This window comes from Macaca mulatta, chromosome 19 (assembly GCF_049350105.2).
Source record: "Macaca mulatta isolate MMU2019108-1 chromosome 19, T2T-MMU8v2.0, whole genome shotgun sequence".
NCBI classification, from domain to species: domain Eukaryota; kingdom Metazoa; phylum Chordata; class Mammalia; order Primates; family Cercopithecidae; genus Macaca; species Macaca mulatta.
The window spans coordinates 42,429,719-42,573,897 of NC_133424.1; the positions used below are offsets into that span (position 1 = coordinate 42,429,719).

Consider the following 144,179-nt stretch of genomic DNA (forward strand, 5'->3'; position numbering starts at 1 on the left):
CACACAAAAGTTAACTCCATAACTTATTTCTTTGTGAGAACAAGTTCATTTAAAATATTTTGAACTGTGCATACAATTATCACTTAAACTCTTTCCTTCATGGCTTTGTAGAGACAAAGAGTCAATTCTCCCTGTAAATTTCTCGCTAGACAGTTCTACAGATGAAGAATTCTGCCTAATAAAATAAAAAAAGAAAAAAGAAAAGAAAAAAAATTCATACCGTTGGGTTTTGCCTAGAATGTCCTAGGTCTCAAAATGGGATGGATGGTTCCATATTACTATGTCTTTCCATTCCAATAGGCAGGAACCAAACTCATGTAATAATATTTGTATATGTGAGCATGTGTGTGTGTGTGTGCGTGTGCATGTTTATGTGGAAGGTACTTCTGTTTTTTGTCAGCCCATCCCAGAAAGCTCGTTTTTCCTTTTCGCTGACTATTCAGAGTTGGAGATGCTATATGTGGAAGGGGTGAGGTGGGAGGAATGCCGCTTCAACGGTGATTAGAAAAGAAAGGAAGAAGAATAAATAAATACTTCAAGTGGAAGACATTCTCTTGAGTTCAGAGCCTCTTCATGGCTTTGAGACAATATAATTGTAACATGACTGAGTATCCAAGCAGCTGGACCTCACCAAGGATGTTCAGGAGTACCAGAGCTCTAGGGCCCTGGGAAGAGCCAGTGTCATTGCAGGGAGCTAGAGTTCCTGATCAGGGATGGATTAGAACCTTCACGATTATCCTGTCATGGAAAAAATGCAGAATTTAACCATGTCCAGTGCCCAGTCCATTCCTGGTCCTCACTTCCTCTTTGCTTCCTTGCTGTGAACCCTCTCTCCACTGTTAACAGCCGCTCTAGGGACCTTACAGAACCCAACGGAGAGGCATCCGAGGCACCATCACCAGACCCATGCCTTGAATGGAAGCAACTCAAAGTCCCAGTGGACCCAAAGTCATGAAGCCATGATTAGGTCCACACAGTGCCAGTATTCAGATGGATATTTTATAATATCAAATATATAAATAGATTTGTCAAGCCAACAAATACTTGAATATTGTTAAACATTTGAATAATCCAACGGAGCAACTTCATTTAGGCCGTCTTTTAGATAACTTGTTTCTTAGTGTTATTATCTCACTGGATGGTTTCATGGATCAGGAACTCTGGTTAGAATCATACTAATCCTGCCATTGGAGTTCAGCTGTTTACTGTGGTCGGATGTTGCATAAAGTTGATGATACCACGTGACATAAGATATTGCTGTACAAAGGCTAGTTTCCTACCATGATTGCTGTTCATAAAAAAGATGTTTAGGAAAAAATATAACATGGCGCTCCAGATTCCTACTAAAAAATGTACATTCTAGACTATAAGCCTTCTAAAATCTGGTGAACCATGCTACAAAAGAGAAAGACTATGTGTAAAATTAATTCCCTTTCCTTCATCTTACTTGTAGAGGAAGGAGTGGAAGTACAGTCATTTAAGTTGAGAATAAAATGCCATTGCAGTTTTGGGAGAATAAGAAACTCTACGATCATCAGACAGTGATGTCTGATTGGCACTTGATAAATATCACCCATAGTTTGTTGAACAGACACGTTCTCACTATTTAAAGGTACTCCACACATCAGGCAGTTGCTATCACTTGACTTCTTGTTTTATTTTGTAATTATCAAAGAATACACTTTTTTTGTTAACTTATTTATTGTCTTCTAGAGCAAGGGCTTTGACTTTCTTGTTTGCTATGGTAGCATGGGCCTAAAACAGTGCCTGGCTCAGAGTGAGTATCTAATAAATATTTGTTGAGTAAATGACTAAATATGTGCCTAATATGGTTGTTAACTGTTAGGTAATTTTCCCTCCCTTAGTCTAGTAAGTGTGTTGACATAATTCATTTAATAAAGAGATTACAAAAATACCACCTTTGGTGGATGGAGTTACTGGCCCCAATTCTCAGGCTTAGCCCTGTGTTTAGCACTTTGCCTTATGAGTCTGCGGTTCTTCCCATTAAAGGGCACAGCAAATTTCTTCACTCTTGTGTTTGACCAGGAGACTGGCTTTGGCCAATAGCATGAGAGGAAAGTGATGGTATTCCCAATTCTGAACTTCAGCCTTAAGAGAACTTGCATGTTTCTGCTCATTTCTTGTACTTCTGCCATCACCATGAAAAGAACATGCCTGAGCTTGCCTGCAGGGCCCAGGAAGAGAGCACCAAACACTGACAGCAGAGCTACCCAGCTGAGCCTGGACGTAGATACACTGAGCCCCAGCCAGCCCACAGCCAGCCCACAGCCACAGGAATGACAGAAATGTTTACTGTTGTGTACCACTGACGTGGTGTATTTGCTTGCAATACAACAATAGCAAGTCCACACATAATCTTTCTCTGACTCAACTTCATGGCATCCAGTCTCCCAGATGGATGACCCTGTACCCAAGACACTGAATTGGCCCAAATGACCAAGTAGGGAATAAAGAAGAGAATCACCTAAGTGTTGTAGAAAAAACCAGGTTCTCGTCACATGGCCAGGAAAAATAAGCCACACAGACACTTTGAAGGGCTGGGGATAATGGAGTTTATTGGGAGAAAAGGAAGTGAACTCTAAGCAAAGCAAGGTGGGTTAATGTTAACAGGCCCCAATCTCACAGATTGAATCTCAGGTCACCACCCAGAAACAGGAGAGGTCAGACTCCCGTCACTACAAATGGCTTGAACTTTCCAAGGTTCCATCTCATCCTCTCAGTGCGCAGGTGGGCATTGTTCAGAGAGAATCAAGAAAGTATGGGCTTTATTTGAGACCCGAAGTCTGGTTTTTTAGCCTTCAGGCTGTTTTAGGCTTGAAGGCAGGGTTTTGTTGGGGGCTGCTTGCTGCCTCCTGTCTCTATCATAAGGGCCAGGGCCCTTACTCAGCACTTGCCATGTGTTGTCTCATTTTGTCCTCCTGGCCGTGGTGTCCTCACTTCACAGGTAAAGATGCCAGGTTTGCTGAGGGAACACCCCTTGCCTCTGTTCTCCCACCTGGGAAGAGAAGTCCAGAAAGCAGTTTTCAACGATGGTTCTTGGAGATCATTCCAAAGAGAAGGACCAGCCCTGTCTGGAAGCAGAGCTAGTGAACCAATCACCTGCACTCTCTCCATCAGCCCTGTCCTCACAGTGGCCTGAACATTGAATCTGGCCTCATCTAGACATGATCCCATGCTCTCCCTGAGACTACGTTACTTGGACAAGGAATATTTGTCCTGGAATCCTTTGTACTCTGCCCTCTTGCTTGCCTTAGATAACCCCTTCCAACAGGGAGCAGAACATTACATAAGGGATCCTGGAACTCTGCCTTCAAGATGACAGCATTTTTGAAACAAAGACATAGCCGTAAATCTAATTTGTTTCTCTGCCAGGCTTTCCAACCACAGCTTCGTTGTAGGAAAGTGACCATCTCATCGGAAAATGGAGTAATTGTGACTTGCGTTTGAGGACATATCTTTCTGCAGCCTGGGCGCTCGTTCACGTGTTCGTATGATAAATTTCTATTGAAGGCACACTGTGAGCCAGGCAGGCTTCTAGGGCCTTGGGGCCCACATCATTCTCTTAAATTAGTGCCCCTTTGTTTTGGAAGCATTTTAGATTAGACGTCATTTACCGTTGCTCGCCATATGACTTTAGATGGCTTTCAAACACACACCCAAGTCCTCACCTTCTTCTGCCCCTGATAACTTGACTTCTATCCTGCCTTCCTGGCCTCTACCTGTTTCCATCTGAGGTTTCTCTGCCCTAAATGCTCCCCTCCATTTCCCTCTATCTTGTTTTCCAAGACACTGATCTAATGGCCTGAAAGAGCAAGGGGCCTTCCCCAACTTCCTAGAGGAGAACCTTTCACAAGTCCCTTAGCGACGCCACTGGGAATAATAAATACTTTGTGACATCTGATGCACAATAAGAATTTATCCTGAATAATGATCTAATGATCACATTGCTTTGCTTTTGTTATTGTTGTTAACCAATCTGTCTCAACTCTTGGAATGTGTGCCTCTTTCTTGAGGTCAGGGACCATGTGGTGAAAACCTGAGCTCCTGGGACATATCATAGAAGAAGCACAATAAAAACAGATGGGCCAATGTTAATTTGCCTATTCTGCTTATTGTTTATTGTATATGCTCTAGAATGTATGCTTCAAGAAGACAGGACTCTGTTGTATTCAGTGATGTATTATGAGTACCTGTAATAGTGTCAGGCACGTAATAGGTATTCAATAAATATTGTTAACTGAAAGAACAGCTAGGAGCAGAGAGAGAAAATTTTTAGCACTTGGGTAACAATAATAACTCCAGTCTCCAAATACCTTGTCTTTTCTGAAAGGCGGTAGGTCTTCCCGATTCTGATGCCCACAGTTCTTTGCTCTCCCTATAAACAAAACGAGATATTCTCAGTGGGATAAGACCTCTCACTGCACCAGTTCTGGTTGGTCAGGAGCAGGAGCAGATACCAGCCACCCAGGGCATCTATTTAAAGTGAAGAAGCTTTGACTTCTGGATTGTTATCCACCTGCGGAAGCACAAGGATCTTTATGGGAGCACCATCTTTTCTGGTGATCACACCTCTGGAAATGATGTTATAAGGCCAGGAAATTGATTTCCTGCATTGCAAAATCATTCCCGGGGTCATCAGTATCAAAGCCAAGTGGTTCATGGATTTTTTTTTTCTTAAGATAAAGTGCACTATGTTCTGTGAGTTAAGCTTAACAAGATGTGATGAAATGAAAGTTTATCCTTTGAATAAGTGTCGCGGCTTAACACAGGCAGCCGATCCTGGTCCCTTCCTTAATCATGACCTACGGAATTGACTTCCCCCTAAGCAAAAAGTTCCGGCACCGAGAAGGTAGCTGGGTGCATGGGGCGGGACTGACGGGCCACTTCTCTTGCCTCATGTGACCAGGCCCAGGAGTCCCTCATGCAGCAGCGATGAGACTGAAGGGAAAATAGGCACTTTCCTGCCTGAGAGCAGAGTGGTAAATTGATACAACCATTCCAGAGAGCAGTGAGGCCCTAGGTATAGAACTGAACATATGTTGACATTCTAACCCAGCAATTTTTTTATGGGAATTTAACTTAAAGAAACTCTTTTGCAGGTGGGTGCACAGGAAAACCAGTCCATGAAGTGTGTTATAGTGGTGCTTGTAATACAAGAAAATGATGGCAAGCTATTTACTGTTACTAGTACAGTAGGTAAAACAAGTCTTGCTATATTCAGAGTAAAAGACTAAGTAGCAGCTAAAATGATGAACTAGAGTAAGAATCAGCCAACTGTGGCCAGCAGGCCAAGTCTTGTCTGCCTCCTGTGTTTGTTAATAAAGTTTTATTAGAAGATTCCCATTCATTTATTCACATATTGTCTGTGGCCACTTTTTGCTTTAAAAGATCAGAGTTCAGTAGTTATCATAGATACTACAAGATCCACATGTACCTAAATGCCCCGAAGTCGTTACAATCTAGCCCACTACAGAATAACTGTGCTTGTTCTTTTTAAAATAGAGCTGCATAGATCACCAATAAAAAAAAAAAAAAAAAAGTTGAAGGAAAAGGGTAGATTGCAACATAAAATGCCATGACGCTGTTTATGTGAATTAAACACAAACATATATGGGTATATACCTAAGTACGGGAAAGTGGCACAGATGGGCTGGAAGGTGTCAACCTAATTCGTGATTCTAATCACCTACGGGAGGGCCCGAGGAGAATAGACTAGGGCTGAAGGGACTCAAAGTCTACGCAAAGATAATGACTTATTCCTTCTGTTGTATAGACTTGGAATAAATACAACAACATTATGCTTCCAAGGGAGGTAGGCAGAGTCCACAGGATGCAGGTTTTGGTGCTTGAGGCATAGGCTGCTTCTAAGACTGCTCTTCCCAGCCCCGCCTCACCCTGTGGTCACTTTCCTGGTACAGTGAACAACTTTGTCAACTGCAAGTGGCAGACAGCTCTGACCGGAGTGCTAAAGTTCAGGCAGAACAGCGTATTTTAAACAAATAAGTAATTGGGATTGAAGACAAAGCTATAGGTATGCATATAATTTGGAATGCCCTAATTGTATTTTCCTACTGCTAACATCACCACTTAAAGACGTGGGATTTATCTAAGGCTGTGCCCTCCAAAACCGTAGCTTCCAGCCCCATGTGGCTGCTGAACACTCGACATGTGGCTAGGATGAAAGAAAATGTACTATCAACGTAAAACACACACTGGATCTCAAGGATCTCAAGGACAACACAGAAAAAAAAATACGTATCTGATTAACAATTCATTCTATCCATGGCAGGTTGAAATGATCATGTTTGGTATACCAGTAGATTAGTCTGCTGTTGCAGCTATAACAAATTACTTCAAAGTAGGTGGCTTGAAACGACTCCAAGTTGTTATCTCACAGTTTTGTAGGTGAGACGTTCAATGCAGGCTTTACTGGGATAAAATTGAGATGGCATCAGGACTACATTCTTTTCTGGAGGCTCTAGAATGGTGGTCCCCAACCTTTTTAGCACTAGGGACTGGTTTTGTGGAAGACAATGTTTCCACGAGTCAGAGTTGGGGATGGTTTCAGGATGATTCAAAAACACTACATTTATTGTACACTTTATTGCTATGATTGCTACACTGTAATCGTATAATGAAATAATTCTACAACTCACCATAATGTAGAATCAGTGGAGCCCTGAACTTGTTTTTCTGTGACTAGGTGGCCCCATATGGGGATGATGGAAGATGGTGCAGATCATCAAGCATTAGATTCTCATAAGGAGCATGCAACCTAGATCCCTCACATGCTCAGTTCACAATAGGGGTGGTGCTCCTATGAGAATCGAATGCTACTGCTGATCTGACAGGAGGTGGAGCTCAGACAGTAATGCAAGCAATGAGGAGTGGCTGTAAATACAGACGACACTTCACTCCTTCTCCCATGGCACCGCTCTCACTTTCTCTTATGCCTCCCTCTTCTACGTCTGTTTGTTTGTTTGTTTGTTTGTTTGTTTGTTTGTTTGTTTTGAGACAAAGTCTGGCTTTGTCACCCATGCTAGTGTGCCGTGGCATGATCTCAGCTCACTGCAACCTCTGCCTCCTGGGTTCAAGCAATTCTCCTGCCTCAGCCTCCTGAGTAGCTGGGATTACAGGCACCCACCAACACACCCAGCTAATTTTTGTATTTCTAGTGGAGATGGGGTTTCACCATTTTGGCCAGGCTGGTCTCGAACTCCTGACCTCAGGTAATCCATCCGCCTTGGCTTCACAAAGTGTTGGGATTACAGGCATAAGCCATCATGCCCAGTCATCCATCTTCTACTTTTAAGGAACTTTGTGATTACAGATTATCTAGATCACATCCCCCTCTTCAAATCAGCTGGCTAGCAAACTTAATTCCATCTGCAACCTCAATGCTCTTTTGCCATGAAACAAAACACATTTGTAGGTTTTGAACACCTTCAGGGAGGTCTAATTATCACAATTGACCTAAATAAAAATATTTTATTAAAATTAATTTTACCTGTCTCTTTCCACCTTTTTAATGTGGCTATAAGAAAATGTAAAGTTGTCCATGAAGCTCCCATTCTATTTCTATTGGGCCTCACTGCTTCAAGATGTGAATATGCTTCACCAACTATAAGGTACCTTGATGGTGAGGAACGTTAATTGAAAGAAAATGACTTTTTATGAAGTCTCTCTTATTTTTTTTTTCTTTTCTTTTCTTTTTTTTTTCAGATAGGTTCTCACTCTGTCACCCAGGCTGGAGTGCAGCGATACGATCATGGCTCACTGTAGCTTCAATCTCCTGCATTCAAGGGATCCTCCTACCGCAGCCTCCCGAGTAGCTGAGACTATAGCTGCATGCCACCATGCCCAGCTAGTATTTTATTTTTCATAGAGATGGGGTCTCACTATTTTGTCCAGGCTAGTCTCAAACTCCTGGCCTCAAGCAATCCTTCTGTCTCAGCCTCCCAAAGTGCCAGAATTACAGGTGTGAGCCACCACACCCCAGAAAGTTGCTCTTGAAGATAGCAAAAACACATCTCCGCCCACAGGAATAAATAATACTACAATAGCTCATGAGGGCTTACAATGGGCCAGGCCTTGTGTTTAAATATCAGTTGGTTTTATCTTTATATGAACAGACAGGTGCTGTTCTTCTTTACATATTGCAAGTAAAGTTGCTGAGGCACAGATAGGTTAAGTAATTTGCCAGAGTCACAGAGCCAACAAATAGGAGCACAGGCTGTGGACTCTGGAGGCCTCCCTCTAGGTGGTGTGCACGTGTTAAACATCGGTTCACACTGTAAGATGCATAAAGGGTGCTGTACTTAGGCACAACTGGTAAAAACAACAACGTTCTGGGGTCCACCTGCCCCTCTGACAAGAAACTACAAATAACACCTCTTCTTTGGGCAGCTCTTTGGGGTGACAACCCAGGTATCTAACCCCCAGCCATAAAATGAGTTTCCACTGGATACTCCGTCTTGCGGTATCCCTCCAAATGCTCTATGGATATTTGAGTCTGGCTCACTTTTTCAGCTCCACGTGTGACTAATTCCCACCAGGCAGACAGCAGCAGGAGCCCAGCAGCTGCAGGGAAAGGCCTCAGCCCCTAAGGTCTTGAAGGAAAGGGACAGTTTGGCCACACACATATTCACACACACACAGAAACACACAGGCACACACGCATACACACAGACACACATGCATACACTCATACGCACACGTATATACACATACACACACATATACACACACACACACATACACATTCACACACACATACATTTACACACAATTTAAATATCTCTATACTTATCTCTACTTAAAATATTTGTATATGTCCAAATGAATATATATATGCGCTTTACATATCTTTTTCTATATGCTGCTATATGTATGTCTGTGTGCACATGTAAATTTATCATGCATTTCCTTGTCTCTCTCACTTATTTTGCCCAACTCTTTCTCTCTTAAATATCTCTACAGCTCGAGATTTCCTTACACAGTTCCAAAGTGAAATTTCATTTAACATTCATTTATATATCTTTGTGTGTGTGTATTTCACATGGAATAATTCCTGATCGCCACACATATATGAATGCCTCCGTATGTGTACAAGCACATAATAAAAGTACATCCATACCACCAAGAAAAACATTTTAAAAACTATTTTGGTGAGCCTAGGTTCTGGATGCCCATTAGTTTCCTACCGTGTATTTAACCAAAACTCACTCTGGTGTTAAGGAGCACACATAACTAGAATTATATTTTACTAGCAGACAACTCTGAACTAAGGACTAAAGTTAAGGCAGAACACATTTTAGATGAATAAATAATTGAGATTTGAAACAGAAGTATATGCATAGATATAATTTGGAATGCCCTGATTGCTTTTTCCTATGCTAACGTCACCAATTTTAGAGATATGGGATTCACAGTTTTAGGGATATGAGTCCCACAGTTTCTCCTCTTTCGAATTCACTCTCTACTTGACCTCCCTTAAGCACACACAACATTTCCTCCATAAGAGACGTTTTCTGAGCCGTATCTGCAGTTCCTGGTGTCTGGAAACCCCTCTGAGTCACCCTTCCCCTCAGCACCTTTGGGCCACCTCCTGGGCCCTGATGTGCGGGACCCAATCAGGCAGACATGCAGCTGCATTTTTGGAATCAGCCTGTTCTGTTCCTTAGCCATGTTGTGGCAAGCTCTTTCTGTAAAGGGCCAGATAGTAAATATTTTTGGCTCTGCAGGCCACACGGTCTCTGTTACAACTCAACTATGCCATTGTAGGGCATGAATCATGCGCCATATGTAAATGAAGGGGCATGACTGTGTTCCAATGATACTATTTCAAAAACAGGTGATGGGACTGGATGTGGCCCACTGGCCATACTCCTGACTCCTGCCATCCACCAACGTGGGGTGTTATCTCCTGATATCTGTAGGTCACTTTCATATACATCTAGCTGAGGTACCTGGTGAGTATTTTAGAGCCCAAAGAAAGGGAGCTCATCAGTGGTTGTGCTCACACATAATTAGGTAGTGAAGCCAATGTGGCGATTTGAAGCTTCATTATTTGCTCCCCTGATTTTATTCTCCAAGGATCTGTGAGTTCCTTGTGTGTCCTACTGATCACTTTTTCCCCAGCACCCCAACATGGTGCCTGGCCCACAGTAGGTACTCAGTAATGATTAAATACTTTAAAAAAATCTAATTATAATATAATTATAATCAGATAGAATTTACAGTATAATATTCATTCAATACTTTTTCAGAAAGTGATAACATCACTCTTGAATGGATAATGGAAATGTTGCTATGATCGGGCTGTCAGATGAAACAATAATTTATGTTAGCTTTGCAAATAGAGGAGGGGGAAATTATTTCCTGGCCCGCCCAAATTTGTCTCAAACACTTGAATGGATGGATGAGTAAATGGATGATGGCTTTTTTCAAACTTTCTTGGATTTTCCTGGGGCATGGAGAGCTGGAGTCTTGCCTCTCTTTCCTTTTCCACCTCACAGCACACATCATTTTTTGATCATGAAATTTCTTTACCACTATGATCAGGCAAAGCCTCAGAATCCTTGTCAACTTAACTCTCTATGCAGTTACTCACAATCGGTCAAAGTTAACAAGTGCTGTGAAATTTCTTTGTTATCCCTAAGCCTAAGTTTTCTTGAGCATGTATTATGTGCTCAGCATACGTTAGGTTAGGCAAGAGCAACCCAAAGTAGGGAGGTAACAAGGAACATGGCACAGCCAGGGGTGTCAACATAAGGGCCATGGGCACTCAGAGAGACCCCAAGACCTGGAAAGCTTGGGAAGTAATATAATAATTCCAGTTCTTTGAGGACCCACTTTGTCTCAGGTCCTGTGCTAAAGCTTTTATGTGACCCACTGAATGACACAGCAACCAATAAGGTAGGTCTCTTCCATTATCTAGAGGAGGAAAGTGATGTTCTTAACATTCCCAGGAGCTACAATTGACACCCAAGCCTTGGGACATGAAGCGGTGAAGCCAGGGGAGATGAACTAAGGTGGGTTCTTAAGGATGCCTAGAGGAAGTAAACTAGTGGGCCTTATAGAAAGGATAAGGTTTGTTGGATAAGAATGTAATCTTTGGGCTATTTCATCAGTCTGAAATGTGGGTGTGCATGTTTAAATGGGTAGATGGCGGGGAGGGTAGACAGATGGACGGATGGGGCCAGATAAGCTAAAGCGTAGGGTTTGAGGTTGAGTTGGTAGCACTAAGGCTGGAAAGATAAGATGAAATCTGATTATAAAGGGCCTTGAATGCCAATTTTTAGAACTCGGATTGATTCTGTAGTGGAGAATAGGGAGGCATGACAGTTGCAGTGGGGAGTACAGTTATTGGTAAGATGCTTTAAAAGATGGCTATGGTGGCCGGGCACAGTGGCTCAGGCCTGTATTCCCAGCACTTTGGGAGGCCGAAGTGGGTGGATCACTTGAGGTCAGGAGTTTGAGATCAGAGTGGCCAACACGGTGAAACCCCTCCTCTACTAAAAATACAAAAATTATCCAGGTATGGTCACCTGTGCCTGTAATCCAAGATACTCGGGAGGCTGAGGCATGAGAATCACTTGAACCCGGGAGGCAGAGGTTTCAGTGAACGGAGATGGCTCCACTGCACTCCAGCCTGGGCAACAGAGTGGAACTGTGTCTCAGAACAAACAAACAAACAAACAAAGAACAAGAAAGATGACTGTGGCCCCAGTGAGGAACATGGATTAAAAGGACAGGCTGGGGCACATAGCTCAGAGGAGTCACTGGGCAACAATAATCCCACTGAGAAAAGCTGCACGTGTATACTGGGGACTTACCCTGCACCAGGCACTCTCCTAAGTGCTTCATGGGCATTTACTCAGTCAATGTGCTCAAGATCCTAAGAAGCAAGTGCATGTTTATCATCCCCATGTTACACTGAGGAAGCTGAGGTGCAGAGAAGCTAAGTAATGTCCCCCAGTTGGTGCTTACAGTGAGCAGGTGGTCGAGCTGCAAGTCTCATGTGAGCGGCTGGCTCCTGAGTCCAGACCCTTGACCCCGACACCTTTTTGGTGGTCAGGGACAGCAAATGGTCTAGAAGACAGTAAAGGGGACAGGTATTGGAGGGGTAGGAAAGACAGCAAGACCAGCCAGGCAGCTGTTTTAGAGCTTCTCAGGCCATCGACCCAGAACATGGCACTATTGCCCATGGAAGCTGAATGCCTCACTGTTCCTGCACTGTGACTTCCGGGGAGGCACTGTTGACCTGGAGCCCTGAGAGAAGCCCAACAAGAGCCCTTGGAAGGCTAGAAACCTCAGGTATGCAGGATTGCATACTTACTCATTAATAACCAAAGAAAGAAACACTAACACTTCTTTATTAATGTGAAATGCTAGACACTTTTCTAAATATTTCCCCAGCGGCCACCTACAGCCTAGCACAGTGTTTGGCACAGAGCAGGCACTCCATACACATTTGTTGAATAAATGAATGAATGAGTGAGTGAATGAAGGAGCACTGTGCTAGGAGCCAGAGCCTCAGGTCCCAGTCTGAGCTTCTCCATCCGCTTGTTTGATGGAGCTTACACGCGTCACGCCGACCTCTCTGGACCTCAGTTTTGGCAGAATGATGGGTGAGTGAGCCAGGGAATTCAAAGATTTTAAGGACACTGTGTGCATGAAGGCTCCCGTTTCAGCAGCTGTCCCCGGGGTGAGGTGCAGCTCCCACCAAGCTCTCTTCCTCTTCCCCCTTTGTGGCTGCTATGGTGGTTTTCCCTCTTGCGACAGGACATCAAATGGTTAATGCACCACCCATCGTCTTTGATTTATGAAGTGGCCGATTGGACCAGGAAACACAACAGAGGCAGCCTCCTCACTTGCAGGGGAGACCCCAGAGAGCAGTAATTCTGTGCACAAAGGCGAGCGGCAGCCTCGGGCCTCCGTGGTGGTGGAGAAGCCCACCCTGCCGAGCCCATCCCGGGGACGATGCCAGGGCCAGCGTTTGTTCCTGCTCTGTGCAGGGACAGAGGCGGCTTTGTCACCTGGCCCCTGTCGTCCACCCAGCCCCGGAACCTCCACTGCCCACCCTTTGCCCTGAGAACTGAAGTGCAGCCCTGCCCCGGTCACCGCTTAGCGGTTCCTTTCAGCGTCTGCCAATCTATCAAGATTCAGCTACCGCTGTGAACCCATCAACTCCACGGAGAGGAAAAAAGGAACCCTCACCACAGCAATTATTTATCCTGGCCTGAACTTCAGGTGACCTTTCCCAGGTCCACAGAAGTTGCAGATGGGAGCACCTTGGTGTGTAGGATTTTTTCCCCACTGTGTCCTTTTAAAAAACACATTTTTTTTTTCCATGACATGAACCTCTTTTGCAAAATTTTCTTTTGCAAAAAGATCTTTGGGTGGTCTATGAGACCACAATAAGGGTGGAACATTGGCCTACCTCGAGCACAGATTGGATGTAAAAGAAGTCATCCAAAAATAAAATAAATAAAAAAAACAAAAACTGTGACCTCGTGGGGATGGTTTCAGAGAAGACCCGAGTGCAGCTCACCCACAGGCCAGCTCAGCCCTCGGACATAAACAAGGGCTGTTCTGCACCAAAGGGTCTGCCCTGACCCGGGGCGATCCAATATTGTAAACTCTGTGGGTGGGTGTTTGTGTGTGTCCTCGAATCAGAGAAAAATCCAGGCCACAATAAGGACTAGGCAGGGTGTAACTCCCTGTGAAAATTTAAAGTGACCTAAGGGACATAATTACATAAATCTCATCATGAGACAATATACTTTTTATTTGTTTGAATTTTATTTGTATTGGTAAAACTGACCTGAAACTGACACAAGTTTATTAGAAAAAGGACTCTGTAAAAGCAAGTGGGCTGGTCTTCTTATTTAAGATGGATGTGCCGACTTCTAGTATGATTAGAGAAATGGATAACTCACTAACATCTGTGCAAACTACAATAAAAAGGGATTTAGTGTTACCCCAAGGAAGGCAAGAGAGGCTGTCTGTCCATTAAACGCTTTATTACAGCGCCAGCAGCTTTTTTCTAATTCAGTTATTCCTGCACAGCGTTCAGCACTCTGACTGCCTGTCAACCCACCAGACAGTGCTCGGGGCTGGGAGGTTTTGTGCAAGGTAGGTGACAATCAAATGAGCCACTGAGAAGAGAGGGGTGCCTGACCCTCGTGAAGGATTAACTACAGAAAGTGAGTGTGATCATGTCACACCATTACTTAGAATTTTCACAGTCAATTTCTGAAAATATGAGATAAGTTCTTAAAGAGGCAGTTGTCTCAGGAGCTCAGCAGACCTAGTGTGGTTTTGTTCCACGCGGCAGGGCAGGGAGCCTGGATAGAGAGTGGGGACTTCGAGGGAGAGGGAACAGGTGGCATCTGCACTGTGCCTATCCTGTGCAGAGCATTCTAGAGCCAGGCCTGGGAGCAACTGGCTCCCAGGAAGGCTGCAGCCAAGAAGGGAGAGGATGGAGAGACGCTCTCTGGGACCAAGATGCTGTTTATCCCTCCTCCATTGGATGCTGGAGTCCAGCCTCTCCCAGGGTCAACTGGGCTGATGAGCGTGACCCTTTGGGGATCATATTGGGCTTCGGGTTCACAGGAAGCCTGCCTAGGGCAGCCGAGATGCCAGTGCTAGGATGAAATGTCCATCTTCCATCATCCCTTTTCACCCCTGCAACTGCTACAACCAATATCATCATAAGTTTCCCCACAAGACTACGTGCCCCTATGGCGTGCAAAAAGATCCAGTCCCACAGGAGCTCACAAGCCACGTGCTTATGAAAATGTACTGTATGCTCAACACAAATATACTTGAGATATATATTTCAAAGACTGGCAAAGGTAGATGACAGTTCAAGGAAGCATGGCACATTTTGGGGGCAGAGATGAGTCTATCCCTCATTCATAGATGGCAGATCTTTAACACAAAAAGGGACAGGCTCCACCCAGAGCACATGCAATCTTTGGGAAGTGGAGCTGAGACCAGAGCCCCATGTCCCTGATCTCCCGACCAACAGAAGTTATGCTAGGGGGCTTCACGCAGCAGGGCTTTTTGAGAAGATGGACTGGAAATGTGATTTCTTCCTTTGCATCTATATATTTAAATGAGAAAAGTAAACCACAAAGCTCTAAGCTTGGTTCTGCTAAAGTAATTTAACATCTGCTGCCACCTGAATGTAATTGAAACAATTCATTATCAAATTTACTGATCTGCTTAATGATTTTGTATTTCTCTTTCAAAATCACCTTCCTCCTAAGCTAGCCTAGGTAAATTACCCTTTCCTTCCAATCAGAGAGATTGAAGGGACCTGGGAGAACATCCAGTTCAAGACCCCTCACTTTAAAGATGGTGTAACAGTGGTTTGTGTGTCCGTGGTGAGGGTGCAGACTTTTATCGAGGTCACAGAGGAGGCCACAGAGCAAGTCCAGCAAGACTTGAACACAGGCTGCCAGTATTCCACCCTTGTCTCATTCTGAGATTGTGTGCTGAGGGTTTTCAACTGCATCTTTAAAGGGAAGGCCACCAAAGAAGGAGCAATAGGAAAGGATGGTAAAAACGGGGTAGAAAGGAAGAAGGAAGGAGAAGAAGAAAGGGAAAATAGCAAGCTCTCTTTCCAGAGCCACACATTTTTTATGTTTGCTCAGTGGCAGTCTGTTAAAGAAATACTTCATTGTCACTGAGCACAGAGTCATTAAAGGCACCTTGGAAATTTGGACCCTTTTACTAGAATCAGGGCTTAAATAGCAACTTAATTTATGACACTTCTCGAGGCTGATGGCATTTTTGCTCTAAGGTAAGGTCATCTCAGTATATACCCCTCCCGTTGCTTCCCTTTAGAACACGCAGAGGCGTTTCCTCTTTACTTTCAAGTTACTGATTATTCAACTGCTCAAATGTAAGTCACATATGTATGTAGGCACGTTTGAGTCCACGGTGTGTTTCTAAAAGAGAGCTCTTTTATATCTGCCTGTAAAAGAGGAGAGCGCAAAGAGGGGGGAAACCCACAAATAAGCATGTGAATAATTAGATCAGAGATAGACGCCACCTTTTCTCAATGTTAAAACTATGAGGGGAAAAAGTACCCGTGCATAATTGACATAATTGATCTAGTACTTTTCTTCCTTTTTGCTGCAGTAATTTTTATGCATGCCATTGTTGCTGCTATTATCCAAGATGTGATCTTGTGTGGTTGATAATACAGACTAGATATGAATACGCATACGCACCAGCCAATCACAAATCTATAGTGTCTATTTCTGCATCACCAGGTGCTACCTCATGGGAAATATCCTCTTTTTTGGCAGGCACACAGAGTGCTGCATTATCTGTCATTTTCATTAGATTCAAGCTACAGCTGGGCCAAAAAGACTTAGTTCTAGCATATGTGCTCAAAATGGCCAAGCTGCGATTGTCCAAATTCACCCTTTCAGGATTGCATTACTGAACAACCGGAGCCAAAGCTAGAAATTGGAGAGAGCAAAGCGCCTGAAATCCACTTGGAAAATGGCAACCACCATAAACTCTGAAGATTGAAGCTTATCATCATGACTAACTCAAAGGGTCAGAGGAGACACTGGCTTCCCCCAGCAAGCTCAACGTCTTTTGGCACAACTCAGGCAGGGATGCAGCCTAGATTTTGACACCACTTAACAAAGAAAAGCCAATGTCTTTCAGTCCCTTCTGTGCCTTTCAGTATACCTTGGCCTTGTGGAATACGGTAGGTTCTGTACCCAGGTCTTGGCCTGGACCAGCCAGTCTTGAGCCCCATAGGACGTTGTCTGTGGCCCGCTGCATACTTGGATAGTCTGGGATGTATAAAAAGCAACTCATCCTAAGGGAGAAAAGCATCCAACTGTCATAAGCTTGAGTCTCCATGCAAGGTTCCACTATTCTATAAATTCAGCCCTTTATATGAACATGTGAAGAGGACATATTGAAAAATTAGATCCCAAAAGAAATAAATACAAAAATCCCCACTCCAGGGTGCTGGAAATGGGAGAACCACAGGGCTGGGGAAGATAGTCACTCCCCGCAGTGGACTTCATGCTATTTAAAGCAGACGTTGACGACCAAAAAAAAAAAAAAAAAAAAAAGGAGAGACTAGTTGTTCAAGCAGAGAAAAAGAAAGCAAAAGGCCAGTGAGAATGTAAAATAGTGCAGCCAGTGTGAAACAGTATGGGGGTTCCTCAAAATTTTAAACATAGAATAACCATATGACCCAGCAACTCCACTATTGGGTCTATACCCTGAAGAATTGAAGAGATACTTATACATCCATGTTCATAGCAACATTATTCACAATAACCAAAGTGGAAGCAACTCAAGTGTTCATTGGTAGATGAATAAATAGGCAAAACGTCATAGAAACAAAGTAGAACAGCACTCCCAGGGATTAAGAAGAAGGGGGAATGGAGAATTACTGTTTAATGGGTACAGGGTTCCAGCTGGGGAAGATAAAAGGATTCTGGAGATGGATGGCAATGATGGTTATACAACAATATGAATGCACTTAATACCACTGAGCTGTACACTTAAAAATTGTTAAAATGGCAAACTTCTTATTACGTGTGTTTTACCACAATGAAAAAAAAGTAGGTTTGTGTCCATTCCTGGAGACACAGCCTCCCTGAGTCTGTGCCGCAGAAATACCGAGCAATGCTGTGATCTTCCAGAATGCCATTAAGGGTGAGCCCTTGGCCATGTGTCCTTTGAGCGATGTGCAAATTTCCAAAGACAGAAGGAATATCTGGGATTTGGTTATGAGTATATATGCTGCCCCAGAACTGTCCCGGGTTTTCATGCCAGGGTGGAGACGTCACACACCATAGTGGCAGGGGATTTCGGCATGGAGAAGTTTGCTGATAAACCCATCTTATGGGTTCTGGCATCTTGTCGACAGACAGCAGTCAGCTGTTTTTCATCTGCACTGCTAATAGGGTCTAGCTGAATGCTTAACAAGCAAGGTGAAATGTAGCATGAATGTTTTGAAAGCCATGAAGCCTCACTTTGGGTTCAGGAGTAGCAAAACTAGCAAGAAGGTCACCGTTGCTGAATGGGGACAAATGTGATGAGTGTTGGAGGCTTAAACAACAGGGATGTATTTTCTCACAGTTCAGGAGACTGCAAGTTGGAGATCAGGGTGACAGCATGATCAGGTTCAGGTGAGGGCTCTCTTCCTGGTTTGCAGACAGGTACCTCCTTGGTGAGTCCTCACATAAGGATTTATGGGGGAAACAGAGCTCTGGTGTCTCTTCCTCTGCTTAGAAGGGCACTAATCTCATCATCAGGGCTCTACCCTCATTACCTTATCTAAACCTGATGCCTCACAAAGGTCTCATTCTCCAAATTCCATCATGTTGAGGTGCAGGACCTCAACATATGAATTGGGGGATTGGGGGAACCTACATTCAGCCCATAAAAAATGTGACTCTTATCTTCACCAAACTATTCTTCCTGCAGCTAAAGAGAGCATCCCACATCTACATGCTCTTGAGTCCTGTGGTTCATCTGTTCTCATTAGCTGTAATTCTTTGGGTTCCATATTTCCCTCATACCCCTCCAAGTCCAACTAGACTGCAAGCATCAGTTTATGGACAGGAAATTAAAAGTAATCTACAAAACACCTGATTTTGACAAGATGTTTCCCCACAGAGTCCCTCTTGTCCATTAATTGTAGTGCTTTGAAACAAAGTAAATATTTTTTTGTTGTTAAAAGAAATTTCTTCTTGCATTTTCTTTCCATTATCACCCCATTAATAGAAATGAGGTAAGGCAATCTGAAAACATTTGAGTGAGAGAATATACAAACAAACTTTCAAACTGTCTTTCAGCAAGTGAGGCTAAAGTTATTGAAAATGCAAATTGCCTTATTAAAAGAAGAATGATGTCTTTTTCAGCAATCAGTTTAATTACAGTGGAACCTTCAATGGAGAAATCAACTTGTTTCTTAGAGTAGAAATCCTTTAGAAAGGGAATTTAGGTATAACAGATCAAAATTAGAAAATTTACACTTGGTAGGAAAAATAATCTTGGTAAAAAAAATTACACTTGGTAGAAAAAATGAGTTGGTGGGGGAAGAAAAAGAGAGATGCCAGTCCCCTACTTGGTAGCCTTGCCTGGGTCTCTGAGTCCCAGGGTGTTTGTTTGCCATGTCCTACTCTACAGCTTGAAGGCAGTGTTACCAAAATGCCAGGGGGTTGGTCTAGATCCTGTCGCTCCCTGCACAGAAAGCCAATCACTGAGACAACGAGTATTGCCAGGGAAGAAGACTTTATTCAGATGGTGCAGCCAAGGAGATGGGAGATGAGTCCCAAATCCATCTTCCCAACTGATTCAAATTAGAGGTTTTTATAGCAGGGAAGAAATGTAACTATGTGTGGGAAAACTGAAATTAGGGAGTGGTCTGGAATCTCAGAGTCTGGATGTGCTGATTCTATCTAGAAAGCTGAGAATCAGTTTCCTGAGAAAAGGACTCAGATCAGACAAAGGTAAGTTTCAAGCTTTAAGACAAGGAGGATGAATTTCTATGTTTATTCAAAAAGAAAAAAAAAATAATAAATCTCAGTTCTATGGGACAATTAGGCCTATTTCAAAAGAAAAGATAGAATAGCCTATAAAAGGTATTTATGCTCAATAACTAAGCCCTCATACTCCCTGTGGGGTAGGAGTGGATTTGGTAGGGTGGGGCCCATGTGCACTAGGACTAGAATTAATGTGATGTCAGTATTGAGAAGGCCTTCCATCAGAGCCCTGTCCATTCTACCCCAGGCCTTTCCCTTTCCCCACAGAGGCCAGAATTCCCTGCCCAGTGTTCCATTTCTCCAAAATCTTCTCCCCATTCGGGGATTAGAGATCTGAGTAACCATGCAAACCTCTCCTTAGTGAAGACCCATCTGTTCATTCCAGATCTTACAGGTCTGTTTTAATGGAGGGTCCCATGGTTGGGGGCATACTGGTGCTCCGTGAGACACCAAAACAACCATGACAACTAAGGAAGATCTCTGGAGAGACCTGGTTTGGAGGTACACTTCACCCATGTCCCACCCTCAGCTACCTCCATATCATAGTACCCTTGGAAGGGCGGTTGACCAAGATTTAGGGCAGAGGTTTGAAGTCACACTTCTTGGATTGACTCTCTGCTACTGAGAGTATCAACTTAGTGACCGCCAGCAAGTTGTTGATCCTTTCTATGCCTCAACGTGCTCATCTGTGAATTGGGGAAGATAACACTGTCTATCTAAGAGGATGAGTTTGAAATGTTCCGAGAAAATCAGGCAATAATTTGGTATAATATTCATCCCATTGCAAACATTCCTTCAGTAGTCGTGGTGGCAGCAGCAGTACAAATCTCCCATGTACACTCCAATGAATTGTTACCTTAGTTTTCACACAAGTCTGAAATGCAAAACATGCAATTCACACATACTCAAGAAATGCACAGGCAAGTGTTCCTTCAGTGAACTTCAAATTCTTCAGCAGAGAACACATGCCAACAGTGAACAAAACTGGAAAAACAATCCCTATACTTTAACGTTCTAGTGGAAAGACAAACAGTAAGTAAAAAGCATCATGAACATATAGATCATATTTTATTTCAGAAGTATTTGCAGGGAGTGGAAGACTAGAACAAAGTGAAGTGGTCAGAAGACCTGAAGCAAGCTAAGCAGCTGGCAGCGGCCATGTAAATAGGATGAATGAGATTGGGCTCATTGAGGGGAGGTTGAGCAAAGATTTTAAGATTGAGGGAGCCATGAAAATCTAGGGGAAGAGTATCTTAGGGAGAGAGGCAAAGGCCCTGGGGCAGAAGTGGGACTGACCTGTACCCGGCACAGCAGCAGGTGAGTGGGAATACAAGTGGAAATACAAGGAGGGAGTGGCAGGAGTTAGGAATAAAAAGCCCAAGATAGGGACAGAAAGTGATGGGGCTAGACCATGTAGGATCTCACAGCCACCATAAAGGCTGTGGCTTATGCTTAGATGAAATTGCAGTCCTTTGTAGTTCTCTTGTGCTGAGAAGTAGTGTTAATTATCTGACCCTTATTTGAAAAGGAAGATCCAACAACTGTGTCGTGGGTCATGTGGGATGGGGCACACATAGCCTGGAGGTGAGGGACTAAGCTGGTAGCAGTGGTTGTGGATGTGAGAATATTCTAAATGTGGAAATACTCTAAAGGGAATCCAACACGCTTACCTCACAGATTAGATGTGGGGTCTGAGAGATAGAAAGGAGACAAAATGACTTCCAGATTGCATTTAATTAATGCAAAACAGTTTGTAAACAAGGAACCCCTGACTACCTTGTTTGTTGTGAAAAACAATAAATCTGCATTTACTCTCAATTGCTCAGTTCTTACCTATAGCGTTTAATTCAGTACAACAGACTACACAGAACATTTAAAAATGAGGTCATGTTAAGAATATGTCATCTGTGCCTCAGGTGAGGAATATGCTCACATGAGGACATTCTGGGCATCAGGTGGCAAATGGAAAGCACTCATAAATGTTTTACTTCTCTCTGTTTCTTGAAAAAAAATGTTCCCATCCCAGGGCATTTGCACATGCTATGGTTGGCGCCTAAAACGTTCTTTTCTAAGAGCTTTGAATATCTGGCTATTTCTCCTCATCAGCTCAATTATTCCCTCCAATCTGGTCACTCTCTCCCACTGGATCCTGTTGTATTAGTCAAGGTTCTCCAGAGAAACAGAATCAACAGGATACATAGATGTAAAGTGATTTATTATACAGAATCGGCTCCCTGTAATCCCAGCATTTAGGGAGGCTGAGGCTGGCAGATCATTTGAGGTCAGGAGCTCAAGACCAGCCTGGCCAACACGGTGAAACCCCGTCTCTACTAAAAATACAAAAATGAGCTGGGTGTGGTGGTATTCCTGTTATCCCAGCTACTCGGGAGGCTGAGGCAGGAGAATCACTTGAACCCAGGAGGTGGAGGCTGCGATGAGCTGAGATCAGGTCACTGTACTCCAGCCTGGGAGATAGAGCGAGACTCCATCTCAAAAATAAACAAACAAACAAAAGAATTGGCTCATGTGACTATGGTGGCTTAGAAGTCCCCAGATGTGCAGTCAGCAAAGGGGGAGACCCAAGAGATCCCACGGGGTAGCTCCAGTTTGAACCCAGAGGCCTGAGGACCGGGAGAGTTAACAGTGTCAGTTGCAGTCTGAAAGCCAGCAGGCTCAAGACCCAAGAAGAGGAGATGTTTCAGCTCAAGCCCAAAGGCAGGAAAAAAAGACCAGTGTCCCACCTCCATCCATCGAGCAGAAGGAGCTACCTGCTCCTCCTGGGAGGTTGTCTTTTTGTTCTATTCAGGTCTTCCATTGACTGGATGACCACCCCACCCCGCATTGTGGAGGGCCACCTGCTGTGCTTAGCGTAATAATTTAAATGCTGATCTCATCCAGAAACACTCTCACAGAAACACCCAGGATAACACTTGACCAAGAATCTGGGCATCCTGTGGCCCAGGTCACCTCAAATGAACCATCACACCTGCTGTGTTCCCTTTGTATTGGTGTTTTATGATTTTATCTTAGTTATTTATTTGCCTACGTATTTATGGGTTTGTCTTCTCTGGGAGAGTATTATATCCACCAGCTGTTTCTTGAATTAATGAAATCCTGAATAAATGACAACGTTTTGTGGGTGATTGGAGATCTAGGAGAGAGAGGCATGGAATTTTGCTGAGGCAAGGTGACATTGGTACAGAGGGGAGAGGGTACTTGATAAGAACCAGAAGGAGTCAGGGGGCTGAACAAGAGTGGGACTAGGAGAGGGATTGGGAAGAAAGTAGACTGGATGAGATCAAACCTTATGGGAATAAACAAAAATCCATCTCTGACAGCCAAATCCCCCCTGCATGCATTCTGGCTTTTATTTTTAATCTGGAGCAAAACATCCCCTGGCCTGACCCCTCTGACTTGGGTCCGACACAGCAAATCAAAGCCCAAACACGGCGAGTCCCAGGATGGGCTTCCCTGGGAAAGTGAGGAGTGGAAATGAGCCTTGTGGTCTCACCCCAGCCCTGGGAGGCCATTTGTCTGTAGGATAAAGGGGCCGCCCAATGGCCCAGTTCATCATGACTGGCAAGGCTGCCCCAAGAGACCCAGAGCTGGATAGACCCAGGTCAGTTTCCTGCACAGCCAGCCAGCCCTCGGCTGGGAATTTTTACATTGCGCCTTCCTGTTGGCACACACAGCTTTGTGTTTTGTTGATCAATTTTAATGAAAAAAAAAATAAAATAAAATGAAATAAAGGAGAAGCTGTCTTCAAGTGTTAAATGTTATGTGCATAAATCTTGCTAAAACTGTGAAGAGAAATACCCCTATATAGGACTTAAGCTAAAATCATCTCTCCCAAGTTGTCATGTTTTTAATTTGTTTGTGTTTTTCACAAAGTTTAGATAGAACAATTGGTTTTGGAAGCATTGCTCCGATGAGCCTTCCTCTAGGACTCTGTGTGGAGAGGTTCTGGTGGGGTTCAGCCATATGGTCAGGGTCAGACTGGGTCTCAGAGGCTGGCACGAGGGTGACACGAAGGACAAGGTTCCTCCTTGGCAGGGTCTTCAGGAAAGGGGGCACATCCTGGCAGGGAGAAGGAGGCTCTGGCTCGGGTCCTTGCTGGGTGCAAAGGGGCAGGAATGCCCAAAGCACAGGGCCTCAGATGGAACAGCTGTGTGTCTGCTCTCGATTGTTCTGAGTGGAGGTGGCCAGTGGGGCCCCGGCCAGGAGCAGGTGGGGAGTGGCCAGCATTCTTCCTCCAACCTCCTGTCCCTGAGCACTGCAGGCCTGGCTGGCATCAGCTTCTGTTTAGCCCCACATCTCTGCCCAGTACTTGGGAAGGCTCTCATCTGGGAATCAAGAAGATGGAGACACAGCCCTGCCCCTAGGAGCCTATGATCATTACTCCTCTATAAAATGAGAGGATGCTCACTCAGAGACAAGGAAGATAACCCAAGAGGGGCTGCAACTTGGGTCTGAGGGGAGAGTTCTGTGTGGGCTGAAGGAGGAGGAAGCCCTCTGGGATTGGGGGCACCTCGAGTCAGTTTTCACAATGGTAAGAAGAGAGGGCTCTCTAGGCAGGTGATGCAGACTGAGGCAAGGCCGGGTGGTGAGAATAACCCAGCCCAGGGGACAGCCAGGAGAGAGGCTTGGCTGGACCTACCAGCAGAAGTCCTCTAGATCCATCCGGACCTAAGGAGGTGAGAGGCTGTGTGGGGGAGGAGGGGTGTGCACATGTTTCAGAGTTGACAATCAAGTTGCTAACTTTCACAGATTATTTTGGAACATATTGTTGGAAAAGAACTCAGGTAAGTGAGTGAGAAATGATCCAAAATAAAAATGGAGAAAGATATGAAGAGATACGTGAATATCCAAACAACCCATGAACCTATGAAAAGCTGTTCAATCTCATTAATCATCAGAGAAGTGCAAATTAAAACCACAATGAGTCCAGGCATGATGTTTCTTGCTTGTAATCTCAGCATTTTGGGAGGCCAAGTGGGGAGGATCTCTTAAAGCCAGCAGTTTGAGACTGGGCAACATAGCAAGACTCCATCTCTACAAAAATAAAAATACATTATCCAGGCCTGATGACACACACCTATAGTCCCAGCTACTAAGGAGGCTGAGGTGGGAGAATTGCTTGAGCCAAGGAGGTTGAGGCTGCCATGAGCTGTGATTGCACCACTGCACTTTAGCCCGGGTGACAGAGAGAGACCCTGTCTCTTAACAAAGAGAAATACTGGAAAAAAAAAAAAAAAAAGAAAAGAAAAGAAAGAAAAGCACAATGAGATACCACCACACAAACTGGCAAAATTGGAGAGACAGAAAGTACCAAGGGCTGACAAGAACCTGGAGCAAACAGGGTTCTCATGCCCTGCTGGTAGAAATGGAGACTGGTAGAATCACTTGGGAAAACTGGCAGTATCTACCATGTGTACCCTCCATCCTGGCAATGCCACTCGTAAGCATGTACCTGGAAGAAGTATGTGCATATGCGGCAATGATAACACCTGGCCCTTGGGTTGCTGTGAACAACAAAAGAGAATATTCCTGCCCTATCCCAGTAGACTTTTCCCAGCAACATGGTGTAGAATTGCTATAAACTGGGGCCTATCCAAGAATCCATCAGCAGGAAGATGCATCAAAGGACCACAGTGCCTTCACGGTGGGTTATTGCAGGCATGCTATATTTCAAATTAAACATTTCTGAAAATGACTTGGATTTGGGAAGAGTGAGATGTGCTAAGCTCTCCTGTGCTCCCAGAAGCTGGAGGAGAGACATGATATAAGAGGATAGCCAGCAGGGCTGGTGTCAGCATGTTTGCCCTTCCTCAAGGGGCCCCACGGGAATCTCCACGTAATCTCCATCCTTTGCCTTCCCAGCCTCGGGGCTGCTGGCCGTCTGCGATGTTCCTTGGCTTCCAGCCGCATCCCTCTACTCTCTGTTCCATCTTCACATGCCCTTCTCCTCTGCCTGCCTTTGGGTTTCCTCTCCAGCTGCCTGTCTCTTACAAGGATACATGTGCTTGCATTTAGGGTATGCTTGGAAATTCCAGGATGAGCTCCTGCATCCCTCACTTAAATCCCAGTGTTTACTGTATAAGGTAACAGTCACAAGTTCTGTGGGCTGGGAAGCAAATACATCTTTGGGGGTTGCTTTTTTTCCCATTTGTCTGCTGACCACATCTATAATGTAATAACTTGAGATCTCAGGGCAGGAATATTCTCTTTCGAAGCTCACAGCAACCCAAGGACCAGGTGCCATCATTGCCCCATTTTATAGCTGTGTGCAGAGAGGGAGGCGGGGACAGAGATGTGACATGAATCTGATGTTTACAATGAGAATAAAACAAATGTTTAGAGGCGCCTGTAGTCCACTTTCTGGCTTCCCCTCATCTACTTTCATAATCAAACACCGCAGACTGGGCTTTAGTGGTCGGAAGTGTAGACAATGGAGGCTAACAGGCCTGAGCTTAGAGCTGCCTCAATTTCCTCATAATGTCAGGCTCACAGCAGGGACAGCCTGAGCATGAAAGGAAACAACATATGAAGTTACTTAGCTCAGGGCTTAGCAAATAGTAAGCTTCCCATTGATGATAGATATGATCGTTCTTTTTGTTTAATTGAACAAATGTTTCCCAATCCCTCCAGCATGCTAAGCACTGGGTGGTAGTCACAGTTTGCAGAGAGCTGTCAGCATCTCCTGGCTACTGGGACTAGCTGGAGTGATAATAGTATTCAGGGCAAATGTCAGTTGTTCCTCATCCACACCCCTCCTTCGTGCCTGCTTGCCACAAGGGCACATTCAGAACAGTCCATATTAAATGTTGGCATAAAGAAGATGCTATCGACTGGGCACAATGGCTTACACCTGTAAGGGAGGCCAAGGCGGGTGGATCACCTGAGGTCAGGAATTCAAGACCAGCCTGGCCAACATATTGAAACTCTGTCTCTACCAAAAATACAAAAGTAGCCATGTGTGGTGGCGCATACCTGTAATCCCAGCTACTCAGGAAACTGAGGCAGGAGAATCACTTGAGACCATCAGGCAGAGGTTGTAGTGAGCCAAGATTGCACCATTGCACTCCAGCCTGGGTGACAAGAGCAAAACTCCGTCTCAAGAAAAAAAGAAGGTTCTACCATCCTTGCCTCTCTGCAGTAATCACAGGGCAAAAGGTGCAGAAGGAAACTGTGCTCCAGGGTGAGACGTGTCATCAGAAGGCTATCATCTGGACCTTGGAGGAAGGACAGGTGAATGATGCCTCCTGTAGGAGATAATGCCTGAGCTGAGTCCTGAAGGATGCAAACACCAGGTGCTTGAGCTTCAGGTGTCAATACCTGAAAGTTGGCTAAAGAAATGTGCACCTGTGCCTCTGGGAAAGATGGTGGTGGAAATCAGGAAACATAGTGGTTGAAGACAGAGCAGGAGACCCGGACTGGAGAAGGCACTGATGATGATGATGATGATGATGATGATGATGATGATGATGAGCATGATGGTTGAATGGTCAGGGTCCTAGTGAGGAAACCTAGGACACACCTAAGGGTGACTGAAGAACTTCCTGACAGGACTACTCACAACAACGGGGAAAGGGACTAACAGAAAACAGCAAGGGAAGATAAAACACTCCAGGGCTATCAGCAGCAGCAACTTCTATCACCTTGTGACCTGAAGGGCGAGGAAAGGAGCAGTAACCAGAACCCAGAGAGAGCTGTCCAGTGGAAGAGGTCATCTGATAACCTTTTCCAGGAGAATACAGTCACTGTCAATGGTGGCCCAGAAGAGAGAAAGACAGAACAAATACTCTGACTGTCCTCTGACATCCTTCTCTTATAGCGTTCCCAATTAGCCATTCCCATCTAGAAGTCAAAGAGTAAGAGAGCCTATGGATGAAGTCCACATTGGTCAGCTGCCTGGGGTACAGAGCAGGGTGGTGGAAGATAGAAAGTAGATTTGGAGGGGCAAACAGAGAATCTATCCCCATGATGAAGACAATGATGATGGTGGTGGTAACAGTGGTAATTGTGGTGGTGATGGTGATGGTCAGAATGATGATGGTGCTAAGGGTGACAGTGGTGTTTGGATGGTGACAATGATGATGGTGGTGGTAACAGTGATAATTGTAGTGGTGGTGATGGTAGTGGTAAGAATGATGATGGTGGTAGTGGTGATAGTGGTGTTTGGATGGTGGCAATGATGATGGTGGTGGTAACAGTGATAATTGTAGTGGTGGTGATGGTAGTGGTAAGAATGATGATGGTGGTAGTGGTGACAGTGGTGTTTGGATGGTGGCAATGACGATGGTGGTGGTAACAGTGATAATTGTGGGGGTGATGGTAGTGGTCAGAATGATGATGGTGGTAGTGGTGACAGTGGTGTTTGTGATGGTGGCAATGATGATGGTGGTGGTAACAGGGATGATTGTGGTGGTGGTGATGGTGGTGGTAAGAATGATGATGGTGGTAGTGGTGACAGTGGTGTTTGTGATGGTGGCAATGGTGGTGGTGGTAACAGTGATAATTGTGGTGGTGGTGATGGTGGTGGTAAGAATGATGATGATGGTAGTGGTGACAGTGGTGTTTGTGATGGTGGCAATGATGGTGGTGGTGGTGATGATGATGGTGGTAACAACGCTGATGGTGATAACGATGGTGGTGATGATGGTGGTAGTGCTGGTGATGGTGGTAGTGATGGAGGTGGTGAAAATGGTGGTAATGATGGTGATGGTGATGGTGGTGGTGGTGATGATGGTTGTGATGGTGGTGGTAACAATGATGATGGTAGGTGGTGATGGTGGTGATGATGGTGGTGGTGCTGGTGGAGGATGATGGTGGTGGTGATGATGGGGGCGATGATGATAGTGGTGATGGTGGTGGTAATGATGATGATGGTGGTGGTGGTGATGATGGTGGTGATGGTGGTGGTAATGATGATGATGATGGTGGTGGTGGTGGTGCTGGTGGTGGTGATGATGGTGGTGATGATGGTGGGCACGATGATGTTGGTGATGATGGTGGTGGTAACAATGATGATGGTAGGTGGTGCTGGTGGTGATGATGGTGGTGACGCTGGTGGTGATGATGGTGGTGGTGATGGTGGGGGCGATGATGGTGGTGACGCTGGTGGTGATGATGGTGGTGGTGATGGTGGGGGCGATGATGGTGGTGATGATGGTGGTGGTAATGATGATGATGGTGATGGTGGTGATGATGATGATGGTGGTGATGGTGGGGGTGATGATGATGGTGGTAATGATGATGATGATGGTGGTGGTGGTGATGATGATGGTGGTGGTGATGGTGAGGGCGATGATGATGGTGATGATGGTGGTGGTAACAATGATGATGGTAGGTGGTGCTGGTGGTGATGATGGTGGTGATGATGGTGGTGGTGATGGTGGGGGCGATGATGGTGGTGATGGTGGTGGTAATGATGATGGTGGTGGTGGTGATAGTAAAGATGGTGGTGATTATGACTACCATTTATTGAGCTCATATAGTGCCACTCAAGTGTTCTAAGGGCTTTCAACCTTCACACAAGCCCAGTAAGATAGAGAGGTAAAGATTCTCAGAGATTTGGGAGATCTACACACAGCCCAACTGCCAGAGCTGGCAGTTCCCTTGGACCTCCCTGAAAACACAGGAATTGGTAAAGCCCCAGTCCTGGCAATTTGTATTGTAATTATGATTGAGTTTGTTTGTGTTCCTTACCCCTCTGTGAGCTCCTCCAGGTAAGTTTAATATCTGAATGTTACTGTAGACTAGGGCTTAGCAGTGTCTAGCAGAGTATCTGCTACTCAGGAATTGCTAAGCCAGTGATGATTAGTGAGTGAATGAATGAATGAACGAAAGAATGAATGAATGAATGAATGAATGAAGAGTCTATGAGTTTCAGTCCTAGACACCAAAGTCCGGGCCGTACACCTGCTTTCTACAGAGCCTCACCCACCATAGGCACTTAGCGAATGTTGGAGATAATCCAACACAGTGGCACCGTGACATTTCTGTTTTCTCTGGTGCACGTTTCCTCACATCTAAACATGGACTGAAAGACATCCAAGCTTTTCAAAGCTATATGGTTTCCTGAAATTTCCACAAGCCCAAACTCTGAGCTAAAACTGAGGATGTTTGTCCTGTGTCTCAGTGCTGCACATGGAAATTCACAGCCCAACATAGCTCAGAATTGCTAATCACCTTGGGATTGTTGTGTTAATAAGTGAAAATACAGAGAAACACAAACCTGTCTTCCTGTTAATGTTAATTTTGGTCCCAAAAAATGTTGCTAAAACATATTGACGGGCATGTCACAGATGTTCCTTCTTTCATACGTGCGAGATGCTGAAAGTGAGAGCTGGACGCTTTGACAGGATTTCTGTTGCTTTTATGATAACTGATGTCAGGCCATTTTCCTACTACTGGGGCCCGGCCCCTTATCTGGCCATTCTCCTGTGCAGAAGCTCACGCTGGGGCAGGGGTGTAATTCTGTATCTACTACCATAACCTTCACAATAGACTGATAAAGGTAAGCAGCTTGAAGAAAGAAGATGAGCAATGTCACCATCTTGTCAACTCACCTGCTAATTTCAGTATATGCAGAACATCTGTAACAGCCCGCTTGGTGGAGGACTAAGTTGAATCTCAGGTTGTTCACTCCCAGAGCTCATTAGGGGGAGAGATGACACGATGGCAGGGCAGGTGGCTCTCCAGTTTGACACCAAGGTTTTTAACTCGTCTGGGTAGCAGAGATTTAGATCCACTTACCAGTTTTTGAAGAATCAAGCAGAACAGCACCACCTTCCCTCATCTTGCAGTGGCCATGTTTAAGCATAAGAAGGTGTCTCGTGATTTAGCGTGATTACCGAAGAGGAAACCCATCCAGAATCTTCTGGCTTCATGGCCTTTTCCTTACCATGCAGGAAGCAGATTGGCAGGGAACTCAGCAAAGGGGCAGGGTAGGTTCTGGCAATATTTTAGGCCTGGTAATATTACCAGGGGTGATGTTATCTGTTTTGGGAAGCTGCACCATCTGGGCAGAGAGAAGAAGGGTTTTATCCATGTCTAAGGGGTTTCCTTTAGAATCCCTCGGCAGTAGCAGTGCTCTGCGGCTGGGTCAGAGGAGAGAGAGAACCCCTGGAGTGGCTTGGGGAGGGAGAACAGGCAGCCAGTGGGGCTCTAAGGAGCTAGACTTACACCAGCTACCAGGGAGAGGCTCTATGCTAAGCAGAAAGCATGAGCATCCCTCTCTAGACCCACACCAGCATAATTTGTGTTTGGTTGGTGTGCCCACAGGCTGACAGAAGAAATGCAACAAGGAGGAAAAATGCAATGAGGAAGTGAAGGTACAGTCCCAGGCCAGGGGACTTGGAAAGTGGCCTTCTCCTGTTTTTTTTTTTTTTTTTTGGTTGTTGCTGGAATTTTTTTTTTTTTTTTTTGCAATATTTTCAGCCAATTTCATTGAATGAAAAATTGCCATCTCATTGTGGATGCTCTATTCTGGCTAATTAGCACTGATGAGGAATCCTGGGTCAGGTCAAGGACACAGCTACATGCAGGACTCCAAAGAGAAGCCAAAAGGAACTGGAGCCCTGGCCAGATCCTCCAGAGCCCCTGCTCCTGCAGGCATCTCCACTGCAGGTGAACGCAGTGTCTGTCATCCCCACTGCAAACCATGATTGTTCCCATATGGTTCCCATGAGAGCTGCATGCTCTACATATAGATAAAGTAATTTTTACTATTCCTCCAATGTGGAATATGAACTTGGAGAGTGAGCTCCATCAGTCTCTGCCCAGATTCCGAGCAATAACCCAGATAGAACCACCTTTTCCAGAGGCATTGAGAGCAGGTTTAAGCTGGGGAAACATCTTCCCAAATAATCACTTCTGTACCGATGCTGTGTATCCAGCCAAAATGAAGAGTGCATGGAATTGTCGGCCATATGCAATCTCGGAGAGCTCTTGTTCCAGGGAGAACTGAATTTGTCAGACAAAAATCCTCAGCTCCTCTTAGCTGCACCCAGCTGAAGCCTGCCTAGGGGATGATGGAAGGCACTGCTTTACTCCACACTTTTGGAAATGTACATGCAACATTTCTAAGTCACACCAAAATGCACAGCCCGTGATGAAAAATCCAAATCCTAGGCAGGTCCGAGGACTGACCCTAAACCACCAACCCAACCCAAGATCCTCATTCCAAGTGCTTCTAAGGAAAGCAGAGAGTCAAATAGAATCCCTCAAAGGAAAGCAGAAGCTAGCTGGCTTTGCTTGCAATGTCAGACACGCCTCAACTTCCCCTTTAGAATGGCTTTCCTTTGCAGATAGAAGTGTATTGCTTTAATCCATACACCACGTGTCCGATGCGTTAAAAGAAGATAAGTTTCTTAGACAAAAAAATGCATATGTAAGACTCTAATTCAGAGGACAAGTAAGGTGAGACTCATGGGCCCTAGAATAGGTATTGTGATGTTTAATTTTATGTGTTTACTTGACAAGGCCACACACATCTGGATGTTGCCATGAAGGTATTTTTTAGATGAGATTAACATTTAAATCATTAGGTTTGGAGTCAAACAGGTAACTCTCCATAATGTGGGTGGACCTCATCTAATAGGTTGAAGGGAAGGCCTTAAGAAAAACAGAGATTTTTGCCCAAGGAAGAGGGAATTCTGCTAGTAGATGGCCTTTGGATCTGAACTACAACATCAACCCTTCCCTGAGTCTCCAGCCTACCAGCCTGCCCCGCAGATTTAGGACCTGACAGCCTCTACAATCATGTGAGCCAATTCTATATATCTCTCTCTGTCTCTCTTTCTCTCTCTCTCCCTCCATCCTTAGAGGACAAAAGGAAATTAGCCTCTGCCAGTGTAGGTGCTGTCATAATGACACTGATTCAACACATGCCTCTTCCCTGCAAAGCCTGAAGGCAGGGTGCCTCGACATGGGGCTTAGGCCTGCTCATTTTCATGAAACATATGTTGCATGAAAAATGGCATTCTGAGCCTTGTCTTGCTCTGAGTGAAGACTACCCTGAGAATGAGAAAAATGAAACACTAGCCACACATGGGGAAAAAAAAAAAAAACTTATTGCTCAAATTGCTGCTGAAGCCAACCTTCCAGAGAATCGCCTGACTAAAATTGGAAGGCCACAGAAAGGCAGCAAGCAGGTTGGGAACCAGGTGTGTTTGGGATTTTTCCATCCTGCATCCTATTGTTTTAAAGGCGTCTTGATCCACGGGATGCAATATGGCTCAACCTATAAGGAGGGAGAGCTGAGAGGTCAGCCACCCTCTGTTGTAGGGAGCTGATGTTTCCAACTTTCACATTTCGATGAGCAAGGCATTTTGCTTCTTCATCCCTCAAAAGGAAGAGGTGAGCAGGCACTGGAGTGTTTTGACTGAAGTGTCTTTGGTGTTCCCTTTCTAATAAAGGGCCATATATTAGTGCCGAACAGTCATTTTTTGAGCACTAAAGTAATACCAGTATTCTCATTGCTCAAGAAATTGCTGAGCAAAATCTTCCAACAATGTGTCTCCCCGGCATTCCTTAACCCTATTGATAATGATAAAGTCTCATAAATCTAGGTAAATCTTTAATTACGCCTTCAGAACGTGACGATATTATGACCGTGATATAGTCATAAAGGGCACATTCAAAATTAGCTCCGTATACATTTTATGAATATGTAAAAGGGTAGAGGTGGTGAGAGTTCAAAAGCAAAGACCAAAAAAGGATGTTTTTTCTTCTTTGTTGCAATCGTCTTTTAAGATGGGATCTTATTTTCTTTTTTAAGGTAATTGTAGGAAAAAGCTCTCTTTCTTGTCTTCTACAATTTCTATTAAAATCCAAAGCATCAACTTTGTGAAGAGTCCTATTGCATGTTACAAAAACTACGACATGAAATAGAGGGAATATTTTCTTCTGTGTTGAAACGCCTTTTGGCCTAAAAATTGTTCTTCCTTGTATTAAATGTGTGTGAAATATTTATGGAGAGAGGCATTTCTTTGCACTGTTTTACTGAGACCGTAACAAAGCCTAGAGTTTGTTTTGTTCTCTACAATCAGGGTGATTGCAGCCTCCTCTGTCTCCCACCCCTGCATTTGGTTAGTAGCCCTATGCAATTTATTTTTATCTTCAGCCAATGCATGTATTTTTACTTGTGTGAATAATATGGGGAAAGATTAAGTTCTTTTATTTTGCTAATTAAACTGCATTTTTCAAAATCTGGCGAGGTAGTAAGTGACAGGATTAACAGGGGCACTTTGCAGAGTTTTGCTGTTTTCCTGATTAGATTAGAGGTATTTGATATTGAAGTCAGAGCTGATGAAGTGGTTTCCTCGATGTGAATGAATGCATGACCCTAGTTTATCACCGCAGCTTCATAAAGAAGTCTTCCTTACTGTCGAGAAAGCCCAACCAAGAGTGAAAATGACATTAGCAAAAAGCTAAGCAAAAGGTCAGTACAGCAGAATGACAAGGGAGAAGGAAAACATGCATTCCTCTGCCTCTTTTCTTTTCCCCCTCAAGGGGTTAAGGAAGATTGCTCAGTTACAACCTCTGTGCTGAGCAGAGCAGGGTGAGCCTCAGAACTCTATCCTCCTGAGACAGGGACACCTTTCTCAACCTCTAGAGTTTGAAGGTAAAATTGTATGTTAAAAAAACAAACAAGAAAACAACAACAACAACCCAAGGGAAATAGAAATGCAAAGCGAGGAAAGCTCCAGCTCTCCCTTGCCTTCCTGGAGTGGCCCCCATGCAGACTTATTCCCATAAGCATCTCCAGACCCCTTTGCGCTATCCTGGTCCTCCTGCAGAGCTGGGCTTAAAGCTCATCTTCAGGGCAGCCAGGGGGCCAACTGAAGGCAATAAGCAAAAGCCACTTCTCCCTCTCTTCTTCACACCTTCCCTAACCCCCAACCCCAGCTTCCTAGCCCCTTAGGGGAGGGAAGTAAAATGAAGGAGTGATGTCAGACAAACCAGAGGGGAAAATCAGAATGGGGGTGTGCTTTGCCAAATCCTCTACGGTGAACAGAGGAAAGACACTGTGGCAGGGATGAGGAGGAGCGTGCAGAGGGAGCTGGGTGGAGGCTGGACCATGCCCAGGACTGGGCATCTTTCAATGCTAAGTCCAGGCAAGGCCACTGTGTGTCTGTTTGTTATATTATTAACCCCCTCTTCTCTTAATCCCTAATCTTGCCTTCCCCAGAGACACGTTATTTTCTTTTTAATCAAGGTATAACTTGCATACAACAAAAGACACATAAGTATACAAATGGATGAGTTTTGGCACATGCACAGCCATGTGTACTTCACATTCCTATTAGAATATAGGATATTTCCATCACCCCAGGAAGTTCCATCATTATCCTTCCCAGTCAGTGCCTGCCTTCCCACCCATCCAAGCAATCACTGTTCTGGTTTCTATTTCTAACTATAAATTAGTTTTTTCCTGTTCTAGGACTTTGTAGAAATGGAATTCCACAGAATGAACTCTTTTGCATCTGGCTTCTCTCAACCACCACAATGTTTCTGTGGCTCTCTGTTGTGCATAACCATAGGTCACTCATTTCTACTGCTGAGTTGTATTCTGTTGTGTGATTCTACCACAATTTTTTTATCTGCTCTTTTAACTAATGTTGGGGTTCCTTCTGGTTTTTACCAATTATGAATCAAGTCGTGGTGACTGTTCTTGTACAAATCTTTTGCAGTCATATATTTGGATTCCTCTTGAGTAAGTGTGTAGGAGTGGAATTGCTGGGCTCTAGGGTAAAGTGTATATTTAATTCTATGAGAAACTACTGAGATGGTTTGGCTGTGTCCCCACCCGAATCTCATCATTAGTTGTAGTTCCCATAATCCCCATGTATCATGGGAAGGACCTGGTGGGAGGTAATTGAATCATGGGGGCAGTTACCCTCATGCTGTTCTCATGATACTGAGTTAATTCTCACAAGATCTGATGGTTTTATAAGAGGCTTTTCCCCCTTTTGCTCAGGACTTCTTGTTGTTGCAATGTGAAGAAGGACATATTTGCTTCCCTTTCCCCCTTCTGCCATGATTGTAAGTTTTCTGGGGCCTCCCCAGCCATGCTGAACTGTGAGTCAATTAAACCTCTTTTCTTGGTAAATTACCCAGTCTTGAGTATGTCTTTATTAGTGGTGTGAGAAAGAACTAGTCAACTATCAAACTGTTTTTCAATTTGGTTTCACTATTTTTCATTTAGCCAGCAATGTAAGAGAGCTCTGCAACCTGTTTACTCCATATCTTCATCAACATTTAGCATTGATAGTCTTTTAAATTTTAAGCATTTCAGTGATTCCGTATAGCTCTCCAAGTATGTTTTTAATTTTCATCCTCCTGTTGATCATTGACATTTATCGCTTTTTATATGCTTATTGGTCATTCAATTATCTTTGTGAAGTATTTGTTCACATGGTTTGCCTATTTTTAATTGAGTTCTCTTATTCTTACTGAGTTGTATGAATTCCTTGTATATTCTGAAGACCAGTCCTTTTTCAAATGTGTGTATTACAAAATCTTTTTTCTTCATCTTTAGTTGCCAACTAATATATTTTATGTTTTTATTAACATGCAGTAAGTTAAGTTTTTGGGGGGCACACTGCTCTTACTTTTAACACATGTAGAGATGCATGTAACCACCATTACAATCAGGATACAGAGCATTTTTGTCACCCCAAATGATCTAACCTTTGTGGGCACATGCTCCCCCCGCATAACCCCTTGGAATTAGTGATCTGTTCTCTATCACTATATTATAGTTTTTTTTAAACAAATAAATAAACAGAACACCATATAAATGGAATCACACCATATGTAACCTTTTGAGGTTGACTTCTCTCACTCAGCATCTCTGAAATTTTTCCAAGCTGCTGTATGTATCAATAGCTCATTGATTTTTATTGCTGTGTGGAATTTCATTGTACCAATTCATGTTTAATGTTTTTTTTTAATAAGCAGAAGCTTTTAATTTGGACCAAGTCCAATTAATCAGTTTTCTCTGTTATGGTTTGTAGTTTTTTTCATTACATATAAGACATTTGGTCACTGAAAGGTAGTGAAATAATATATTCTCTTGTGTTTATTTATAAGACCTTTATACATAGTTTTAGCTTTTACACTTAGGTCTATAATCTATCCTAAATTAATTTTTGCATTTAGTGTTAGGTATGGTTTAGTTTTTATTTTTTCAGTATGGGTATATCTTTTTTTTAAGGCATCATTTGCTGTAAGACTGCCCTTTTCTTATTGAATTGCCTTGCAGCTTTTGCCAAAAATCAGTTGTGTGAATTTATTTCTGGCCTCTATATTCTGTTCACTTAATCTATTTGTCTGTTTTGCACCAATGCAAACTGTCTTAATAACTCTAGTTTCATAAGCAGTCTTAAAATCAGGTAGTATAAGTTATTTAACTTTGTTCTCTTTAATATTGCTTTGGTTATTCTAAATCCTCTAGATTTCCATAAAAGTTTAAGATTTGACTTGTCAAAGAGAAAGAAGTCTGCTGGAATTTTTATTTAGATAGAAGTGAGTTAAATTTGGGAAATAGAATATTACAGCAACATTGAATTTCAATCCATGAACATGGTATACATCTCTTCATTTATTTAGGTCTTCTTTAATTTCTCTTGGCGTATTTTGTACTTTTTAGTATAGAAGCCATACATAGATTTTCTTAAGTATTTTTATTTTATTTAATATGTTAAATTTTTATTTTCCAACTGTTCTTTGCTAGTATATAAAAATGCACATGATTTTCCAGAATTGACCTTATCTCTAGTAACTGCTAAATTCACTTATTTCTGACTATTTACAGATTCTTCTGCATTTTCTACACGTATAATTCTACATGTATAAATATAGTTTTATTTCTTCCTTTCCAAACCCGATGTCTTTTATATATTTTTCTGCCTATTGTACTGGCTAAGCTCTCCAGTACAGTTTTGCATAGACGTGATGAAAGTGAATTTTTATTGCTTGTTTTTGATATTAGGGGAACTCTATCAGATTGAGAAATGTTCCTTCTAGTCTTACTTGCAAAAGTTTTTTATGAATACGTGTTGAAAATTAGCAAATGCTTTTTCTGCATTTATTAAGATCATCATATGGTTTTTCCCTCTTTTATTCTGGTAATTCTGGTGAATTAGATTAAGTTTTTAATGTTAAAACAACCTGACATTCCTTGAATAATCCATTTAGTCATGATATATTATCCATTTATATATATATTTTGTTAAGAATGTTTGCATTTAAGCTCATGAGAAATACTGGCTTGTAATTTTCTTTTATTTTAATGTTCTTGTTTCGTTATTATATTAGCATTGAGCTAGGTTCATCAAAAAAGGGGTGATGTGTTCCTTTCTCTATTTTCTGAAACAGTTTGTGAAAAATTGGTATTTTTTGAAATTTGATAAATTCAAAAGTGATCTGATATATGAGTGCTTTTGATAGGAAGAGTTTGATAACAAATTTAATTTATTTAACAGATACATAGCTAACCAGTTTTTATAGTCTGTGTGTTAATTTTGGTAATTTTTCTCTTTCAGTGCATTTTTCAACTTTAAGTTGTTAAATATTAGATATAAAGTTGTTCATAGCATTCCCTTATTTAGATATAAAGTTGTTCATAGCATTCCCTTATTATACTTTTAATGTCTGATTTATTTCTAGTGATCATCCTTTTTATTACTGACCCTGGAAATTTGTGTTTCTCCTCTTCTGTTTTTAATTAACATAGTAATTTATCAATTTTCTTAATATTTTAAAGAAAACAACTTTTTGTTTTATTTATTATCTTTAATGTTTGTTCAATTTCTATTCACTGTTGCCCTTACTTCTACTTTCATGGGTTTTATTTACTTAGATTTTTTCTTGTATTTTTAAGTTTAGTGCATTGAATTTTGGCGTTTTATTTTCTAATATAAACATTTAAGGCAATACATTTTCCTCTAAGCATTGCTTTGGCTGCATCTCATAAAATTTAATAGATTGTATTTTCACTGTCAATTATTTTTAAATTTTTATCATTTCCAATGGTGATTTTTTTTTTCCTTTTGATGAGTAGGTTATTTAGAAGTATGTGATTTTTCCCAGATATGTGAGGATTTTCCAGATTTATTTGTCTTTTTTTTTCCAATTTTAATTTCATATTGTCAGAGAAAAAAACTCTGTTTTAAATCTTTTGAAATATATAGAGATGTGTATTATAGTACCACTAGTTTTATCTTGGTGAATGTTCCAGATGCAATTAAAAAAAAAATGTGTATTATAAAGTTGTTGGCTGTCACATTCTGTAAATGTCAACTAGGCCAAGTTGGTTAATATTGTTCTTCAAATCTACTTTATCAATTAATGAGGAAGAAGTATTGGAATCTCCAGCCATAACTGTGAATTTATCTATTTATCTTTTTAGTTCCTTAAGTTTCTCCTTTGTGTTTGGAAACTTTGTTGTTGTGTCAATATATTGTTAGTATTGCTTTTCTTCTTTTTGAATTACCCATTTATCATCAAAAAATGACCTTCTTAATACAGGTAATAGCCTTTTCTCTAAATCTCTGTGTCTAATATTAATAGAGCCATGCTAGATTTCTTATGCTTACAGTAAGGATAGTACATATTTTTCCATTCTTTTACTTTTAACCTGTCTCTTTATATTTCAAGTGTTTTTCTTGTAGTAGCATATAGTTACATTTTGCTCTGTTACGAAGTCTCGCTACCTATGCCTTTTAATTGGATTAAAGTTTGGGGAAGCTTAAGTGACTGGAACTTAAAAGACAGGTTATTAAAGAGGAACTTCAAAGGGAAGGAACCCAAGCAATCTATGTAGATGTTCCCTGGAGTTTTTGGCAGAATTCTAAGATAGGCATGCACATGGTATCACTTTACAAGAGCTTGGAGGGGGAGAAGAAAGCTATAAGAGAGAATGTGAACTGAATGACAATTCCAGAGGATAGCACTGGGAGTCACAGGAGATTTATTCAGCCGGGACAGAGAAACCCCTCTAAATATTCCAGGAATTCAGTTGAGACTTCATATAGGCCACATCTTCAGAGCAGTATATTTCAATCTCAGAAAAGGGACAACTTCTCTCCCACTCTATCAAAGCCTAAAAACAAATCCTAATATGATCAAACTGATTTCTCAATAACTATCTATAAATAAAACTCAACACTCTTTAGACCAAGATGGCAAAATATATTCTCAACTATGTAGCATTCATAATATTTAGTACACAGTTAAAAAAATCACTAGATATGCAAAGAAAGAATATTTTACCTTTATCCAAAAAAAAAAAAAGGTAAATAAAACTTTTCTGTATAAATCGACTCTGAAATGACACAGTTATTGAACTTAGGACACAAGGACTTTATAGAAGCCATTATAAATATGTTCAAGGATTTAAAATAAATGTTGAATATAATAAGTCAATGAGTGGGAAATCTCAGCCAAGTAATAAAAGCTATTTTGAAAATAAGTAAATAAATAAATAAAAATTCTAGAATAGGAAAAAATGTAATCTGAAATGAAAATTTCACTGGATGTGATTAATACCATATTGAACAATGTGGGAGAAGGCCAGTAAATTTGAAGATAGATCAGTAGAAACTCTCCCACCCGAAGCAGTAAGAAAGAAAATACCAATAAATTAGTAGAGACTCACAGACCTAAGTAATTCAATCAAATGGTTTAACTGGGATGTCAGAAAGTGAAGAAAATTGGGAGAGAACAAATTATTTGGGAAAAAAAAATGACTAAAATATTGCTGAACTTTATGAACAATATCAACACAGTTGACACTGAAACTCAACAAATCACAAACAGGAGAAACATAAAGATAAATGTAGACACATTACAGCCAAATTGTTGAAAATATCTTTAACACACAAAAAAAATCATAAAAGCAGCCATAGATACAAATCATTTTACATACAAGAAAAAAGCAGTATGAGTATTGCTAATTTCTAATCGGAAACAATGCAAGTTATAACACAGTGGAATGCCATATTTTAAATACTGAAGTAAAAATAACTCCTCCTAGAATCCTATGTCCAGTAAAACTATCCTTGAAAAATGTGGTCAAAATGAAGACATTTTCATCAGGCTTCTCCTTTGCCCCCCAGAGTAATTGGCTGAAGGGAAATAAAAGCAGATGTACACTTAGTCCACATGACAGAAGGAAGAGAGGGAAAAAAATGTCAATTTAAAAGATATTTTTAATTCCAGCACTTTGGGAGGCTGAGGTGGGAGGTTCACTTGTGGCCAGGATTTTGAGAGCAGCCTGGGCAACACAGTGAGACCTCATCCCTACAAAAAGTTAAAAAAAAAAAAATTAGCCAGGCATGGTGGCACGTTGCTATAGTCCCAGCTGTTTGGGAGGCTGAGGTGGGAGGATTGCTTGAGCCCAGGAATCTGAAGCTACTGTGAGCCATGATCACACCACTGCACTCCACCCTAGGGGACTGCACCCCAGCCTGGGTGAACCTGCCTCAAAAAGATAAATTTTATTTTAAAAATGTCTTTTTCTTCTTTCTTATCTTCTTTATAAGACATCTGACTGCTTACACTAAAATGATAACGATTTATTGGGCCTATAGCATATAAACTAAGATACACAACAATAATATAATGGAGACGTGGATAAGAATGTACTATTGGAATGTTCTTCATTATACGTGAAGTAGCCCGGTTTTATTTCATAGAGCACTGAAACAAGTTGAGAATATATAATATAATTCCTAGATCAGCTTCTAAAATAATAACCCAAAGAAGCATGGCTGAAAAGCCCATGGAAGAGACAAGACAAATATTAAGTATACACAATTAAACCAAAGAAGAATGGAAGTAAGAAAAAGGCGAACAAAAAGCAGAAGGCACATTTAGAAGAAGAAAACAATTTAATACAAGTGGCCTTTTGGGGGTTTCAACCACATGCCTGTGATGTTTATTAAGAACCAATTACTCTTGGGCAGAAACTGAGTAAATGAGTAAATGGAGATCTCACCTCCAATGTATGAAAACAGATGCTTTGTAAATTTCTTCCAGTTTTACAGTTGTCTATATTGGGAGAGTAAGCCTAATACCCTATACTCTGTCAAGGTCAGACCTGGACATTAGTATGTGATTTGCACTTAATAGGTGTCTTTGCTAATCCTTTTTCACTATGTTTACTTATATTTTATTTCTGGAAGATATAGCATTTTGGCCCTTTAAGTTCTGTTAGTATTGTAGTATATTTTTCAATTTCTTATTTTTATCATCCAACATCATTTTGGGGTCAACTTTATTTCTTTGCATTACAGTGTAGTATTCCACCACCCGTGTAGCCTGCACTCCACTTATCCTTTTTACTTGTTTGTAGATGCCAAGCAACTCTTACATTGACACAAACAACACTGCAGAGAAAATTGTGAAATCTATCCCTGGGGTATATGAAATTTGCATACTTTCTTCAATTGGATTTAATAGGTTAACATGACAGTTTTTAGGATGACAGCTTTTTAATGAAAATTAGTAGAGAAAGTGTAAACCAAAGCCAGGGAGATGCGTGGAGAAGGTGATTAGTGGGAGGAGTCTTTGCTGTATTTCTGTCCATTACTACCACAATCTTCCAACGATACAATAGGTACATACAGGGGCCTCCCCTAAAATCAGAGCCCACCTGTGAACCCTGGTTTTTCCCAATGCCTGTGTGGCATAGGGAGGTCTCATGTTGCTGATGAAAGGGAGATGTGTGAAAGAGAAAGAATCTTCTCTTGTCATTTCTAAGCCTGCTCTGCCTTTTTTTCTGAGCAGTTTTCATGACTCCAAGTCTGTACAAGACTTTCCCATACATATGACATGATATATCTGGCCTCTGTGGCTCCAGTCTGGAATTTTCTTTCACTCAAGATTCCTTTAAACTATTTCAGTCACATTTTGCAGGAAGCAGTCTCTGTTAGCAACAAATATCCAACCGCATCACCTCCACACTCTTATCCTCCTTGGAGAAAGAAGCCCTCTGTGACCATGTCCCCAGGTGCCCACTGGATGGTGACTGTCGTGATGGATGAAGGAACAATCTCAAAAGACTTGAATGCCACAGCCAGTAGCACTTACCAAATGCCAGGCATGTTCCAAGCAGGTCCATGAATGATGTTGGGTAGATAGCGTGGCACCTAATTACCTGGGTCAGGATCCTGAATGTTATACTTACTAGCTGTGTGAGCCTGAGCAAGCTGCTTAATCTCTTTGTACCTCACTCTTCTCATAGGTAACATTGGAATCATCATCCTTATCTCTTAGGGTATCTCCAGGACAGTGTGAGCCTTTGTAAAGGACTTAAAATCTGTAAAGCACACAGTCACATACATTATGATGTGGATAACTGGAGAAATGCATTATTTTCTTTGGAGAGGAGAACAAATACGGTTATCATACTGTATTTTTGTTAATTTTGGGGGGGGGCTGGAAAATTGGCAATGCGATTTTAACATTAGCTTAGAAGAATTCACTGGTAAGAATGAAGAAGAATTTTTTTAGTAAGAATAGTAATGGTTTCTGGTTCAATGAGGAGCTTGGTAGTTGCTACTCTATCTTAACAACATGTAAAAAGCTGAACAAACTGGAAAATGAACAGCTCTTCAAATGAACAGCTCTTCTTAGATCCCAAAGGGAAGTGAGTTCACAAGACAAATTACCGACCCCAAAATTAGAGACAGATAGGCAAATACAGAGAATCACAACTTACTGGAATAGAAATTCATGAGCAGAATTTCTGAAGGAATCAATGCCAAAGTAGGGATATCTGAACTGTAATTGATGACTTATTGGAGTCTCAGTGTGGATAAACCTGAGATTTAAAAACTCTAGATGGACTAGTCTTTGGGTATACCTCACAATTAAGTGAGTTTTACCCCATGGAACTGGACCAGGTTCCCACACTGAACACTGGAGGAAAATCCCCTCATGCTCCTGGCAGGAGGAGGTGAAAAAACATCTAAGAGTGCATCAGAGCATTCTGTTCTTAACAAGGTCTGCGCTTAGGAGAAACTATTCAACCAGAGCCCAACCTGCTATGGTTTTATCAGAACTTACTTCACCTGGAAGAAAGGAAATACCCAACTCCACACGCTTGCAGCCATCCTGTCCCATCTAAGTGGCAGTGGGGTGGGGAGATTGAGAAGCATTTGAGAAGTTCACAGTCCAGAAGCAGAGGCTCAGTAGAAGACTGAGACCTAATCACAGGTCTAGAGAATATGCCCCTTCTCCCTGTACCTTACCACCACTTTACTAAAGGCCTATCTACAGCATTTCCTTTTATCCAGTACATAATGACCAGCTGTCAAGTGAAAAGTACAAGGCATACTAAAAAGCAAAACAGTGCAGATTGAAGAGACACAGCAAGTATCTAAAGAAGACTCAGATATGATAGAGATGTTGGAATCATCAGATCAGGAATTGAAAACAACTATGATTAATATGCTAAGGGCTCTAATGGATAAAGTTGACACCATGCAAGAATAGACAAGCAATGTAAGCAGAGAGATGGAAATTCTAAGAAAAAAGAAATGCTGGAGATTAAAAAAAAAACTATAACAGAAATGAATCATGCCTTTGATGGGCTTGTTAGTAAATTGGACATGGCTGAAGAAAGAATCTCTGAACTTGAAAGGTGTCTCAATAGAAACCTCCAAAATTGAAAAGCAGGGAGAAAAAAAAAATGGTGGCGAAGCAGAGAATAATATCTGAGAACTATAAGACAAATATAAAAGGTATAACATACACATATGGGAATACCAGAGAGAGACAAGAGGAGAAAAGTAAAGAAGAAATATTTAAAACAATAATGCCCCCAAAATTTCCTCTCAAATTAATGTCACACACCAAACCACAGATCTAAGAAGCTCAGAGAACACCAATCAGGATAAATGTTAAAGAAATTACACTTAGGCATATAATTCAAAATACAGAAAATCAAACATAAAGAAAAATTCCCCAAAGAAGCCAGAGGGAAAAACACCTTACCTATAGAGAAGCAAAAATAAGAATTATATCTGACTTCCTCTCATAAACCATGCCAGCAAGAAGAGAGTGGAGTGAAATATTTAAAGTGTTAAGATAAAAAAAATCATCTTAAAATTCTGTACCCTGCAAAATTGCTTTTCAAAAGTGAAGGAGAAATAGACTTTTTACACAAACCAAAATGTAGGGATTCTTTTATTTTTTGGCCAGCAGACCTGCCTTGCAAGAAATGTTAAAAGAAGTGCTTTAGAGAGCAGGAAAATTCTATAGGTCAGACACTTGGATCTACATTAAAAAAGGAAGAAACCAAAGGAGAAATAAGTGAAGATAAAGTAAAAACTTTTATTTTTCTTACAACAAATAAATTTATTCAAAATAAAAATAGCAACAATGTATTTGATTATGTATGTGTTTTTGTATACAGACACATATAATCAATATAGTTACATGTCTCTTAACAATGAGGATACTTTTTGAGAAATGAGTCATTAGGTGATTTTGTCATTGTGTGAACATCATAGAGTGTACTTACACAAATCTAGATAGCATAGCCTACTACACACCTAGGCTATTTGTTATAGCTTATTGCTTCTGAGTTACAATTCTGTACAGCAATACAGTATCATAATATTATGTTGATCAAAACATTATATAAGGCATGACATTGTGTGTGTATGTGTGTGTGTGTATACATGTATATATTTATATGAAATAAATGAAAACAATGACATAAGGGATGGGAAGGAAGAATTAGGAGTATTTTGTTATTATAAAGTATTCACATTATTCATGAAGCAGTATAGCAGTGTAGTTACACTATATTATAGTTATTTAAAAGTGAACTTGGATTAGTTGTAAAGATATATTGCAAACTCTATGGCAAAAACTATAAAAAGGAAAAAAATTAAATATAACAGATACACTAAGAAAACGGAGAAAATGGACTCTCATAAGTTTGTCAGTTAAAACCACAAATGGCATAAAAAGACTAGGAGATAACAGGAACAAAGGACAAGAGCAATGAATGGTAAACAGCAATGAATTTTGTAGACATTAATTAAATGACATCAATAATCACTTTGAATGCCAATGGTTAAAATGTGCTAATTAAAATAGACACATTGCCAGAATGGATGAAAAAAATGAGATCTAACTATAGGTTTTATAGAAGAAACCCACTTTAAATACAAAGACACATCTAGATTAAAAGTATATGGATGGAGAAAGACATACCATGCTAACACTAATCAAAAGAAAGTGGGAGTAGCTATATTAATTTCAGATAGAGCAAATAAAGCTATCAGGAATAAAGCATGGCATTGCACAATGATAAAGGAGTCACTTCTCCAGGAAGGCATAACAATCCTTAGTAAGGTTATGCCTAACAGGGCATCAAAATATGTGAGGTAAAAATGGATAGAACTGAAAAGAAGAAAAAATGAATCCAATATTATACTTAGAGACTTCAACACTCTTCTATCATGAAAGAGCAGACCTAGCAAACAAAAAATTAGTAAGAACACAGTTGAGCTCAACACCACCAACAATCAACTGTATATGATTAATATCTATAGACAGCTTCATTCAACAACAGCAGGATACACATTCTTCTCCAGCTCACATGGAAAATTGGAAAATTAACCAAGGTAGACCACATTCTGGGCTATAAAATACACCTCAGCAAATTTAAGAAAATAGAAATCACACATTGTCTGCTCGAGGACCACAATGCAATTAAACCGTAAATAAATAGGAAGATAGGTGAAAGCCCCCAAATACTTGGAGATTAAACAATACACTTCGAAATAACACATGGTCAAAAAAGAAATACCAAGAGAAATTTAAAAATATTTTGAGATAAATGAAAATGAAAACACAACTTATAAAATTTGTGAGATGCAGCAAAAGCAGTGCTTAGAGGGGAATTTATAGCATTAAATTAGCATATATTAGAATCAGAAAAAAGAAAGAACCAAAATTAATCATCTAAGCTTCCATTACAGAAAACTAGAAAAAGAAGAACAAATTAAGTCCAGAATAAGGAGAAGAAAAAAATGAACATTAGAAGAGAAATCAATGAAATTGAATTCAAGAAAAAAAATAGAGAAAATTTAAGAAAACAGAAGCATGTTTTTAGAAAATATAAGTAAAATTAAAAACCTTTGCCCTAGCTAACCAAGGAAAGACAAGACACAAATTAGTAATATTATAAATGAAAGGGGGCATCACTACCGATCCCATGGACATTAGAAGTACAATAAATAATGATTATAAACAATTCTATGTCCACAAATTGATAGCTTAGATTTAAATAACCTATTACTAGAAAGATAAAATGTACTAAAACTCATATAAGGAGAAATTGACAATTTTAATAGGCTTATATTTATTAGAGAAATTGAATCAATATTTAATAACTCAAAACAGAAAGCACCAGCTCCAGATAGCTTTACTCGTGAATTCTATCAAATATTTAAGGGAAAAATAATACCAATTCTGTAGACTCTGTTTCAAAAGTAGAAGCCCAGGAAATATTTCCTAACTCATTCTGAGCAGCCCACATTACATTCATACCAAAATCAGACAAAAAGACATGACAAGAAAAGTAAACTGTGAACCAATATTCTCATGGGCATAGATGCAAAAATCCTCAGCAAACTATTAAAAAAAATTGAATCCAATAATGCATGAAAATAATTATGGACCACAGTTGGCTGGGATTTATCCCTGGTATGCAAGACCAGTTCAACACTTGAAAATCAATTATTATAATCTATCACATCAGCAGGCTAAAGAAGAAAACTCACAAGACCATATCAATAGCAGCATACAAAGTATTTGATCAAATCTAGCACCATTTATGATAAAAACTATCAGTAAACTAGAAATAGAGGGAAACCTGATAAAGAATATTCACAAAAACTGATAGCTAATGTCATAGTTGATGGAGAGAAACTCAAAGCTTTCCCACTAAGATTAGGAACAAAACAAGAATGTGGCCTCTCACCATTCTTTTCAACATCATACTGGAAACCCTACCTGATGCAATAAGACAAGAAAAGGAAATAAAATATATACATGATGGGAAGGATGAAATGAAATTGTCTTTTTCACAGTGACATGATTGCCTATCTAGAAAATAAAAAGAAGAAAAGTACTCCTGGTACTAATAAATAATTATACCAAGGTTGCAGGATAAAGGTTAATATACAAAAGTCTATTGCTTGTCTAGGTAGCAGGAATGAACAAGTAGAATTTGAAAATTAAAACAAAATACCGTTTATATTAACACCCCCAAAAATGAAATCTAACAAAATATGTACAAAATCTATATGAAGAAAACTACAAAACTCTGTTGAACTAAATCAAAGAAGGACTAAATAAACAAAGAGGTATTCATATTCATGGATAGAAAGATTTAATATTGTGAGATGTCACCTCTTCCCAACTTGATCTATAGACTCAACACAATCCTATTCAAAATCCCAGAAGGTTATTTTGTAGATATTGACCAACTGATTCTCTGATTTACACGGAGAGGTAAAAGGCCCACAACAGCCAACATAATATTGAAAGAGAAGACCAAAGTTGTGTCACTGATTTCTAGACTTATTATAAAGCTACAATAATCAAGATGATGTGGTATTGTCAAAAAAAAAAAAAAAAAAATAGACAAGGCAATGGAACAGGATAAAAACCCCAGAAATAGACCTATAAGAATATAGTCAGGGCCAGGCATAGTGACTCACGCCTGTAATTCCAGCACTTTGGGAGACTGAGGCAGGCAGATCACGAGGTCAAAAGATGGAGACCATCCTGGCCAACATGGTGAAACCCCATCTCTACTAAAAATACAAAAATTAGCTGGGCATGGTGGTGGGCACCTGTAGTCCCAGCTACTCAAGAGGCTGATGCAGGAGAATCACTTGAACCTGGGAGGCGAATGTTGCAGTGAGCCAAGATCACACCACTGCGCTCCAGCCTGATGACAGAGCGAGACTCCGTCAAAAAAAAAAAAAATAGTCAGATGGTCTTTGATTGAATACCAAAGACCATAAAATAGTAATAAATAATCTTTTCACAAATGATGCCGGGACAACAGAACATCCACATGACCAAAAAATAAAATAAAATAAAATAAAATAAAATAAAATAAAATAAAATCTAGACACAGATCTTACATTCTTCCCCCGAATGAATTTGAAACCACTAAACTCTTAGAAGACAGCACAGGAGAAAATCAAAATGACCTAGGGTTTGATGGTAACCCTTTAGATATAATGTCAAAGGCATGATCCATGAAAGAGCTAATTGATAAGCTGGACTTCACTAAAATTAAAATTTTCTGTTTTGCGAAAGACACTGTCAAGAGAATTAAATGACAAGTCACAGGCTGGAAAAAAATATTTGCAAAAGACATATCTGATAGAGGATTGCTATCCAAAATATATAAAGAACTCTTAAAACTCAATGAAAGAAAACAGTGACCCAGCTGAAAAAAATGGGCCAAAGACCTTAACAGACGCCTCCCCAAAGAAGATATACAGATAGCAAACAGTCTATAAAAAGGTGCTCTGTTCCGTATGTCATTAGGGAAATGCAAATTGGAGCAGCAATTAGATACCTCTACATACCCATTTGAATGGCTAAAATGGATAACACTGACAACACCATATGCTGGTAAGAACATGAAGTAACAGAAACTCTCTCTCATTGCTGGTGGGAATGCAAAATGAAACAGCCAATTTGGAAGATAGTTTGGGAGTTTCTTACAAAACTAAACACACTCTTACCATACCATCCTTCAATCTCACTGCTTGGTATTTACCCAAAGGACTCAAAAACTTATGTCTAAAAAAAAAGAAAAAAGAAAAAAAAAAAAACCTGGACATTGAAATGTATAGCAGCTTTATTAAGAATTGCCAAAACCAATATGTTCTTGAGTAGGCGAATGGATAAATAAACTAAAAGCCTGGTACATCTTGACTTTGGAATATCATTCAAGGCTAAAAAGAAATGAGCTACCAAGCCATAAAAAGATACATAGAAAACTTAAATGCATATTATTAAGTAAAAGAAGCCAAATTGATAAGGCTACCTACTGTGTAATTTCAACTCTATGACATTCTGGGAAAGGCAAAATGATGGAGATAGTAAAAAGATCAGTAGTGTCCAGTGGAAGACTGGAGGGAGGCAGGTGAACAGACAAAGCACAGAGGATATTTAGTGCAGTGAAACAATTCTGTACAATACTGTGATGCTGGATACTCATTAGGCATTTACCTAAGCCCATAGAATGTGCAATACCAAGAGCGAACCCTCGTGTAAACTACGGACTCTGGGTGGTGACGATGTGTTAATGTACGTTTATCAATTGTAACAGATGCATGCACCACTACAGTGTGGGCTGTTGGTAATGGGAGGTTGTGCATGTGTGTGGGAAGGGGGGTGCCTCGGAAATCTCTGTGCCTTCTGCTCAATTGTCTGTGAATCCAAAACTACTCTGAAAACTGAAGTTTATTTTGCAAAAAGAATAGTGATAAAGTGGGCTTTCAAATACCACATATTAAACTGTACTTTAAAGCAAGTATAATTAAAGCAGTGTGGTGTCAGGGGAAAAAAATGTAGAAAAACCAATTAAAAAGAAGAAAATCTTGAAAGGATCCTAACACTGTGACAGCGTTGTGATAGGTGCCTATTGAATATTTAGTAATAAATGAATACAGCTTAGTACAGCGTTAGAAGTATAATTTCAGGAGAGTGGGTTACAGAAAATTACTCTACAGGTAGGTCTGGGGCAAATTGTAATCATTTAATTTTTAATAACGCTTAAATTATTCTCTCACCCTGTACTATCGCCCAAATACACATACACACATATACAGATGGATTAGAAAGTTATAAAATGACTTAAAAATACCAATCTCTGCATGTTGATTAAATGTTCATGTTAAATCTAAAAATGAAGGGAGGCATCAAAAATAGGAAAAGCTTAAAAGATTTGCCTACATAAAAATAAACACATACTGAATGTCAAATTGCTAAAAAAAAAATTCACTATGTTTGAAAAGTTGATTTTTCTTGATAAGTCATATAATTTAATACGGAAATATCAATGATTTTGGGGAAAAAACTGACTAAAGGAATAAATAAGCCATACTCCAAAGAAGCAGTCTACGTGGCCATGGCATCTCCGCTTATGTCTAATCCCCTTTGACTAGAGTGCAGGACTGTGTGATTAAACTGAGCAGGAACTAACCTGGGCTTCACAGTGGCCGCCACCGTATTCATTCAACTGCTGAGTGGAAGAGCAGTCCTGGAGCAGGGTCCGCTCCTGTTCCAGCTCAGCCTGGCCAGCCTGGCTTCTCCCTTCCTTCCTCAGAAGACCAGAGACGATGATTTAAGAAATAAAAGTTGGAAGTGTCTTCTTTTAAGTCAAATTACAATATTAGATGTTAGAAAGCACTGAGATCCAGTTTTTACTGGAAATACCATCTATTGCCATTATTTGCCAAATACAAATACCCATTAAAAAGTCACGGCTGGGCGCGGTGGCTCACGCCTGTAATCCCAGCACTCCGGGAGGCCAAGGCGGGCAGATCACCTGAGGTTGGGAGTTTGAGACCAGCCTGACAAACATGGTGAAACCCCATTTCTACTAAAAATATAAAAATTAGCTGGGCGTGCTGGTGGCACCTGTAATCCCAGTTACTTGGAAGACTGAGGCAGGAGAATCACTTGAACTCCGGAGGCGGAGGTTGCAGTGAAATGAGATTGTGCCATTGCACTCTGGCCTGGGTGACAGAGCGACACTCTGTTTAAAAAAAAAAAAAAAGTCATGATCTTTGAGAAAAATTAGAGAAAAAGATAAGGTAATGTGAAACAATTTACTAAAATAATTCACAAAAAAGTAACAATTTAGAAATCACTAATGACAACACCATAGCATATAAAATTATAGTTTCCCGGGAAATATTTATATATGTATAGATATAGATATATGTATATGCATATTCACATAAATAATACATATATGTGTATATCAATATATGTATGTTTCTTTTTTAAATGTGATATTCTAATCTATTTACTGTTTCACAACTTTTTCAACTCATATATTATAAACATTTTCTATTTAGAAACAATTCTACTCCTCTGCATTTTAAATGCCAAATAATACTCCATTGTTTGTGCAGACCATACTTTTTTATTACCTCAATCATTATTGGGTAGTTAGATCACTTCCAATTTTTTGTATTTGATACAACACTAAGCTGCCCGTAGTTTTGTTCAACATTCGTGAACACACGTGAAATGTTCCTAGGATAAACTCTTAAGCCCTTAATACATGTTGCCAAATTATCTTCTGAAACCTTCTATAATAGACTCTCAAATGAAGCGGGAGGGATATTTCTGAAGTCAGTGCATTTAATACAAAATGCTTGTCATCAAAATTGCCCTGGTGCATCTTTTAAGAAGATACAGTGTTGGAAATTGACATTCAGTAATTCATTTGTTCATGCAATAACTCAAACACTGTTTATTGAGTAATTACTCTGTGTCAGGCACGGTGCCAGGAGATGGAGATGGGACAGACACAAAACTAGACCAATATATTCACTGTAAAAAGCTATTCTGGTGGAGACAGATAACGAAAATTAAGCCTAACAATCACAAAATTTCTAAAGCATTAGAGGATGATAAGTAATATAGAAAAAAAAAAAAAGACTAGGCAGGGCTAAAAGAGAAGTATGTTGGGAGGAGGGTGCCATAGAGGTTTAGATGGTCAAAGGAAGCTCCATTGAGAAGAGGTGAGTTGAAGAAAGTGAGAATTGAGCTATGCAACTAGCTGGTGAAAGGGCATTCCCAGGAGAGGAAACACCATGTATGAGTTGAGAAGGAGGCACAACTTGCATGTTGAAGGAACAAAAAGGAGGTTGATGTGTCCAAAGACCAGTGTGTGGCAGGAAGAGTAAAGGATAGGAGGAGACCAGAGAGGTGAGCTAGGCAGGGCATTGGGTGGATACGGACTTTTTCCAGAGAAAAATGGAAATTGTGGAGCATGTTCAGCAGAGGCATGACTTGAGTGACTCCTGTTTTAAAGGATCTCTCTGACTGCTCCTTGGAAAACAGATTGGAGGGTACAAGGTGGGAGTGGGTAGCAAGGAGAGCCATCTTTGCAGTTCTTATGCTAGGAGCTGTTAGGCTTTAGGGGACATCTGGTATGAGAATGGGTCGTTAAACACGAGTCTCAGACCCAGCCCTTGGGATGGTCACACCACACAGACCCAGAGAAGAAACAGCTCTGGGGAGAAAGCAGCGGGACCTCCCTTCAGGTACTCTCTCCTGAGCACACACCTGGAGGGAAATGACAGGTGGTAAGGCAGGCTCCAGGTACATCTTCCTTCCTTCTTTCTACCTTTCTTCTTTCCTTTTCTCTTTCTTCTCTTCTTCCCTCCCTCCCCTTCTACCTTCTCCCCTCTCTTCCCTCCTTCCTTCCTTCTTCCCTCCTGTATTAGTCTGTTTTCACACTGCTACAAAGAGCTTCCCAAGACTGGGTAATTTATAAAGGAAAGAGGCTTAGTCGACTCACAGTTCCGCATGGCTGGAGAGACCTCAGGAAACTTAAAATCACGGCAGAAGGTGAAGGGGAAGCAGACACCTTCTTCACATGGCTGCAAGAGAGAGAAGTGCAAGCAGGGGAAATGCCAGATGCTTATAAAACTATCGGATCTCCTGAGAATTCACTATCACAAGAACAGCATGGGGGAAATTGCCCGATGATCCAATCACTTCCTTCCCTCCACATATGGGGATTACAATTTGAGATGAGATTTGGGTGCGGACACAGAGTCAAACCATATCATCTCCCTTTCTTCCTTCCTTCTTCAATTCCTTCCTTCCTTCTTTCCTCTCTTCTCTTGCTCCCTCTCTTTCTTCCTTTCTTCATTCCTCCCTTCCTCCCTCTCTCTCCTCTTCTTTCTTTCCCTTCCCTCCTTCCCTCCCTTCCTTCCTCTCTTCTTCTTTCTTTCCCTTCCCTCCCTTCCTTGGTACCTCCCTTCCTCCTTCCCTCCCTCCCTGTCTCCTTCTTTCTTTTCCCTTTTTGGGGGAGGGGTGTGGTGGACAAATGCACAGTTAAAATTATGTAAATCAAACTTGTCAAATATATCAGCCTACTGTAGCAAATTTCATTACTGCTCATACCTGCTTATACTTACCCCAACCATGAGTAGAATGTTGTCGTTACTGTTGTTTTAATCTTTGGATGTGTGTAGACAGAATGTTAAGTTACTGACAATGCTATAGGCATTGCTTTGTTTGTTAGTACAAGGGAACATTTTCCCCAGCTTCTTGGCTGTCCATGTTTCTGTCCTGAGTCGTCTTTCCTGCACTTTGCAGGCATGGAAACCTTGTTCCACACATTGCTTGGTGCCCTGTCCAGGGCTGTAAGATGCACTGTGTCTCCTCTGCCCAGCAAGCCACAAGCCCCTCCAGGGTGAGAGGAGAGCCTTCCCTTCCCTTGCTCCTCCCTTCAACACAGGGAGCTGGAGCTGGACAGCCCCACAGGCACTCAGTAAGCACACACCACATAGATAGGTTAACATGTACCTTTGAAAAGGTGGATCAGGGGGATTTTGTAATGACGCGGCAGCGAGGATGCTTTGAGGATGGAACTTGGGATCTTTCAAGTTCTCAGTAGGGCTACGATCCTTCTTGGACTCTAGTTATATCCTGCAAAGGTGTAGGAGATGAGCCAGTCAGGTGCCATTCTGGAGAGGTTGCTTGTCGACTGTTCCTGAACACAATTGCTCATTCACAGCTGTCACTCCCTGAGCAGCCACATTTCACCAGGTTAGGGGCCAAGTGCCTTACACTTGTTACCTTATGCAATTCTCACCCTAAGCCCATGATACCGCAATTTTTATAATTTATCATTTACAGGTGTGAAAACCAAGGTGGAACATTTTAGGGACTCCCAGCTAGTAAGTGGAGGTTTCCTTTCCTGCCCCTTCTTTATTCCATTATGGACAGAGCTGACTGTATCTCTGCATTCACTGCAAGTCTGCATGGCTCCCTCAATCTTTGATCCACTTCTTTCTCCTGAAGGGCACTGAAATACTGGCTGTTTATGGCTCCTGAAACTCGGGATGAGAGGACCCAGAGAGCTCTTTTCACCAAGGGTGTGGCCTCAGCAGCTTTCATTCCTTCCTGGCCCCAGCTGGTGGGCTGAGCCCGCTTCAGCCGGGAGCACCATGTAGAGATGAGTCTCAACCTGGAGTCTGCCATTTGTTTCCAGTCCTTCATTGCCATTCCAAAGAGAGGAATGACTGCCCGACCCTCTATCTGGGGCAGACTCAGCCCAAAACAGAGGCTCCTGGCCCCTTCCCCACCTGGACACTAGCCTCGCTCAGCTCCTTAGCAGTTTGAATCCAACCCCACTCTTTGGCACTTAGCTGATAAATACAAGGCTGCCTTTTCCAAAAATGTTTCTGAATAGCCAAAGTAGAAACTTTATAATTTCGAAATAGTATTCAAACGGCTTTAAAGACACATCTAGGCCTATGTTCTATTTTTGTCTTGGGGAAATTCTAGAGATACATGGATGGATGGATGGAAGGATGGATGGATGGATGGATGGATGGATGGATGGATGGGTAGGTGGGTGGATGAATAGATGGGTGGATGGATGCATGGGTAGATGAATGGATGGATGAATTGATGGGTGAGTGGAAGATTAATGAATAGATGGATGGGTGAAGTGGATGGATGGATGGATGGATGGATGGATGGATGGATGGATGGATGGATGGATGGATAAATGAATGGATGGATATGTGAATGGATAAATGAATGGATGGATGAGTGGACAGACGAATGGATGGGTGGATTAATGAATAAATGGGTGGGTGATTGGATGGATGAATGGATGAGTGGGTAGATTTATGGATGGATCGATGGGTGGACAGATGGGTGGGTGGGTGGGTGGGTGGATAGATGGATGGATGGATGGATGGATGAGAGAATGGGTGCATGGGTGGATGGATGGATAGGTGGAGAGATGGATGGACAGATTGATTTCTCACATTGAACAAGTACCAACATGGGCAAAAGCAAAGCAAGAGGCACCAAAAGCATGTTTTATTTTGGGTGAAAGGAAAGTCCTTGGAAACACAAGTCCAGGCCCCCAAAATCCTTGGATTGCATCACCATTCTGGGAACAGCAACATGTCCTTCAGCTGTCTTATATTCCCTTCTCCAGCAAGGACATAAGGACACGATAAATACTTAAGCTGCAGCAAGAAAATTTCAAGTTATTCTTTTAAAAAACTTTATGAGAGAGCCATTTGATAATGGTAGACATCAGCCCCTAAGTAGAAAGAAATCTACTTTTCAGCATTTAATTCATACAAATCTTCCATTTTCAATAAACATTAATTTAACACAGACAAAATGGCTATAGGGTGACAGAATCTCATCTCTCTTTGTAAAAGATTTTTAAACAAAAAGCCACGTTTGTATCTGTTTGCATTCTAGGGGCCTGAAGGCAGGTGAGTTGTTGGGATAACCCCTGTAATCTGCTCCAACTTTCTAGTGTTATAGAAGAAACAATATTGAGGAAATGTCCTAGATTTCCTTTTCTAATTTTTTCTATCTTTGCAACATTAAGTAATATGAATTTTCTTCCAAAATTGCAGAAATTTTTCTTTAAGGCTAGGCGGGAAGAGTGGAAATAAAAGTCAAATCTAAATCCTGCAAACATATACCTGGAGCAGGCGAGAGACCATTATTGCTGGTGTCTGTCGTCAGCTATAGAATCATTAACATGAAATACCTTTTGATGAATGCATTGAAAAAAGTGATTATATATTAAAGTATAAAAGTCTATTCCTGCCTCATTTAAATTACTTTACAATGCTGATTAAAATAACAGAACATTATAGCTTGCTTAGCTAAACATTATATTTCCAAATCCATTTCCAATTGTTTCCCTTCAATTTGAACAATTTTTGAGCAATTTTATTGCTATTCATACCTGCTTGATTTTTTTATTAGAAATTAAAATACACAGGTTTTTTTAATCAATGTTGCAAAGTACTGCAGAGTTTAACTCTTTTGATGCCATTCAGAACCTCAAATCACAGGGAGAAGCAACTTTTTTTCTCTCTTAATTCCAGGGGCTTGAAGAAGATATTTAGAAATATCAAAGCAGAAGAGCCTCAGAGATCATCTGAACTATTTCTGAGTTTATATAAGGGAAAACTGAGACTCACTTGGGATAACTAACGTGTCTAATATCACAATGGAAATTTGTAATAAAACGACAAATTGAGTCAAGTCTCCTGATTCACCATATGAGATTCTTTTGACTCTAAGAAACTTTCCTCCACAAAGTTCCCAAGAAAGAACGGATTAGCCAAATCAATAGAAGAATTTCTGAGGAAATTGTACTTGTGTGTTTAAATATGTGGCACTTGTTCGTGCCACCGTTTAGTGCAGTGGTGGAGAAAAGAATCCCTTTGAATGATACCTGATTAATGTGTGTATAAACCACGCAGGCCTATAAAATAGTGTGGAATATGGGACAAGCTATCTTGATGCCAAGCTAAGGAATGGACCTGTGTGTTACCCAGGATGAGCTCCTTATTCTAAAACCTTTATCATAAGTGCAATGAATGACTGCCTTTGCTGATTATTGAAACCTCTGTCCTGCTTGTGGCAACACCCTTAGCACCAAGCACAGAGCCTCACACAGAGAATGTGCTCAAGAACTCTTCAGTAGACAAATGAATGAATGTCCCTTTATCAGGTGGAGGTTTGGGGTTTCCAGCAACAAAAATAGATGCTAGTTAACGTTAGGAGGATATGGATCGGTTTAGGATATCAGAGCAAAGGCTGAATTAACAAGGGGTCCTGGAAAGGTTGGGGGCTGAGCAGCTCCTGGCCTCTAGACTGCAGAAAGTAATGAGGTCTCTTTGGGCATCCTGCTGGGATAAACCCTCTTCAATCATTTCCCATCTTTGTCTTCCTCATCTTAACATTCAGGCTCCAAAGAAAGAGAGTCCAATTGGCCGAGCTTGTATCACACGCCTGTCTCTTGGCAATGGAGTTCATGAAGACGGTATACATGGGAAAGGGAAGTCAGGGTACTAGTATTAGAAGAAACAATGAATTGTGAGCAGACAAAAACATCATCACAGATCCACTGTACACTTGAGCTTCTCCTTCTCCTGTAGAGTGAGGGTAGCAATACCTAACTTGCAGGGTTGTTATGGGAATTGGAAATAGAATTAGAAGAGTCATAGTGCAATTCCCTGGCGCATAGCATGGGACCTATCACAGCTGGTTTTGTGTAGGGGCAGTGAAGACATGGTTTACCACAAGTCGTGGTTTTCCCAATGCTGATTCCTGAACTGTGGCCACACAGTTCCTCTTTCAGAGGTGTTTGACAACACACACTTCCATGTGCAGATCTTACTTACTGATGCTACCTTCATCACAACATTTCTTCAGTCCCAGCCATAAATTGAGTTGTGGAAGGCCCAAGTCATGCCAAGATTTTAGGATGGCTGAGGCTGGAATCAGGTGGAGCTGAGGCTGGGAAGCCAAAATGGGATTGGATTGGAGCTGGACCTGAAGGTATCAGAGCAGTCAGGATCCTGATGTTTGAAGCGTGTGATAAGCAGAAGGCCATGACTGAGGATTTCAAGACTGACCCCAGTTTGCCAGACGCCAGATACAAGGCCACTGATAGATTCCCTGGCAGATTTCAAATGGACTCAAGAGCCTAAAGACAGAGACCTTATGACTCCATGTAGAAAGCCTGGGACTGAGCTGCCTGTGGGTGCCCAGCCAGGTGCAGGAAAAAAAAAAAAAAAAAAAACTAACTGAAAATTAACTGATATTCTAAACTGAGCAATGAATTTGGAGACTCAGATTGCAAGAGTAATGGGAACAATGAAAAGAAGATTATTCCTTGGGACTCAGTGCAGTAACTAATAATTATTGGACACTTACCATTTGCTGGGTCCCCTGCTAGGGAGACAGGACAGAGTAGTGACTAGGGGCACAGACCCAGGATTCAGAGGTTTGAATTCTGGCTCTTCCACTGAGTGGTTGTAGGACTTCAGGCCAGTCTCATAACCCACCCTAAGTGGGGATAGTAGGAGTAGTTTGTGCCTGTTGGAGCACTAAATTAGATGATTAATGTAATGTGCTGGGTCCAGAGCCAGGCACTGAGGAGGTATTCAATAACCATTAATGATCTTATTATTGTCGTGTTGGTTGTTAAGCCTTTGGTCATGCCTTATCTCATTTAGTTCTGAGTGTCTGAGGCAGTGCTAGGAAGGTGTCATGGGAGACAGGCATGGTGGGAGCTGAGGCCTGACATGAATGGGGCTAACTCAGTGGCAGAAGGAGTGGGAATGGGGTTTGTCAGCAGTTGGGATGAGCAGTGATACCCCTTAGGTGCAGTGAGGGTAACCATGACTTGAGAGATGAAGTCCTCAAGGGCTCCCAACCCCTTCTCCCCATTCTGTGGCAAGATCTCAGCCAAGGTGCATGGAGTGGTTGGGTGGGGGTTCAATTCTAGGAACAGAGGGAGAGAAGGTCAGGTCAGTAGGCCAAGTGGAAGCATGAACAAAAGAGGGGAAGTTGATTTTGAAGGAGGCAACAAGGCCTGGAGCATTGAAAGAAGATTTGAACAATGTTTATGAGTTTTTAATGTCATTTTTAGTGACTTTTTTGTATCCTAACTCATTAATAAAAGAAATAAAGAATAATTTTTTTAAAAGGACACTTCATTTAAGAGTTAGTAATTGGTAGATGGGAGGGTGAAGGAAAGGAGACCAGAGTGGAGGAGAGAGGGAAACTGCTGGGAAGGTGTACCTGGGGGGATGCTCTAAGCCCGGCAAATGAGTGCAGGGGAACTGGAGGTAGGGCAGGTCCAGCGACCAAAGGTGAAGCTTGGCCTATAGAGGCACAGGCCTGGGTTGGAGGGACTCTCAAGAAAAACAGGAATGGGAAATCTTATAGTAACGTCACCAATGACACAGTCTCAAAAGGGCCTTTGCACCTGATTTTTCTTCTTGAATCCAAGAAGTTTCGTCTCTTGCCTCACTTCTTGCCTCTGCATCACTCAGAGATCAGGGCTGGTGACAAGGGCCAGTGGCAGAGGCAGTTTGTTTGAGGAGTTCAGAATGCCTCTCCCCAAAGCAGGAGGTGTATCTAGAAAAATGAAGCCTCTGATCTTTCTTCTGTGTATTGGGCCTCAGGCTGCTTCCAGGAGCCCAGCCATGCCTGGAACACATTTCATGAGCGTCTAGGGGTTAACGCTTCAAGGAGAAACAGGGGAAGTTTTGCTGGTGTACACTATGTCATGAGAATGGATCTAACCAGTGAGTAGGAAGCTCTGAACAAGAACTGAAAAACCTGCACGATTTTCAACTCAGGAACCCACACGTACCACCATTTTCTTCTACAAGAAACCTCAACAGGTTACAGATACATAATTTGAAAGAAAACAACCTTAAGTAATGTACCATTCTAGTTAGGGCTAAATTCACATTTGAAAATATTATTCAACTAATTAAAATGGAATTAAATGAATACAGTGTTAACTGTGTCTACTGTTTAGCATAAAAAGTTGTTAAATATATCATACTCTGTGTTCCAAACTGGCGGCAGATTTTAGCAATGTTTAATTGTAAGAAATAGCCATGTACTACTTAATTACATAACTAGGTGGAACATAAAAATCACAATTACATGAATTATATTAAATAAAATATGTTAAAAATAGTTTGTTTTTCGATGGTGGAATTTTATGGACACTATAATGAAACTGAAGTACATTTTTAATTACCTAATTATTGCTATTTTCAAAGTCCATTTACACCATAATTGTTCCTGTTTTCATAGTCCAAAGAGTCCATGACAGAGAGACTCAGTGGGATCTAAAATAAGGATTCATTCTTCAGACAACTCCAGCTCATGGTTTCCCTCTATCTTTATAAAATCAGTCTCAGATACATTTTACATTGAACATGCATTCAACAGGTAATTGTGTGTATGAAATTGCTGGGAATGGTAGTGGGTTGCAGAGATGAGGGAGGGGTAGATTTCCAGCCCTCAGGCAGCTTATAGTCTAATGACAGAGGTAAGATGGGCTACAGCAGACACAGATGGGAAGCATGGTCAGGAGTTAGAGGGACACACCAACTTCCCTTGAGTGGATGGATGCGTGACTGTCAGCTGCTGGACCCCGAGGAGTAGGCAGGACTGGACTAGCCTGGGCTGGGGCAGGGGCAGTGGTTAGGAAGAGCATCTCAGGCTCCAGCAAGGACACAGAGGAAGGAAAAGCAGGTGGCATGAAGTGTTGTGAGGCAGAGCAGTCCAGCAGTGACTGCCATAGGCAAATGGGGAAAAGAGATTCAGTGGCAAAGCCAGCCCAGGCCAGCCAGACCCTGGGAGCCAGCGGGGTGATTCCAGCAGTGAGGAGGGGAGTATGGGGCTTCAGTCAGTGCATTTGGGGTTCACCATGAGCCCTTCAGCCTGGGGGTGACAAAGCAGGAGTTGCAGGACCCTGAGAACTGGAAAACAACAAGGTCAGTGACAGAAGCAGAAGGATCAAGGGAAAGGTGATTTAAGTGAAAAACAATAAATTTGCTTCTGGATTGAGGTGGTTTGAGGTTATAGAAAGGCATCTAGGTTGTATATTTAGAAAACCCCATCATCTCAGCCCAAAATCTCCTTAAGCTGATAAGCAACTTCAGCAAAGTCTCAGGATACAAAAGTAATGTGCAAAAATCACAAGCATTCTTATACACCAGTAACAGACAAACAGAGAGCCAAATCATGAATGAACTTCCATTCACAATTGCTTCAAAGAGAATAAAATACCTAGGAATCCAACTTACAAGGGATGTAAAGGACCTCTTCAAGGAGAACTACAAACCACTGCTCAGTGAAATGAAAGAGGACACAAACATATGGAAGAACATACCATGCTCATGCACAGGAAGAATCAATATTGTGAAAATGGCCATACTGCCCAAGGTAATTTATAGATTCAATGCCATCCCCATCAAGCTACCAATGAGTTTCTTCACAGAATTGGAAAATATTGCTTTAAAGTTCATATGGAACCAAAAAAGAGCCCGCATTGCCAAGACAATCCTAAGTCAAAAGAACAAAGCTGGAGGCATCACGCTACCTGACTTCAAACTATACTACAAGGCTACAGTAACCAAAACAGCATGTTACTGGTACTAAAACAGAGATATAGACCAATGGAACAGAACAGAGTCCTCAGAAATAATACCACACATCTACAGCCATCTGATCTTTGGCAAACCAGAGAAAAACAAGAAATGGGGAAAGGATTACCTATTTAATAAATGGTGCTGGGAAAATTGGCTAGCCATAAGTAGAAAGCTGAAACTGGATCCTTTCCTTACTCCTTATATGAAAATTAATTCAAGATGGATTAGAGACTTAAATGTTAGACCTAATACCATAAAAACCCTAGAAGAAAACCTAGGTAATACCTTTCAGGACATAGGCATGGGCAAGGACTTCATGTCTAAAACACCAAAAGCAACGGCAACAAAAGCCAAAATTGACAAATGGGATCTAATTAAACTAAAGAGCTTCTGCACAGCAAAATAAACTACCATCAGAGTGAACAGGCAACCTACAGAATGGGAGAAAACTTTTGCAATCTACTCATCTGACAAAGGGCTAATATCCAGAACCTACAAAGAACTCAAACAAATTTACAAGAAAAAAACAAACAACCCCATCAAAAAGTGGGCAAAGGATATGAACAGACATTTCTCAAAAGAAGACATTCATACAGCCAACAGACACATGCAAAAATGCTCATCATCACTGGCCATCAGAGAAATGCAAATCAAAAGCACAATGAGACACCATCTCACACCAGTTAGAATGGCAATCATTAAAAAGTCAGGAAACAACAGGTGCTGGAGAGGATGTGGAGAAATAGGAACACTTTTACACTGTTGGTGGGATTGTAAACTAGTTCAACCATTATGGAAAACAGTATGGCGATTCCTCACGGATCTAGAACTAGAAGTACCATGTGACCCAGCCATCCCATTACTGGGTATATACCCAAAGGATTATAAATCATGCTGCTATAAAGACACATGCACACGTATGTTCATTGCGGCACTATTCACAATAGCAAAGACTTGGAATCAACCCCGAATGTCCATCAGTGACAGACTGGATTAAGAAAATGTGGCACATATACACCATGGAATACTATGAAGCCATAAAAAAGGATGAGTTTGTGTCCTTTGTAGGATGCAGCTGAAAACCATCATTCTCAGCAAACTATCACAAGAACAGAAAACCAAACACCGCATGTTCTCACTCATAGGTGGGAACTGAACAATGAGATCACTTGGACTCGGGAAGGGGAACACCACCCACCAGGGCCTATTATGGGGATGGGGGAGGGGGGAGGGATTGCATTGGGAGTTATACCTGATGTAAATGACGAGTTGATGGGTGCTAACAAGTTGATGGGTACAGCACACCAACATGGCACAAGTATACATATGTAACAAACCTGCACGTTGTTCACATGTACCCTAGAACTTAAGGTATAATAATAAAAAAAAATTAAAAAATTTAAAAATTTAAAAAATAAAAAATTAAAAATAAAATGGGCAAAAAATCTGACATACACCTCATTGAAGAATATATACAGTTGGTAACAAATGAAAAAATGCTAAGTATCACTAATCATTAGAGAAATGTAAATTAAAACCATGACGAGATACCATCTCACATCAGTCGGAATGGCTACTATTAAAAACTCAAAAAAAAAAAAAAACCATACTGGGGAAGTTATGGAGAAAAGGGAACACTTATACACTGCTGGTGGGAGTGTGAATTAGTTCACCCATTGTGGAAAGCAGTGTGGAAATTCCTCAAAGACCTAAAAGGAGAAGTACCATTAAACCCAGTAATCCCATTACTGGGTATATGCCCAGTGGAATATAAATTGTTCTACCATAAAGACACATACACATGTATGTTCATTGCAACACCATTCACAATAGCAAAAACATGGAACCAACCTAAATGCCCATCACTGGTAGGCAGGATTAAAAAAAAAAAAAATGAAGTACATAGACACCATGGAATACTATGCAGCCATTAAAAAACAAACAAACGACAACAACAACAACAACAAAAAAAACACGAGAGCATGTCCTGTACGGGAACAAGGATGAAGCTAGAGGACATTATCCTTAGCAAACTAATGCAGAAATGGAAAACCAAATACTGCATGTTCTCACTTTTAAGTGAGAGATAAATAATGAGAACCAATGGGCATAAAGAGGGGACAAGAGACATTGGGGCCTATGTGAGGAAACAGTGGGAGGAGCGAGAGGATCAGGAAAAAGAACTATGGAGAACTGTGCTTAGTACCTGGGTGAGAAGATGATCTGTACACCAAAGCCCTGTGACACAAATTTGCCTGTATTAACAAATGTACATATGTACCCCGAACCTAAAATAAAAGTTACAAAATAAAATAAAATGAAAAATTTAAAAAAATAAAAGAAATAAAAAAATACAAAGAAAGGCATCCAGGCTAGATGCTTGGAGGCATGTTTGCTCAGCAGATCGAGCCTTTCGAGCATTTTAAAACAAACAAAAAAAACAAACAAAACCTAGAGAGCACTTTCAAGCTTTTCTTTCTTTTTTTTTTTTTTTTTTTTTTTGATAGCGTAGGAAATTTTGAGATAAAACCGTGAAATGTTAGGGTAGTCCCTTACTACACATACTGAGTTAGTATAATTTGTTAAAAAGCAAAAGGTGGCTGGGCGCGGCGGCTCACGCCTGTAATCCGAGAAATTTGGGAGGCCAAGGCAGGAGGATTACTTGAGGTCAGGAGTTCAAGACCAGTCTGGCCAACATGGTGAAACCCTGTCTCTACTGAAAAGATGCAAAAATTGGCCGGGCGTAGTGGTGCACACTTGTAATCCCAGCTACTCGGGAGGCTGAGGCTGGAGAATCACTTGAACCTGGGAGTCAGAGGTTGCAGTGAGCCAAGATCATGCCACTACACTCCACCCTGCGTGACAGAGTGAAACTGTGTCTCAAAAATAAAAATAAAGAAAGAAAAATAAATAAAGAAAAATAAAAAGCAAAAGTTTCTCATTATGTATCATCAGGGGAATTCCAATCAAAATAAAAATAAGACGCAACGATACCCCTGTTAAAATAGACAAAATCGAGAACACTGACAATGCCCAGTGCTTCCAAGGATGTAGAGTGACGGGAACTCTGATTCAGTACTGATGGAAATGCAAAATGGAACAGCCACTTGGAAGACAGTTTGGTGGCTTCTTACAAAACTAAACATCCTCTTAGCATACCATTCTGCAATCCTGCTCCTTGATGTTTACCCACAAAATAATTTATGTCTCACAAAAGGCACATGGGGTGTTTATGGCGGCTGTAATTGTAAGTATTAACAGTTGAAAGCACCCAAGACTTCCTTCAGTAGGCAAATGGATAAGTAAAATGTGGTACACCCAGACAATGGAATATATAACTATAAAGACAGAAGCTATCAAGCCATGAAAAGACATGAGAGAATCTCAAAAGCCTATAACAAAGTGAAAGAAGCCAGTGTGAAAGGGCTACATACTGTATGATTTCAACTATATGACATTCTTGAAAAGGTGAACTATAGAGATAGTAAAAAGATCGGCTGGGTGCGGTGGCTCAGGCCTATAATCCTAGCACTTCAGGAGGTGGAGGCGGGCAGATTGCTTGAACTCAGGAGTTTGAGACCAGCCTGGGCAACATGGTGAAACTCCGTCTCTCCTAAAATACAAAAAAAATTAGCCAGGCGTGGCGGCATGCGCCTGTAGTCCCAGCTACTGGGGAGGCTGAGGCAGGAGAATTGAGTGAACTCAGGAGGCAGAGGTTCAGTGAGCCGAGATTGTGCCACTGCACTCCAGCCTGGGCAACAGAGGGAGACTCTGTCTCAAAAAAAAAAAAAAAAAAAAAATGAAAGAAAGAAAAGAAAAAAAATCAGTGGTGTCCAGGGGTAAGGAGGGAGGGATGAATAGGCAGAGCACAGAAGATTTTTAGGGCAGTGAAACTACTCTATAGGATACTATAATGGTGCATCCATGTCTTTGTACATTTGTGTAAACCCATAGAATGCACAACATCAGGAGTGAACACTGACGTAAGCTATGTACTTTGGGTGGTGGTGATGGGTCAATGTAGGTTCCTCAGTTGTAACAAAGGTACCACCCTGGTGGGGGAATGTTGGTAACGGGGTGACTGCATGTATTTGTAAGCAACGGGAGGTATATGGGAAATCTCTGTATCTCCTGTGAACCAAAAACTGAAATAAAGTCTATTTAAAAGAAAAAAACGCAATGGAGGAGAGGAGCAGATTACGTGAAAGGAATGGGCGTGCTGGCACTTAGCGCACGTTTGGTGCCAAGTCCTCACTCTCCTTCTCTTTAGAGTAAGTCCACACTCTTTCTTCTGAGCCTTGAGCTGTCCCTGGAGTTTAGACAATTATCTTCCCTTGAGGATTTGAGAAAAGTTTTCAAATTGCAGACTATTTGGGGGGATTTTATTTTTTATTTTACTCTTATTTCTCACTCCTTACTTCTTCCTGCACTTGGAATGGTTAACTTGTGCTGAGTGTGGCCGCCAGGCCATCACTGCTAGAAAGAACAAGAGATTCTTGGCAGTAGTCAGAGAGCACCCGTCGGGACCAGTCCTTCTAATTCTCAAACCAAATGAGGTTGAACAAACCCGGGTTAGCTTTGGAGCTTCCGGCTGGTTGTTCCAAATCTTTGAAAGCTTTCTGTGCACTCTCTGTCATTCATGTCATCATTTAAAATATGTCTTCCTGGTAGAGGAAGGGTCCCAGCCAGAGGGAAACCAGAGGCTGCATGAGTCACTGTGGTTAAGACAGATCATTGAGTTCTCAGCTGGTGTAACCTCATAGCTGGGAGGCCAGAGGGCCTGAGCCAGCCACGAGGAGCCAGCTTTGCTGATGGCGTGGTTCGGGAAGTGACTCTGCTCCATACCTGAGTCCTTTCCATAGGAAGTGAGCTGAGTGGAGACAACAGAGCAGATTGAGAAAGCAAGAAGAGAGTCTTTGATTCTTGAGCTTTATTCAGCCCCGGGAAAGACTGCATTCATACCTGGATGAGGCACTACACCTAAGTTGGCTGAACCTTATCACACTTTCACATCCCAGGATTAAGTGTGGGGGTCCTGAAGACCTGTCTTTATTCCCTGAAGAATCAGGCCTTCAACCCTCATCCATAGGCCATTCCCTCTTTGCCAAGAATGTAACAAAGCAGGAGGGGATTAAAATAAAATTTTTAAAAAGTTGGCAGGTACCAAATATTGATACAAAAATTAAGAAATTTAATTGGCCGGGCGCGGTGGCTCAAGCCTGTAATCCCAGCACTTTGGGAGGCCGAGGCGGGCGGATCACGAGGTCAGGAGATCGAGGCCATCCTGGCTAACATGGTGAAACCCCGTCTCTACTAAAAAATACAAAAAACTAGCCGGGCGAGGTGGCGGGCGCCTGTAGTCCCAGCTACTCGGGAGGCTGAGGCAGGAGAATGGCGTAAACCCGGGAGGCGGAGCTTGCAGTGAGCTGAGATCCGGCCACCGCACTCCAGCCTGGGCGACAGAGCCAGACTCCGTCTCAAAAAAATTTTTAAAAAATTAAAAAAAAAAAAAAAGAAATTTAATTGGTTGGCTCTACATCTCCAGTGTAGGTGTTCAAAGCATTTCCCAGACATTAGTCATTTGGGTACCACATTCAGAATTGTGGCACCATGTTATGTCAGTACTACCCTGTATTCATATTTTTCTTTAATATGAGTCAGGTCTTTACTTAAATAAATTTACTCAAAAAGGAAAATTGCTGTCACTCACTGGGAAGTCAGAATCATCTGTCACAAATTGTAAACCATACAAATTAATTCAATGAAAACATACTCATTAAGTTAGAAGCATCTGTCAACAGAGCCCATAAAATAATCTCAAGTAACATCAATGGTATATATGCATACAAGAGACATCAAAGAACATCAATGGTATAATTGTATACAAGAAATATCAATAGTATAAGTGTGTACAAAAAATATCAGAAAAAAAGAAATATCAGAAATAGGGTAAAGACGTGAGCTTTAAAAAATTAAAACTCTGAAGATAGCTGGTCCCAGTTGTGTTGTTTTAACCATAAAACAAAATGATTTTTTACATTAATAAGAATATTTATAGAAAAAGGTTCTAAGCCAGGTGCGGTAGCTCACACTTGTAATCCCAGCACTTTGGGAAGCTGAGGCAGGCGGATCATGAGGTCAGGAGTTCAAGACCAGCCTGACCTGGTGAAACCCTGCCTCTACTAAAAATAAAAAAAAAATTAGCTGGGCATGGTGGCTCATGCCTGTAATCCCAGCTACTTGGGAGGCTGAGTCAGGAGAATCGCTTGAATCCGGGAAGTGGAGGTTTCAGTGAGCCGAGATCACGCCACTGTGCTCTAGCCTAGGTGACCAAGTGAGACTCCATCTCAAAAAAAAAAAAAAAAAAAGAAGAAGAAAGAAAAAGAAAAATAGAAAAAGTTTCTAATAGCCTTGTCTCTTTTCCATATATATTCTAAAATTAAATATGCCACTGTTTTGAATAAACCGACTCTGTGCAGGCAAGATATTCATGACGGGCTCAGCTCAAAGGATAATCTTGAAAGCAGTTTAGAATAATCATGGTTTGTATATTTACCAGCTCCATAGCTGGGAGAGTGGTACCTGCAGTCGAAAACTGAAATTTCACTCAAACATCAGCCTATGGAATGCTAGCCTTGTCTAAACATCCTTGTTCATGCAAACAATTATGTAATTAGAGTGAATTAATATTTTTGTGCTGAAGGAATTATATTTGAAGGTTTAAGTACATAATGTGACACTCACAAGGTGCTGTCCCCTATAACTTAAGAGTCCACAAATTTACTGCATTAAGATTATCTCACGGAAATGACTATATACACAGGCATATAAACTTCCCCCACAAAATACATCAAAAAGTTATTATAGGCTGGGCGCGGTTACTCACACCTGTAATCCCAGCACCTTAGGAGGCCAAGGTAGGCAGATCACCTGAGGTCAGGAGTTCGAGACCAGCACAACCAAGATGGTGAAATCCCGTCTTTACTAAAAATACAAAAATTAGCCGGGCATGGGGGCGCGTGCCTGTAATCCTAGCTACTCGGAAGGTTGAGGCATGAGAATCACCTGAACCCAGGAGGTGGAGGTTGCAGTGAGCTGAGATCGTGCCACTGCACTCCAGCCTGGGCGACAAAGCGAGACTCCGACTCAAGAAAAGATATTATAGTTTTTTCTATATAAAGGATCGATAGTAGAGTTTTCTAATTTGCTTAAAAATACTCTAATAATTTTGGAGGAAGATCACCAAATTCTCAAAGAAAAACCTTACAATGCAATTACCTACAACTTGCATTCTTTATGATGGAGTATGTATATATGTATACAAGAAACATCAAAGAACATCAATGGCATAAGTGTATGCAAGAAATATCATTTTTTATGACGGTGTTATGTCTGGTCATCAAATCGTTCTTAAATATTTAAAATTATCCAATCTGCTGGAATACTCAAGAAATTCATTTTAGGCCTTTTGGGGGGCTCCCAGCCCCCACCGTGTCTCAAGCTGAGCACACAACTAGAAGCCCTAGCAGCAAGGCCCCTGGCCTCATGAAGACAGCACTTTCCTGCAAGAGGAGGGACCTAGTGGCCATGCTAAGGAGACAGTAACACAAGGCAGTGTGGTACAGAGGGATGAGTCATCTGAGATCATCAGAAAGGCTTTCCCAAGAGGCAGCTTTTTTTTTTTTTTTCTTTTCTTTTTCTTTTTTTGAGACATAGTCTCCCTCTGTCACCCAGGCTGGAGTGCAGTGGCGCAATCTTGGCTCACTGCCACCTCCGCCTCCCAGACTCAAGCAATTCTCCTGCCTTGGCCTCCCGAGTAGCTGGGGCTACAGGCATGTGCCACTACATCTGGCTTTTTTTTGTTGTTGTTGTTTTGAGATGGAGTCTCGCTCTGTCGCCCAGGCTGGAGTGCAGTGGTGCGATCTCGGCTCACTGCAAGCTCTGCCTCCCGGGTTCAAGCCATTCTCCTGCCTCAGCCTCCCAAGTAGCTGGGACTACAGGCTCCCACCACCACGCCCAGCTAAATTTTTTTTTTTTTTCTTAGTAGAGACGGGGTTTCACCATGTTAGCCAGGATGGTCTCAATCTCCTGACCTCATGATCTGCCTGCCTCAGCTTCCCAAAGTGCTGTGATTACAGGTGTGAGCCACTGCGCCTGGCCAATTTTTGTATTTTTAGTAGTGACGGTGTTTCACCATGTTGGCCAGTCTGGTCTTGAACTCCTAACCTCGGGTGATCCGCCCGCCTCGGCCTCCCAAAGTGCTGGGATTACAGGCATCAGCCACCGCACCCAGCCCAGGAGGCAGCTTTTGAACGGAGACAGGGACTAGGACGCATCCAGCCTGTGAAAATCTCTGTATGCATGGCTGGGGTTAAGGGGCAGAGAGAGCTAGTGGCAGAATGTTGTGGGCAGAGAAAAAACAAGGACAAATGCCCAAGGTGGAACTCATGTGCAAATCTTAAAGGAACAGAAAGAAATCCAGTGGTGCTAGAGCAGGGCGACGGGGTGAACAAGGGGGAAATGGAGCAGATGAGGTCAAAGAGATGGGCAGGGCTGGAGGATGAAAGGCGAGAACTCGCTTCCAAAGGACAAACATTTATTTCAAGTGCAAAGCAAATGTTGTGGATGGATTTTAAGAAAAGGAAGGTAGTAATCTAATTTACCTTTTTAAAAACCAAACCAAACAAACAAACAAACAAACAAACAAACCCTAGACTTTATTTTAGAGCAGTTTTAGGTTTGCAGCAAAACTGAGCAGAAGGTACAGAAATTTCCCGTGTGTCCCCTGCATTCTACATGCACAGCCTCCCCTATTATCGACAGCCCCCACCAGACTGGTACTTTTAGTTACAATTGATGAACTGCACTAACACATCACCATCACCCAGAGTCCATAGGTTACATGAGGGTTCACTCTTGGTGGTGTGCATTCTGTGAGTTTAGATCAATGCATAATGGCATGTATCCACCATTACAGAATCCTGCAAAGCAGTGTCACTGCCCTAAAACTCCTCTGTGCTCTGCCTGTCATCCCTTCCTCCCCTCAACCCCTGATAACCACTGGCTTTTCACTATCTTTACAATTTTTCCTTCTCCAGAATGTCACACAGTTGGAATGATACAGTATGTAAAGCATGTAAAACACAAAACAATAAACTCCTTGAAGATAACATAGGAGCAAATCTAGATGACCTAGGGTTTGGTGAAGACTTTTTAGATCCAATACCAAAGGCACAATCCGTGAAAGAAAGAAATGATAAGCTGGACTTAATTAAAATCAAAAATTTCTGCTCTGTTGAAGACACTGCCAAGAGAATGAAAAGACAGGCCATAGACTGGGAGGAAATATTTGCAAAGGATATTATCTGAAAAAGGCCTGCTATCCAAAGTGTACAAAGAACACTTAAAACTCAACAATAACAGAATAAACAATCCAGCTTAAAAATGGGTCAAAGACCTTAGCAGACACCTCACCGAAGAAGATAGAGATGGCAAATACCTATATAAAATGATGTCCTATGTCATATGTCATTAGTGAGATACAACTTAGAGCAACACTGAGATGTCACCACACATCTATTAGAATGGCTGAAATTGAGATCACTGACAACACTAAATGCCGACAAGGATGTGGAGTAACAGGAACTTTCATTCGCTGTTGGTAGAAATGCAAAATGGAACAGCCACTTTGGAAGACAATTTGGGGCTTTCTTATAAAACTAAATATGCTCTTATCATGTCATCCTGCAGTCTCACTCCTAGATATACCCAGGAGAATAGAAAACTTATGTCTACATAAAAACTCACATATGGATATGTGTAATAGGTTTATTAATAATTGCCAAAACTTGGAAGGAACTAAGCCATCCCTCAGTAGTTCAATGGATAAATAAACTGGTTCATCCAGACCATGGAATATTGTTCAGAGCTAAAAAGAAATGAGCTATCAGCCATACAAAAAGGCCTGGAGAAAACTTAAATGTATGTTACTAATTGGGGTGGGGGAAGCCAGTGTGAAAGGGCTACATGCTGTATGATTCTAACTTAAACCTTTATAATTTGTTATAACATTATTTTCTAAAGTGTCATGGTCCATTGGGAATTTCACTCCCCAGGGTCTGAGGTAGTGGGATTGTAATCTGGCAGAATTGCTAATTTTTCTATTAATTTTACAGTCTTTGCTGCACTGTGACTGCCAGGAGGTTCTTACTTGCAGAAGGACCTCTGCAAGTAAGATGCATGTTTGTACCAGTGCCTTAGAAAGGCTGCATCGCAGAGTGAGATGTGCGTATCTTCAGGCTCTAAAGACTTAAGGGAAGTTCTTCACAGCTGACAGTAAGGCCTTTATGCTTTCACCATATGTATGAAATCAGTGTTTCTGGATTGGACCCCAAAAATTCATTAGTTTTCTGTTCTCAGACAAGACACTTCTCCAAGTGGAGCTTGTTTTTCACTGCCTGTGGAGAGACAGGTGAACAAAATGATTCCGCGTCTTAACCTATGACCTCTGTATCAGAGAATTAATCAGTAGCTACTGTGAATAAATAAACCCCTAAATCCAAAGGGCTCAACACAGCAGAAGTTTATTTTTCTTATCAAGTCCAATCAGTGATGGCGGTGAGAAGTTTGCTTCAAGCACTATTCAGCGACTTAGCTTCTCTCTCTCTTGTGATTTTACCCTCTTCTAGAGCAATTCTGGCCAGTAGAACATTCTATGGTGATGGAAATGTTCTATACTTCCTTGTCCAATACAGTAGCCACTAAAGATGTATGGCTATGAAGCATTTAAATGGTGGCCCGTGCAATGGCAGAACCGAAATTTTAATTTTATTTAATTTTTTAAAGAAGAAAAACATTGAAGAATCTTTATTATCTCATTTCCAGACTTATTTTATGGTATTTAAATTATGGAAAGTAATTAAGACAGTTCTATTAGCACATGAATAGTCTACTGAATCAATGGAACAAACAGAATAGAAAGTCCAGAAACGAATATATAAGTGTATAGAGATATATATATATGTATACATATAAAATATATATGTATATTTGAAATGTATACTGAATATATCTGGAATGTGTATAAGTATATAACTGAATATATATGGAATTTGATTACATTAAAAATATATATATTCAATTGATCTTTGGAAAGATCAATTGATCAATTGATTATTTGATCAATTTGATCAATAATCTTCAATTGATCTCTTGGAAAAAGATCAATTAAAGACGATTTCTCTCACCATCTATTTACCTTGCCAATGCCAAGGTGGATAGATGGTGGAGAAAATCGTTTTCAACAAACAGTAGTAGAACAACTGGATATCTGTATGAAATAAAAATGGAGAGACAGATTTAAGAGAAACCATAACTATGCCATGTTGGTATATGTTATTTTTGTCAAACTGATTACTGAAGTGAGAAGCATCGGCTGCAACTTTAGGAGGAAGGAACAGAGGCCTGGAAACATTAAATAAAAACACAATAATCACATAGCAAGGAAATGCCAAAGGCAAGATTGAAACCCAGTTACCTGTCATCCAAAAGTTGCCCCATGATGGTATGGGAGACTTGCAGGAGGAAGATAAAGAGATGAATAAGTGAAGGGCGACAGGCTGTAAGTCAGACAGGAAGCTGAGGTCTCTCACTGCCCCTTGTCTCTCTATATATGTATTTTGGGTCTCATCTAACTTCAATTTCACATTTTATTTTTTTTTTCATTGGGTTGGAGAAGGGAAGAAATCAAGAGTACTTGGGGCTGTGATAGTTCTTTGCCTCCCATTTTTATTTCATTTAAATTAATTCAAACTTAAATAGCCCCATGTGATTAGTGGCTATTAGTAGCTAGAGTCTTGGCGCCCTCTCTATTCACCTGGCAGGTAAGGAAGGACGATCACAGGGTAGGTTTTTAAAGGGCCAGTCCAAGAAGTGGTGCACTTCACTTCCTTTTCCTTTCCTCTGGCTAACACTGAGTCACATGGCCACACCTCACTGCAACGCAGGCTGGGAAATGTAGTCTAGCTGTGTGACCAGAAAAATGAAGAAACAGATTTTGGTGAGCACCTAGCAATATTCATGACTCCAGGACTGAAATTTCAATGAAGGCTGAAATGTGCACCACTTCCTTTTGAGGCAACTACAGAAAGCAACAGGCAAATCCACCAAAAGTAGTTATAGAAGAACAGCATAGATGCCAAACTAGTTAAAATGCCTAATTACAAATGTTTATTATCACCAGCAGTAACAAGACTAAGATTAGAGATGTGTATGCTCAACTATGTATATTCACCCAACATTTGTCACATGCCTACTTGGTATCAGCGACTATACCAGGCACAGGGGATGCCATGATGGACAAGACATTATCTGCAAAAGATAATTTTAATTTAACATGGCAGGTGTAGCATTAGAGGTAAGGATAAAGTGCAGTGAAAACTCAAGAAAAGGATGCTGAATTCTTTTGGTGGTGGACAGAAAGCCAATCCAGGCCACGGTTTCCAACAGATATGTGCATGTGTATGAGTGCAGTTATACACATACCTTGAAAAACACTTTTTTTGAGACACAGGAGTGTCAATGAATGGGTGGTGGGGTGTCTTCAAATCAAAATCAATAAGAAACAGATGCCATAACTCCAACATGGATGTGCAGTTCTTCTTATGTCAAATTGGTGGCTGACCTAAATCCACTCCCGGCCTCACCCATGTGTCCGAAGTCGTCAGAAACACTCCACATTCCCTCTACAGCATCACCACTATATCATCCAAAGGTTAGCTGGGCACATTGAGTAGAAATCACTGTCTCTCCTCCAACCTCCCTTGGAGCTCCTTCTTCACCTCCCTTCTCCCATGTTTTCCCCTCTTCCATGTTTTGTGGTGAGTTATTTACACATCTACTCCCTGACACTAAATGGTGGCCTGTCGCTGGGCTTCAGTGTCCATCAGTTTATTACCTTAGCATTAACATGGTATCTGGCCCACTAACTATGGTGCACTTCCTGGTGGCTTGGTGACTCAGAATCCCTTCACCTTACTTTCAATAATAGCATTCTAATGTCCTTCTGAAAGGTGAAAGGTTTACCTCGCCCTCTGTCTTGGGTCTTGTAAGACTGCAAGCCAAGGTGTCAAGAATGGGACCTTTGCAACCAGCCTCTCTTCTCCCCCAGGACTTTGAATCTGGAGTACAGTAACATGAGGTCAGGAAGTGGTTGGAGCTCATGCTTCCCTGACAGTGCATGTGGTTGAGTTTGCCTGGACCCCAGCTATACCTTGGTTGCAATCTATTTTAAGCCAGGGTCTTTACCCTTCCCATCCATTCTTTGAGCCTCATAGAGATTTCCCATGAATTTTCTTCATCTATAGCTAGACTGTAAGAATTCCAATTTATAGAATGTACATCTGTAAGTGCATATGGAACATGTTACTAATGAACGTCACAGAAGACTAAATGTAAAATCCCTCTTTATGGGCTAGTAGAATCTGTTTTACATAGAAGCAAAATGAAACACATCCAGTATATATTGGAGTCCACAATGGGAATGGGTTCAGTCAAACGCATGTGACCAGATGTTATTTTCAATATGCTTGAAGATATTTTCACTTGACTCTTGAGATGAAAAGAGACAAGTAGGACTGAGACTTGGTACACACTTCACAACCTTCCTAGACTTGGAAAAACTTTCAAAGGCTCTGGAGTAAAGTCAAGGTTCCCATCTTCCTGTTCCCCAGTGCTAATTAGAATGGATTCTTCCTTCCTTCAGGACCTCCTGTCCCTCTCCAGCTAACATGCTTTCCGGAATATTTTACCCTTAAACGTCTCCCGCTCAGGACTGGAGCTTCGGGTCCTTTGCTGTATCTTCTACGGGGCTTAGCACAGGGACTTCCTTCATAGGAGGTACTCAGAAAATATTTGCTGAATTGAATGGAGTTAATTTGAATTATTGAATCCAGGTAAGTGGCCTTGGTAAGTCCATTAGCTTTGTCCTGGGAATCTCATCTCCTGTCCTTCTCCATTTCTATTTTGCCATATAAACATGACAGAGAGTGATTCAGTAGTCTTCCTTATTCACTTCAGAGGGTTAGAAATGAGATGTGAAAATGACAGCAAGAAGACATGTCAATAATACCTATGTGGGGTCAGCAAGTCTCCCGCTGCCTGCCCAACCTTCGCAAGAAGAAAGCCATCAAGGCCACTTGAGTGGATCTCACACAATTCCCTTGACTCAAGATGACCATGGGGCTCAGGAGGTTGGCGGCTGGGATTTCTGTTGAGAGGGCATTAGAGATTCTATGTCCCAGTCACACTGATGGAAGCCCTGTTTCTCTTGGACATCTGAGCCTGTAGATTTTTCCTCTGCTCATCTCGTGGAGCAGAATTTGTTTTTGGTGTACACTTAAAATATTCGGGTCAGCTAATAAAATAATAAGAATCAAAGGCTTATCAACTCATAAAATATTGTCTTTAAGGCTTATCTGACACTGTTGAGTCCTCTGTATTTGTGGGGCCACAAGTGTATACCTTCTCCCAGGTAGGTCTGTGAATGATGGACTCTAATTTTAGTTCTTATAACATGTGTGTGTGTGTGTGTGTGTGTGTGTGAGAGAGAGAGAGAGAGAGAGAGAGAGAGAGAACTAAATACATAATGTACATCTGAAAAGTCACCAAAGGCAAGAAAAAAAAAGTAGGCATATATTTAGCTAAGTGTTCTGTGGATTTTTTTTTCCTTTTGAAAAACTCCAGTACAAGTGTTCAAGCCAAGTAGAAGCCTTTTGCTCCAGTTATTTATTTATTTTGCTCTCTCCTTTGGAAAGCGATGCACATGTATTATGAAAAGCAAATATTATACTCTTTATTGTCAAACAAAGTTTATAAGGTTCGTGTGTCAATGATGGGGCCAAGGACCTCACACAGAAAGTTTCCTGTCCTGGAAGAATTTCTCATGGAAGATAAAATATGGGAAGTGGGGGAAATGCTGACTGCCAGTGAATAGAATCCGCCCACTCCTAATGGCACCCGTGGGGTTGAATGAGCTCAGGCCTTGACTGTCCTAGCCGGAGCGGGGGTGGGGGTGATGGGGGTTCTTCCCTATAGACTAGCATGGGCCACTCAGTGAGGGGAAGGACCACAGTGGAAGTTGAAGGGTGTTTACTTAGAGGAGGCTACTTGCATCCAACTCCTTGCAGCTCTAACATCCAGATGTATGCGGCAACCAGGCCTTTGGACACAGGAAGTAGAAGCAAGGTGATAAAAAATGAAAGGCATTCTTTGGCCTTGGAGCACACAGGCATGGAATCCAGTAGGAGTACAGTTACTATTTACAGGAAACTGGCACGGAGATATAACTTTTGCTAGACAGGTTGGTGCCATTGTGTTCTGGCACCATGAAAAGCATTAAATAAGGTTTAGCATTTGTCTAAACCATGCTGTATGCACTCTACTTTCTGATATGTATTGCTTTCTCCAACGGGGAGTTTCACTAAAGTCCCTCCCTGGGGAGTAGAGAGCGGGAGTTATAGTCAACCATGGTTAATTTGTGCTTTGTGCTTTGTTTATCCAAACCATATGTCTAGATGGTTGTAATTCTGTGTCATTGGCTGTGTAATGCTCTCTGTGCTAAGATATCTGTAAATAGCAACAGCTCAATGCATAATCACGTTGGTATTCTGAAGGGGGGAAAAGGAATTTTCAAGTGACGTTTGCTGTGAAGACAACCACTCCAAGGATGTCTCCATCCATGTCTCCCAGGACATAATCTCTTATGTATTAATCATGCAGATCTCTGTGGATGGGATAGGACCTCACAGAAGCCAGACGTGGTGGGTCAATGCTACCTCCAATTCTAACACTCTAGCCTTAGGGCTGGAGGACACTCCAGATCGTAAATCATATCATTGCTATTCAGCAGCCCCAGTAAGTAGTTTGAGTACCAAAGAGAAATCCTTTTATGTTGATGCTAGAAAAAATTAAAAACAATAAAGCAAGGGGAATCCACCAAAATTTTCTTTTATAATATTTTCATTTAAAAACTTTGATTCACCAGCTTTCTATCAAGAGAAAACATTGGGCTCAAGGGCTGGAGGTGATAAAGTCCAATGTGAATTTCTTAAATGGCAAATTACCAGTTAGGATGAACACACAAAGGCTTCAGCTTTTATGTACAGCCTAAAAGCCCCAGGGCCCCTGCTCCCCCTGAGCACCCAGGAGCAGCTTCTGAACACTGCAGTGTGCTGGCTGGAGGTCTCTGGGGAAGAGGAGGCCATATCTGTGACTTATGGTAAGTTCTACTGCACCCTGACTTCAGCAACCTCCTAAATCAGAAAAGGGGGTGTTAAAAAATGTTTTTCCTTCATGCAAATGCTGCCATTCATTTAGAAGTGAGGCCATGTTACTTCAGGTGCCCATAGAGCATGATCATTTGAGCATCCTGAATTGCATTATAGGGAGCCTGGCCCCAGAGTCAGCCTCAGACCATGGAGATGTGACAATCTCTTTGAAGTCCTGGGGAATGAAAGGAGTGGTCTGCAAACAAGCCTAGGAGGATGAGCTGAATATATTTCCCCAGCCTTGCCAGAGACACTGCAGTCCATAGCTGGCTCACATTGTCACACATATCTCACCCCGTCACACTGCCCAACAGTCTTGGTGCATTTTGTTCACCAACCCTTTTGCCACAGCAACATGTTCAACCCATCTTATGGCCTCAAACTCCAATCTTGGCATACAGCCTTGTCTTGCACTTTATGGAAAAATGAGAAGCCATCATATAAGAACAGGAGCATCTCTTTCTTGCATGACAGAATCTATCAGCCCATCTGCGCTTCCCCATCCTCCCCCACCTTCCTCCAGTTACAAAGGTGAAGTTCGCCCTTCTCCTTCCTAAGGGGCCTTTCCCGTCCTGCCTTCTGAGGGTTTCCATCAACAGATACTATTCCTTTGCCTACAATTTCCACTAGTCTCCCATTCTTAAAATTCATTTCCTTTGCTCTCACTCGGTTTCCTACTGCTGTTGCCTTATCTCCTTACCCTTCCCAATCTGGCTTAAAAGCAGTGTGTCAGCTGGGCAAGGCGGCTCACGCCTGTAATCCCAGCACTTTGGGAAGCTGAGGCAGGCGGATGGCTTGAGGTCAGGAGTTCGAGACCAGCCTGGCTAACAGGGTGAAACCCCATCTTCACTAAAAATACAAAAATGAGGAGGGTGTGTTAATGGGCTCCTGTAATCCCGGCTACTTGGGAAGCTGAGGCAGGAGAATCGCTGGAACCCGGGAGGCGGAGGTTGCAGTGAGCCAACATTATGCCATTGCACTTCACCTGGGCAACAGAGCAAGACTCCATCTTAAAAAAAAAAAAAAAAAAAGCAATGTGTCCATATTATGCTGCCCCCAATTCCTCACCTCCTTTCAATCTTCAGCCCACTCTTTCAACTCCTTCAATTCCACTTCTTTCCATACCATTTGATATGGTTTGGCTGTGTCCACACCCAAATCTCATCTTGAATTGTCACTCCCATAATTCCCACGTGTTGTGGGAGGGACCCAGTGGGAGATAACTGAGTCATAAGGGTGGTTTCCCCCACACTATTCTCATGGTAGTGAATAAGTCTCACAAGATCTGATTGTTTCATAAGGGGTTTCCTCTTTTGCTTCGTTCTCATTTTCTCTTTGTCTGCCACCATGTAAGATGTGCCCATTGCCTTTTGCCATGATTGTAAGGCCTCCCCAGCCACGTGGAACTGTGAATCCATTAAACTTCTTTTTACTGGTAAATTACCCGGTCTCAGGTATGTCTTTATCAGCAGCGTGAAAATGGACTAATACACCATTCCATCAGAACTTCCCTGCTAACCGCTCTAAATCCTGTATTCCATTCTTGCCTTCCATCTGAGCACCAAGCACTAGTCAACATCTCTAGTTGAACACCCTGTGGGTAAGGTGACCATATGTCTTCATTTGCTCTGGGAAGTCTCTATTTACATGTGGTGTCCTGGCATAAGTAGTCACAGCACCCCTTTCAGACTCAAAAACATCTTAGACAATAAATTTTAAGGTCACATATATTAGCAGATACAGGCATCTGTGATTTGTCTGTCCAATCTATTTATTTCCTTATTTTTATCTTTTGCTTCTACAGAACTATCCCTTGCAGATACCTTTTCTTTTCTCTTTTTCTTTTCTTTCTTTATTTATTTTTATTTTTATTTATTTATTTATTTTTGAGATGGAGTTTCTCTTTGTCACCCAGGCTGGAGTGCAATGGTGCCATCTCGGCTTACTGCAACCACAGCCTTCCAGGTTCAAGCGATTCTTGTGCCTCAGCCTCTCAAGTAGCTGGGACTACAGGTGTGTGCCACCATGCCTGGATAACTTTTTGTATTTTTAGTAGATACGGGGTTTCACTATGTTGTCCAGGCTGATCTCAAACTCCTCACCTCAAGCCACCCACCCGTCTCAGCCTCCCAAAGTGCTGGGATTACAGGAAGGAGTCACCACGCCTAGCCCAGATACTTTTTCAAAGTGGTCTGGTCATATGATAGATTTACCCAGAATCAGATTGGTATAAAGAGAGGTACTGAGTCAAAAGTGGGTCAAGATAATTCACACCCAACATATTTTGCTGACACAATTTGAGGAGGGAAAAAATCCCTATTTTCTCACTGGGATTACTACGCTGGTGGAATAGAATAGAAGCCTGAGGAGACTGGGACAACTCTGCCACCAAACTTAGGGAGAGCCTGCTAGAGGAGAAGGGCAGCACAGTGAAAGCACAGCTTGCAGCAACAGAATGGGGAAGAAAGACAGGGTGGGAGGGAAAAAGAGAGAGATTCCCAGTGCCAATGTTGAACTCCCAGGGCTGAAAGGCTGTTCCACCTGTGGGCTTTCTATTGCGTACCCCAAAACTTCTTTTTCACTCAGTAGAGTTGAAGGTAGGTTTCTCTCACTTAATGACAAGACACTCAGGATCTACACAAGCATGCCTTGAACTCAGTTCTTGGCAGTCCTGTCCCTACTGTCCTCAAATCTGTTTCTACTCCACCCTTCAAATCTCAGCAACCATTCAGTTTCTTTTGCCAGAAACCTTGGAATCATCTTGGACATCTTCCCTTCTCTAGCACCATCATCAAATCTTACTGATTTATTTTTATCACCAACACATGTGTAAACTCTAGTTCCTTCCCTCCATCAGCACAGACCCCCAACAAGTCCATAAAACCATCATCTCACCTGGGCAACTCAACAGCCTCTCATTGGGTCTTCCCATGGCCACTCTCACTCCCAACATTCTCCATGGAACATCTAGAGTCATCTTCTTAAACTTTAAATCGGCTCATGGCGCACAAGGCCATGCTTCACTGGGGAGCTGGAAGGAGAGTAGAGGGAGCATTGCCAAGTTAAGTAAGCAGACATTATTGAAGTTCTTGTAATTCCTGAATTCACCAATAAAAATTATATTTGAGGCTGGGTGTGGTGGCTCACACCTGTAATCCCAGCACTTTGGGAGGACAAGGTGGGCAGATTGCTTGAGCCCAGGAGTTGAAGACCAGCTTGGGTAACATGGTGAAACCCTATGTCTACAAAAATTACAAAATTTAACCAGGCGTGGTGGCGCATGCCTGCAGTCCCAGCTACTCCAGAGGCTGAGGTGGGAGGATCACATGAGTCCCGGAGGTGGAGGTTATGGTGAGTTGAGATCACACCGCTGAACTCCAGCCTGGGTGACAGAGTGAGACCCTGTCTCAAAAAAATAAAAAATTATCAGAGACAATATCAGCATGGTTCCCAAGAATATGCGTCTTATTTTTCAATCTTTATTTGCTTTATTTTGTTTCAATCAGAAGCTTAGGGTCAAACTTTCTTCCTTGAGCTGGGATATTTGAACACTGAAGGTTACTAGCACCTTCCCATGGGCAGATTGCAGAGAGCGGTGATCAGATTTTAAATAAAAATCTCTACCGATGCTGCCAGGATGTTAAGCAGAGCCTGCACAGAAGGATCGTACATGGGTCAGTGACTGCAGGGTCATTTGTAGACCCCGGTATTTGAAGTTTCCTATAGAACCTTCCTGGAAGTCAGTGTTCTTAAAGGAGGGGCATGCACTATCTCACCACTCTACTCTTAGATCCTAACCTCTCTCCATCTCCTCCTTCCTCAAAACAGACCTGTGGGTTCGAAATTTGATTGAAACGGAGTCCAGTAATATTGGTCCGACCTGATTAGGATACTGTCGGGACCCAGTGGTTTTAGAAGGGAGTTTTATAGAAGGAGATATGAGAAGGGTAAAATTAGAGGGGTGCATGCATGTTCCTGAAAGAGAAGACTAAACATTGTAAGGGTGCCATTGCCTCAATTTGTGTATAAGTCTATTATAAATCTAATCCAAATTTTAGTAACGTTTTCTTTGAAACCTGACAAAATGATTCAAATGTTGTCTGGAAGAATAAATGAATAAAATAATCAAGTAAAGTTTGATCAAACAGAAAGATTAGAAACATCTGCACGGACATTAAGATAGATTCTAAAACTACGACAATTAAAATGGAATGTTATTGGACGAAGGATGGGCAGGTAGAAAGAACATTAAGAATCTATTCTGTAATAGGAGAGCTTTTTCAAGTCTCTGGGGGAAATGATGCGGGGACAACTGTGAAACACTAAAGATAAATTGATTCATCACTGCTTCACACCACATCCTAAAATAAATGTCAAGCGGATTATAAATTTAAAAATACATATACAAATGAACTAGAAGGAAATATAGGTGCATGTTTATCTGATCTTGTAATGGGAAAATCTTTTAAGTAGTGTATTACAATAAAGTAAAATATTGATGAAATTGATCACATGTAAATTCAAATATTCTGCCATGGCTATATCTAAGAGCAAATAGGAAACTGGAAAAAGAAACTTGCAATGTATGTAATAAAGGGTTTATATTCTTAAGTCTCTGAAATGTCAACGTGGATAAAAGACATGATTAGAAAATTCACAAAGGAAGTACTAACAGCAAAAATATAAAAAATGTTTAACTTTGCGAGCTGTCAAAGATGTGCAAACTGAAACAATAGTGAAACACACATTTTCAGCTATTACACTGACATTTTCTAAAAAAGAAAAGATTAGGCAGAGCCTGGGGAAACGGGCACCCACAGATTGCCAGGATGATCCTAAAGTGATACAATTGTTGTAGAGGGTAACTTGGCAAAATTCTTAAAAATATGCAGAGTTCATTTACACAGCAATTCCTCTTCTAGGAATTTATCCTCAGAAAATAATCATAAATAACTGCAGAAATTTATTTAAAAATGTTCCCTGGAAGGTTGTTTATAAAAGCAAAAAATTAAAAACAAAATAAACATCTGAAAATATGGAGCTGCTTAAATAAATTATGGTGCATTATAATCCAAGGTCGTAAGAAAATCATACTGAGAATTATTTAGTGACTTCAGAAAAGGTTCACAATATATAGTTAAATGGGGGAAAAAGTTGCAAAACCATTGGTACAATGGAGTCTCATTTCTTTTGTTTTTAAAAAATGTATGTATGTAAATATATGCATAGAAAAAGACTTTAAGAGGATAACCAAAAAGTTATCAGTGATTATCTCTGGGTGGCAAAGGTATTGGTGATTTTCATTATTCCTCGAATATTCTGCAGTAAAAATGTATTACTTTTTGTAACAAGATTCTTAAAAACATTAACTTTTATTTAAATTCTGCAAAGAAGTCAGGTATCAAAAAATGGTCTTCAGGAAGCTTTTATGGGGAAATTCTTACAGCCAAAAATTGGGGAATTGCTGGGGAAAGTGGTCAGACCTGAATGCAGCAGAGTTAGGAGAGGACAACCCACCTCTCAGGGACACAGTCCTGGAGTCAGCAGCCCCATCACGACCCCTGCTTCCCATCACTACTCCTTTTAAGACTCATGGGGTGGAAAAGCGACATGGACTAAAAATAATAATAACGAGGATGATCACAATAACAATGCATATGATAATATATTAATAGAAAACTGACATATATTAAGCACTTGGTATTTTCCAGACCCCGAGCTAAGTGCGATACACATAGTATCTCATTTAAAGCTCACAACAGTCCATTGAGAAAGAGATTATTGCATGGGCTTCATAGAGAAAGAAAACAGAGACTCGGATGGCGGGATAGTGATGTGATTCTCCCACACTTCCAGCTCTCAGGAGGCTGAGGGGAATTACAAACATATCTGAGTCTGATGCCAAAGGCCCTGGCTGATCTACATTGATTAGGTGCTTACAGGAGCATTTTTCCAAACCCACATGCCCCGATCCCGACTTCACCACCCAGGCCTCCATTTCCTTTGTGATTCAGCCTCGCATTATGTAGCCTGACTCCACTGTGAAAGATTTGTGGCAATTGCATGATGTATGAGGTGCCATTTGTAAAAATATTATTTAGTGTAAAACATGATGTTTTTTCTCCTGATTTACAAGTTGGATTTATAAATCTGCACTTCTCACTATCTGAGTTATATATCTTGCCTCTGATTTATAAAACTTGCCTGTAAATCTTCCCAGCAAAGTTTTGATTCAGAAATCATTATTTTAAGAATTAGATTTAGTTAAAACATTCAGCTGCTTTATAGGGGAGGAAATGGATTTACATAACTCCAACCGGAGCTTACGGATCCTATAGCAGCTTCACAAGTCGTGCCTAGGAATTCCTAAGGAAAATGTTTTGATTTAAGGGCATTCACTTCACACTTTAGCTACACCTGACTGATTTATATCACCAAAGTCATACAATAATGATCCATTTTATAAAAATCCCACTTTTCTTTAATTCCAGACCCTGATTTATATGCCCTGATTGGGTCTCTGTAATGCTGTCCCAGTCACAGGCTCCTCTGTCCTAGAGCTGGTCTTGGGGAAAAGGCCTAAGAATCAGGGATGATCAGCATAAAGGGAAATGCCACCTCATTCTTGGCTTATCTCCCTTATTCCAAGGGAGCCAAAGCAGGTTGCCTCCCGCCCCTGAGCTAGAGCCAGCTAAGCCTGGGGGAGCGTCTGTAAGATGCCACAGCCTTCTCCAAGAATGTGGTGGGTTCTCTCCATCCCTGTTGCTCAAATGAAGAGGGGTTGCTCCCACGTAGAAGAAATCGCCAGTCCAGAGAATCAAGGACATGTTTGATGAGTAATTGCTGGCTGAAAAAAAAATCAATGAATAAATGAATGCTTTTTAAAGAGCAGAGGCCAACAAGCAGTGATCTGACAGATAGTATAAATGAACGAAAAGGGAGGGTGTGTGAGAGCCTGGTGAGAGGCTGGTCCAATCTGAACAGGGTGGCTGTAGCTCAGCTCCACCTGGCTGTGATTAAGTAGGATTACTTGCCCAGTATTCCCACAGGTGACTCTCCAAGACAATCCTGAAATTCAAATGCTTATTTTAAATGCCTTATTTTAAAAATCAATGTTGTACAGGTTTAGTTTAAAATAGCAAAATACATGCACTTTAAATGTACAGGTCAGTGGCATTTGAACAAAGTACACACTCATGCAACCACCACTTTGATCAAGATATAGAATGTTTCTATCTTTACAGAAATCATCCTCTTGCCTCTTAAAGTCAATGACCTCCATCCCACCCCCTGCTAACCACTGGCCTCATTTCTATCTCTACAGATATGGTTTTTTTTTTTTTCTGTTTTAATATAATTGGAACTTAATATACATTGAATCATACAGAATGCATTTGTTTCCTGTCCTGTTTCTTTCACTTAGCATGCCTGTGAGATTCATCCACGCACGTATCCAGTGTGTGTTCCTTTTTATGGCTGAGTAGTATTCCGTGGCCTAAATGTATTCTAGTTGTTGATTCATTTCCAGTTGGTGGACATTTGAGTTATTTCCAGACTTAAAACTATTATGAATAAAGCTGCTAGGAACATTCCTGGACCGGTCTCTTTATGGACATATGTTTTCATTTCTCTTGGGTAAAAACAGAGGAATGGAGTTGCTGAGTCATTTGGTGAGTGTATGCTTAACTCTCCATAAAGCTGCCAGACAGTTTTCAAAAGTGATTTTGCCATTTTACACTCCCTCCCCTCCCCAGTAATATATGAAAGTTCCAGTTGCTCAACATCCTTAACAATGCTTGGTCTTGCCAGTCTGTTTAATTTTAGTCTTTTAGTCATTTTAGTCATAATTTTAGTCATTTAGATATAAAGTGGTATCCCATTTTAATCTGCATTTTCCCAATAACTAATGGAATTGAGCATCATTTCATTCGCCCATTGGCCAACTGTGTCTCTTCTTTTGTGAAATGCCTATTTAGAACTTCTCTTATTTATTAGTTATTTGCCTTCCACTGTTGAGTTGTAAGAGAACTTCGTAAACTCCGGATACTAGTCTTTGCCAGATATGCGCATTGCAAATACTGTCTTCCAGTCTGTGGTTTGTTATTTCTTTTTCTTGTCAATGTCTTCTGCAGGGCAAGCAATTTTAATTTGATGACGTGCAATTGGTCATTTTTCTTCTTTAGTTAGTGCTTCTTGTGTCCCTAGAAATATTTGTCTACCCCCAAATTGCAGTTTTTCTCCTATGCTATCTCCTAGAAGTTTTATAGTGGAAGGCATTATGCTCAAACCTATGACTCATTTCAAATTAATTCCTGAAAACGTGAGCAAAGGATTGAGGTTCATTTTTTTTCTACACAGATACCTAGTTCTTGTAGCACCATAGAAATCAGGAAGTGTGAGTCCTCCAATTTTGTTCTTTTTAAAGATTGTTTCAGCTATGTTGCTGAAACATAGCTCTTGCATTTTCAGATCAGTTTAGGGTAACTTTGTTAATTCCTACCAAAAAAAAAAAAAAAGGCCTACTGAGATTTTGTTTGGAGTTTTGTTGAACCTATACATCAATTTGGGTACAAAGAACATCTTAACGCTATCTAGTCTTCCCATCCACTAAGAGGACATATCTTTCAGTTAATTTTAGATATTCCTTAATTTCTTTCAAAAATGTTTTATAGCTTTCCATGTAGAAATATTGCACAGTTTTCATCAAATTTACTCCCTTCTCATTTCTAAATTTTGTTTTCTAAATATTTGTTGTTCATAGAAATTAACTTCATATATTCATCTTGTATTTTGTGACCTTGCTAAATTCATTTTAGGGCTAGTAGTTTTTTTGTAAAATCCTTAGGATTTTCTATACAGATAACCATAACATTTGTTAATACATTTTTATTTCCTCCTTTTTAATATTTCTGTCATTTTTAAATTCATTTGCTTATTTATTTTGCCTTATGGCATTGGCCAGGACATCCAGTACAGTATTGATGGGAAGTGAGGAGACTGAACATCTTTGTCTTATTCCCAGTCTTAGAGGGAAAGCCTTCAGACTTTAACCATTAACAGTGATGGTTGCTGTATGTTTTTCATAGATGCCCAAGATCAAGTTGAGAAAGTTTCTTTCTATATGCAATTTGCTGTGTGTTTTTCATCATGAACGAGTTTTGGATTTCATCAAATTCTTTTGCTGCATCGACTGGGATTATTATATGAATGTTCTACTTTATTCTATAATGTGTGAAATTGATTAATTTTTCCATGTTGGAACATCTTTGCAATACTGAGATGCAGTCTTCATATACTGCTGAATTCAGTTTGCTAATATTTTGTTGAGGATTTTGGTTTGTGTGTTCATAAGAGATACTGGTCTGTAATTTCCTTTCCTTCCAATGGCATTGTCAGCTTTTGATATCAGGATTGTGCTAGCCTAATAACATATGTTAGGAAGCAGTCTCTCCTATATTTTTGGAAAAAGTCTGTGTAATATTGATGTTATTGCTTTTGTAAATCTGTGATAGTATTCATTGGTGAACTCATCACAACATGGAATTTCTTGTATGGGAAGATTTTTATGATAAATTCAATTATTTTATGTTTTTCCAGCTTTACTGTGCGATATGTTACAAATAAAAATTACATATATTTAAAGTATACAATCTGATGTTTTGAGACATGTATATATCATGAAATGATCCCCACAATCAAAATAATTAACATATCCTTCACCTTACACAGTTAAGTATTTTTTCTGTGTGGTGAAAACACCTAAGATTAATTCTCTTAGCAAATTTCAAGTGTATGATACAGATTAATTTAGTATTGTCACCATGCTGAACATTAGCTCTCCAGGACTTATTTATCCCAAGTAACTGAGCCTTTGTGCGTTGTGACCAACATTTCCCCATTTCCCCAACCCCAGCTCCTGACAGCCACCATTCTACTCTCTGTTCCTATGAGTTGAACTGTTTTAGTTTCCACATATAAGTGAGATCATGCAATATTTGTCTGTCTGTGTCTACCTGGCTTATATCACTTAACATAATGTCCTCCAGGTTCATCCATGTTGTCACAAATGATAGCATTTCTTCCAATGGGTGTGTGTGTATCACGTTTTCTTTCTCTCTCTTTCTTTCTTTCTTTCTTTCTTTCTCTTTCTCTCTTTCTTTCTCCTTTCTGTTTCTTTCTTTCTTCTTTTTCTTTCCCTTCCTTTCTTTCTCTCTCTCTCTTTCTCTTTCCTTCTTTCTTTCTTTCTTTTCTCTTTCTTTCTTTCTTTTCTTCTTTCTTTCTTCTTTCTTTCCTTCTCTCCTCTCCTCTCCTCCTCCTCCTCCTCTTCTTCTTCCTCTTCCTCTTCCTTTTCCCCTTCCCCTTTCCCCTTCCCCTTCTTTTTAATTTGAGACAGAATCTCACTCTGTCACCCAGGCTGGAGTGCAGTGGCATGATCTCTACTCACTGTAACCACCAACTCCTGGGTTTGAACAATTCTCATGCCTCAACCTCCAAAGTATCTGGGATTACAGAAATGCACCAACACACTCGGCTAATTTGTTTGTATATATAGTAGAAAAGGGGTTTCAACATGTTAATCAGGCTGGTCTCAAGTGATCCACCCACTTCAGCTTCCCAAAGTGCTGGAATTACAGGCAAGAGCTACCGTGCCCAGCCACATATTTGTTATTCATTCATATGTCAACGTATGTACGCTTAGGATGATTTCATATCTTGGCTATTGTGAATAATGCTACACAGGGGTGCAGATATCTCTTCAAGTTACTGATTTCATTTCCTTTGGATCTCTACCCAGAAGTGAGATAGCTGGGTCATGCAACAGGTCTATTTTAGTTTCTAGTTATTTTTAGTTTTTTGAAGAAACTCAGCACTGTTTTTCCATAATGGCTGTACCATTTACATTCACACCAACAGCGTACAAAAGTTCCTTTTTCTCCACGTCCTCATCAATATTTGTCATCTTTTGTCTTTTTGACAATAGCCATTGTAAGAAAGTGTCAGGTGATATCTCATTGTGGTTTTAGTTTGCATTTCCCTGATGATTAGAGACAGTGAGCACCTTTTCATACACCTGTTGGCCCTTTGTATGTCTTCTTTGGAGATATGTCCATTTAGGGCCTTAGCTCATTTTTAATCAGGTATTTGGTCTTTATTGTTAAGTTGTTCGAGTTCTTTTAAAATTGTGGATATTAATCTTTTATCAGATATACAGTTAGCAAATATTTTCTCCCATTCCCTTAGGGATGTCCTTTTACTCTGTTTATTTTTTTCCTTTGCTGTGATGAAATTGGACCCTTATCTCACACCATACACAAAAATAAACTAAAAATGAATTAAAGACTCAATTGTAAGACCTGAAACTATGAAACTCCTGGAAGAAAACATAGGGAAAAATCTTCTTGACATTGATCTGGGCAATAAGTTATTGGCTATGACACCAAAAGCACAGGGAACGAAGAGCAAGCAATAGGTAGAATTGAGTCAAGCAAAAAGCTTTTGAACAGCAAAAGAAACAATCAATAGGCTGGGCGCGGTGGCTCAGGCCTGTAATCCCAGAACTTTGAGAGGCCAAGGTGGGAGGACCACCTGAGGCCAGGAGTTCAAGACCAGCCTGGCCAACAAGGTGAAACCCCATCTCTACTAAAAATACAAAAATTAGCCAGGCGTGGTGGCGCATGCCTCTAGTCCCAGCTACTTGGGAGGCTGAGGCAGGAGAATTGCTTGAACCTGGGAGGCAGAGGCTGCAGTGCACGGAGATCATGCCATTGCACTCCAGCCTGGAAGACAGAGTGAGACTCCGTTTAAGAAAAAACAAACAAACAAACAAAAAACAATCAACAGAGTGAAAAGGCAATTCTTTTAATACATTGGAGAGTGTTCAGTTTTTTATTGTCTCTTGATTCAGTTTTGGAATACTAGAGTTTTAAAGTAATTTGTCTCTTTCACCTAAACTGTTAAACTTATTTAACAGGCTAAAGTTGATTGCTATATGTCTGTATGATAATATCCCTGTTAAACTTATTTAATAGGCTAAAGTTGATTGCTATATGTCCATATGATAATATTCCTCATTATTTCTTACTATTATTATTGCTTCTTATTATTCTTTAAAATATGCATATATTTTTAATTCTCCTAGAAATGTATTAACATTCTATAGGATATATATTCATATTCCCACTTGCACTTCTAATACTGTTTATTTGTTTTCTTTATTTTTTCATTAATTTGTCTTGCTAGAGATTTACTAATTTTATTAAGTTTTTTTCAAAGAACCAACTTATGGCTTTGTTAATTTTCCCATGTGAATGTTTACCATTCATTGATGTTTGCTCTTATCTATATTACTTCTGTCCTTTCTTTGCTTTGAACTTATTTTCTTTTTCTATCTCTATAAAATAGAAACTTCAATAATTGGTATTAAACCTTTTTCTTTTCTAAAATACATATTGAAAGCTATACATTCTTTTCAAAGTATTGCTTTAGCTGCACCCTGCACCCAACAAAGTTTGAAATGTAAACTTTCATCTTCATTTGCTTCAAATGTTTTTAATTTATCTTGTAATTTTCACTGGCTTCTGAGTTATTAAAAACAATTGTTTTATTCCAAAATGTTTAGAGATTTTCTAGATATGTCATTTATATTGATTTCTAATTTAATCCCATGTGGTCAGAAAATAACTCTATATGACTGCAATGTTTTCAATTTTGTTGATATTTATTGTATGACCTAGAATATTAGCTATTTTGGTGACCATTCCATGTGCACTTGAAAATAATATGTATTCTGCAGGTGTTTGTGGTAGTTCTATAAATGTCAATTGTGGATATTGTTATATTAAACTTGATATCTTCATCTATGGCTTGTATATTTTTATTAATTACCAAGAGAGGAATGTTAAAATTTTTCTGACTATCATTGTGGCTTTGTCCATTTTTCCCTTTATTTCTGTTAATAATTTCTTCACGAATTTTTTTTTTTTTTTTTTTTTTTTTTGGTGAGACAGTCTTGCTCCGTCACCCAGGCTGGAGTGCAGTGGCACAATCTTGGCTCACTGCAACCTCCACCTCCCAGGTTCAAGCGATTCTCCTGCTTCTGCCTCCTGAGTAGCTGAGATTACAGGCATGCACCACCACACCTGGCTAATTTTTGTGTTTTTAGTAGACACGGGGTTTCACCATATTGGTCAGGCTGGTCTCGAACTCCTGACCTCAAGTGATCTGCCCACCTCGGCCTCCCAAATTTCTGGGATTACAGGCATGAGCCATTGTGCCTGGCCATGAATTTTGATGACCTGTGATTAAGGGTATACATATTTAAAATTGTTCTACCTTGCTAGTGAATCGTTCCTTTAATCATTGTATAATGCCTGTATTTGTCTCTTACTCTTTGTCTTGAAACCCACCTTCTCTAACACCCATATAGCCATGCCAGCTTTCTTGCTCTTATTGTTTGCATTGCATGTCTTATCCATCCTTTTACAGTCAATGTCTTGTTATTTATATTTAAAATGTGTCTCCTACAGATAGCATCCAGTTGGATCTCACTTTTTTCCCTAGTCAAAAATCTCTATTTTCATTGGGATGCTTAGTATATCTGCATCAGTTGAGGTTTAAGTTCATCTTATAATTTGATTTCCATTTCCCTAGCATGTTTTATAAAATTATTTCTATTGCTTATTTCCTGTATTCTTTGATAAATATTTTAGATATCCAATACGTCTTCTCTTTTTTATACTTAATTTTTTGTGTGCTTGATGTAGGGCTACTAAAATGTGATTTTTAAGTTATCAGTCTATTTAGAGTCAATATTATGCCTCTTCACATTTCACACTTCCCTTCTGACACTTCATACTTCCTGTTTTACAATAATTATTTTTCCCAGGATATGATTTGTTTTACCTCCTCATATCCTTCCTATAATTGCTATCCTATTTTTTACTCATCTATATATGTTAAAGGTCACTCTACAGTGTTATTATTTATGTGATAAGTAATTAGTTTTATTGTGAGTAATTTAAATAAATTATGAGAATAAAAGAGAGGCTTTTATATTTATAGACTCATTTCCAATTTCTGATGCCCTTTATTTTTTACACAGATCTAACTTTTGATTTGCTGTTATTTCTTTCAGCCTGAATGACACTATTCACTATTTCTTTTTTGCAAGCATCCTAGTAATAAACTTCCTAATTTTCTTTGTCTGAAATTATCTTGATTTCATCCTCACTTTCAGAAGCTATTTTTGCTGGATATAGAAATCTAAATTGACAGGTTTTTTCTTCATTTACAGTTTACTTTTATTCTTATTTTTTGGAGACAGAGTCCTGTTCTCTCAGACTAGAGTGCAGTGGTGCAATCATAGCTCACGACAGCCTTGGCCTTCTGGGCTCAAGTGGTCCTCCTGCCTCAACCTCTCAAGTAGCTGGGGACTATGGGCATGTGACAAGATGCCCAGCTAATTTTTAAAAAAGAAAAAAATTTGGAGATGGGATCTCACTATGTTGCCTAGGTTTGTCTTGGACTCCTGAGTTCAACTGATCCTCCTACCATGGCCTCTCAAACGTTTACACTTTTTAAATGTAATTAAATTGACTTTTAGTAGCCTCCATCGTTTGATATGAAAAGTCAATAGTAAGTTATTTTTATCCTTTTGTTTCATGTCTGTAATATGTGTTTTCGATATGGCTGCTTTCAGTATTTTCTTTGCAATTTGACTCTGATTATTTATTTTACATTTATCTCGCTTGGGATTGACTTAGATTTTTGGCTTTGTTTTTAATCCAAAAATTTTCTTCTTGTTTTTCATTCAATTTGTTAAGTTTTTAGTCATTGTTTTTCCAAATGCTGGTTTGCTCATTATAATTGTTTTCTGAGATGCAAATTTCATGTATGTAAAAGCAGTAGTTCTCATATTTTTTGGTCCCAATACTTCTTTACACTATTTAAAATTTTCAAGAACCCTGAAAGCATTTGTTTATGTAGTTATAGCTATCAGTATTTATCATATTAGAAATTAAGCAGAGAAATTATTAAAAATATGTATATCGACACACATAAAAAAGAATAATACCATAACACATTAACATAAAAAGGTAGACTTACTGAAAAAAATCAAAAATTCTTAGTGAGAAGAATGACACACTTTCACAGAGTGCTTTTCATGGCTTCACAGAAGACAGCTAGAGTCTCTTATTTGTTTCTGCATTTAATCTGTTGTTATATCATTCATCTTGCAGTCTATGGAAAACTCCACTATACACCTATGAAAAGATGGACAAGAGAAAGGCATATAATATCTTAGTTATCATAAATATAGCTTTAGTAGTGCAGATTTTATGAAATAATCTTGGGGACACTCACACTTCTGAAAACTGTTATTAAGCAATTAAATATTTTCACACAGGTCCATACGGTTCTGTTTATTTTTAAAAATTTTTTTTTTCTGTATATGTGATTGAAAAATGCTATTGATTTATAAACAAGATCCTTCTTTCTCTGCCCAGTTATAATCTTCTTCTGTTAGGTTCATCTGGTAATTTTTTTAAAGTTTCAGTTATTATAATTTTCTGTTATTGAATTTCCATTTGGTTGATTTTTTGTATAGTTTACATTTTTCTGCTCAGATTCTTTTTCTATTCAATCATTAAAACCATATTTTTCTTTAATTCTTTGAAAATATTATACTTGTTTTAAAGTCTTTACTAACTCCATCATAGGAGATACCTTACATTTAGTTTCTTGATTATATTTTCTTTATCCCTGAATCACATTTTCATGTTTTTATTTTTGTATGCCTAAGTGATATTTGATCGAATACTGCACACTATAGATTATATGTGGTAGAGAATGTGGATTCTGTTATCTTTTCATAGGAATGTGTGCACATGTTTAGTAGGTGGTTCAGTTGCTTGTACATCATCTAGTAGGCTTGGTTTTATGATTTTTAAATAATAAATGGAAAGCCCAAGGTATTTCCCAAGCCCCTCTAACTTGACAGGACTCAAACTGCAGACTCTTGTTGGGGCTTCAATTTGGACTCTGCTGGGACAAATCAAGAATAGTTCTTATACCTTAGACACAATTTTCTGGTGTCTTGAAGGATGCCTGAGATGTTAACCATATGCTCAAGAGATCTCTTCACTCTAATAAGGTTGAGAATCAAGCATCCAGCCCCACCACATTGCCTGTCCTCCATCACTGTCAAAGCTTTAGTCTCTCTGCTCTGCTTTCAATCTCCCAACAGCTTAACTCTGGTAAGCACTAGGTAATCTCCTCTTCTCCATGCATGTGCAGTCTGGTTATCAGCCATGGACTTGAAGGGAACCACCTACACACCTCCCTTTCTCCGATGCGCCATTGTGCAGATTCCAGCTATTTGAAGTGACTCAAACTCTGACCTCATTCTCCTCAGCTCAGCATGCCCACCATCCTCTGCCCAGATATCAGCTTGCTCTGCTGTGATTGTGCTACTATTACAACCCAGGCAGGGGACTGAATGACCAGAAGGCTCCTCACATGAGCTTCCCTTCTCTCTGGGATCACTGCTTTGTGTTATCTAATTGTTATTGCCCCAAATCAGTTGTCATATATTGTGTCTAGTTTTATAGTTGTTTATGACAAGAGAACCAGTCTGGTACCAGTCACTTCATCATGGTTAGTTTTTCAAAGAGTAACATTTTTTCAAAGAGTACTCATTTTTCAAAGAGTAGCAACAAAACTTTAAAAATTCAACACCATACAAAGCCAAACAAAACACATCTGACCATGTATAGCCCATGGACCACCTGTTTGTAACTTCTGGTCTACACGCTTGCTATTCAAAGTGAAGTCTTCAGGGAACCAGCCTAGGCCTCACCTGGGAGCTTGTAGGAAATGCAGTACTTCAAGTCTCATTCCACACATATATATTCAGAATCTGAAATTTAACAAGATATTCAGGTGATCTTACATTCATTAATATTTTCAAAGCTCTATCCAAAAGTTTCTGTATTCTCTATCCAGGTTTTCACAAACTAATACTAGGAATCACCAGAAGTACTTGCTAAAACCCACATTCCCAGGTGCTTTTCTGACCCACTGAATCAGAACCACTAAGATGGTAACTCTTATCATCAGGGACGTTTGGGGAAGACTGAGCTATTCCATAAACCTGTGAGGATCACTGGGCCCTCATACCTCACTCTGATCAGGCAATCTGCCCTGTCATACCATCTTCACTTGATGCCTAATAGACAATTATTCAAGGGATGTAAACTACATAGATAATTAAGTGGGTAATTTCATTTCCCCAGTGGACTTTTAGGCCATATTTTTGAAATGCGTGCTTCTCTACTTAGCCAGTGACTTTCCTCTCACACATGGCAAGGCTAGTCGTCTAGTCTTCACTTAAAATTTGTCCCTTCCAGAAGAAAGCTTTAGTATTAGGGTTCTTCAGAGGGACAGAACCAATAGGATGCATAGATAGATAAGTGAGAGGTTATTTATTAAGGGAATTGGCTCATATGATTATGGAGACTGAGAAGTCCCACGACAGGCCATCTGCAAGCTGGAGACCCAGGGGTGCTGGCAGCATGGCTCAGTCCAAGTCCAAAAGCCTCAGAACCAGAGAAGCCAGTGGTGTAACTTGAAGTCTGAGGCCAAAGGCCTGAGAACCTGGGGCAGGGGCTGCTGGTGCACATCCTAGAGTACAAAGGCCTGAGAATCTGGAGTTCTGATGTCCAAAGGCAGCAGCAGATGGGTGTTTGAGGTCTAGGAGACAGAATCTGGAGTTCTGATGTCCAAAGGCATCAGAAGATGGGTGTCTCAGTTCTAAGAAAGAGAACCTGGAGTTCTGATGTCCAAAGGCAGCAGAAGATGGGTGTCTCAGGTCTAGGAGAGAGAATCTGGAACTCTGATGTCCAAAGGCATCAGAAGATGGGTGCCTCAGTTCTACGAGACAGAACCAGGAGTTCTGATGTCCAAAGGCAGCAGCAGCAGATGGGTGCCTCAGGTCTAGAAGAGAGAATCTGGAACCCTGATGTCCAAAGGCATGAGAAGATGGGTGTCTCAGTTCTAGGAGAGAGAACCTGGAGCTCTGATGTCCAAAGTCAGCAGAAGATGGGTGCCTCACTTCTAGGAGAGAGAAAGCACAAACTCACCTTTCCTCCACCTTTTTGTTCTATTTGGGACCCCAGTAGATTGGACGGTGCCTGCTCACATTGAGGGTAGATCTTCCTATCTCAGTCCACCAATTCACCCTCCAATTTCCTCCAGAAATACACTCACAGATGCACTCAGAAATAACGCTCTATCAGCTATCTAGATATCACTTAATCCAGTCAAGTTGATGCCTAAAATTAACCATCACACCCTCCTAAACCAACCTGTCTGAAGCCTTCAATGAAAGGAAAGATGCACATGTATCTATAGCTATAACTACTGACTGTTTATATGGATTAAGAGAAGTATAATACTTTATACCTGTCATTGATGGATTTTTTTTCTCCACTGCACTTAGAAGAACCACAACCCCAAATTCCTTAGTCTGACCTTGGCACAATTCCATGCTTGGTCCCTAGTAATTTCTAATCCATGTTGGTAACTCAACCTACAATTATACTGTTACATACTTACAGACATCACTTAAAACAAGTCTGTGGGATTTTTGCCATAGTCACTCCTAACTATCATCTATCCACTCACCCCTGTGTAGACCAGGTCCCAATGTATCACACCAACCCATGCATGGTATCCTATATCATATAATGCCCTGAACTTTCCCGGGTCAGAGGGAGGTGAGCCCTGCAGGCTGGTATTATAGTGATGCCCGCCCTGCCGCCTGCGTATGGGATGAGTCCTCTCACATAGCAGAAGCAGAGGAGGTGGGGGCAGATGCATGTCCCAACGACACAGGATACCATCCTCGGGGGCTCTGTGCCTCCCTTGCCAAGGTCAGACTTGTTCAGATGATATGGGGGAACAGTGGAGTGGTGTCCATCGAGCTCTGGGAATGGGAGATGGGTCCCCTCTCTGTGACCTTAGGAAGCTTATTTAACCTCGCTGACTCTGTTTTCCTCATCTGCATCTGGAAACCTGATGTAACAATATCAAATCATGATTTCTCGTGTGGAAAGCACTTGGAGGAGGGCGGTTTGCACTGTGGTTGCTTTACCCTGAGGGTGGTCATCAGCAAGGCCTTTTGAAAGTAGACTTGAGCTTTAGGTATTAAGAACCTAAAACATATGCATAACTTTTGGCCTGGGATTTCTCTCCATTGTTAGGTCTGTGTTCCAAGGAAATAATCAGTGATATGTTCAATATTTGCATTCAGGCATATTATTTGAAACTTTATATATAACAATCACAGTATATGATATGGTTTGGATCTGTGTCCCCACCCAAATCTCATGTCAAATTGTAATGCCCAGTGTTGGAGGTGGGGCCTGGTGGAAGGTGATTGGCTCATGGGGGCGGATTTCCTCCCCGTGCTGCTCTCTTGATAGTGAGTGAGTGCTCATTAGATCTGGTTGTTTAAAAGTGTGTGCATCTCCCCACTCTCTCTCTTCCTTCTGCTTTGGCCATGTAAGACGTGCTGGCTTCCCTTTTGCCTTCCACCATGACTGAAAATTTCCTGAGGCCTACTCAGCCATGCTTCCTGCACAGCCTGAGGAACTGTGAGCCAATTAAACCTCTTTTATTAAACAAGAAGATACTTTAATAAGAAATTTTATAAGAAATTCTTATAAATTGTTCACTCTCAGGTATTTCTTTACAGCTGTGCAAGAATGGACAATATAAAGTATGTCAGTATAAAATTAGCCTACATCCAAGTACGGAAGATTGCCCAAATTGTGATTTATCCACATGATGGGATATTTATACGGTCATTTAAAATCTTTTTTTTTTTTTTTTAATTGAGACATGGCTTGGCTCTGTCCCCTAGGCTGGAGTGCAGAGGCATGATCTCAGCTCTTTGCTGCCTCAACATCCCGGGTTCAAGTGAGGCTCCCACTTTAGCCTCCCAAGTAGCTGGGACTACAGGCACATGCCACCACACTTGGCTAATTTTTGTATTTTTTGTAGAGACAGGTTTTTACCATGTTGCCCAGGCTGGTCTTGAACTCCTGGGCTCAAGACATCTGCCCACCTCAGCCTCCCAAGGTGTTAGGATTATAGGCATGAGCCACTGCTCCTGGCCTAAAATCTTATAAAGAAAATTTAATATCATTGGAAAATGCTTACAATACAAAGCAGTCAAATAAATACTCTATGTAATTTGTTATATATGTATAAATACATAGGAAAATATTCATGGTGTTATTATCTCTGGATGACAGTGTTGATTACGAGTGATTTATTTATTTTTCTTTATTGTAATGTTCTATATTTTTCAATTGTTGCAAGTCAATATACAATTTAAAAAATCTTACTTACAAAAAAATGTTGGAATTAAAGTCTGGGGGTCTGGATTTGAGTCCAGGCCCCAACAATGGCTGTGCAACCTTTAGTAGGAGAAAGCTGAAAAATGGGAAAAACTTGTCTCACCTTTCTCATCGGATAGGCAAGAAACTAAAATAAGATAATGTGCACAGGAGTCATGTGGAAGGAAAATGGCAAAAAAGATAGAGGGGCTATTGCTCATATGAATCTGACTAGGAAACAAGAAGCTACTCTTAAAAGAAATATTGATGCTTACAAGGTTTCAGGTCACCCCTATCTCCTCCAGCCTATCTTTAAAAGAGACAAAATTCAAAACAAAACAACACAAAATCTCATGCAGAAGGTTCTTCTGCCTGGTAACAGAGTGCTTCTGTGTAGTTAAGACATAAGCTACATCTGACAACTGCACTATCAGATGGGAGCTCTGGACATGCGAGAATCATTGCTTCTGTACTGTAAGACCTGAAAGAGCCCCCCAGCCAGCCACCAGCCTTGCAGAGGATTACATGGGGTCTCCATACAAAGCTGGATGCTTCAAGGTATTTGCAGTCTCAAGAGTGCATTCCCTGCCTCTGACAGAGTGGTAGGGGCTGTTACAACCCATCCTGGGGTGCCCAAGAAGACACTCAGCATTCATTGCAGGTAGTGTGGCCACAGTGCAGCCACATTGGAATCCATTTGCAATATTTATTTAACTACAAAATATAAATGTCCTAAGTCCCAACAATCCTACTTCTCTGCAGCAACTCTAGGGACATATTTGCTGATGTGCATAAAATGGCTGGGCATTCCTTTTAAGTACTACATGATATTCCAAAGAAGAGCCATGCTAAAATAGTATTCAGACCCCAGAGACTTCCCTTGTTGTTCAGCATCTCGAGTTAAGCTGCAATGAAGTGAATCGACATGTCACAACATCGAAAGTCTCCAAGAGTTTGTTTTTTGTTTTTTCAATTTAAAAAAAATTATGTTGCTAATCAGAGTATACACTATCAAATCACTTATATAAAAATAACTCAAAACATTACAATTCTAATTTCTGTGGGTGTATAAGGCACAGAAAAATGTCTGGAAAGATTCATACCAAATTGATCATATTTATTAGACCTGAGGGTATGGGAGAATGTGGAGGATGCAATCTTCCTTACCTGTATTTAAAATTATTTTTAAAAAGAATGTGTTCATGTATTACTTGTGCAATCCACATAAATTTGGCAGTAAAAATTAACATAGCTGACACAAAATGATTATGAATAGTTGACCATTGAACAAACAAATAAATATAGTCATTCAAAGACAGGTTTCTCATTGTTGGAGAAAGGATTATAAAATTGGAAAGGGGAGGAGGAGACAGAATACGCCCTAGGGTGCTGGATTGAAATTGAAGGTATAAGTAAAAACTCATGGTTTAAAAAGGGACAGAGGAAGGAGAGAGTTAGGGAAGTCAGGGGAGAGAAGGAAAGAGATAAAGAAATTATTCGTATGTATATGCACAGAGGACCTGGAAACAATGGAACTCCACTGGCAATGAGCATACTTAGCATGGAGGCATTGGTTTCTATGTTATTCTCCTGTAAGAGAAAACAGGGCCACTTACAAAATGGTCATTGAAGGCCTGCAACTGAGAAAGCACAAGATGAGCCTGAAACTTCTAGTGCCATAAAGTAAGGAAATGCTCAAAGAATAACAGGGACATATCAGAAGGACAAAGAAGCCAGTTTGTAGAGACTCCCACTGGCCAAATATGAGACAAATTTAGCCCAAAAATAAATAATGATTGAAAATCATGATTTATTGAATGAAATAATCATCCACCAGTTACATGGATATAAATAAATAAGTGAAAAAGAAGGAAAAGCTCTTCCTTGCAGTAGAAAGACAATTAGTAAATGTAGAAAGAATACTATAATTTGAAAAATTTCCTCTTGGCAACTACCATCATCATCCTTGAATCAACCAAGAATCGTCAATGGATATTAAAACTACTGAGGGGATGTTTGAGAAATAACAGGGGATATTTACATAGTCTTGAAATATCTCCCATAAGAAGCTTACTTATTTCAAAGGAAAAGGACATTTTCCTAAGAATGGAGAAAGCTGGAACACCACTGTCACCAAGACATTCAGGTTAGCAACTCCAATCATGGGACAAAGCTACATCTTGTACCCCCTGACAGGAAGAACCGAGGAGACCAAAGCACCATTTTGGTGGCATTTCTGGCACAAATGCGTTAACGCAAACCTAATCCTCATAAAATATCAGGGTTTAAAAAACCAAATTGAGGATGATCCACACAGTAGCCGGCCTCCAGCCCTCAAAAACATCAATGTCGTGGAACATAGAGGAAGATGAAGGCATAAAAGGAGGCCAAGGAGAGATGGCCACCGAAGGCAACTCAAGATATAAGATTTCCTTCTATCACTAAGGATAGTATTAGGATAATCAGCCTCATCAGAGCAAAATCTGTAGATGATGGGTTATCCTATCAATATTAAATTCCTGATTTGTGTGTATTTTCTAATTTCTGTGTTTATGGAAGTGTGCATCTTTGTTAATGGGAAATGTATGCTGAAGTATTCATGGGTGAAAGAGCATCAGGTCTGCAGTTAATTCTTCAATGGTTCAGAAAAATTAAAGTGTGTGTATACACATAATTACAGAGTGTGTGTGTGTGTGTGTGTATTACTCTGTTTTCATGCTGCTGATAAAGACATACCTGAGATTGGCTAATTTATAAAGGAAAAGATTTTAACGGACTCACAGTTCCACGTGGCTGGGGAGGCCTCACAATCATGGCGGAAGGTGAAAGCTATGTCTAACAAGGCAGCAGGTAAGAGAAAATGAGAGCCAAGTGAAAGCAGAAACTCCGTATAAAACCGTCAGATCTCGTGAGACTTATTCACCACCACGAGAACAGTGCAGGCAAAACCTCCCGCACGATTCACTTACCTCCCACTGGGTCCTGCCTGCAACACAGGGGAATTACGGGAGCTACACTTCAGATGAGACTGGGTGGAGACACAGCCAAATGATATCAGTGTGATACATAAAAAGAGAGAGGGAGAGAGAAAAGAATAAAAGCTGGTAAAATGCCAACAATTAGGGAATCTGATGAAGAGAATATGGGAATTCTTACAACTTTTCTGTAAGCCTGAAAATAAATTAAATTAAAAAGAAATGGCGGCCGGGCGCGGTGGCTCAAGCCTGTAATCCCAGCACTTTGGGAGGCCGAGACGGGCGGATCACGAGGTCAGGAGATCAAGACCATCCTGGCTAATACGGTGAAACCCCGTCTCTACTAAAAAAATACAAAAAACTAGCCGGGCGAGGTGGCGGGCGCCTGTAGTCCCAGCTACTCGGGAGCCTGAGGCAGGAGAATGGCGTAAACCCGGGAGGCGGAGCTTGCAGTGAGCTGAGATCCGGCCACTGCACTCCAACCCTGGCGACAGAGCGAGACTCCGCCTCAAAAAAAAAAAAAAAAAAAAAAAAAGAAATGGCAAGTTTAAAGGCAAAATAAAGGGGTAGACAAAACAACTTGCATCAAGCAACCAGGGACTCCAACCAAGATGTCAGAGTCAACAACCTGGCCAATACTGCGGAGAAGCTGTGTATACAGAATACTCAAAACCCCGGGGCCAAGGCCAGGAGCAGCAGTCCCTGCCTGTCATCCCAGCGCTTGGGCCCAGGAGTTCCAGACCAGCCCAGGCAACAGAGCAAGACCTTATTTTTACAAAAAGAAAATGTTTAAAAGACTAGCCAGGCGTGGTGGCTTGTGCCTGTGGTCCCAGCTACTTGCGAGGCTGAGGAGGGAGGATCTCTTGAGGCTGAATGGTCAAAGCTGCGGTGATCCATGATTGCACCACTGCATTTCAGCCTGGAAAGTCCAGCCTGGAGAGACAGTCAGACCCTATTTGGAAAACAAAAAAAAGAAAAAAAAAGAATAAAAAAATCTGAGTTCAGGTTCAAATGTCGGCCAAGAGAAAGGACAGTAAGATCTTTCAAAATCTTCATTTCTAAAACAGTACTATGAATCCTAAATCAAAGGACACTGCGGCGATGGAGCAGGTTTTGAGTAGTTTTGAGTAGAGAGCAGCTAGCACTGAGCCAAGCCCCTAGAACGTGCTCACGTGATGAGAGTGTGGCTAGTCTCTCCCTGCTTGCTTGCAGCCCCCAAGCCCATCACTGAAATACACAGGGAGGTGAGGGCCTCGAAAACCTGAGACGCTAAGAGTAAGCACAGAGTGGGTAAGGAGCCTCTGTTTCGGGGCCAAGTCTGTGACCCGTTGGGTTGCAGAAGCTTTTTATTGAATAAAGTTCCAGGGCTTCAGTGATCCATCAATGCTGCACCTGCAGCCCGAGGATGTAGGAAAAGCTAGGTGTCAGCTGATTCAGAGGGGCAAGATGGCCAGGCCAGTGCCTGAAAGGCATGGGCCTTTCCAGCGCTGCTGAATCTAGCTTTGGAAAGTTGGAGGACTGATATAAAGACGGTCCCAGGCTGCTGCAGTCCTTGGCACTAGAGGGCAGGCCAGCAGGTTCCCAGTCTGCACAGGTCAACTAAACAGGGACTTTGGCACCAACTGTAGAGTGGCTGCTGTCAACTTACACGCATGCGCGCGCGCGCGCACACACACACACACACACACACACACACACACACACACATTCTCCAGAGGGAACCTTAGTATATAAAAAATAAAAAATTCATAGAATCAAAGAAGAATTGCATTCTTCAGGCAGTTTAACTCTTTCCCCTTGGGCAGGAGAAGGTTCAGTTTTGACAAAACCCCTAATACGCCTCCACTGAGACTGTCACAGCTCTGGGTTTCAGTATCCACAGTTCAGGATGGAGGGAGAGCCCAGAGATAGGGCCAGACAGGCCTCCGCCCCTCCCTCTGGCAGTTCCTCCATCTCCCCGGCCCCAGCTTCCTCCAAAGTGGCAATATAAAGACAGCATTGTCCAGTTCCTCCTGTCATCATGGAGATAACAGATAACACGCAGCATCCTAGAAGACACTCCGTGGTCAATAACTAGCAGCAATGACTGTGATTATCATCCACATTTGCTTCCTGGGGATATAGAAATATATCCTCCCTGGAGCCTCGGTTCTCCTGGACACAGAGAGGGACATGAGCTGCTGCTATGAGCTGTTCCTGGCACAAGAGTTCCCAGGCTGCACGTGCCAGGCACACAGCACATGCCCAGGACACACCTGTTGAGTGAGCACATGGACAGGCACAGCCAAATCTTTCTGACATCTTAAAAGCACTGAAGGAAATTCTAAGTCCTCTTACAAATATATCTTTAAACACATCTATGAGCATGACTTTCCTCGCCCCTATACCTGCAAGCAGACATCGTGTTACCCTTGAGTCTAAATCATCTTTTCCCTTTTGTGTTGCAAAAATTTTCCCTGACAGCCAACAGAACACATTCTTCTTCTAATCGTTGGTTTACCTCTCACAAACGCTGGTGGATCTCCCCATCTCTAATCCTCACCCGCTCATTCATTAACTATCAAGTGTGGCTTTTTGGAACAATTATATTCTGTCCTGCTGTCAGCTCTATCCACACAGGTAGAGGATACATCCCAACTCCTTACACAGGATGTAAATTATTGCTGGCACACCAGTACCTGAAAAATGATTACACCCAGTGCACAGTTAAATAATGGATGCTTAGCACAGTGCATTGTAATAAGCAAAAGATATGAAATATCTACAATTCTAAGTGGAATATGCTAAGTATTTTTTTGTAATAAAACCGTTTTGGGGGAAGACAGGCTATTGAATCATGGTCTCCAGAAAAGACATCCATGTGTCAGTTCATTTGCAGAAGCCGGCGGGCGCTGTCATCTCATCTGTGAAGTGGGGACAAGAATCATATTTTCAATCAAGTAGAGGTACTGCTTAGCACTGAGCCTGGCACATAGTAGGTGCTCAGTAAATGGCAGTAACTGCTGTCATCTGAGGAATGGCTGCCTGGTTAGGCTGGCAGTAGGCTGGGGCAGTGTCTCCTCGTGGGAAGAGCAGCTGGAGTGCTCATCACCTTGATGTACCTGTGGTCAGGTTTAGTGTCTGACCACAGGGAGGAGCAGGCACAGCGCCCTGCCCTGCCCCACCCACCTTTCCACTGGGAAGCTGAGGGTAGAACCTGCTTTGTCACCAAACACGGTAGAAGGTTCCGGAGGGCTGGGAGGAAATGGAGTTAATGGTGGCTCTTGAAGACTTCTCTGCCTTGGAAGCCTTCCAGAAATAAAACCCTGGAACTCAGTGCAGTGCTCAGGCCTGGGCAGTAGGGGCCTCTTCCTGAGCCCCATGCTCTACAGGGCCCTTCTGTGATCCTTGTCTCAGGACAAGGAATACGCAGATACAGGGGACATGCCTGCCTGGGGCCTGCATTCTTCCTATTTCAAAGCATGCTCTAGTCCCCTTAGGAAGTCCATTTCACAGCAAAGGAAGCTGAAACCCAGAGGATACCGATTTCCCTGCAAAGCAGATGTGGTCTTGCTAATTCCAAACCAGTTGTTCCTTATTCCAAAGCAGTTCTGGCCTTACCCTGCCTCCTGCTCCCTTGTGACATGGGTGCCCGGGATCTTTTGCACCTGTGCAACAGGCACCTCTTTGACCTCCTTCACAACAAATGAAACTGAGACCCAGAAGATAAAGGATTCACTGGGAAGCAGAAGAGATGGTCTTTGAAGCTGTTCCAGCCCCACCCTCTCCCCACACCTCCCAACCGTCCCGTGATATGGGTTCCTGGGACCTTTGCATCTGTCCAGAGGGCACTTCTTTGGCCACCTAGACCAGTCCATCTGGTGTTCTCAAGCCAAAGCCCCCAGAAGATGCAGCAGGCTGTGCTGAGTGGGAATGAACCTTCCTACTCTCATTCCTGCCTGGGGAGGTGGAGCGGGACCTACCACAGAGCCAGGGCTGACAGCAGCAGAACTATCTAGAACACTCACCCCGGCATCCTGCCCACTGCAGCGCTGATGCTGGAGCAAACCGCCTCCGCTCACAGGGCTTCTCAGCAGAGTCCCCTCTGCAGTCCCCACAGGAGGTCTGGAGCTCGGGTGGTTTCCCAGGGCCGGAAGTGCATGGTTTTCCTCTGTATCACTAAGCACCCCAGAGCACTGAGGCACAGGGCGTAGTGCTGGGGTGCTGCATAACCTGCAGATGTTTCCAACCTTCTAAGTCTCAGTGTATAAATTTGTTTCCTGAGGCCATGATACTAAACATGGTGGCTTAAAACAACAGATAGTTATTTCTCACTGCTCTGGAAGCTGGAAGCCAGAAATCAAGGTGTCTACAGGGTCATACTCCCTCAGGCTTCAGGGGAAAATCCATTTCTTGACTTTTCTGGCTTTTGGTGGCCTTCCTGAGGATGTGACTGCATCCCTCTAATCTCCGCTCTGTCTTCACACCACCATCTCTCCCTATGCCAGCTCCCCCATGTGACTCGTGTAAGGACACATGTCATCGAAGTCAGGGCCCACCTGGATAACTCAGGATGATGTCAGCATCTCCAGACACTTGATTCACTTGTATCAGGTGATATGGTTTGGCTCCATGTCCCCAACCAAATCTCATCTGGAATTATAATCCCCACGTGTCAAGTGCGGGACCAGGTGGGAGTCATTGGATCCTGGGGTCGGTTTCCCCATGCTGCCCTCATGATAGTGAGTTCTCAGAAGATCTGATGGTTTTATAAGCATCTGGTATTTCCTCTGCTTGCAACCCTCTCTCACCTTCTTTGTGAAGAAGGTGCCTGCTTCCTCTTCGCCTTCCGCCATGATTGTAAGTTCCCTAAGTCCTCCCCAGCCATGCAGAACTGTGAGTCAATTAAACCTCTTTCCTTTTTAAATTACCCAGTCTCAGGTATTTCTTCACAGTAGTATGAGAATGGACTGACACATTAGCAAAGACCCCGTTTCCAAATAAAGTAAACATTTACAGGTTCCAGGGATCAGGATGTGCACATATGTTTTTGGGGACCACCATTCAGCCCACTACTGTGTCCTCAATTATAAGGCACAAGTAATAATAGTATTCGCCTCACAGAATTATGGTGAGGATTTAACAAGACAATGTATATTAGACAAGTGCTGAAAATATTCAGTATAGATATTTTAATTTTCTCTGCACATACATTTAGGTAAAAAAATAATATATAGATCTTGATAGTGGAGTCCTAGTGCACGTCAAACATGGACTTGCTTAGTTTAATCGAAACCATCTTTAAATGTTATTTGCATATTCAGGGTGAGGTATCCTTGTGCAAATCTCAGGACAAGGTGTTCCCAGGGACAGGGGTAGTCGGGGTCATTAAAGGGTTTTTAAATATCACTGATGAGTCACTTTCATTGTACTAGCAAAATAAACAGTTCAAGTGCAAGAGCTAAGGTTTCTAAGACACACATGGACTTTTCACAGAAAAATGCAGCAAATGGATCAAGAGAAGAAAAAGAAAGAACAGGATTTTTTTTTTAAGATTAACAAAAGGAAAACAGTCATAGATGTCTTTGGCAGAGAAATGGCTGAACGCTCGAAGTTGCATCTCAACTGTGTGGCCCTCCACAGGGGTTAACAGAAAAGCCGAAGGGCCTGAGAAGAGCAAGTCTCCAACAATATGTGCAAAATAATTATTAATTTTTTAAATCTTGGTAGAGATGAAGTCTTGCTAGTTGCCCAGGATCATTGCACCCAGACGCAAAATGATCATATATGTAAAAAGCAATAGTCTGTGCATGCATGAGTACGCTTTCCTGTGCACATATAAGCATGGAATGATGACATACTTCTACCTTGCAACCCGGGTGGAAAGGGCCAGTCCCTCTCCCCCAGTTCACTGCTGTCCCTTCAGCAAAGGGACAGGAATGAAGAGGGAGTTTTACTACTCCTGGAATGTGTGGCAATTTCTCAGCAAAGATGGCAGCAGGATTTGCCAGTGCAATCTCAAAATTAAGGAAATTTCACATCCAGCTGTCAAAGGCTGTCAAAGGACAGCTGGGTGTGACTAAGGCAGAGGAGCTCCTGCTCTTGTCTGAACACTACTCTCCTCCCCACCCCCATCTACAGAACAGATTGGCTCCCGGACAACTTCCCATACTCTCTAATTCTGCTGTAAGGGTTTGGGTACCTTGCCAGGCAGGTCCTGGGCACCTGATGGATTTTGAATGGGAGACTGAGTGACCTGCTGACCGGCCAGGCTCCTGAGACCCACTGGCAAATAGCCTGTGGTCTTAGCATCCCCTGTTCCATCCACTTGCACGAGGACAAAATGAAGAGCTTCAAGGCCCTGCCTACTTAGGGATGCTGGGCACCAGGGTGCTGTGCCCAAGGGTGCACATGCTCTGGTCCCTGGCACGGCTGGGCCTGCAGAGGAGGCAGGAGTGAGTCACCACAAAGCTATGCTGCACAGGTGCAGTGAAACTGTGATACGCTGGGAACTGAGCCCAGGCTGGGCTGTGGGCCCTGGCGGAGAGGGGGCCAGTCAGCACCAATCCCCAGGGCTGAAATATAAAACACGCTATGGCTCGCCCTCTCTGAGAGTGCACGGGCTTTCCTATTTCTGAGGCTTTGTTTTGCTACAATGGATGCATTTCTGAGTTCCTGTCTTTGTAAACAGATACCATTCAATGCAGCGGGTGATTTTCAGGCCATCCGTCTCTCTGCTTTCCCACATTTTGGAGGAGCAGAGTTCAAGTTCTAGTTCTCGCCCTAAGCAATTGTGTGATCCATATGGGCCGAGTCACCAGTCTGGGCTCCGACCTGCTCTGTGAAACTGCAGTCAATGGGACTGGTGCGTGTCCAAGGACAGCGGGAAGCAGCATGCCCTGAAGTCACCCATGAATCCTCTGTCATTCCCCGGGGTGCCCTCATGCTGATGGACGAGGCCACACTTAGATTCAAGTCTGCAAGGAAGGACTGTAGCATCTAAAAGCTATCACCCGGCCAGCATCTCGAGAAGGTGGTGCTGGGGCAGGTGCCTTAGCAGGAGTGGGGAAGGAAGGAAGTCACTTCAGTGAATGATAATGAACTTTACCCAACGTCCTCCTAGCTAGAGGAGAGTCTGGGTTTCCTTTCCGGAGACTCTGATAAGACGAAGAATCAGCTTATGGTTCCATGCTTTCCTGGCTCTCTAGTGACTGGAGGAGGGAAACGAAGGAGATGAGGTTTCCACTGTTGATCATTGGGGAACGCCAACCAAATGTTGCAGTGTTTTGAACTCCCTAGAAACCCCTCTGCAGTAGGCAATGGTGAATCCAAATAGCACACATCTGGGGGCAGTGAGGACGGGCTCTGCTTGCTACTCACTGCAGGGGGACGGAGTAAGCTGTTCTGAAACCCCAGCTGCTGGCTGGAGGTGGAGGCAGCCTGGATGCTCCAGAAACTCCAGGCCTGCTTCATAACTCACCATGTTGCAGGAATGTGTCATCCTCAGAACAGCATCACTAAAGGCCTGGGGGATTTGCGTCTGCCTCAAAATCATACCCAGCCTTATTTTCAAATCACTGCGCTTACCACCAAGTGTTGTGCCCTTTCTTTTATGCAAGGCAGGGGCACCAGGCTAACACGACCTGAGCTCCCCTCCCGCTCAAAGCCACGCCACAGACACCTGTCACTACAGCTGCTCCCCAGGTGGCTGTGTGTGGTTTCGGCTGGTGTCACAGTCACTCAGGGACCCCTGGGGTTTCTGGGGTTTCAGCTTGCCCTAAGACAGGCATAGCAGCAGCAGAGGGGTCCGCAAGTGGGAATTTTGTATCCTTCTCTGCAGGGAATCCCTTGTCCTTAGAAATCTGGGTGCATCTCATGTCCTCTACATCTAAAAGAACCAGGTAAGCCCCCCCTTACTAAGTGCCAATCCTGTCCAAGTTTTGCTCAGGGGCTAGTGTTGGGGTGATGAGTGAGGTGTTTGCAGTCTTGGGAAGAAGCTCAATGTGACCGTGTAACAGAAGGTGAGATTGCCCAGGGCAGGAGGGGACAGTCCGGTCATTGGAAGGGGAGGGGTGCGGGGTGCAGGGGATGCAGCAGGAGAGCGCAGCGGTGGTGTCAAAACTGAGTGCAGGGTCATTCTCCACCAACACAAGCATGCAGACTCGGTCCCCATGTTCAGCCTCCCCGAGGCTCAGTTTCTCCCCTTCTGTGAAATGAGATTATAAAGTGACTTTCCCATTGTAGGACTGCTGCGGGATGGAGAGAGACAGGCAACACAGAGGAATCCACTCAGGGTCTGGCTCCTGCACACCCACCACGTTGGCCTTGCTTTTAGTCTTTCCTGCCTGGTGAAGAATCCCTTTACATCTCATTAGAATCCAACACGCCCTCCGTGCACATGCCTGCCGCCTGGCCGCATCAGCTCTCTCGCTGCGGGGCCCTTTCCCAGGTGCAGCAGAGAGAGAGAAAGAGTCAGGTCCCAGGTGCTCCCAGGCTGGGGCAAGACTCACCTGTAAGCAGATTGCAACATGAAGTAGTGACAGATGTTTGCCCAGAGGGCCTCAGGAGTGACTGTCTGTGCCTGGGGGTATTCCCCCGGGCATATGAGGCAGAGGCACTCTGATGCTGTAACATACACAGCAAACAGGAACAGAGTATGTTCATTCTTTTTTATCATATATGCCTTCATTTTCCATTCATTCATTATTTCTTGGTTATCTACTCTGTGCCAGGCACAGAGAAGTTTCCCAATAAGGGAACAGCCCACCATTCAGAGGAAGTGATGGCTCGGAGGGGCCTTCCCTACACAGGGTCACTGATCTGCCCGCCTGTCCTCACAGCGCCACCATGGGCCTGAGGCTGCAGCTCTCACTGGGGTTCACGCCACTGGACAGTCTGCCTGGCCGATTCCTGTGTTCCCTGTCTCGATCTCCATCCCACAGCATTGTCCTACTCACAGCACCAAGGACAGGACTGGACACGTTTCACGTGACTGAAAGCAAGGTGACCATGGTGGGTGTGCAGGAGCCAGGCCCTGAGTAGTGAGTTCCTCTGTGTTTTCTGTTCCTCTCTATCCCACAGCAGTCCTGTCGGTCAGTCCTGTTGACGGCTGTGGCCTTTGGTGTGGGGAGTGCTCCGGGGAGGGTGCTCCAGAAGGGGTGTCTCCTTCCTGGCTTCAGGGAGCACTTTGTATGAGAGCCAGAGATGGCTGCACAGAGGCCGTTATGGAGAATGGACGTTGCAAGCAGAGGGAAGGATGTAAGCCAAGGCACAGAGGGTTGAACTACTCAGGGCAGTGAGGGAGCAGGACGGTGCCGTGGGGAGCTGTGTGCTCAGAAGCTAAGCCCAGACACCGGTCCCAGAGGAGGGGCCTGGGAAAGCCACCCAGAGTGTCTGAGCGACTCTCACTCCCTTTGGTGCGTTAGCCTGAGTGTTTTGAAGGCAGAGCTGAGGCAAAACAGTATGTGTGAGTAGTTTATTCCAGAACATGACCCCGTAAGCAGGGATGAGGGAAGGAAGCACAAAAGCAGCAGATGCCCAGCCATTTGAAGGACGCACCATCAAATTCACCACTGCTGTGGGCAATGGGGCTCCACCCCAGGACCCCTCTGGAGGACCCCATGAAATGATTCCAAATTATCCACTCTGGGGAAGGAAGGCTTCTCCGCTGTTGGTCAGGCTGGCCCCAGGACCTGCTAAGTCACTGCAGTTCAAGATTGCCTGGGAGCACAGACCGGGCAGGTTGCACGGGGTGGCTACGCTGCAGTCTCAGACCCTCCTGGGGAAGACACGAGGAGCTTGTCTCTGGGCCTGACCTGCTGCCTGCTCTGGTTGCTTCTGTGTGGACTGACGAGTGCCTCTGCAGAGTGGTCCCTATAAAAAGGCTTGAGCCTGAGTTGGGGCTGAGAGTTCTAAGTCGGGCATGAAAGGAGATCTGACTAGGGATTTAGGGAAAAGCAAAAGCCATCAGTCCCAGCTGTCTGACATGGGTCTTTGCCGAGGGCTAGATTTTCCCAAACTTGGAGCCAAGCATTCCAGGGCAAGTAACTGATTTGGGAAGTGCGAGGGAGACAGGGAGGAGACTGGGTGAAGGACGGCACCCAGTTAAGGGGGTGAGACTGGGGCTATTGATAAAGTGGATGACTGCAGCTTAATCCCATGAGAAGACTCCTGGAAACATGCACCCCAGGCTTATTCGCCCCTACAAGAGGTGAGGAGCTGGGGTTCAGACCCATCCACGGTGTCTTACAACACAATTGCCAGTCCCTGCCCAAAGTCCCTGTCTGTCATTGGTTGGGAGCTGCTCCCAAGGGTATAAGCTCCCTGGCTCTCGGGGCCTGCCATGAGAGTGGAGTGGCTTTTTCAAGTTTTGAACAAAGCTCTCAGACACGGGAAGGCAGATTCCAGCTGTTCTGTCCAGTAAAGCCCTTGATCCAGGCCTCAGCCACCGGACATGGAACAGGACTGCTGCAGGCTATCTCGATGGCCAGGAGAAGCCACTGGCAAACACCCCTGCTCCAAGTCCTCAGCCCGGGAAATCGCCCTTCAGTTCAACAAGCACTTCCTATGAGTCTCTCACCGGCTTTGCTTCGGTTTTCTCCTCAGCCTGCAGCACCCTATCAGGCGTAAGAGTAAATGTTTATTTGCTTCTTGGATTACGGTCTGTCTCCCCGACAGATCTGATCAGCTCTCCAAGGACAGGGACTCGGTCATACTGTTTTATCTCAAGTGCCTAACACGGTGCCTTGTCCGTGAAAGACGCTCACGTATCTGTTGAATAAAGGAAATAAGGGAAGGAAGGAGCGATGCCTGAGATTCTCGGAGACTAGCTGTCAATCAATGTAGTTTCCTGGGGAGAAATGCAGGTCCCTTGCCACAGCTTAGCATAAGTGCCTTCCTTTGGCTTCCCCTGGGCCCTAGGGCTGGCTTCCCAAAGCTGCTGTTCAGTGGCCCGGGGTGGGAGGGGGGATTCCTCTAGGCACCATCACAGCCATTTCCAGTAGAGTGAGTCCTCTGTGAGTCTTGGCAGATCTGAGATCCATGCCCTATCCTACCTCCTCTATCCAACCCCAGCCCCACGGTCTTCCTTACACATAGTTGGTGGTGTAAAGTCACGGCAGTATTCAAAAGGTTAAAGCAGAGTGAACTGTTAATTTTAATGCTTTCTCTAAGCTTCAGTTTTAATAAGCGAAAATGATGTTCTTATTTGCAGTAAAGTGGTGTTATAAAATTCTGTCTGTCAAGCTCATTTTAAAACCATGGAAATAAATGATCTGACAAAATCAGGCTATTAGACAAGTGAGGAAGAGTGATTTCCATAAAAGTAGAGGAGCTGTTCCTTAATTTCACACTTGGTAGTCTTTTGGGTCGACTAAATTTTTAAATAAGTGATAAAATTATATTAGCGCAATTGCATTTTTATAGATTTTTTTGGTCATTGTACTCTTTTTCAATCCCTTTATTTTAACTCAAACTGTTCTGCTGAAAGGTTACTCTCAACTTATGTTACCTCGTAACAGTCTTCTGCCCACGACATGGCCTGAAGCTCGCAAATCCTCAGACTGTCCTGGTAGGGTCCAGTCGAAGCATGTGTCTGAGAAATGGCCATTCCCTGCTAGGCACATGGGCTGGGGTCTGCGGTCCTGGGTGCAGAGGCAGGGCAGGGAGGCCACTGAGGGTATCCCATGGGGCTGGGAGCTCACTTGTACCTGGGTGTCTGAGCTCACTCAGTTTTTGCTGGAAATAAAAAAAAAGAGAGAGAAATAGGAGGTCGTGTTCTCCAGAAACCCTCTTTCCTCCAACTGATGATGCTGGGTGTAGACGGCAGCTGTCACTGTTTGCTGAAGTAGCTGCATTTAGGGAAGAGGAAAGAATGGTGGTTCTTTTGTGATCCGTCCCGTGCCCACCATCTAAGAACCCTCAAATCATCACATCTCCAGCCTGGGCCGAGGATTTTTGTCTCAATCACTAGGAAAATCTTAGAGAAAGCCCAGGATCCCAGGTCTCTTGTGCGACCGAAATATCACTGATGGGACAGACATGGGCCCAGTTGCGTGGGAGAGAACGCTTCAGACTTGACTTTTCATCACTAGAACAACTTCTATGATGTGCATCTTTCATACTTCCTTCTGCACTGTCCTGTGCTGATTTTCCAGGTTAATTGTTCAGAGGGCAGACATGGGCCTCCTGCAGGCTCAGCCTTAGCCCTGAGCCATCTCCAGGGCCCAGCTCAGGGCCTGGGGTCTGCGTCCATTTGCTGCTGTGTTTGCAGCTAATTCTGAGACCCAGCCAGCAACCCCTACTCCCCACTGCAGCCCGAGTTCCCCTCTTGCTCTGTCCCACCCATTCCACCCCCACCCCAGATCTCTGCCAGATTCACCATCCTCGTCCATGTCTAGTCATCTCTTGCCCATGGTGCCCTAAGTACAGCCAGACCTGGTGACACAACGTAAAGTGTAGTTTGGCAAATGACTGCCCCTCCTCTTGAGTGGTCAAGTCTGGGTTCAGAATCTGAGACCTGGGGCCGTGCGGAAGCTGGGAGCTCAGCCTTGACACCCACCCGATCTCTGGGCTCTGTCTTCCTGGCATGCATTGAGGAACTCTGGCTGACAGGCTATTCTCTGGGCTTCCCAGGGCATGTTTTTAAAACATGGATTCATTTCCGGGTAGTCTTTTTCCGGGAAAAATATGAGGCTCCTTAGTGGGAGAAAACGCAGCTTTGTTGAGCATCTACTATGTGCCAGGCACAGGGCCAGGCTGTCAGAGTGCAGCCAGTTTGTTTATTTGGACAGGAAGGGTGTGGCGCTCACTTGGGAAGCACAGCTCTTGGAACAAAAGAGCATTCTGTCCCAGTTAGAGAATGGCCTCCTCGGGCCGGGCGCGGTGGCTCAAGCCTGTAATCCCAGCACTTTGGGAGGCCGAGACGGGCGGGCGCGGTGGCTCAAGCCTGTAATCCCAGCACTTTGGGAGGCCGAGACGGGCGGATCACGAGGTCAGGAGATCGAGACCATCCTGGCTAACACGGTGAAACCCCGTCTCTACTAAAAATACAAAAAAAAATTAGCCGGGCGAGGTGGCGAGCGCCTGTAGTCCCAGCTACTCGGGAGGCTGAGGCAGGAGAATGGCGGGTCGGGAGGCTGAGGCAGGAGAATGGCGGGAACCCGGGAGGCGGGGCTTGTAGTGAGCTGAGATCCAGCCACTGCACTCCAGCCTGGGCGACAGAGCCAGACACCGTCTCCAAAAAAAAAAAAAAAAAAAAAAAAAAAGAGAATGGCCTCCTCTTCCTGAAACCCAAGTACGAGGAAAAAGGAGAGGCAGGCTGGGTTAGCACTTCGGAAGGCACTGAGCTTGAACTCAAAGGTTGTGAGAATCCACTCACCACATGCATTTTTAAAATTATGAATTTAGTCCAAGTTTTCTCAGCACTTTCTGTGTGCCAAGCACTGTGCTGGCTCCTATAATATTAAATAGAAGGCCAATTTGGAATGCAGGGCGTGGTGGCCGGGGAAGGATGCCTGCATTCCCCTAGAGGACCTTTCAGGCTGCACTCTTGGCTCAAGAGTAAGAGAGGCAACCTGGAAACTTATATCCTCCAGGGCCTCAGTCTCTCCATCAGTACAATGGGTGCTCAGGGTGCCCAAGGGCTCTTCCACCCCTGGCGTCCTGTAGGCAGAACATCTGTGGACATTAAGAAGCCGAGGACTGCAGGCTGGATCTGTGTGCCCTCTGCCAGCCACTGAACGCTGCTCTGATATTCAAGGGAGCATCTTCAGAACTCAGAAGTCAAAAATCACATTCTCTAGAGTCTCTGAGAGGCAATGCCTGAGCTTAGGGGAATGTTAAATTTCCAGCGTTTCCTGCAAAAGAGGAGGAAGCGCCGATAGGCAAAGCCCGAGGGGTGGCCTTGGAGGGACAGGGCTGTCTCTCCCAAGGAAGGAATAAAGAAGTCCAAATTAGTCATGTTGTATTACTTCTTTTTATGGCAATGCTCTGAAAGTCTGCAAATGTCAGCATGTTAATTTACTGTCACTCAGTGATATTATTTCATCCTTTCAAAAATGTGTTTCTTGCATTTTCAGTAGCATACTCCAAGTGTTCTCCATCTCAAAGTTTCTATAGATAGTGCGACTACTTTCACTCTGACCGTTGCCAAAATGTAGAAATTCATCGTTGACTGCAGCCACATATACGTTACAAGTGGAGCTGGGACTCGGGTTTCCTGCTTACAGAAACCGGGGGAGAGGTCTGAATTTTCTCTGTGTTCTCGTTCTATCACCTCTTGTCCTCCGAAAGTGCTCTGTGGTTTCTCTCTCAAGGCACGTGCAGAGATAAATTTCATAGAGAAATGTTAAGCCGTCAGTCACGGCTGAGTTTGTATATGAAGTCAGAACCCTCCCTGTCTGCGAGCCCAGCCCCCTCCGCCCCAATGATTCTCCTATGGTGGCAAACTTATTTCAAAAATTCTGATGAAACACTTTGTAAATTTTGTTATTCTGTGATGATAATAAATCATTATAGCCTTAAACACTTCTCTAGCTTGGAGCCTCAGTCACAAATTATCTTGTCATTCTGACCAAAACATTCTCCAAAAAAGCTTGACAAGTGCTAAAACCCAGAACATGAAACCATGTGTTGTTGTGAAAGCAAGATTCAGAAATGTCAATTAATTAGATTAAGAGGCTACTTTTAGCTTTACCCGTGTTGCCAAATAACCCTTAAAATATGCATAGCAGTGGAAATCTACCTCCGCGGTACAGTACTTCTGTGCTGAGGGAAGACAATGGCTCGGACTAATGGACAAAATTGTTGTATCTGTCAGTCAGCTGCAAAGAATGATCTAGAAGCAAATGTCTTGCTTCTTTTTCCACAATGTGATTTCACGAGCTGGGTAAACGCTACCATTTATGAATTTGAAGAGTTCCCCCCTCCCACTCCACCTCTTAAAAATCATACACAGATCAAGAAAAAGAAGTCAAGTCTTTTTCATATGTCTTTACTAGTAAGATAGGTTTTTAATGTCTTTCTGTGCTTTTTTTTAAAAAAATTTGCATTTGCATTTTGAAGTTCACTTTGTAAAAAAAAAAAAATACATCGTGGAGAAATTATTTAAATTTTTTTTATCCCTGTTTCTTGAAAATCTTATCTTTAAATAATCTATATCCTCAATTTTATTTATGCCATAAACTGTTCCTATATTTTAATGGTCTGTTTGCTTTAAAAGGGGTTGTTGGTTTTAATAGCTCAGTTGCTATCTTTGTAAACTAAACTCCTTCTGACGAAATTCGAGCAGATCATCTCTGCCTGTGAGTGGAAGGCACATTCCAACCCCTGAAAAGGAAATTTAAGCCAAATAAATGTTCTGCCCAAATTAAAATACATAAAATGAATAGTTAACTCGGACAAGAGCTGATGGACGCAACAGTTGGGCGCGGACATGTGGGTGTCAAGAACGCTGACTGCCAGGCAGGGCCTCAGGAGAGAAAACCCAAATGAAATTAATTTCCTGTAACCCCCATTGTCCATTCCTCAGGACTAATTGATGGCACAGACGTCTTGGGTAAGCAGAAATTGCCAGGGCAGACAGCATCGTGAAGGGTAGTGTAGGTCTCTGCCCTGCCGAGGTCTGAAGATGGATGGCTCAGAACTGCAGCCTCTGAGCCTGGACTTGGAGGTCCCCCATCAGTTCTCTAAGGGGCACAGGGACAAGAAACTCTCCTCCAAATTCTCAAGGCCGTTGAACCCACCTTGATTATATTAGAATCCATGTGGATTCTGGCACTAATTTTAGGACCAGTCATTTTCATGGAGGAAGGACAAAGAAATGGCAGGGAGTGGGGGAGTGGGGGCACTGGAAGAGAATTCTATGAAGCTTTGCAAAACTGCATGGAGCTGTGACAGCAGCCCCTCTCCTCTTGGCATTCATAGCCTCGCCACCCGCTGCCCACGGCTGCCCCCCAGCAGCGAGCACGAGGAGCTGCGAAGGCATGAAGGAAAGCTGCCTTCTCCCCAGCCGGAGTGCCCCCGTCCTGCTGGTCAGGGCGAGATGTGCCCTGTGGTAAGTGGGGGACTTACTGGGGGAGGGACTTCCTGCATGGGGCCACTTCCTGTGTGATGTCGTTTTGTGCAGGGCCAAGAGAGGGGGGACAGGGTGCCCTGCAGCAGGCTTCCAGGTTTCCATGTCTCACAGATCCTGTGGGTCCCCCCTGCTGCTCTCATCCCCACCCGTCTCAGCCAGTCCCACTGTTTCTAGCTAGCAATGAGGCAATTAATGAGCTGTACAGAAGCCCTAAGTTATCTCTGGAACTAGATGGGTAATAAACACATAAATAAGTAAATAATTAAATAACTAAATAAAATAAAACGGATGAGTGAGGCACCAGAGCTCTAGTCTCCACGGAATGAGTTGTATGGGGTAGCAGAAACAGCGGGGGAAGAGGGGGAGGCCCATAGCTCCAACCTTGGCTCTGCCGCTGACATGAAGTGTGTGACCTTGGGCAAGTCACTCCTCCTTGCTGGGAGCTCTCCCACTCGGTCAAAGACCCCATGTGGAATAGGTGCCAATAGGAGAGCATCGGGGAGATGGAAGCATGAATGACTTAATGCCGCAAGAGGCAGGGATATCCATACGGCCTCACATTCCTTCATCTTCCCAGTCTGCATCTGGCCAAAAGCTTCCTCCTGCAAGCCCTATGATTGTGGGGACATATTCCACCTGTGCACAGGGAAGCCATCCTCAGCCAGTGACAGGCAGGAGGTGGTGGACCATCAGCTGCCTTACTCTGGGGTGGGGTCACTCAAAGATGAGAGTTTCCCGCACAAACCTACAAAGGTTCCCGGGGACCAAGTACCAGTGGCCTATGGTGGCAGCCTGCTCCTTAATGCATTGGGAATTGGTTTCCTTTTGTCCCCCATCTGCCTCCTCTTCCCTCCTATCTGAACCCTCTGGGCTCCCTTATCAAATGAACTACCCGCCCTCAAAGCCTCATCTCAGTCCCGCTTGTGGGAAAGCCCAGCCTACGAGACAGATGGGGAGGAGTAGGGCCTGGGGTCAGCCAGAGAGCGGATGTCCTGTCTAAAATGGGCGGCTGCTGCCCAGTTCCAGCCACCTGCTGTCAGGCAGGAATGTGGCATCCAGAGATGCCAGAAATCTGACTGTTGTATGAAATCTCCCAATCTTCAAGATTTGGCAATGAATTCAAGTTTTGTGGGTTTTTCTTTTTTTTTTTTAAGAGGTGTGGCTCAAGCCAAACAAATCGGCAGGTCATATTCTGTCCATGGGTCACATTTTGCCACTTGTGCCAGGTAAAATATTCGCTGTGCAGTTCAGGTGCCAGAGACAGGGTCAGTCAATGAAGGTTCCTCTTTCTAGTAAATTCTGGTCTGCAGCCATAACACGGTTTAGGAAGTCATGACCACAAGGACCAGCAGTCTTTGGGCAGAGAGGCCCACTCTGACTCTGGGGTGGGGGTCCCCAGCTATACCTTGTGGAGAGAGTGGCCAGGAGGTTCTCAAGGTCAGCATGGCCCACCCTGTACACTTCTGGCCCAAGGAGGAGGAGACACTGCCTGCCCCATCAGGAGAGCCTACTCCCAGTGGGTTACAAAATCCTATAGTCGGCCGGGTGCAGTGGCTCACGCCTGTAATCCTAGCACTTTGGGAGGCTGAGGCGGGTGGATCACCTGAGGTCGGGAGTTCGAGACCAGCCTGGCCAACATGGTGTAACCCCGTCTCTACTAAAAATACAAAAATTAGCCAGGCATGGTGGTGCATGTCTGTAATCCCAGCTAGTCTACTTGGGAGGCTGAGGCAGGAGAATCACTTGAACCCGGGAGGCGGAGGTTGCAGTGAGCGAAGGTCGCACCATTGCACTCCAGCTTGGGCAACAAGAACAAAACTCTGTCTCAAAAAAAAAAAAAAAAGAAGAAAAGAAAAGAAACAAAAAGAAAAGAAACAAAAAGAAAAGAAAAAAGATAATCCCAAAGCTTGGTTTCTCATCAGGATGCTCCCTATTGTAAATTGAAGTCCTTGAATCAGGTGCGCCACTCCTTGAGGAATCTGAGAAGGTCATACCAGGGCTCATTCCCCCTTTAGCAAACTGAGGCCAGACATTATTCAAAATGCACAGAGAATCACCTACCAGCCCGTTGCATCCTGGACTGGAACCCTAAACATATGGCTTGAACCTGACCTTCAGGCAGAGCCAGGCCAGCTGCTCTGGGCCTGAAAGCAGGTGGGAACACACCTTCTCTCACTATTGTGAAAGGAAAGCCCCTTTCCCCTGAAAGTTGCTGAGTCACACGAGGGTGGGTCACCCACAAAGGGAAAAGTGCCTGAGGCCAAGGCAGAGACAGAGTGAGGTGGGGTGCTGAGAAGGGTGGAGGGGCAGGTTCCCGGTGACATCACTGAGCACCCATGTCCAATTGGGCCTGAAGCCCCTTATCCTGGACTTCAGTCACAGGAGCCCAAATCCCTTTCTTTGCTTAAGATCCTGAGCAAATTCTTGCTGACAGCATCTTGATGAGCACCCCTGGCCCCTGAGCCTGGAGAAGAACAGGTGTCCTGTGAGTCACAGGTTCTGAAAAGCAGTGGAGAGCAACGTTTGTTAACCGGGATCCACCACGAAGGCCTAGAGGTGGACTTCAGGGAGCCCATGTCCCCCTACACTTAAGCAAATGCATGTAGGTGCTTGCATCCACTTTCTCCTGAGGAGAGAGACTGTATCTCTCAAAGGGCCTGCAACCCCTAAATGGTCAAGAAACTGGTATACGTAGCCTGGTCAACGTAATGAGACCCTGTTTCTACCAAAGAAAGAAAGATTAGCTGAGTATGGTGGTGCCTGCCTGTGGTCCCAGCTACTAGGGAGGGCGAGGCAGGAGGATGACTTGAGCCCAGGAGTTCAAGGCTGCAGTAAGCTATGATTGCACCAGTTGAAGTCCTTGAATCAGGGGCGCCACTCCCCGAGGAATCTGAGAAGTTCACACTGGGGCTTATTCCCCCTTTTGCAAGTTGAGGTCAGACATTATTCAAGATGCACAAAGAATCACCTACCAGCCCATTAACAGGACCCTTTTCATCCCAGACCATAACCCTAAACACACAGCTTGAACCTGACCTTCAGGCAGAGCAAGGAAAGCAACAGAGGAACACCCTGTCTCCAAAAAAAAAAACAAACAAACAAACAAAAAAAAAGTTGTGGTATAAAGTTCTAATAAATCCCCATCTGAGACACACTGGAATAGAATAAAATGCATTTATTTCGAAAATGGTCATGGTGATATTTTGCTTCGGACGATTCAGAAGGCACTCCCTAGGATGTGACAAGTGACACCATCAGTCTCACCATCTCAAAAGCAGCACCAGAAGGGACATCTAGGGACCAAGCCCCTGTAGTTTCCACCAAGGAGAGGGCCAGCCCTCCAATGCCCTCCCTTCTCTGCAAGCTCAAGTGGCATCCATCCTTCAAGGTCCAGCTCAGGCCCTGTCTGGCCCAAGGAAGCGCTCCTGGCCGACCCACTTCAAGTTTCAGGGTTTGAGCCTTGCAATTTCACTTTGTTTTCTGCCTAATCGTGTTCTTCATTCCTTGTGTGTTGTCACTGACTTGGCATGACTGCTGACTACATACATGTCTCCTCTCTCCAGCTTGACTCCAAACTTATGAAAGGCAAAGGCAGGTCTTAGAAATTTTCTTCTTGTTCTTGGTGACGACACAGGGCCTGAGGGCCTTCTCTCAGCCTGCACAGGTAAGATGAGAGCTCACCCTTGCCTGAGAATTGTGCAGGGTCCAGGAGACCCACCTGGGCCCCCACGTGTCTTGGGGAAAGCTCCTCAGACCCTCTCTCAGAAGAAAACCATAGGCCCCCCATGTTCAAATGGGTCATGGTGGTCAAGTCCCTTGCAGGCCCTGCCCTCACTCATTCTCTGGGAGTCCGGAAGCTCCCTCCATCCCCCACCACTCCTTCCCCTACCTGTGCCCCCAGAGCCTCCATCAGGCCTAAGCACAAGGCACCATCTCCTCAGCATCTCCTTGCTTCCTCTGCCCCCACTCCATCCACCCTTCCCCCATCTCTTGGCTGCTAGAAAGAGAGGGAAGGGTCTTTCTGGTGGGTGCCTCACATCTCTGACTTTTTAGTCCCATTTAGGAGAATAAGCCCATTTTTTTTTCCTGGACTTCAGAAGCTTTTTGTCCCCACTTGCCCCTTGGAAGAGAGTCACACAGGGGTGAGGGTAGAGGGCATTTAGAGAGCAGAGGCTGTGGCCAGGTTTTCAGAGCACCTTCTCCTTTGGGATCACTGTTGCCAAGCACTATGCTGAGCTTATTGAGAATGGGGATATTGAAAACATTTGAGAAGGCTGAGATGAGAAGCTGGAGAGAGCCGAGTGAAGGTAGGAGTCATCTGTTCAATGGCCGCACCTTTGACAAGTGCAGTAAGAAGGCAGGTGATATGGTTTGATTGTGTCTCCACCCAAATCTCATCTTGAATTGTAGCTCCCATAATCCCCATGTACCATGGGAGGGTCCTGGTGGGAGGTAATTGAATCATAGGAGTGGGTCTTTCCCATGCTGTTCTTGTGATAGTGAAGAAGTCTCACGAGATTTGATGGTTTTATAAATGGGAGTTCCCCTGCCCACGCTGTCTTGCCTGCCACCATGTAAGATGTGCCTTTGCTCCTCCTTCATCTTCCTCCACGACTGTGAGACCTCCCCAACCATGTGGAACTGTGAGTTCATTAAACCTCTTTCCTTTATAAATTACCCAGTCTTGGGTATGTCTTTATTAGCAGTGTGAGAACAGACTAATACAGCAGGGAAATTGAATTTCTTTTATGTGCTCTCTTTCTCCCCAGGACCACCCACTGGTGCAGTACCCCCAGGAAAATCTGGGTTGGCAGGGTGCTTCTCATGAAACCAGAGCCCCAGGAGACCCAAGCCCTAGTCTCACTGAAACACAAGAGCCAAATGTCAAAGGGCCCTTCCAGAACCATGGCCCTTTTGGAGATAGGGGTTGGGAGGGTTGGGTAAGGCTGTCACTGGGTGGATGCTCCGTGTTTCTAAAGCTGCTGAAAACGGAGGCCTGGCTGATCTTCCTGATTCACACTGTGGGGCCCAGGCCGGGACACTGATCCCCTAATCCTCATCTGTGAATGGGTATCACAGAGATTACAGCCCTTCTCCCTCCCAGGATGGCTAGGGAGACAGATACAAGAAGAAAGTAGTGAGGTGAGCTTGTGCCACCAGAGAAGAATATCAGGACACGACTCCTTGGGTTGAAAGCAATGTGGGAGAAGGCCTCTGCTTTCTCGGGTAACCAAAACATAAGGAAGGACCTCCTGTATGATCTCGGCTGGAAGGCTTGCTGGAGAAATGGGCTCTGAGTCTCACCTTTACGGCTGCCTCCCCTGGCAAATCCATCCACGTGCCATTTCAACACAGGGAGGGGAGAATTCCTGAGATCCCAGTTCAATAGACACAGTCTCTTGTGCCCCAAGCTCAGCACCCACTAGAGAGAGGGTGGGTTGGGCTGAGCGAGGTCCCCACAGGTGCTATCCCCAGTAACCTCAGCTTCATGGAGCAGCCCCTGCTGCCCAGCACGTCCACACATTGCAGGAAAGCCGCCTTCTTCTATCTTCAGCCACATGCACTTCTTTCTGAGGGCTGTCATAGCAGCCCTTCAAACTCATTTGACTGGGTTGCAGCTCATCACACTGTCACCAACTCAGTTTTCATTAGGCGGCTGCTTCTCTGTTAGCCTAGCCAAGCAGAAGAACTCAAACACATGCACAAATTAAATCGACATCCAAACTCCACCAATATACAAAGCAATTTAAATGATATTCATTAGAGCAATGACAAGCCCTGATGAGGCTTTCAGGAGCCGGGTCCTTCAGCTTTTGCCGACTCGGTTTCATGGTCACTGAGGCGGAACTCCAGCGACTGTACCTCCATTTTTTTTTAAACTAAGAAAATGACTCCTTCCCGACAGACACACCTATCTCATTCTCTCTCTTTTCCTCCCAGCTGTCTCTTGGCTCAAGTTTACCTAGTCCTGATTTCTGGACACAGGTATGGCCATGAACAAGAGAGTCACATAAAGGGGAAAAAAAAAGCAGCCACACTGACTTCTTTTTTCCATAAATGCTCCAATTAAAACAGATTTCAGTTTCTCATAATTTCATTTCACTTGGCCTGGGAGATCTCTAACTCACAATTATGTCGGTCATAAATGTGTCCCTGGATTCCTGCTGTGGAAGAAAAAAACGAAAGGAAATGTTGAAATGCAATAATTTAAAAACTTAACCCCCCCAAATTTAAGAAGTCATTCCGAAGTCCCATTTATATCTTTTAATTTTTTAAAAGAAAGCAGGATGGTCTCTTCTGCTGATGCCTGGGGCTTCGAAGGCCAGGACAGAGGCCTAATGGGGTCTGCAGCGGTGCCTGGGGCAGGGAGTCCCAGTACCCACGCATGGGGGCTGACAGCCATGCCGGCCATGGAGCCAAGTCTGTCTCCAAGTCGTGGGGCGCAAAGAACAGCTCAGGGACCGCCTGATTCATCACTGACTAAGGGCAGAGCAAGGTCACGACTACATCCATCAGATCTGTGGGCTTTGGAGTTTGCAGCCCAGATCATATCCACAGCAGGGAGAATGATCTGCAACTTCATACACCGATGCCTGCACTTCTGTTTATAATTTTATGCTCAAGGTTAATTATGTGTGTCCTTGGCTTTGATCAGAGATATTAGCATGTGAGAATGTTGTCTGTGCCCATATTGGCAGGATAAGGATTTTTAGAAATACTCATGAACTGGAAACACGCTTACATCACTGAGGTGTGAGCTCTTACCCAGGAAACTGATTTGTAAATCATGGTATAGAAAGCACTGTCCAATATCCAATGGAAATTTTTCCTTTTCTTTCTTCTCTCTCTCTCTCTTCTCTCTCTCTCTTCTTTCTCTCTTTCTTTCTCCTTCCTTCCTTCCTTCCTTCCTTCCTTCCTTCCTTCCTTCCTTCCTTCCTTCCTTCCTTCCTTCTCTCTCTTTCTTTCTTTTTCTTCTCTCTTTCTTTCTTTCATCACAATCTGCAGCCTCAAACTCCTGGGCTCAAGAGATTCTCCCAGCCCCGCCTCCTAAGTGCCTGGGATTACAGGTGCAGGCCACCATGCTCAGCTAATTTTTATTTTTTATTTTTTGTAGAGACAAAACCATGTTGCCCAGGTTGGTCACTATGTTGCCCCTGGCCTCAAGTGATTCTTCCACCTCAGCCTCCCAAAGAGCTGGGATTACAGGCATGGACCACTGTGCCTGGCCTTCCAATGGAACTTTCTATGATTACGGGAATGTTCTGTGTCTGCTCTCCAACGAGTAGCTGCTAGTCACATGTGGCTAGTGTGACTGACTGATGAACTAAATTTTAATTTAATTTAAACCTGGATAGTCATATGTGGCTAGTGTCTACTATATTGGACAGCACAGGTTAGAAGGTAAGTATATGTATCCTACTTCCTGAGTTGGCTAATTGTGGATGTTAATCTCTGGAAAAGGATCACCTTTCTTATCACCTTAATCATCAGGAATGATTTATTAAGAATATGTCTACCTGACATTATACAAAGGTTGCAGAAAAGTAGTATCTCTGATCTGCTACTGTTAGAATTTAATTTTTTTTAAACCTGGATTTTTGGACCAGAGGTGGGGCACTGACACCCCAGTGCTGAGCCTCCAGAAGCTGTGGACTTATCTAAGCCACCCCTGGTGTCCACAGCAGTACCTGGACTGAGTCATCATTAGCCTGTCTGGTACGGCTCCAGCCTTCATGGACTGTCAGGCCACTAACCAACCATTTGGCTAATCTATTGTCTTGGCAGGGCAGGGGATGTGGCTCGGAATCATCCAGAGCTTTGGGATGCAGGCCTTTGGAACCATGAAAGCCCACCGGTTCCAGGGTTCTCTGGCCTTTAAAATCCTCCTGGGGGTCGCCTCCTGTCAAATCCTTAGGGACAGAAAAATGGCGCCCGTGAGTCAAACAGCATCTCCCTCTGGCTTGTGGAAACTCAATGGAGTGCGAGAAAAATAAGCAAACTCCCTGAAAAAAAAAAAAAAAAACAACCTGGGTTTGATCGCTGCTCTGCAGTGACACCCGTAATCCAGCCCTTGGCTGCAACAAAGCTGCCACACGGCACGCGGGAAGGTGGGGTCGCTTCTGTCACAGATGAGGTTGTCTTCCCTGAAACTTTATGCTAAGACACAGTGCTGAAGCCCTACCCAAATGAGCCAGATTATTTCCAGAGCTAACTATAGTGTATTTTGCAAAGGCCAGTGAGCCCTGGCACTGCATGGAGGTCCAAGTCTGAGCACCCTTTCTGTGTTTTCTGAGGTCAGCTGAATGCTGAAAGGCATCCACCAGCACAGGGTCCCAGGAGAAAATGTATGTTCAGGCTGCCTTTGCCAAAGATTACACGTGCTCACTAATAAATCCCCAGGGAGAAAGAGGCTCATGTTTCCATTACCAAAAGAATAACTATCTGGCAGAGTAAAGATGGTAATTTCTCCATTAGCTAAGACGATAATAGCTATTATTTTAAAGTTAAAGTATTTATTATTAAAGAGCAGTGTTGGAGTTTGCATGTTTTCAGTGATATGATTGCTTCCTCTAATACAAAGTGTATTATTTTCCTGCTAAATAGTCAACAGAATGAAACGCGATTGCAATTTTCCAATCTCAAAAGGACTGTGGCAGATGAATTTGAAAAAAAAAAAAAAAATCATTGGATTTATTTTTTTTAAAAAATTTTTATTAGATGACTTGGAAATGTCTAAAGATGATCGTTTTCATCCCGGACTTGTTTGATGCAGCCTGGCTTCCTGTCAGTTCCTGTCTCTCTGCCACTCACGGGTTTCTGTCTTCAGAATCCTGCTTCCTCAAGATGGAGCTGGACGACTTAGGGGGCCTTTTTACCTCTCTAAGTATTTTGTCACCCCATCTGTGGAACTGTAGGTGGTCAGGGGTTGGGGATCAGTGAAGTCTACCTAGCTGGAACGGTCTGAACTTGAGGAAGGCACCACGGAGACTGCTGCCCGGAACTCAGCTGGGAAGGCTGTGGACGTACCACCTCTGTCTGAGCGCAGGGCAGAGAAGGGCCTGTTTGGTGGTTATCAATATATATATTTTTTCCTTTTGCAGAATGAAAATAGAACAGAGATGCCAGGGAGATTGGGTCCTCATCATAACCAACCCTCTCTAACTTACATGTAAGGATTTTGGTTAATTATAGAATTCTTGCTGCCTAAAACTTAAAGATACATCACTGATATTTTTGCTAAATGTTGACTGCAGCGAATCGCTAAGATGTGGCATATTGATTTCTTGTTGTGAAGTGAGCTGTTCAAGCTCCATTTAAGATTTTCATCTTGCATGTAGCCCTGAGCACATCATAGCACCATAAATTAGTTAAATTGCACATTTATCACAAATGTTATTTTAAGATACTGCGTAAATGTGATGGTCGGAAGATATACAGTAGGACTGCAGCAAGCCGGGGCTTGGGCGGGGTGAGGTCAGGGTCACCTGTGCACCTGTGATTAAAACCTCCCTCCCTTGGTAACATCCCCCCTCCTCCCTGCACCCATTTAAAGGCCTGACTTGGGCGACCAATGCCTTCCTCCGTTCACTCTCGCAACAGCAACCACAGAACGTGAGCACAACTACAACAGACGCGGAAGTGAGACTTTACATCTTCCTGTCTTATCTCAGGGAAACCAGGGCCATTCTGGGCTAGGGGTGGAAGGTTCTTCCGGACAGTGGGCCAATCTTTAGCCAGGCAAAGGTTTGGTAACCTCAGGACAAAATGGCCCTGGATTTCCAAGTAGGGTGAGATCCCAACAAGTCATATCCGCCATGCTGCCTGGTTTAGGGGGTTGTTATTGTGCCAAGTGAGGTTTGCATTCATGCCTAGAGCCCTACTGCCCAATTCTGGTGTTTCTCTAGAGGTAAAATTAATTCATGGACCCCCATGAATATGAGCAGTCCTTTCCTGGCTAAACTTGCCCAAGGTGTCAAACGAGCAAGAGAACCTGCGGCCTACCTTGGCTTGTAAATCCCCACACCGACCCCCAAATTGGAAAGCCCAGAAGATGATCCTGGGACTGGGGTGAGGAGGAGATGGGCAGTGTGTGTCGAGTCCTTCTCCCAAACTGTCAAGAGCGGGGTTCCGTCGTCACTCGTACAAATCCCATCTCCCTTCAAGCCACATGGGCCCTGGTGGTGATGGAAGTGTTGTCAGTTTAATCTGTTAGATGCAGGACTTTGGATTCTAATAAACCGATGCTATATTTAACCTGTGAAAAATTCAAGAGTGGAAATCTGGGCTCCAGGATGTGAAGATGCAGAAGGCACGGGAGGGAGGGTGTCTCTGTCCCCTGAGATGCGTTCTGTGGGGAGCCGGTCCAGGAGGGAAGCGTACATGTCCTTCAGCTCCTCCCAGGTAAAGGTCAGCAGGACAAAGAATGGGCCAGAAAAGAACCAGGGCTGGCCACAGAAAAGATGGGGCCTGGCACAGGCCCTGCACCAGAAAGGGAACCTGCATTCTTCCCTGCCCGTCCGTAAAATCCACCTGTGTGCCCACATCCCAAGGCAAGAGCTTAGCTAGCACAGTAATCTCTATTTGCCAAAAGAACTCATTTTAAATTGTAGTGAGTTTCTCCCTAAAAACCCGGAGAAAGATGGAATGCCGAGAGAAAATAGAGTAGACAGAAAAATTTGGACTTCTCTTGAGAAAAAGGGGTGGGGATGAGCGGAAAAACCGTAGGCGTGTTGCCGAACATCTCTGAAAGGGCTTAATTTAAATTTTTAATAAAAGAGGTTTTTTTTTCTTTTTTTTTTTTTTAAGTTGAGGTGTTTTATGTATTACATGGATGTAATACATCTCTCATTTGTATAATTCTAGGTTAGGAGCTATGATTCTGCATAACTGCAAGAGTAGTTTGAATATAGTAATAAAGGTATTTTACAATTTTACATGATGTTCCCAGCGTTTTGTTGGCATGATTTGCCGGGGCTAATAAAAGCTTGTGATTATCATATAAATGCTCTCCCCCTCCTCCGGTGGATGGGTTCAGTCTCCTCCCACAGCCCCCCTGCCTGCTTATCTGTGGCTGTTTTAACACAGGAGGGAGAACCTTGGGACCCCAAAGTCTGTCTGACCCGACTGGTTCTGTTTCCCGCTGTTTGAAAATCCTGAGTCAACAGGAAGGAGTCACCCTTCCAAAGCTTTCTTTCCCATCAGCCTCCTCGACAGCGCAGGCCCCTCACCCCCGAGCATCCAGAAGGGAGATCAAATCCCAGCCCCCCCGCAGGTCACCAGGTGTGACCGGAAGCTCTGATCTGGGGGTCTGGCAATATCCCTTCTGCACTGAGCATCTAACCTTATAGGCAAGTCTTCCTTTCTTGTGAATGTTTATTCTCGGTGCAGATCCTATTCAAGCTGCCTCTGAGTAAGTGCTCCCCGCTCTCCAAACGCCAAAGTTCACTAAAACTCCCCCTGATTTACGCACAGCTTCCGACTGCCAGCACCTGGCAGCCGCAGCAACCAGCTCCGTCATAAACAGATCGCATACAATTTAATTTTAATGTGCTCGTTAGTCGTAGCACATTTCAGACATAATTGTGAACGCAACACAAAATTATAGCAAAAAGACAATTTTAATGCTGCCGTAGAAAAAAGGGTTATATGAAGAGTCACATAATGGTGCTTCATTGTCAACAACCAAACAGGGCACAGAGTGTGTTACGGTGTCTGTGCTGTTTACATGCCAATATTTTATACAAAGGTTCTCATATGGTGTCAGCTGTCAGTTACTTCTGCAAATTAACTGCCAAAAATGGAGAAGAACAGAATCACTTGGAGAGCCGGTAACCACGGGTTACCTTTCATAAGCCTAAAGATAAAGCTGCAGTGTGGGATCTTGGGAGAATAATTAGGAAGAACAAAACAGAAAGTTACCAATTGAAATAGAAAGGCATCCTACAATATGGAATAGCAACCAAGAGGGCTTATAAATAAGTGAAAGAGGTTGGATCACAGAATGCCTCATGACTTTTAAGCAAAGTATTACAGTACAAACATTTTAAAGGCTTTATCAATGTTTAGGAAATACAGTACAAGTTCTTTTTTTTTGTTCTTTTTTTTTTTAACCTTTTCAAATAGACTTAACCCTTTGAGCACTGAGTTTATTTTGAGCGTTCTTTGATTTCTAATAAATACCTTTAAAAATCATGTGCAAAATAGTTATGATGCCTGCCAGGGATGTTTTTCCCGGTCTCGTTTATTCAGACTGCTCAAAACAAATGATAATACGATGCTAATAAATATGTATAATTTAAACATGAACCTCTATCAATATAGATGTACTGTATAGCAAAACAAACTATCATACTTTGCTTTCAGATAATGTTTCTGTATACTTTATAAATGCTATCTGTGGTATCTTCTGTATAATTTACAATGTTTGCATGTAAAAAACAAAACCCATAGACCTTAAAAAAAAAAAAGAAAAAAAGAAATATACACTATACATAGGCACAGCTTATGCCCAGAGCACAGCAGGTGCATAAAACACTGTTGCTATAAATGCAAGAAAAAGGTCATTTAACCACAATCACATTTTTTTCATAAGAGAGTCTGAAATCTATACAATATATACATCTATGTTTCAATGTGAAAATAATATTCTTTTAAATTTCAAGGCGTGTTATACCCCTGCAGACCTGCATAAATGGAGGTTCATATTATTCATTATAACTAAGCTGGTAAGGAGTTTAAAAAACAGAGCTTCATACATTATTATTATTTTATTTTATTTTTTAACCAAATTAATGCAAAAGTGCTTCAAAGTACTCAGAGGGCTAAAGATGAAAGGGTGAGAAATGCCAGCACACTCGAGTCTCGTGGAAAAAGTGTGCCTGATTTCGTTATAAATGCTTAATTAAACTGTCTGTTAATGCATGCAGCTTGAAGCATCGGCAGGATGCTCACAACTAAATCCCATTTACACAAAGTTCCAAACACTTACCACTGCATTTTAACCTTCATATTTTACCAGTAACAACAGCTGATTATGCACCTCTATTAAACACTGTACAGTTATACAAAACGGTCCAGCCCAGAGTGATTCTCTGCAGTTAAAATAAGAACATGTGCCAAGAACAACAAGTCAGAGGGGGGGCCTGAAGGTGCCTTCCACAGTTTCCCTCAAAGCAAACTGCAGTCCCTTCTATCAAAAGCAAATGCTACTGCTTCTCTAACTCAGAGACATACAGAAGGTGGTCTTCCGGAGATTTCCCGTGTGTTTTGCTAAGGTGAAGTTTAACAGCATGCTTGCTGGCAAAGGTCCGATTGCAAAGTTTGCACTGATAGGAGGTCCCTAGGTCCTCCTCGGGGGAGGACGTCACCATTTTTTCTGACGGTGACTTGGTTTGTGCTATCTGACTGTTAATCTGTTCGGTGGACAGTTTGGATAAGTCCCGTAGCCGGAAGCCTAAGTGTGATTCTAGGTGACTGATGTACGTGGAAGGAGTCCTGATTTGAGACGCACAATCGTTACAAAAGAAGACGGGGTGGCCAGTGTCCAAGTTTTTGAGGAACTTTGTTCCACCTGTCCTTCGAAGCTGGTATTTCACGTTGGCCAGCCAGTGGCTGATGGTGGTCATGGACAGCCCAGTGAACCTGGAGATATGCATCCGCTCCTGGGGGCTCAGGTCTGACATGATGTACTTCCCTTCCGAGGTCTGCCGGAGGCTGGCGGCAAACTGGGCCTGGAGGATCAGGAGGTGCTGGGGGTTCCAGTTTGACTGGCGGCCCTTCCTCTTCTGGGCAGGCGTCGACTCCTCAGCCTCCTCCAGAGTGGCCCCATCAATGTCAGACTTCTCGGAGATGCTGGAAGGAGTGGAGGATTTTGACGTGTGGCTCTCTGTCAAGTTCTTCAGCATATCGGATATATCTGACAAGGCATTCTCGCGTAGCGGCGAGTTTGACATGAATGATACGACGGCAGATGTCTTTGCCGTTGTCACCGTGGATGAGGAGGTTGCCGGGGCTGTGGACGTGGGTGACAGAAGCACTGAACCCAAGGAGCAGCCTTTGTCACTCTTCCCTTTTGTCAAGTCTATGGGCTGGTCGTTGTTGACGTGGTAGAAATAGCGGTCGAGGTGGTCTGCCTTCTTGGACTGCAGGGGCGGCGGGGTGGCCACAGCGGCCTTCTCCGCCAGGCTGTTGCTCATCTTGAAAAGCATGCTCATGGGGTCCAGGGCAGGCAGGGAGGGCTTGGCGGCCTTGCCCAGGTGAATGTTCATGACTGACTGCAGGGCGCTCAAAGGGTTAACAAAAGGCTGTTCGGGCGGGTGGTCGGTGATGATGGCCGTGCTGCCACTCAAACTGCTGGACAGGGGCTTCACCAGCTCCTTCCCGTTCTCCACCGGCTCCGCCAGGGGGCTCCCATCCTTGCACCCATCCCGTGGGGGGCTGGGGCTGTTCTCCTGGCTTCGGAAGCCCCCGTCGCTGGACGCCTCCATCTTGATGGGCTCCCCGACTTCGCTGCTACAGGGGGAGGGAGTGGCCCGCTTGGGCGGGGAAAGCTTCCCATCCGGCTCCTTCATCTTCTCCTCCACTTTGGCAACTTTCTCAGTGACCTTTTTCACCAGCTCCTCCATGGCATGAAAGTTAGTCTTGGGCATGGGGGACGTCTGGCTGCTGGGTGGAGACACCAGGGTCTGGTTTTTCGTCGGGGAGACAATCTCACTGTTGCCAAACATGGGTTTCAGGGGCGTGCTCTTCCCCGACGAGCCCAGGGACAACTTCATCATGTTGGGAAGTTGGTAGGCGGCATGGATGCTGGGGTAGCCCCCCCAGCTAGGAGTGCCGTTCTGGGCCTTGTTGATTGCGGATGTCACTGTGTTTTCCAGGGATTTGAGGATATCGAGCCCCCCCTTGGGACTCTCTTCTAAGTCATTTTCAGTCAAGTAATGGTATTTGGAAGAGATGTCACACTTCTCCTCTTCTTCGCCAGGCTTGTCCTTTTGCTTGGGTTTCTCGTCGGTGACCGCTTTGTCCTTGTCGACTTCCTTCTTGACCTCCACATTCAGTTTTGGGGAGATGCTGGCAGGTGTATTGGAGGGGGACGTGAAGGTGGTGGCCGCCAGGGGCACGGACTGGACCTTCTCGTCCAGCAGGGTTGTGATGGTAGGCGTGACGGGCGTCTCCACAATGGGCTTCCCCTTTTTCATAGCCGAGTTGGTGACCTTGATGAAGTGGCCAGTGACCATCATGTGGGCCGTGAGCTCCTGCAGGGTATCGTGCGAGCTCCCACACTCCATGCACTTCAGGATCTGCGACTTCCGGGCCTCAAAGTGCCATGCGTAGCTAGCCCCGTTCTGGTGGCCGTACCGGTTATTTGGCGTGATGTAAGGGTTGGAGTTCTTCTGAAGTGCATCGTTGGTGTCTGAGATGGTGGCTTTGGGGGTTCCACCTGTGGAATCCGGGGAGCTGGGGAGCTCCAGCTCCAGGGAAGCTTTCTTCCGAGCGGCAGGGATGATTTTGGCGGTGACAGGAGTGACGGGTTCCTTCAGAGGCACTTTTTGGTAGTGTTTTGTTTTGATCATATGGACACTCAAATCCTGCAGGGACTCAAAGGAGTGGCCACAGTACATGCACTTCAGCACCTTCTGGGCATCTTCCTTCCCTTCCATTTCCAGCAAGGAGCGTTTGCGAGGCTTGGACCAGCGCTTGGGGTTGTTGTTATCGGTCTCGTGGTTGTCGTCGCGGTAATGCCCCGTCTCGTTCATGTGCACCGTCAGCTCCACCAGGGTGTCGTAGGCGGCGCTGCAGTCCTTACAGCGGAACTTGCTGGCCCCCGTGAAGATGGAGCCGTAGAGCTTGCTGCTCTGCCGGTACAGCTGCACGGTGCTGAAGAGGCTGGGCTCCGGGAGCATGCGGCTCTGCGACACCTGCTGCAGCGTCTTAGCCATGGCGCTCTGGTGCCAGTCGAAGCTCCCGCTGCCACAGCTGCTGCTGCTGCTACTGCTGCTGCTGCTGCTGCCGTTGTTCTTCTCCGAGGAGGGCTGGTGCAGGTTGAGGTTGAGGTTGGACCAGTAGGAGTTGGAGAGGAAGTTGTTGTACACGGCCTTCATCTGCTCCAGGCTATCCGACACGGTCGTGTCTTCCAGTGGGACCGTGACCTCCTTGGTCTCCTCTTCGTTCTTGATGGAGCCGCTTTCAAAGTCAGCCATTCGGTCACTGGTCTCACTGATGTGTGACTCGCTGTCCATTTCGTGGCAGGAAAACTCAGCGGCCGGGGAGTTCTGGTAGCTGGGGCAGGCCCGGGTGAGCTCCTTCTCCGGGCACATGTACTTGGCTGAGGGCTCTCCATCTGCCGTATGCTCCTCTGCGTCTAAACCTTCATCCACCAGGGCAGCAGCCTTTAACTCCTCGGAAACATAGGCTGCCATGATAACAGGTGGGAAAGAGAGCCAGGTAGGATGGAATGATGAGAGAGAGGGAGAAGGAGAGAAAGAAAGAAAAAAAAGCATTAGTACGTGTTGATCTTACCTAGAATACGTTCTGGGCTCTCAGGAAAACACAGCAACCCAGATGGGCACATGTATTTGTAAAACTAAATAGTTAAAATGTGGTGTTTCTTTGGAGCAAAAAAAAAAAAAAATCTGCTCTTCAAACATAATTTGCCACCTTATTCTTCTCAAGGGGCAACAGCTTGAAATTAAAACTAAATTTGAAATTAATGAAGCACATTCTGGAGGTGGCATTCATTTCTAAAGTAATAAATTACTTGTATCAACCTCAGAGACAGCAGTTCCTGTCTGTCAATTAATATGTCTTATGCTTCTCCTACCCCTAATGCATTTCTTAACAGACAGATTCACAATTTAAATTAAGCAAGCAGTTTTTACTCATTACATTTTTGAGGCTCAATCTTTAATAAATATAAAGTCTAAAAACATCAATAAAATTTTTACCAAGTAAAAAGAAAAGTACGTCCATTGTAATAAAGGAAAAACAAGATTTTGTGGCTTTTTTTTTTTTCTTTCTTCCTTCTGGAAAAGGAGGTCTCAGAAGAGCTTAGAGGTAAGTTTCCTGGCAGGGATAGGTGTGGGTTCGTTCCAGTTGAGAGGAGATACCCTGACCGGCTACCACCCAGCCCCCAGCCCTGTCCCCCACGTGAACACTCAGCCGTTCTCAGCCACCTGCGCACACACACTCTCCATGCAGAATTATGTCAGAACAAGTTCAGGAAAATTGGTATTCGGTGCTCATTCCTGCTGTATAAATATATACAAGACCTTCCAGTGGACCTTACAAATGTCAAAGTGTTTGCTCTTTAGACTACTTTGTCAATATTTACTCAGTATAAGCTTCATGGGCATCCAACAGAGATCCTGTCTTTCTGGAAGCGATGTAGCTAGGATGTAAATCCAGCATGCATTCCCACACAGGTGGAGGGCAGGCCACGCACGCGCCTGCAGGTTCCGGAAGATGCACGTCCAGAGACGCAGAGCCCAGAGAATACTAGTGTTAATGCAACCGGGTGATTTTTTTTTTTTTCATTCTCTTGCATTCAGTGATTTGGGTTATTCCTTACTAAACTGATCTGCCACTGCATACTGCATCAGGATAGTTTTTTGGACAGTGAGGCGTGGCCAGCCCTGTGGCTAGGAACAATTTCAAGGTAAAGGAAAAGGGGAAATAAAGTGACTTTGTCCTGTCAGCTTCTAAATACTTGTTTGCTTCAAAAGGCCAGTGGTGAAGTGTGTTAGATGGTTGGAATGGTGCAGTGCGAATGGCAAGGCTGATTTCTACAAAAAGCTCTTAAGAAAGGAAGGGAAGCTTTGTTTGTGGAATTGACTCCACCAACTTTAAAGATTTGCCCCTGCTCCATTTCACATCAGAAAACAAACCAACAATAATGATAAACAAACAAACAAACAAACAAAAAGAGTGAAATTAGTCCCTTGAAGCCAAACAGATAGGCCCCCTCACATTCCTTTCAGGACAAGTGTGATTCTTTTGCTCCTAAGCCCCCTCCTTTGAGTGCCAAGATTCCGACGCCAAGACACATGGAATCCCAACACTGATGTAATGTGAACTTGAATGGGAACTGTCCCAGGTACACACACCAGCTGCAGGAAGAGGATACGTCTGCTCATTTGCCAACTACTAAGCAAGAGTCTTGTCCAGGAGCTGTGGGTGTTCTTTACAAATGACCACAAGAGAGTGCCCTGCTGCGGTCAGCTGAGTGTGAAGTGCTATGAGGAACCTCAAGTTTGAGGCCACGCACTTTGAGATGACAAATAAAGATGGTGAAAGCTGTGTTCCTAGGGCCAGGACCAAATGCTTAGGGAAATACAGCGCTGACCAGTGGAGGTTCCTATGCTAGTCACAATGAAGACTGTGAACGCATGTGTTGGAAAAAGAACAGGAAAAGAAAAAGAAAAGAAGACATCGCACTCTCCCCCACCTGCCCCCCAACAGACTTCCTCGGCGTGCAGCACATTCTAGAAATATCCGGACTCAAAACTCCAATGGGGTGGCGGTCCTGGAGGAAGAACAGCCGACGAAGAATAACCAAGTGTCCCAATTTGCCTGGACCTGTCCTGGTTTCAGCACTGAACGTCCTGCATCCTGGAAATTCACTAAGTCTTGTGCAAACCGAAGGATGGGTTGTTACCCGAGCTGGGGCACACAGTATGACTGAGGTCAGAGATTCCAGATGGGTCTGCAACCTGTCTTATAATCCTCTTGGGGAACCGCTGGAGCAGGGTAGGCTGGGTTTAGCTAGACACAGCGCACTGTCTGCAGAAGTGCACTGGGTGCATGCATACATGATGTTTCCATAGTACGGTTTCACTGTAAACAGGGAAAGAGGAGGAAATCCCATGGCTGGTGTCCCTCCCACTGAGACTCAAGGAAATGCCCAGGTCTGTGTAGATGGGTGAAGATATCAAAGCCCCTTCTTTCCTGAAGATGCCTCCTGGAGCCACAGTCTGCAATACAAACCCCACACCCTGGGGATTTTGCTCCTATTACAGTAGCTCCCATGAAATTAAGTCTGCGAGAGAAATGGCCCCACAGTAGCCACTACAAGAGGACACCAGCAGCCAGAAGAAGCAGAGCCAATAGTGGACATGAAAGAGTCCTCTGTGGGTGAAGGCCACCAGGTGAGCGGGAAACCCAGGTGCTCTGCCAGCCCACCTCCCACCCAGGGGCAATGCGTCTCCCCATGGCTAGAGCCTTTCCCACCCCCACTGCACAAGCACGAACCCAGCCCAAGCTGTCCGGAGCACTCCTCCCCAACACAGGCACCATGAATGACGTGACCAGCTCCTGTCCTGGGCTGGCCCACAACACGCTCTGATATGCTTTGTAAATTACACAGCAGGGTCAGAATGTCATTAGTCTGCTGACTGAGAAGGAAATTGATATGGAAAGAAAAGGCCAACCTCTCAACCTCCCTGGTGGGAACAAGATCCAACTCAGAGGAGAATTAAAAGGCTCCAGTGCCAAAGAGAACTGGGTCCTGGAAGCCTCACCGCACACCCCAGGTCCTTACAAACGCACACCCTCATGGTCATGACGTGGGCCTCACTCCCTGTTCAAATGACCGTTTTCTTTTCCGATCTTAAGGTGAGAAGTATTTCCTTAGGTGGAGCCTAAGACTTTTACCCATTGGTTCTCCCCTCCACATTAAAATAAAGGGAAAGGCTGGGCGCAGTGGCTCATGCCCGTAATCCCAGCACTTTGGGAGGCCAAGGCAGGCAGACCGCCTGAGCTCAGGAGTTTGAGACCAACTTGGGCAACATGGTGAAACCCCATCTCTACTAAAATACAAAAAAATTAGCCAGACATGGTGGCACACGCCTGTAGTCCCAGCTAGTCCAGAGGATGAGGCAGGTAAATCGCTTGAACCCGGGAGGTGGAGGTTGCAGTCAACCATGACCCACCAATGCACTCCAGCCTGGGCAACAGAGCGAGATCCTGTCTCCAAAAATAAACAAATAAATACATAAAAATAAAGGGAAAATTCCCATCCTTCCACCATGCTTTGCAATAATTTCACTACTCTGGAAATATTTATACTCTTGATTACTGAACTTTAAAAATGTTCTAGAAAATGGAAATGGACCCAGTGAAATGAGGGAACTAAGGGATGAAAGGCACTCCACAAATACGCATCCAGCTCCCACAAGCGCCGGGCAGGTTACCGCACACTGAGCAGTGCAGTTTTCTTTCTCTAGGCCTCCATTTCCCTCTCCGAATGATACGGGGCACCACAGTCATATTTGTAAGGTCCTTCCTCAGCTACATGTCTATCATTTTATGGCCCTTCTGAGAAGGTAAAGAGCTGAACTGTAAAGTCGCTTAATCTGGTTCATTCTCTGCAAACGCCAACCTCACCTACACTCAGCAAGTGGAATCGTTCCTCAGTGCTTTCTTCTCTAGACTGAGCATGATACGCAAAGCCCCTGGCTGGAGAGAAGGGCGGGCTCTGGAAGCTGGCACAGTGAATGCCCTGGATCAGGCAAGGAGGGGAGGAGAGACTGGGTGTCTCCAGTAACTGTGCAGATGGTGAGAAGTCAACAGGGGTGTGGGGCAGGGCTGCTGAGAACCTGGTCCCCACCAGGCTGGCTTCAGTAGCCCAGGGGCAGGCACCGTCCACCGATTGGACCCAACAATGTATCACATATGACCTTGGGAAACTCCGCAACTGTCTCCAACAGTATTTGAGAGTATTTAAATTCCTTGTTGCTACTTCACTTTCTGCTCATTCTTGTCTGAATTCTCTAAGGGAGGGAACCTTACATCCCTAGTCTTGCGCGCAGGAGGTGAGCAATGGACAGTGGCTGTCTCATTTCAAGGAGGTGAGCGGGAGATCATGTCCACCAGCAAGGAGTTGTAACAGCCTTTGCAACAGGATCCCCCCTTCCTCTCTGCGGCCTCCCATATGGGCCCAGTTCAGCCACTAGCATCTCTTATCCCATCCCCAACCAACTCCCTGACTCCAGCCCCAGCCCCTTTAATCTCATCTCCAAGCAGAAACTGCTGAGATTAATATAGAACACCGCACTGGTCATGTCACCTCCCCATATAACACCCTCAGTAACTTCCCACCGGGCTTGGAAGAACATCCAAATTCCTCAAAGCAGCCCTGAAGGAAGGGAGTCCTCCACCATTTGCCCGGTTCCCCTCCAGCCCCTCTCAGCTTCTGAGATGCACCAAGATCTCTCACTCCACACTTTCTAGCGCTGCCTCCTCTGCTGGAAACCCCGGGGCAGGTGCAGTGAAGTGGAGAATGCAGGAACCCATCCTTCCCCGGGCCTCAGGGAAAAGGCTCTTGGGGATGGCAGGGTTTTGACTCCAGCGTTTGTCCCCTTAGCCATGAGGATCACTTGTCTACAGCCAGAGATTCCAACACACTGTCAGCTCTGTGTGGTCAGGACCAGATCCCACACACCCACACCGCTGATATCAGCCGCAACCCTACCGTCTGGCCCAGAGTGGCCACTCAATACATGTCAGTGGGATGAATGAATGAGTGAATGAATGAATGAATGAATGAATGAATATCTTAGATGGCTGCTTCACACCTCCTAAATAGCTGCCAAAACATCCTGAGGGGATGCTGAGTCCAGCCAGTCCCAATGCAAAGCAGATGTGCTGGGGTGAGACCCAAAGTCCATCCTAGGCAAGTTCTGTCTGAGTGTCACTGGCACATTCAGCAATGCCACTTTGTGAGGAAGGGTCTCTAGGTAGACAGGATGACAGAACCCACCACTGAGGAAGATGGGAGGAGACACCCCAGTCGGTGGTCTCCTTGCATTAGAGCCCCCCAAGCTGTGTCCACACTCAAATACCCTCTTCAGGAATGCATTATCTGCCAGGTGCAGTAGCTCTTGTCTATAATCCTAGCATTTGGGAGGCCGAGGTGAAGGAATTGCCTGAGCCCAGGAATTCAAGATCAGCCTGGGCAATGCAGCAAGACCCCATCTTTAGAATTCTTCTAAAAATTAACTAGGCATGGTGGCCTGTGCCTGTAGTCCCAACTACTTAGGAGGCTGAGGCAGGAGCATCACTTGAGCCGAGGGGGTTGAGGCTGCAGTGAGTTATTATCACACCATTGCACTAAAGCCTGGGTGACAGAGTGATTCTGTCTCAAAAAAAAAAAAAGGAAAGTAGGCCAGGCGTGGTGGCTTACACCTGTAATCCTAGCACTTTGGGAGGCCAAGGTTGGGGTATTGCCTGAGCTCAGGAGATTGAGACAACCCTGCGCAACATAGTGAAACCCCGTCTCTACTAAAAATACAAAAAATCAGCCAGGCATGGTGGCGGGCACCTGTAGCCCCAGCTACTTGAGAGCTGAGGCATGAGAATTGGGAGGTGGAGACTGCAGTGAGCCGAGATCGTCACTGTACTCTAGCCTGGGCAGCAGAGTGAGCCACTATCTCAAAAAAAAAAAAAAAAAAAAAAAAAAAAAGGAAAAGTGAAAGTGAAAGAAAAATAAAAGAATGCATTATCATCCCGCCATCCTTCTTTTCTCTTGAGCAAATAAGATGGGAACCTCTGCTGCCAACGCCCATGGAAGAGGCAGCTGGACTGTGAGGGGGAGGAGGTTCTCATTCAAACCAAACCAACAGCTGCAAAGATGCAAAGAAGCTCTCAGGAGTGATCAGGGACTCGCAAGTGAGGGGCCGACTGGGCACCCGCCTTCCACGCTTCTCCAAGTCCCTCTGTTGAAAGAGTCTCTCTTCAAGATGTGAGTCCCTGCGGAATGGCTGCACCCGCTTCCCCACACACATCTCACTTTCCTTACCCCACCAATGAAGACTGTGTGCTTAAAGCAGCAAGACAGCCATCGATCTCTCAAGAGCTGAGTGCCAAGGACACATTTCCAGACAACTGCCTGAACCGAAGAACTTGGCATGCACAGAACCGAATGTGACTCCTGGGGAGAGACACACATGGATGAGAAATAAAAGCTCCCAAACTTACGAAAGCTTTCTGCAAAGTTCTATAGCCCAACAACCTTGGAAGCCCACATGATGGGGGGAAAACACACACACACACACACACACACACACACACACACACACACACACACCCAAAACACGGATCCTGCCTAATAGGAACAAGTTTAGGACCCGTGTTCACATCCATACATTCATTGCATCTGATCTGATCCTCTCAATGGTCAAGGAAGGTGGAAAAATCATCTCCATTTTGCAGACAAGGAAACGGGGATTCTGGCTAGTTCCACAGCACACTTGCACTGAGGAACCAGTTCTGACCCCAAACCCTCCGCTGCAGCCCCTCAGGATGAGTCACTGGAGGTAGATGGGACATTTGTCTGAACTCCTAAGACCCACACCCCGAGTCCAGTGTCAGGGGACCACACAGGACACGTGGGAGGGAGCGCCCTATCCTCGGAATGAGGAGTGGGCAGTCAGGCAGAGCCTTCTCAACTCCCCCAGTGGGATCCACACCTACCCCTCCAGGAGGATCCAGCATCCCCACCCCCAGCTCACCAGTGGTGTGGCTTCCACACTGTGGATGCAGGGATGACAGACATATCATGTCCAGGGAGAGAAGACAGCCAGTCCACTGTGGCCATCAAGGGTCTGGAGACACCAATACCTTCATTAATATTTATTGTCATCATTAACTAAATTCAATCTCTAGGTAAAAAGAAACTAATGTGTGTCACATAAACATAAAACAGTAAGCTGGGGCATAACAGAATTCATTTCTGGGCAAGGTGGAATTACCTTCATCACACAGCTAAAAATCTCTCCCAAAAGATGAAGAGGAAGTGTTGGCTGGGACCTGCACTCTCCAGCCACGGGGGCCACGGATGGGCAAGTCAGGGTGGGAGGGGGCACTGGGTGTGGGTGGGAAGAAAGGAAAAGAAAGCATGGCTGTGTCCCGCCTCCCAGTGCAATTTCCAGGTACACTGCCCTGTGAACGTTAGCATTTTCTGGGCTGAAATAAAGGTTCTGAAGTTATAACCCTCTGTTTTCCCTGGGAAGGTGCTTTGCTGGCTAAAACTTTTTACAGATTCCTTTTTCCCATGTCTTCTTATTAGGGATAGTCCAGAAGAGCACCGCTCTCTGCAATGAGTGCCTCTGGTCATCATCCATCCATAAGGATCCCTGTGACTGTGATGGAGGAAAGAGTAGAGGCAGGAGGGAGAGGAAGAGGTGGGGAAAGGAGGGAAAGGAGAAGAAAGGACCGAAGAGGGAAGGGGCCATCAAGTCATCCCGGGTTTAAGAAGGGTGCAGAGAGAGAGGAGGGGGCCCAGCAGAGAGAGGACAGAGGGAGAAAGAGAGATGGGAGAGGAGAAGAACCCACTAGGGCTGGGGTCGGGGAGAGAGAGGCTACTGAGGGGCATGGGAGGTAGGAATGGAGAGAGAGAACATGGGTGATGGAGATTTGAGAAGAGACAAGGATGAAAGAGGTTATTTTCTGGAAAGGACTCTATGACAAAGAGGGCCTGGAGTCTGAGTTCTGCTGCAGAAGCAGCCCTCAGGATGGCCACCAAGGTAAAAGAGGATGGACCTAGGGGAGCCCGTATGGGTCCGTTCTAATGCTGGGAACTCCGGGCCTCCTTTCCTCCTGCTTCTCTGAATACTCAGATTTTCAAACAACACAGGGTGATTTCTTTTTCTTTTTCTTTCTTTCTTTCTTTCTTTTTTTTTTTTTTTTTTGAGACAGGGTTATGCTCTGTTATCCACGCTGAAGTTCAGTGGTGCAACCACAGCTCACTGCAGCCCGGAACTCCTGGACTCAAGCCATCCTCCCACCTTAGCCTCCTGGGTAGCTAGGACTACAGGCACTAGACACCACACCAGGATAAGAGTGTTTTATTGTTTTTTGTTTATTTTTTGTTTGTTTTTTAATAAGAATTTAACTAGTCGAATGGTTTGGGAAGGTGGCTGCCAGGTAAGTGTTTTCTCAGGCAGGCTCTCCAGGACTCAGGCACACCCGTCTCTGCAGACCCTCCTGCCCTTTCCTCAGAGCCAGAATCAACTTCAACACATGCCTAAGCCCTCAGCAGCCACGAAGTCCTCTTCTCTGCTGCAGAATGTGCTTGGATAAGGAAAAATGCCAAGATGTTCACAAGGCATCTTGACCACTTCTCACTCCCCACTTACCTGCCTCCCTCACACCTGGGCCCACAACAGAGCAGACCCCAAGGAAATGGCAGGAGGAGACAGGAGGGGACAGTTCAAAAGCCACAGCAACCCAATGTGGTGAGCCATCCAGGAGGGCAATAGTTGGACTCTGGAGAGGACCTGCCGATTCTCTGCTCTGTTGCCCAGCCTGGAGTGTAGTGGTGTGATCATGGTTCACTGCAGCCGCGAACCCCTGGGCTCAAGTGATCCTTCCACCTCAGTCTCCCTAGTAGCTGGAACTACAGGTAAACACCAATATGCTGATTAAAAACAATCTTTTTTTAGAGTTGGGGTCTTGCTGTGTTGCCCAGGCTGCTCTGGAACTCCTGACCTCAAGTGATCCTCCAGCCTCAGCCTCCCAAAGCACTGAGATTCCAGGCATGAGCCATGGAGCCAGGCAGGACCTGATGTTTCAGCATCACATTTTTCTCCGGGAAACAACGTGATGTTAGGCAGGGAGGCCCTGGGTCTCAGCTTCTGCCCTGCCATGGATTAGTCCTGTGGCTCTGATGACTGACTTCACGTCTGTGAGCATCAGTTTCTTCATCAACAAATGGGAGGAAGGAATGGGAAGATGCAACTGGCCACATCCGCCTCCCAGGTGTTTGCAGGCAACCAAAGATTTCATAAGGAGTGGGCATAAAGGACTTTTCCAAGTTAAAGAAACTCTGCAAATAGAGGTGCACCAACTGCACAGGGGCCGTGCGGCTGTCGGGAATCTGGGAGGCAGGGCCAGGGGATGGCCCCTAGGCTCACCCCTCCTCTTGTAAAAGCCTCTGGGTCTCCCAGACCCTCTATGCCGACCTTGCTGCCTTTCAGGAAAGGAGGAGGTGGGAAGACCAGCACCAAGTCCTGCTGGGGTGAAAGCTCCCACTGGGGCTTGGGTTCTGTGCCTCCTCCCTCTGGGCAGCCTTAAAATGGCGGCTGCAGAAAAGGAAGAAAGCCGGACAGAAAGGGGAAGAAAAAAGGGAGGGAAACGGAGGGCAAGGAAAGGAGGCGAGGAAGGAAGAGACGATGTCAGATGCACGCCTGCAGCATTAGCACTCCTGACCACGCACAGCTCTCCTCCCCAGGCCCCGGCTCCTGGTATAGGAATTCTAGGAAGGAAGCGGGCAGGACCACGGACTCAGCCCCTCTCCACCCAACTGCATGGATCTGACTGGAGATCCCCAGTGCCCCACTCCAGGGGTGGGAGTTGGAGCCAGATGCCCTGCAGCACAGTGCTGGCTGGGGCAGCCACCTCAGACACTGGCTCTCAGACTGGCTACCACTGTCCCTGTAGCCCCCAGCTCCCAAGCTGGGCCGCCTTCTCCTCCAGGCTGAGCCCAGTCCCCCTTTCCGCTGGGCGTCTGCCTTGAATCACCTTCCTCTGTGTCTGGGAAAGAGCTCAAAGTCCCCAGAAAATTTCACCTAAATCTCAGCTTATTCTCAATACCCCTGG

The 144,179-nt window shown here is 43.4% G+C and overlaps 1 protein-coding gene and 1 long non-coding RNA gene across 3 annotated transcripts in view; both read right to left on the reverse strand.

Moving 5' to 3' along the window:
* Window positions 1–2,559: 2,559 nt before the first annotated feature.
* On the reverse strand, window positions 2,560–113,221 carry LOC106994702 (uncharacterized). 2 transcript variants are annotated; one of them, XR_013408822.1, is made up of 8 exons: window positions 113,022–113,221; window positions 95,015–95,074; window positions 93,262–93,419; window positions 83,674–85,003; window positions 81,052–81,187; window positions 53,164–54,302; window positions 4,335–4,396; window positions 2,560–3,016 (listed from the first exon to the last, which is right to left on the reverse strand). It is a non-coding gene; the product is annotated as an uncharacterized LOC106994702 (long non-coding RNA). The 2 variants fall into 2 exon arrangements; XR_013408823.1 differs by lacking the exons at window positions 2,560–3,016; window positions 4,335–4,396 and adding an exon at window positions 48,716–51,384.
* Window positions 113,222–129,186: 15,965 nt separating this feature from the next.
* The window catches only part of TSHZ3 (teashirt zinc finger homeobox 3), a 75,654-nt gene continuing 60,661 nt past the window's right edge, over window positions 129,187–144,179 (reverse strand). The window contains exon 2 of the mRNA XM_001103809.4: window positions 129,187–133,998. Within this exon, the coding sequence (XP_001103809.3) occupies window positions 130,793–133,998 (3,206 nt within the window). The 3' untranslated portion in view covers window positions 129,187–130,792. The remainder of the gene's footprint in view (window positions 133,999–144,179) is intronic.